Below are 121660 nucleotides of genomic sequence, written 5' to 3' on the forward strand. Positions count from 1 at the left end.
TGGGTGACACCTGCTTTTGTTATTACTCACAGCATCTCTATAAGCTAATGCTAATCATCTCTGTTTTACAAATGAGGAAACTGAGGCACAGAGTGGGAACATGACTTATCCACTGTCAGAGAGTTAGTAAGTGGAGGAGCTGAAATTTAAGCCAATTCAGTATACTAGTAATAGCAGTTAATACAGCTACCCTACTCCCAGGGAGCTTTGCGTGACCTCTGCACTGTGACCTTCCATTATTAACTCCAGTCCGTCTTTAGAGGGGTGTAGAGATTAAATAAGATGATGTGTGTAGGCATTCAACACGCTGACCTGCCCAAGAAATGTGATTAATAGTTGTTGGGGTGTCAGTTAAGCATCTGCCTTCAGCTAAGGTCATGATCCCGGGGTCTTGGGATCGAGCCCCGTATCGGGCTCCCTGGATCTCCCTCTTCCTCTCCCTCTGCTGCTCCCCCTGCTTGTGCGCGCGCGCTCTCTCTCTCTCTCTCTCTCTGTCAAACAAATAAATAAAATCTTAAAAAAAAAATAGTGGTTGTTGTTGTTAATAGAAGTAATTGGATCTGCATTCAGAGGGCTCTCGGTGACTATAAGGGGATAGACAGGAGGAAGGACAGGGAGAGACGGCAGCAGCCTGGGATATGACGCGGAGTGAGTGAGGGGAGGCAGTAGGTGTAGACCACTCTCTCGGAAAGTTTGATGTGTAAGTTTGTTTTTAAGATAGCTAATTAAGTGTGACTTCTATGGACTATATTGCATCCCCCCCAAATTCATATGCTGAAGCCCTAACCCCCAGGGTGATGGGATTTGGAGGCAGGGCCTTGGGAAGGGAATCATGTCATGGGGGTAGAGCCATCACGATGAACAGAGGAAAGCTTGGCAAGAGGGACACAGTGGAAAACCAAAGGGTTGTAGAATTCTGTGGCAAAATGGGAAGGCAGAGGTATGGCTCCTGTCCTGATCCAAAGCAAAGAAAGCTTGACTTATACCCCATATTTCCCAAAATGTATTTCCTATGGTCAAATAAACTAAGAAGCACTGCACATTATCTTCTCCACAGAGGATTTATATTACAAATCAGCATATTAAAGGCTCTGAGAAGTCCTGCAGTAAAGAAATAGCATCCAATAATTTCTTAAAATTCATTTTAATATAACTGCTCCCTGGCAAAACCCTACAGATGGTTGAAAGGAGTATTTTAATAATCTACTAAGGATCGAGGTGGCATTGAGTCTATAAGGGACTGCTTAAGAAACAACAGATGGTCTCTGAATGCCTTCTATAAAAAGGGGAGCCAATTAACTATAGGACTTTTGTTTTACTGAAGGCAATACGCAGGTTTGGGGCCAACATTTTCAGGACAATGAAGAAACTGGATGTGAGTGAAGGAAGGACAAAGAGGACTTCCATGTGTGCCAAGAAAAAGCGATCTTGGAAAAGAGGTATAGCTCATGAGCATATTCAAGATAGCTCGCTGTGGGTAGAAGGATAAACCTTCATTTTCCCAAAGAAAGCCTCAGCAAAGACTGAAAAGAATAAAATCACAGGTTGGCTGCCTGTCATTGAAATGTCTTGTGGAAAATGTGAAGGGGCTGAATGCCACTAGGAGCAGAGTTGACATGGTATCAGCTTATGAAGATTGGGGGGGGTACTATCTGTCCAGCTGGGTTATATCCGTTCAACCCAGTATTCGCAAATTTATTTATCCAAACCCTATTCTCTTTTCTTACTACACCTATTAACATCTCAGAACTAGTATTTCTCAGATCCAAATTTGGGAACCCCCTGGTCTTACTCATTCCCTTTCATATAATCTGACTAAAGCAGGGAGCTTGAGAAAGTTCTAAATTTGACTTCTGACAGAAAGAAGCAAGGATGATAATCAAAATACCTAAGAAGTCCGGCATGCTTTCCAGTAAATGAGAGTGGATAACTGTTAACCCAAAGCCTTCAAGCTGAATATCAGTCCTACAAAATCCGGCTTGCTTCTCAGACTACATTTAATTCTGGCATTGGAATTGAGACTCATCTCTTAACAAAACTAGGAAGGGCCTTTGATATCTTATTCTTCAATTCCTTCTTGCACAGAAGTAGAAATTAAGGGCTAGTTGGTGACACGGGGTGAAACCCCAACCCTCTAATGGTGGGGCACACCAGCAGTTGCTCTGTGAAACGCAGGGAATTAATCACTGCTAGATATCCAAGACCAAAGTCATCAAATACCACCCTCTTCCTTCTTGCCCCCCCTTCCCACCTACCATCTGTTTTTGGTGTACAGTTGTGCATAAATACTGCACTTAGGAATAAGACCATAGCACTTGGGCATTGCCTGAGTGTGGAAGAAGGAACTCTTTGGACTTATATTCGTTAGGATAGGCTGCTGTAATAAAAATACCCAAACAGTTTACAGGTCAACATAACAGAAGCTTGTTTCTTGCTCACATGACAGTGCAGAGTGGTCTAGTTCTGGGAAGTAGGGTGCGGTGCCAGGGTCTCTTCAATTATTCCAGAACCTAGACTGATGGCAGTTCTTCCACCTTTAGCATCTACCTTCTAAGGCTGCTCAGGGGATCTCCACCTCAGGAGGTTGGAGGAGAACACGCGGAAACTTATGAACTACAAAACTGGAAGGAGCACGAATCACTTCTGCTATGCTCCCATTGGCTAGAACTCAGTTACACGGTCACTGGACAGGATGGGAAAAGAAGTTCAGCTGTGAAATGAAAGAGAAGAAAGGCATTTTGGTGAGCAGAATCTCTGACCCTCATCTTCCCATGAACTTATGAAGCATGGGGATTTATGATATCAGCTTGCCCATCTATAAGTGTGTGAATAACAGGGAAGAAGACAACTGGTTTCATTGGTGTCTTTTTGTCTTGTTTTGTTTTTCACTTCCAAATGTTTCTGGTTGGCTGGTCTATATTTAGGATCAAAACTGGTAAAAGCTGATAGTAAATGTAGAGTTCTTTTTCAGATTCTTACACGTTTCAATAGCCCCTCTTCCTTTTCCTCCATTTTATGAATGAAAGTTAGCTGGACACTAGAAAGCCTACCGGTGTAACAGACAGGTTTGGATTCAAACTCTTTCACATACTAGCCATGTGACCTTGGGCAGGTTAGTTAACCTCCTGGACCCCCAGTGTCCCTTAATTGTAAATTAAAAATGCACACATGAGCTCTACCAAGACATCTGGTCCCAGAAAGTAGAAGTGTCTCCTCCATCATTTCCCATACACATTCATACTCAGATCCTTCTTGGAGGATTCGTTTCAGGGACCAACTGGCATTATTCACATAGATTGACCAACGCTCTGTTCCTAGACTGGTGTGGGGGTGGGGAAGGAGAGGAAGGTTAACTGAAACACACCATCGAAGTGTGACACTTGAATAAGGCCATTTCAGCAAGTCATCTGTCTGTCCTCGAAAGTTCACAGAAGGACCAATTTTTCTATAAATTTAATACATATATTTTTTGCCACTTCCAAGCCACTGGTAGTCTGTCTGACTTTATACTCCTTTTGTGTTTGAGGCAGTTCTTAAATTAAGGTACAGTGCAGGGCGTTGATTTGGGGAACAAGATTACGCACGGAAAAATTAGAGTAACTGGTGAAATGCCATGAACTAGAGCTATATTCATATTTCCCAAGATATATCAAAGTTCAGGATAATTGGGGTTTTTTTTTACACTTGTAGGATCAGTGATTATTTTTTTTGCACTAAGATAGAGCACTGATTTAATAGGAATACAAATAAATACTTTAAACATTATTTTCGGGGCGCCTGGGTGGCTCAGTTGGTTGAGCGACTGCCTTCGGCTCAGGTCATGATCCTGGAGTCTCGGGATCGAGTCCTGCATCGGGCTCCCTGCTGTCAGCGGGGAGTCTGCTTCTCCCTCTGACCCTCCCTCCTCTCATGCTCCCTCTCTCTATCTCATTCTCTCTCTCAAATAAATAAATAAAAATCTTTAAATAAATAAATAAATAAATAAATAAATAACTATTATTTTCACATCTTCAGACAACCCAGTGGGTATTGAGAGGAAAGGATATGGTAAGGTTGCTGTATGACTATAGTTCTTTCCTCCCAGCAGATTCTAAGAATTGTGCTAATAATGCAATTTGTCCTGGACAAAGTGAGCTGATCCCAAACTGTCTCAATTTAATAAACGAACAAACTGAAGCCAAAAGACGGATATTTGCAGCTTATCAAATATTATGCATAGGAAAGCCATCACGTAGACCTCAGATTTTCTGACTTTCATCCTGTAGTTTCTGGCTGTCGTTCACTCATTCATTCACTTACTTTTTCCTTCGTTCAGCACATACAATGGACACAGCAGTCCCAGGGGCTGTGAAGGACACCAGAGAAACACAACACCATGCTTGGAGTCAAAGAGTATTCTCTAGTTAAAGGGACAAAACCAACACCGCAAAAGCAAAAATCGACAAAACCAACCGCCCGAATGACTGGATCGCCGGTCCGAGGAATGCTCAAGGAGTTCAGAGAGTGTCCACTTTGTGTGTGAGCGGGCCTGTCGGAGGCGTTTTGCAAAGAAAGCAGAACGTTGTCCCGGAAATCAAGACAGGGTTTGTTATTGTTTGTAGTGGGAGCGGGAGGATGGCGGGGTTAGATGTGTCAAAGAGGAAAATTATGAGCACAAATCCTAGGAAGGCAGAAGTGAACATGCTTTCTTGAAACATAGTGGGAACTGGTTTGACTCATCAACATTTCTTTTATAAGAGAAGCAGCCAAGAGAAGGGAGAGAAGGTTAGGAGAGGGACAGAAAACCTAGGAGGCTCTGCTGCCTACACGCTTGACTGGCATTGCGAATTCATGTTCATTGCCTCCGACTAGACATGCGCAGTGAAGAAGCTGACAGCAAGACCAACAGTCCCGCACCTTTTCCATCATCGAGAAGGCGGGGGTGTGGTTCTACCAGCAGCGCCAGCTTCTGGGCCTGTCCTCTGTGCCCTCGCCTAGACCCCTCGCTCAGAAGGGCTCCAGGTTCGCTTTCATGCTCCTCTGTTCGCAGTCTTGAGACCCTGAATAATGTTAGCTTTGACTTCGTGTTTTGTAAGTGAAGTCCAGCAGGGCGATGGGGCAAGTGCATGAGCAGACGAGATACACACCATAGGAGTGTCTGTAGGTGTTCCTTGTCACCCCACTCTCACGTAGATTTAGGGGCACCCCACGAGCGCAGAATCTGGTAGGCCTCCAGTGTGTGGCAGCGCAACAAAACTCAAAACGAGTACACAGTGAGTGTATCACCCGTACAACTGAATACAGAGTATAGTCCTGAGAGGCCACACGTTCCGCTTGAGCCCGAACTTACTGAGAACACAGTAGGGACGTCAAGACATTTTAAAAAACATGAAACCCCAAGGTACCTTTATCACATCTTTTCTTATTTGCGTATTCTTTACGTCCCTGTAATTAGCCAGCCCCTGATGCTAAAAATGAAGATGTGGAAGGAAAGGGAAAGATAGGGCAGCCCGAAGTTCCTTTCCCTTTCTGTTCTTGTTCTTCCTTGCTCAGCAGCAAGCTGAAGGCACGACATCGTGGTGGGATATGTGCATACCAAAAAGTGAATTAAAACCAGTTGAGTTAGTTGTGTGCCGTGTTTCCGTTATTCTGATAAGAACAACATACATATGCATATACAAGCTACAAAATACAAATGGTAGGATTTCAGTGATTCCACATGCAAATTAAGTGCTGTTCTATTTGTATTTGAAGCTGGCATTGCACAATGTAAAGATAAATGGCAAAACTCATGCTAATAATTTACATTTTTAATTTTTCCTCTCTGAGGAAGGCATTAATAGCAAATAAAAAACACTGTAAGTTGAAAGAGACACCAGAAGAAAGGAAAAAGCTTTATATTTTAGTACCACCAACAGCACGCTTTTCTTTCTTTTTGAACAAAGGGCCTTGCATTTTCATTTTGCTCCAGGTCCCACGTAGTAGGTAGCAGGCCTTTTCCACCAGTTCGAATCCCTCGTGTGAAATCGGAAAGGGGACAGTGATGTGTACATCACCTTCCTTCATGGACTTCACTGCCACTGAGGCAGTCGTGGCTGCTGGTTTATGCTGCTTTCATCACAAGATGAAAATAATGCAAATCCTAAAGTTGAAATTAGGTGGGGCTCCCTACCTATTTCCAAGGCAACTCAAGGCTTGGGGTGTAGTAGTAATTTAAATGAGTTTTAATTCTTACTGAGGCAATATATTTGTATAATATAACATTTCAAATAGTATATGATTTTTAAAATTATATATATATAATTTGCATTCCATAACATTCACCTTTTCTTTTTTCATGAGGGAGGAGGGAGAGGGAGAGGCAGAGGGAAAGAGAGAGAGAGTCTTTTTGTTTTTTTTAAAGATTTTATTTATTTATTTATTTGACAGAGAGAGACACAGCGAGAGAGGGAACACAAGCAGGGGGAGTGGAGGAGGAAGAAGCAGGCCTCCTGCTGAGCGGGGAGCCTGATGTGGGGCTTGATCCTAGGACCCTGGGATCATGAACTGAGCCCAAGGCAGATGCTTAACAACTGAGGCACCCAGGTGCCCTGAGAGAGAGAGAGTCTTAAGCAAGCTCCACACCTGGTGCGGAGCCCACGCGGGGCTCAATCTCACAACCCTGAGATCAAGACCTGAGCCAAAATCAGGAGTCAGACACTTAACCGACTGAGCCTCCCAGGTGCCCCAATATTCACATTTTCACATTTTCAAAGCGTACAATTCAATAGTTTTTAGTTTCACAAGGTTGTACCATCTAACCATCTAATTCCAGAATATATTCATCACCCCCAAAGAGAAACCCGCCCCTATTGGCAGTCACTCCACATACCCCCCACCCCCCAAGTGCCTGGAAACAACTACTCTTTCTGTCTTTGTGGATTTGCCTATTCTGGATATTTCGTATAAATGGAATCATACAATATATGGATTTTTGTGTCTGGCTTCATTTCGCTTAGCATCATGTATCAAGGCATATATTTGATACAGCAGGATGCACTCTATTCCTTTTTATGGCTGAATAATATTTCATTATATGGGTATGCCACATTTTGTTTATCTATTCATCTTTTGAAGTACAGTTGACCCTTGAATGACATGGGTTTGAACTGCATTGGTCCACTTATGCACAGATTTATTTCAATAAATATGGTATAGTATTGTACATATGATTTTCTTGATAACTCCCTTCTCTAGCTTGCTTTATTGTACGAATAGAGTGTATAATACACATAATATACAAAGTTGTGTTCATCAACTGTTTATGTTATCAGTAAGGCTTCTGGTCAACAGCAGGTTCTAAGTAGTTAAGCTTTGGGAGAGTCAAAGTTGTATGCAGATTTTCCACCGTGTGGGGAGTTAGGTCCCCATGTTGTTCAAAGGTCAACTGTATAAAGTTTAAATGAAGAATAATCTTTTGCTCCATTCTTTCCTTCCCCACCCTCCTACCCAAAGAAGCCATTTTCTACTCTTCAGTTATTTCTCATGGTATGTTCCTTCCCGTTTTCATATGTCATCTTTATACAGCTATGTATTTATAATTTTGAGATATTTATTATATTCCTACTTTGGAAGATGATCATGTGCTACTTTGATAACTCCACACATACCTATTCTTCCTTCTTCCTTTGTCTTACAGCAATTACATGGACAATTTTTGGTGAAATCAATCACTGCTGAGTCAAGAATTATATCAGCATCACTTTCACTTTCCTGAACCAGGAGAATCAGCTCTCATCTTCCCATATGGGAGTGCCCTGGGGCCCAAGCTTTGGACCACTTCTTTTCTCTGTTTATACTCACTCCCTAGCCCATCCCTATGGCTTTAAAAATTATCCAAACGTTTATGACTCCCAAGCTTAGATTGTCAGCCTTGTCTTCACTTGAATTCCAGGCTCCTGTCTTCCACTGCTGACTTGACATTTCTATGTGGATGTCCAGCAGGAGCCATATACTTAACTTGTCCAAAACAGAACCGCCCCCCCCTTCCCCTCCTATGGAGCTACAACCTTCCCCATTTCAGAAAATGGTACTTCTGTCCTTCCAGTTGGTTAAGCCCCAAACCTTGGAATTATCCCTTGTCTCTCTCTTTTTTTTTTTGCCCTTTTATGCCCTATATCCAATTCACAGAAAATCTGGTTGACCCTACCATCACAATATATACCAAATCCAGCCACTTCTCCCCAGCTCTACTCCTACCAACCCAGGTGCAGGATGTCATCATGTCTCACCTACGCTATTACAGTAACCTCCCGGCGGGCCTTCTGGCGGCCATCCTTCCCCCACACAGCTCATTGTCCAAACAGCTGCTGAAATTGTTCTTTTGTCACATTATTTCTCTGCTCAAATCTTTCCTGTGGTTTCCCATCTCACTCAGATAATAGGTACTATAAGACCCGGCCCTGCTATGTCTTTAAACTCATCTTCTTTCAATCTTTCCCTAGTTACTCTGTTCCATCACCATTGGCTTTCTTGCCATACATGGAACTCTCTAAGTTCATTCTAACCTCAGGGCCTTTGCACTTATTCTAACCTCAGGGCCTTTGCACTTGCTGTTTCCTCACCTGGAATGCTTTGCTCTCATATAGCAGCATGGCTTACTCCTTTACTTCTCTAATGTCTTTCCTGCTCAAATGTCGCCTTATTGGGAGGGCTATTCCTGATTAGCCTGTATAAATTGACATCCTGCTATACTCTTTATCTCTCTATATCCTTTATCTTGCTATATTTTTTTTCTCACAGTATTATTGTCACGTGACACGTTATATATTTGTTTGTGTATCATCTGCTGTCTTCTCCCTGGAAGGCAAGGATTGTCTGTTATATGTACTACTATATCTCCATTGTGCAGAATGTGCCTGGAATATAGTCAGCACCTAATAAATATTTGATGGCTGAAAGAATTAATTTAAAATTGTCAGTAGATGCATGTATCCAATCTACAAGTTGAATCGGAAGCAGACTTTCATATTCTGAATTAAAAATCCTATGGAGTCTCCCCTCAGAACTGCCTCCTGGTTGGTATGACTCCGTTTAGGTCTTGTTCTCTTCCACTGGACCGAAGTTCCTCAGGGGAATTCTCAGTGCCTGGAGACCCTGAATAAAATGTCTGTGGGACTGTAACATCTTAGGGATTTAAAGAACTAATGGGGATAGCTGCTCACCAAGGTAACATGTTGTTCATGCCTCTAATATATTTAGGAGTGAACCCAATACATTTAAGACAGAGGATTCTACAACTTCATCCATCTGTTTATTCATCCAAGCATTTGAGCTCATAGGTATTGAGCACCTTCTCTGAGAAAGCTTCTAGTTCCTAAATACTTTCTATTCTTGTCTCTAAATTACCTGCCCTCCCCCAAACTAATCTAAAATGTTATTTTTTGTTCTGACCTCAGTGGAGCTGGGGAACAGCTGGGCACCAGCATCTGTCTAATCACCCTTCATCCCTTGGCAACTATTAAGACATGCAAGGATGCTCTTTGCTGATGCCTCTCAGATTTAAAATGGGGACACTGGGTATTCAAAATAGAGGGCTTTGACATTTAGAATACCTGCCCCTCCTTTCTTGGCCTGAAAGAAATGTCTGGTAGTTGACTTTCAGGGCCCGGCACAGGTCAGCCATCCTCTGGAGGGCCGGTGTTTTTGGTTTGGTGGATTGATTTCATGGACAATGGGCACATTTTCATAAGTCACCACACCCGGAGGACCCCACATTGTGTGGGCATGTGATGAAAGAGGGGTAGGTGATATTTTATGTATGGAACTTGAATTCTATTCAGCCAGTATGGAGCAATTTAAAACATGTGGGTAAAGAAATGAGGCCAAGTTGGAAACCAAGCCCCCACATCACACAGGAGAGTTGTTCTGGAGTGGGGTCTTTGGAATGTCTCTACGAAGTCACTGGGCTCAAAGTCATTGGGCTTGCTGTACATCCTTCCATACTCCTTACTTTAGCTGGAATGAAAAGGTGGCCTTGGAGCGTTTCGTGAAACTCTGTTGTGTTATGTAAATAAACCTGTTTTATAACAAAGTCTCCTGGGGGCCTTTTACTGAAAGGCCTTGTTTTTTAGGTCAGAGGTCAAGAAAGAAGGGCGATTACCCATCAATATTGTTTTGCAACAATTATTCATTGTCTTTTGTTAGCATCATTTTCATCTCCAAGAAGCAGAGCACTTTCAGCGGAAAGGTATGTTTTTCTTCAAGAAACAAGAGGCAAAATTCATTCTTTAAACAAACAAACAAAACACTAACCCTAATTCTTTCATCCCAAGGGAGGAGTCTTTGAAGCTGCAAGCTCTCCTATTGTATTTAAAATGATTCAGTTTGCACAAATGGGTATGCACACACATACACTCTCACATATGATTTGATTTACAACCAGGTTTTTGCTTTTATTTTTACTATATAATTATTTATTTATTTATTTATTTATTTATTTATTTATTTATTTATTTTTGCCACCTGGTTCCTTGCTATTGTGTAAAAGGAAGTTCTAGCCACCCATTTGCACATGGCACATTAGTAGGGGAAATGGGCTCATCTGTCCGGAATAGTGAACAGGGATTTCAGGATATAAAACTGATTTGACCTGATTCCTATCCGGTGCATTTACCTGTGAAGTGATCCATTCAGCTGTAATGAGGTGTGGCTACTGCCCCGGGGGGGGGAGGGGCAGGTTGTTGGGAGCCCGCCCCAGGAGTCCTCCGCACCCGCAGGTCAGGTCGGGGGGGCAGGGGCGGGGCGGGGCCGGTTTCTGGTCCAGCTCCTGGGTTAGACCCAGGCTTCTTTTGTTTTCCTCCGGGAGGGGGAAGTTGGCTCCAGCCTCCGGAAACTTGCTCCTGGCTGGTTCTCCTGCCAGGTGACTCTGTCCTTGGGAAGGTATGGGCTGTGAACACAGGAACAGCTCAGTTAGGACACACAGTTGGTAATATTTAATTGATACTGCATTTCTTCAGGTAGCACACAGGCTTTTGCCAAAATCATTCTTTCCCCTTGACCTCAGCCATAGAAGTCACTTTGCTCTCTTTGGCTCTCTTTCAGGTATTTTCAGAATCCTGAGTTCATTAGCCTCACTTCTCAGTTTTTACCCTGCTCCCCTTTTTACCCATCAGCTCCAGATCAGAGTGTTCCGCCCACCTGGTACCCTCAGTTTCCACGTGAGCTACACTTTCTCTTAGCCAGGGTGTGAGCAGGTTTGGGAATCTTGTGGAATTGAGTCCCTTAAAGCCCACGTGCGGTCAGGTCACCCATTGATGCCCCGCTAAACAAGCACTATGTTTGTTTTTGATGGGGATAACTTATCAAGGAGAGATAGAAAAGCACATTTCAGGGAGATGGCTGCAAATTCCTTTTGTAATTCTACCATCAACTCTTTCTGTGACCTTGAGTTTCTAAGACCTATCACAAATACAGAGAACCTCCGATAACTTCCCAGGGCTATTTTGATTAATACACATTAACTGGTTAAGTAAATAATGCAATGATTACAAATCATTTTGTAAATGCAAAGCTTTACATAAACTAAGTAATTCTTCTGCATGACTTACCAAATGACTGGACTAAAAACAATGGCGAAAAGTCCCTTTTGCTTAGTAATAATATATAAAATGTATAATATATATAATAAGATATATAATAAATACCTTATCATAGGATAACAGCCGACAAATATTAAGTCTTTGTGTACCGGGTGCTGAGCTTAGCTTGTCTCATTTAGTTTCCCTGACATCCCTTGCTGCTCAATACAAATACCCCGATTTTAGAGATGAGGACACTGAGGCACAAGGGAGTTAAATAATCTCCCAAGTCTTACAGGCAGAAAAAGCCAGAGCCAAGGTATGGACCCCGACAATTCATTTTCATGGTTCCTCTTGCTTACTCCACTGTGATGCCCACCTACATCTGGAAGTCTCTCCAACCACTGCAGGAAAGTTTGGTAATTCTGTTTCATTAAAATCTTCAGTGCATCGGAAGAAATAATAATGAATAATGAACACTTGTTGAACAATTACTTTGAACAATTACACATGCTTAACCATGTAATTCTCAACCAACGCTATGAAGCTGGTACTTATGTTATTCCCAGTTTCTGGAGGAAACACAGAGATGTCAAGAAGCTTGTCCATGGTCACGCAGTGAGCAAGTGGCAGAGGCCAGGTTTGGACCCTGGGCTGTCTGAATTCAGAGCTCGCGCTCTTTATCAGTGAGTAGCCCAGTCAGTGACTGAAAGTACAGAACAACTCGTAGATAGAGCACTGGGTGTTATATGCAAACAATGAATCATGGAACACTACATCAAAAACTAATGATGTGGGGGCCTGAGTGGCTCAGACGGTTAAGCGTCTGCCTTTTGGCTCAGGTCATGATCCCAGGGTCCTGGGATCGAGCCCCACATCGGGCTCCCTACTCCGCGGGGAGCCTGCTTCTCCCTCTCCCTCTGCCTGCTGCTTCCCACGCTTGTACACTCTCTCTCTCTCTGTCAAAAATAAATAAAATCTTAAAAAAAAAAAAAAACTAATGATGTAATGTATGGTGACTAACATAATAACATAATAAAATAAAATTAAAAAAAAAAAAGAATCCTGTTACTGACCCAAGGAGTAGACTTGAGCACTAAACTGTGTGATCTTGGGCCTCAGTTTCTTCATCTGTAAAATGGATGAAGACCCTGCCAACTCTGTAATTCTTTAAGTTCTTCAGAGTCTGTAAGACTTTAACAGGTCTGCACTTCCCGACAGGAGTCTGGAATACAATCATCGTGGCTTTAGGAACAAGTGGATCGTGGACATTAAGGTTTTAGGAATTAGAAAAGAGACCGGAAGTCTCCATACAAATTTGGGATTTACTCAGGAGCCCTGGGACACTTGAAGCCAGAGGTGCTGATGAGCCTCGCAGGAGACAAAAACACTTGGCAAGGGAGTGGTGTTGTGACTCCAGGGCAAGTGGCAGCTGGTGTAGGGTAGAGATGTGGTGTGGAGGGCCCCGGAGGAGTCATCTATAGAGGGAGGTGGGAATATGATTTTTAAAATAGTTAGAAATTGGCATTGTGTTTCGTGAATTTGGAGATGATATTGGAAAAGGAAGAGAGGTTACAATTTGATCATTTTTTAAATACGAGTTTGATAGTAAGGGCAGCGCATAAAGAGCCCCAGTGCCAGGGCTTGGAATTAAACAGATGTGGCTTTGCATCCAGCTCTGCCACTTTTGAGCAGATCCTGAGTAAGTGCCTTAATTTTCTCCTTGATAAAACAGGGAGCACACCACCCCTGAGCAGAGACTCGATAAATGCTCCTTTCCTTTCCAGCAGACCACGACTGCTTCTCTTCCCGGCTTCACCCCAAACCTCAGAAAGTCAATACTCAATTAACTCTTAGGCGTGATGAAAAGCTCTGATCTTAAAGAGGGATGAAGACGTCATATCTGCCCTGTTTCTCCTTTCAAGTTGCTTTAGGCTTCTCAAAGAGCTGGACTCTGATTGCGGATGAAGGGATGGGAACGCAGTGAAAAGCAGCAAACCAAGCACCCCCAGATCAAGAGCAGGGCTCCACTAGAAATGTCATGACTGGACACGTGACTGAGGAGGGGATATTCTTATCATGACATTTCTAGTGTCCTCCCCTCTACCCTGGGTAGGGCCTGGTGTCTGAACGCCTGACCCACCTCGCTGGAGAGAGGGCTAGACATATGATGTCCCATATTGTGCCCTGCACAGTGTGAGGGCAGGCGGATGCTCATTCCCTCCCCCTTCTCAGCACACAATGAGCAGGCATTCATGAGGTCCAGAGAAGGGGTTGGGAGCGGGCACTCAGACACTTGGCAGTCGTCATGGGTTGAATTCCCGGGAAAACAGACTTTGAGATTTGTGTGCTGGAAGTGCATTGGAAGTGGTTTTAGTATCAACACCTGTGGGGGTACGCTGTGTGGAGGGAGGGCAGCTGAATAGGGAGGAAGTAGACTGCAATTGAAGATGCAGCAAAGACCTCGACCTACCCGGTGGGGAACTCAGGGTTGACTCAAGGGTAGGATGAGGAGCTGAGCTTTCCTATCTCCACATCTAGTCATTGTATGTGGGTTGCCCGGGGAGGGGCACCACGTTGACCATGGTGACTCTCTCCCACCAAGGGCAACCCTGGAAGGTATCAGTAGCAGCCAACCCGCAGCTGGGAGGGTAGATCCCAGTCCTGCAGCGAGGCTCCGGGGAGTGCATTGGGCATCCAGCACAGCGACCAGCCCTCTTGTCTTACGAGTGAAGAAGACCAGAGAGAACAAAGATAATGAGTCCTCACAGGGTGTGCAGCTCACAGGCTAAGAGGCTGAGAGCTTGCGCTCCCAAGCAGGTCAGCCTGACTCCCCGCCTCGGCTCTGCTCCTTCCTGTGTGTGATTTGGACCTTTACTCAACCTTTCTGTGTTTCAGCTTCCTCATCTTTTCACTGGGGGTAATAGTATTGACCTCTGAGATTTGTTGCAAGGACGAGACAGACAGTCAATGTGGGATTCTTAGCACATCTGGTGGGTCCCCTAAATGTTAGATTTTGTGGTTAACACTATTCTCAGGCTCCCTTTCCTACTTTATCCCTTTGACTCAAACCCAAATGTGTAAGGTGTGAGCTGAAAAGGAGAAGGAAGAATCCTACAAGAACACCTATCATGACTTAATATACCTACCAGGAAAGCCAGCGGGGGGGGGGGGGCAGGGGGCAGGGACTGGGGGTTAGGGGGAGGAGGAGGGGCGTTAAGGGCAGACTCCTGCAGCCTTGCTGCTTAAGGGAAACTGCGTGCTGCTGACCAGCTGGTTGGCTCCACAGGGCCATTGTAAGAACTATAGGAGGTGGTTGGAGTAGAGCACTCAGGACGCTGCCCGACACCGTAGGGGCCATTGTGTTTGCTGTCCTCATTCTTAAACAATGGCCTGCCCACAGGGGCAGCACTGAGGGAAGAAGCCCTGGATTCAGACCTTGCAGGTTTCCCACAGTGCTTAAAACCCTAGGGAACAGACAGACTGAATTCCTGTCAAATTCTGTTTCCTCTCTTACTAGGTGAGCCCCAGTAACAGACCTGGATTCTCTGGATTATGTGCTGGATCATTTACAGTTGTAATGGGATGGTCTGAGAGGTTGGCCATGTTGTCTTTAGTCTGAGGTGGGACTGGCTGGAGAAGAGAGGTTTAGCACAAATGGCTCCAGAGATCAGCTAAAGGGATTGGTGTTCTTTGAGAATCACCCACCCCCCCCCCCGCCCCCACAAGGTAACAGAAGGTACGGTAAGGTAAGCTGCGCTCTTTATGCGTTTATAACCTTTTCTTAATTCTTGGTTAACCCTTGAGGAACTTCCAACACCCCAACCCTGATAAATCGGCCATGTTCTCTTGTATCAGGTATTCCCCAATTTTCTTTCTCCCCAGTTGAAACCCATGCTGGGAAGGGCTGCAGGAAATGAGAATGATCAGAATGAAGTTGGGCGGGGGGGGGGGGGGGGGGGGGGGGGGGGGGGGGGGGGGGGGGGGGGGGGGGGGGGGGGGGGGGGGTTGGAGGCAGAGAGAGGGGGTTTCAGAGAACATTCCCCTTGCAGAGGGCACAGGCTGCAGGCTGAGCGCTCCTGCATCCTCCCACCCCTCCCCCCGCCCCCCACCCACCCCGCGCTCCTCTCTTCGCCTTTTCCTTGCTTTGAGTTGAAAAAAACATCAGGTATTTACTTTGATTTACCTTTTCAAATGGGCTTGATCTCCAAGCCCACCTTGCTGGGAGCACTGCCCCCCCCACCCTTGGGCCCACGCTGGCTTCACTGAGTTCTTACCACATGGAGTAAAAAAGTAAGTCATGGGAATCCCAAGGCACAGCGCGAGTCAGTTTGATGGACTCGTTTAAACTTCTCCAAGACTAATTCCCCATTAGTTTTATTTGGTTAAGAGTCACAGTAAAGTTTTTTTCGGCAATTACGGTGTCAGATTTTTTTTTTTTAACAAGTAAGCAATAAAACAACACATAAAATATTTTGATAAGTGGGGCAGTCATGTTGTTCGTATCTTTCAGAATCCAAAGAACTCCTAATGACCCAAATTTTTGGCATTAAGGGAGATATTTAGACAGGCTCATGCCCTTGATTTTTATCTTTGTGGATTTAAAGTCCGTGAACGTCAGTTTACAGAAATGTCATTACGAGAGCAGAATGGACTGCCCGTTTCCTGCACTAACTTTTCATATCAGAAAGCATAGCTGACTTTCACCTTGTGTCTTTATTTCTCAGAAAAAAATATAATAGGCCAATAGAGTCATGGGACTTAAGGGGAAACCCCCAAAACAAAATGTATCTGAAATCTGTGTCCTTCTCTGTGTCTTCAAAGCCACTATCTTAGGGCACTCGGCCATTATCTCTAACTGAGACGACTACTTACAATGGCATTGATCTCCCTGTGTCAGTGCTTGCCTGACCGCTGTGTGGTTTTTGCACACACAATGGCCATGATGATTTTCAAAAAGTGTAAATCAGAGCATGTCCCTCCCTCGACTGAAACTATATAGTAATTTTCCTCCCACTTAGAGTAAACTCCAAGCTCTTACTGAGGATACATGGCTCTGCTTGTCCCTCCAGGCTCAACGCACTGTCCTCAAGCGTCACTAGACTTCAGCTTTAAGTGAGCTCTTTCAAGCCTCAGGACCTTTGCACATGCTCTTTCCTCTATTTAGACATGTTCCCCCAACTGCTTCTTTCAAATGACTTTCTCTTCTCATTCTTCGGATCTCACCATAAGCACCACTTCCTCAGGCAGAACTTCCCTGACTATCTTCTCTAACTAGACTTCTCATTCTGGCCATCGATCTCCCATTTTATCATAGCATTTATCATGATTTGTCACTGTCTTTACTTATTATTTATTATTATTTTTCTCTTTTCTGATTTATTTTCTGCTTCTGGCCCTTGAATGTAGATGGCTAAAGTCATGTTCTTCTTGTTCATCACTGCATACTTTCTGTCCAGCAAGGCACTTGGCACAAAGGTAGGGACCCCACAGATACCTGCTGAATGAAGAAACACTTTATTCTGATAGGGGGTTTTAAATATGGCTGCGTTTTCCATGAAGTAGTCTGCTTTTAGAGTTTTAATTTTATTAAACTCTAGGTGGCATACCAAAATGTCTGGTAAAATCACCTAGTTCTAATTTCGTTGAGACCGTCTCTGTCCTCCGATTTCTCACGTTTCATTGTCTCGTTCTTTATGAATTCCACGAAGATGAATGTATACTAGAATATAAACTTCATTTTGTCTGTTTTGTTCCTGCTGTATGTCTAACAGTGGTTGGCACATAGTAGGCATTATATACGCACTGCAGTTACACAAGAGCTACCCAGGGTGAGATTTCTAAACTGATTTAGCACTGAGACTATAAATCCACCGAGCAATGGTTCTTAGAATAGAGGATTTGCAAATCGGCTAGAGGTGTGTCACAGAAGTGTACTCTTGAACTTGGAGAGTGTTTTAAATTGTTTTAAATCAGTCACCTATACTTTAAAATTGGGATTTCATATAAATATCCTGACGTCAGCTTTTCTTTTTGAAGATTTTATTTATTTATTTGACAGAGACAGAGAGCTCAAGCAGGGGGAAGGGCAGGCAGAGGGAGAAGCAGGCTTCCCACTGAGCAGGGAGCCTGATGTGGGGCTCGATCCCAGGACCCTGGGCTCATGACCTGAGCCGAAGGCAGACCCCTCACTGCCTGAGCCACCCAGGTGCCCCCGGACGTCAACTTTTCTTGAAAAGCCAGAAGATCTAGCCACACAGCCTCCTCTTGGTCACATGGCACGACGGGTGAAGCTGGGCAGGAGCTGCCCCTTTTGGAGGCTCACGTCCTTTCCTTTTGCTTTTCCTAACAGTTTGTGTTGATGCAAGAATCCTGCCCCATTACAATTATCCTGAAAATAATAGTGGGGGATTTTTAAAGTAGGTAAATATAGAGTTTCAGCTGAAAACCCACCAGAAATGAAGAACCAACTTAGGGAATATTTGTGCAAGATTGAGATGGAGTTAGGCCTGATTAGTCCGTCAGAGATTTGTTCAAAGCTCTCTGCAAGTGGTGCAGTAGGTAGTGGCTGGAATAGAAATTATTTACCCTTGAGATCATCTATGTTGTTAAATTCTGGGCATGGAGTAAGAAGCTAAACTGATTTCTTTATCTTAGGACCAAGCTAACTCAGCTCATAAAAATTATTCAAGGACACCGTGCCCCCAACGTCCACAGAGAGGAGGAAACAAATAGAGGCATTATTTAAATCTGTTACTGGGCCACATGTATTGAAAATTGGCAAAAACCTAGTGGCTGGACAAGTCGAAGTGCGTATTTTATCAATTGATGATGCGTTAGCAGCAGCATCATATCCTCACTGATGAAATCTGAGCTTTCATCGGGGCATTTGAAAACGCGTTAAGCCCCCATACAATATAAGCAACTGTTTGAACTTGAAATAAAGAGATTCGAGTTACATTTCATCAGGAAACACTCTAGCCGTGTTGGCAATCAGGATCAAAACAACAGATGATTTATGAGACCTAGAAAGGAGTTATTGGCCTAAGTCAATCTGGGCTGATTTCAAAATGATAATTATGTTTATTACAAGCATTTTCCCTTGGATTTTATTTTTTGCCTCTATTCCCTTATTGCTTTGGTCACTATGGAAAAAAAAAAATAGGCCTGATGAGGGCAAAAACATCCAAGTACTGTGCAGTTTTATTTAGTCTAGCAATTAGATAGATTTTTTCCAAGTGCAACTAATTGTCCCTTAAAATAAACTGGAATGCTATGAAAATGGATGTTGCAGTCTAAAATTACTCATCCATTTTGAAATCTAATTCACAGCTTCCACTTACATGTTTACAGATTATAGTTTAAAAAAAAAGAGAACAATTAAAATTGTAAAATGTTTAAGCATAATTTATGAGGAATCTATCATTCATGATTTAATCTCGTAGTTCACCACAGCTGTTCAGGTTCACACTGGAAATAAAAATATCTTGCACCCAGCAGTACTATTGAAAACCAAAAGTTTTACCACAACAGGATTAGCTTTTCTTTTTTTTCCCCCCCCAAAAGTGTGAGACACAAGAATCTAGGAAATTGGAGAAAAGAATGCTAAAACATGGAAGAAATGAACGTGTAGTCACTTACTGGATGAGTCACACTGCTCCATGTTCAAGGACTACAGGCTTGGGTTGGGATTCATCTGGAATTCTGGGTCTGGTCCACATTGACTCCCCACCTAGAGCGACCAAGCTCTAGAGTCGCTGAGAATCACTGATGGAGCTTAGTAAAAATATACATGTCCCTAGAGCTTCAGACTGCTCTGTTCTAGGAACCGGGAAATCTATTCTGAAGATTCCTTAGGTCTATCTGACGGTCGCCCACCTTAGGGAAAGGGCTGGTCTAGTTCCAGAGGATTTGAGAGACAATAGAGGGACCGGACATGGGTTTGTCATTCTGTTGTCCTTCAAACTCAAGTGAAGTTCTGAACCACGTTTTGAACCAGGCAAGAATCCTCCAGGCTGATTTGATCCTTCCATCCCAATTGTCTCAGATTCAAATAACTGATCAGAGGTGAATGATTCTAAGGGGATTGGCAATCAGAGGACTGGGGCTCTAGTCATCTTTTTGCTCCCACCGGGTTGTGTGAAATTTCCCTCTCTCCTGTAGCACCACCGACTATCAGATGAAGGAGGTGGGCTATTAGTTCCCTAAAATGAGGACTGCAATCCGGGGTGTCTCAGGCCACATCCAGCCTGCAGATTGATTTTACTTGGACCTACATGATGTTTGAAAATAAATTTCAGTTAGTTTCCCAACAGGGAGACTCTTCCCTCCAAATTTAGATTTTCAGCTTCTCTTGGGAAATTGGAAATTCTGGGCGTTAATGGAACCCTCATTCTTACCTAGTGAATGTCACCTGGGAAAAGTAAGGTTTGTTCCTTTTAAAAGGGCCACAAGCTCTTATATTCCAATAGCAGCAGGCTTTCTACCCACCAGCCTACTCGTATGTGGATGTTTCTGCTTGGCGCCTGGAGATGGTCCAGCGGTTGGCTCTTGCTTACCCAGGGTCATTTTCAACACTAGCATCCTTTGATTCTCTAAATCACACTCAAGGGAGTAGATCCTTTAACCAGGCCTGTGCCTGCTCATTCCTCCTTAATTTTTGAGTCAGGAAAGCAATTTCTGCTAGTCCATTTTCAACGCATAGTCCATTTCAGGGAGTTTTTAAGAAAGAAGCAAGAGCATAGGACCCTGAAAGGATGTGGTGACTGTTTCTCCAGAAAGGGTCCAAAGAACTAAAATTTCTATGTTTACAAATTCCTAAGTACAATATACCCAAGTGGGCCTTAATTTAGGCCAAATGTTCCAGCAAGAGTAAAGACATGGCTAAATTGCCAGGTTTTTGCAAATTATAATGAAAATTGTATGGCACGGAGTCCAAAATCCTTGTATCAATATAATAATTACTGTATGACTGGAATTACTGAAAGGAAGTGGCTTTTCTGGGAAAACACAAGTGGGAAAAATTCTTCCAAGTTTCACAGAAGCATCTTCAGCCTCAAGGTGGGCAATTGGGGTTGGGAGGTCTCAGGAGAGGCCTGTGAACTTAAACCTGATTAGGAATTCCTCAGATCTCACGGTTATTGGAGGGATCGACCGATTCAGGGTATGGTTTTCCTACCACTTCCACCTAAATTCTCTCAAAATACACCAAATGTAAAGAATGGCCAGTGTAGATATTATTCTCAGCTTGCCAAGGTCAATTAGTGCTAAAAGCTCCCTATGGTCACTTAATTCAAATCAAACATTTCCTGCCCCCTAATTATGCGCATGATTCTAGATTACAGAAGATGAATCACATTTGACCCCAGAAGCCATTGTCTGTTACAGATATCTATGCAAGTGAGAAAAATACCTATTGACTGTTCTAAGGGATTCTATTGTTGAGAGATAAGCAACAAGCAATGGGAAAGGGAGGAGGGTATCATTTAGGTTGGGCTAGAAGGATGGGCTGAGGTGGGTGGTGAGATGACAAGGAGCATTTAGATACAAAGGGCCTGCCAATAGGAACCCATGTTTGAGGAACCCTGAGTGGTCTGCTTTGACTGGAGGGGAAGCATCTTGAGTGATGAGAAAAATTAAAGGAGTGAGAATTGGCCAGAAATAAGGCTGGAAAGCTACAGGATAGTCAAATCGAGAAGGCCATATGAAGGCCTTGGAACATTATTTTTGGGTAATGGTGAAAACCACTAAGCTTCCTGATGTAAAAAACAACTTTCTGTGCAGGGTGCCGTATGGGTTGCGGGGGGGCTGGGGGGCGGGGTGTGGGGCGGGAAGAGTCAAAGTTATTTTGAGGATTCTAAGTTTGGGTCGTCTCTGTCTTCTGCCTTAAATCTGAAAGATAAAATACCCATTAATTTATCCTTGGTTCTGTGGTGTGATTTAATGTTAACGTAACGTTATATTTGAAGAACAGCGCTCCTAGCAAATTGCATTATTTTGTTAAAGGATATGCATGTTATTTTGTTCTAATATGCTCTTTCATTAAAAAGTATTATAAGTGAGGGTCGCCTGGGTGGCTCAGTCGGTTACACGTCTGCCTACAGCTCCAGTCATGATCCTGGGGTCCTGGGATTGAGTCCTGGCATCCAGTCCTGCATCGGGTTTCTTGCTCAGCGGGGAGCCTTCTTGCTCAGCGGGGAGCCTGCTTCTTCCTCACCCTCTCCTCTCTCTGTCAAATAAATAAATAAAATATTTTCTAAAAAGTAGTACAAGTGAAAAAATAACTAGAGTTATTTAAAGATATCCCCCTCCTCTTCATGACTTTTCTAGGCTCTTTACCTCCTTCCCCCTCCTTTCCTCATCACCTTGTTCCAAGCAGTTACGTGGTGTCTCTGGGGCAGTAATGCCAAGTCTGGGCATTGAAGCAGGGTTGGTTAGGCATTGAAGCAAGGATGGCTTTGGATACAGTTTGGGGGTCTGAAGGACCTCAACATCCCGGTTCTCTTTTGCTACAGAGTGCTGAGAGCGTCGTAAGGTGTATGGGATGGAAACTATCAAATCAAATGTGGTAACGAGCCAATAAACAGGAAACCTGATTATGACCAGAAGTAGGAATGAAAAAGAAGCATAGCCCACTGAGAAGGGGAAAAACACAACACACATACTAATATTTCTAATGTCTTACATTGGTCCATTATATATGGAACTCGTTTCGGCCTCATGGAAAATGGATGATTTTCAGTGGCTCTACCAATGACAAGCCTTTGGCATTTTTGAAGAGAAAAGGGAGCCCTCGCATATAAAATACAATTACAACCATGTGAAATATCTTTTTGCTGGGTCGGGTAAATTGCTGTGCACTGATAGAGACGTACTTTAATGTTCAATTCTTATAAAACATGGAAAATGACAGCTGATAAGGAATACAAGGCTGTTTCATGAATGTCACATAACTTGGGACACATTGTGCCCTCTCGATATGTATGGCTCCCAAGAAATTCCATGGAATGAGGAAAAGCTGGATCTTCATGTTTCACTATTTTGCTAACACTTCTACTATTTCAGAGAAAGCAAAATACTTTCTCAATATTTTTATTAAATAGCATTGTTACTATTCATAACTCTTTATCTTAATAAAAATAATACAACCTCAGACCGTTTTAGCTGAAAGATAGCAAAGAGCAGTAAATACACTCACAGTGTTCACATTTTGGGCAAAGAGAAAAAGGTGGAGCCTCTAAGCTCCTAAAGAGTGTCAGTGATGGGGCACCTGGGTGGCTCAGTTGGTTAAGCGACTGCCTTGAGCTCAGGTCATGATCCTGGGGTCCCGGGATCGAGTCCCGCATCGGGCTCCCTGCTCAGCAGGGAGTCTGCTTCTCCCTCTGACCCTCTTCCCTCTTGTGCTCTCTATCTCTCATTCTCTCGCTCTCAAATAAATAAATAAAATCATTAAAAAATAAATAAATAAATAAATAAATAAATAAATAAAATCTTAAAAAAAAAAAAAAGAGTGTCAGTGATGGACCATGGGGCCCTATGGCAGCAGTTCTCCGTGGTGCAATCATAAAATCCACGGGGCGCCTGGGTGACTCAGATGGATGGGCGTCTGCCTTCGGCTTGGGTCATGATCCCAGGGTCCTGGGATCGAGCCCCACATTGGGCTTCCTGTTTGGCAGGAGGCCTGCTTCTTCCTCTCCCACTCCCCTTGCTTGTGTTCCCTCTCTCTCTGTCAAATAAATAAATAAAATCTTTAAAAAAAATAAATAAAATCCACAGCTAACCCAAGATCATCGCTTCTTTCCCACCAATACACAGTATCAAGGTGAAGACCCCCAGAGTCAGACAGGCTTGGGCTGAGCAGTTGCTCCGCGGCTTACAAGCTGTGTGGCTAGAAAGAGCCTACCTACCCTGCCCATGCCTCAGTTTCCTTATCTGTACCACGGAGACAAGACTCTCCTAGGGCTGTTTTGAGTGTTGAATGAGATAATCCATCTACAGCAGTCTATTAATGGTTTATTAACCTTGGACCTCTCGGTATTTTGAGCTGGATAATTTTTTGTCATGGGAGGGTAGGCCCGTGAAGTGTAAGAGGTTTTAGCAGCATCCCTGACCTCCATCTACCAAATGCCAGTATCACCTCTCTGAGCTCCTTGCTCCCTCAGTTGTGACAATTACTGTCTCCAGGCATTGCCAAATGTCCCCTGTTGGGCCAAACCACTCATCTCCCCTCAACCAATGATCTTGGTAAATTACTTGACACATAGCAAGTGATCAAAAGACATTCTCTATTATTATTATTATTATTATTATTATCATCATCATCATTTTGTATTGCTTTGAAGGAGCAGCCACTTCAGCTTACAGCATCTCTTTGTTTCTTTCCTTGGCCCCCATGAGAATGTGCAGAAAAAAATGGTCAAATGCAAGGAGTAGGAAAGGATGGGCCACAAACTATATAATCAGCTCCTGACAGTTTTGTTAAATGTAGTGATTTTCTTTTTTTTCTGCCACTAAGGAGAAGAAGGTGACCGAACCCTTGGATCCTCCCTGATATTTTCCGGATTTTACTGGATGCCTGAATAAAGAGAATGTTGTCACTTTCCCAAGGCCTGCTGTATGAGACGAGGGAAAAAGATAATCCGGGTAAGTCACTTGCATGCTATTACACGAGTTGGGCTCTGCTGTCCCCGAATGTAATTTCCATGTATTTCTTCACCTCTCGCCTTCCAGCGTCGCTATTACTTAACCCACTGACCCAGAGAGCTGCTTATTAACATTTAATACATGTTGAAGTGTTAGTGGGCTTCGAACAAAACATGAAGAAGTTTCTGACTTGCTTTTAGCTCTTTGCCCTTGCACCATTACATGAGTAATTCTTTACAGCTCTGCTCTGCCATTCTATAACTGTGGCATGTATTTTCTCGGAGATGAAAATGAACAATTTATGAAAAGAGTGTGTCCCCCTGATGCATGCAAGCTTTCATCCATTGAACAAATGTTTGTTTTTATTCTTAAGATTTTATTTATTTATTTGAGAGAGAGAGAGAGAGAAAGCACAAGCAGATGAGAGGGGCAGAGGGAGAGGGAGAAGCAGACTCTCTGCTGAGCAGACACAGGGGTTCGATCCCAGGACCCTGGGATCACGACCTGAGCTGAAAGCAGATGCTTAACCGACTGAGCCACCCAGGTGCCCCTCATTGAAGGAATATTTATGAGCCCCTGTTGTGTGGGACACTGTATGCTAGGGAGGCTCAGGAGCAGACGTGGTGTTTGGGTTCTAGTTGCTGGCAGGTGGGGAAGGGAGGGAGGGGCACAGAGGGAGACACAGGCAGGTAAAGGGGGGAACACAATGGAGAATGAACTAGAAATGCAGAGATGCAGATGTGCTACCAATTAAAGCACATGGTGGACTGACTCAGTCTTGGGGGGTTAGAAATGTTGCCTCCATTTCGAAACAAAAGAAAAGAAAACTATCCCTACTACCCTCTCCTCCTCACTGAAGTCACACCGATGAGAAAAATCCAAAACTCAGTCAAGGGGGGGGCACCGGAAGTTTGTGCCATTGGACGTGTGTGGCCCTGGTCTATGCAAAAGGCAAAAATATTTGAAAATAGGAATGTTTAATTTGACATAAATATTTATAATTCCTAAGTTCACTGCAGAAAATATTTGACATAGCTAAATTTGGCCAAAGAAAGCCCAACTTATTCTTTCATTTTTAAATTATAAAAGTTCATGAACATCCTTGAAGAAAATTTCGAACAGCACAGAAAGAAAAGGGGGAAGGAGCGAACTCCCCTACTTAACCCTCCCTCTTTCCCAAATCTGCCTTCTTTGCCAAAGACAGCCACTCGATGGTTTGGAGCACATCCTTGCAGAGATACGGTTAGATATTAGGTGGAACCATGGAAAATGGCTGGGTTTGTGTGTCAAAAATGGCCAAATCTCTTTCCACGCGCTTTGAGGCAAACTCCACATATTATTCTGCGACTTCCTCTTTTTCTCTAACAGTAAATCCTTAAACTCGATGTGAACAAATAGAAATCGCTTTTATTTTTTTGGCGCATAACATTTCTAAAAGGGCTATTAAGAAAATAATCTTGAGAACATAAATTAGGGCTACAGAGAGGCGGAGAGACTGATGAGGGCAGAACTGCTGGAAAAAGGACTCATAACATGCTACCATGTGGAAAATAAACTGGTCACCTCGGGTCAGCCTGCCCAGAAGGCCCAGTTCTTTCCAAGGGGTCCCTGGCCGATGGTGATGGTGAAGAGGCTTTTCAGGATGCAAACCAAAGCCCGCTCCCAGAGCCTTCACTGTGCACCCCTGCTGCTTCGAGTAATTTACCTCCCAGCCACCCAGCTTCCCCTGCTCTGGGCCGGGCTCCAGGCTGTCTGGGAGAGAGGCTGGCTGGCTCCAAGACACAGAGGCCGTAGTCTGCAACTCAGACGAAGTTTTTGTGTTAACGATAAATGTTAACTTAGTTTCTGATGACTGCCGGAGTCGGAGGATAGTACCTGATAGTATCCTCCCAGATTGTTGTTTAGTATAATTTTTCATAATTGCTATCTTTCATCATCATGCCCTTGGAGGGCAGTTTGAGGGGAAGCTGCATTGGATTTATAGTCAGAAAACTTGCCTTTAAATGTCTGCTCTATTATTTATTAAAACTGATAGACTTTGAATCATTTCTCCTCAGTGGACCACAATTCATTTTAATGGCTATACAATTAAAATAGTAAAAAAATATCTTGTCAGTTATTGGGTGGTTTCTCTATGCCGGGCACTGCTTTTTAGCACTTGACATATGTTAACTCATGTCATTGTCACGGCAGCCCTATGAGGTGACCCTCTTCTTACCCCATTTTACAGGTAAAGAAGCGGAGGTGCAGAGGGTAAATGACTTGCCCAAGGTCACACAGCTAGGGAGTAAGAGGAATGGAAGCAAGAGGTTCAATGTTCAAAGGTTAAAGAAGAATGAGTGCTTTGGGCATCTCTGCTTGGCACCAGGGCAAGGATTTGGTGATTTTTTTTCCCCCAAATCAGAAAATCATGAAGATTTTGGAGCTGGATAGGATCTCAGAAATTGTCAAGGGCACACCTTTCCTTTCAAAATAGGAAGACACAGGCCCAGAGCATTTAAGGGAGTTGGGCAAAGTTCGAGCTGATGAACGTGGGGGGCGGGCATAGATTTTGCCTACTGCCTTCAGTCATTCATGTGGTTTTCCGATTGGGTTAAATACTGCAGGCAATTTTTTTTAAAAAACTGTTCATTGTGGAGAAAGTTAAACTTCAACAATAGTATAGGGGAACCCCATGTCCCACCACCCAGCATCAACAGCCATCACCCACTCACTCGGCCAATCTAGCTTTATCTGTATTCGTGTCCAACCCCCACTGGAGAATTGTGAAGGGAATCTCAGGCATCACACATTTCAGTATAAATCTAAACAATAAGGACTCTCTTTTGTAATATCAGCATAATACTATTACCACACCTCAAAAATAACAATATTGCTTCGTATCATCAAATAGTTTGGTGGTGTTCAATTGCTCCCTTTACCACATGCCTTTTTTTTTTTTTTTAACCACATGCTTTTTTTAATAGTTGGTTTGCAGCAAGCAAGTTTCGAACTTTGAGCAAATGCAAGACACTGTGGAGGACACAGGGATGGTTAAAAAAATACCTACCCTTTTGTTCTGAATGGTCAAGAATGAATCTGAAACTCTACTATTAAAGTAGATCAAATGGGCACTGTGGTGCAGGGGGAAGCAGAACGGGGTGGAGACTTGCTCACCGGCTCCCTGGGCCTGAGCCAACCTCCACCACCAACTCCCCAGGTGACCTTAAGTAAGACACATGGCCTATCAGTGCCCTTCACTCCTTCCCGGTAGGATGGGGCTGATAATAGACCGACCTCAAAGCGTTGTAAATTCAGTAATGCAGGTAAACACTTACATCAGCACATGAAATATCATAATTATGCACTAAGGGCTAGATATTATTATAATATCCCTACATAGTTATGACCCATTAATAAGTCTTAAAGGCACTTTGTAGTGGATGGTGAAATGTGGATAGCTCTGGTTATTATGCCACAAATAATAATACATAATAATAATTATTGTGGATGATGATGATGATGATGATGATTTTGGCCAGGATTTATTTTTTTAATGTGCAAGTCAATTAAAATTAATTGACTTTAATTGTCAATTACAAGTAATGTAGGAGTGTTTTTGCACTCATACTCTGTCTCCTCTCTTTCTCTCTTTTTCTCTCTCTGCTCACACCCTCTCCAAGCTGAGGTCATAAGGACTTGATCCTTATGAAGCCACATCTCCAAGGCATTTCTTCCCTAAAGGGCCTAAGGGATACAAGAAATCTCATTCTTAACTGAAATGGGATAGCAGCATAATCCCTATGCTCAGGATAACCATCCATCCTGGATTGCTTGATCTGTGCCTGTTGTCGTGTTCATTCCCCAAACCGTACCATTTTGGACGATAAGTATATGGTCACCCTACCTATATACCTAAATCAGAACATCAGGCATGTTTTAAAAACCGTGTGGTTTGGAGTCAACCTTCCCCTATTTGCCTTGCTGCTTACCCCTCCCCGCAGTGCACCTGCCACTCCCACCCTGCCCTGTTTCCTCCCTCCCTTACCAATCAAGAGACCTGATTTATATGTACTGTGTGTCAAATACATTTCTTACTCCTTGTATGTACTAAACCATTTAATACTTTTCATCTTAAAGCAACTTTGTCTTACTCCTGCAACATGACTTCTGTATCAGATAATTAGGAAAATGTAAAAAGGTGAAAAGGTCATGGTGCTTAGTATGAGATTAAGACAGATTTGGATTATACAAATTTATGACAACAATAATAAGGTGTTTTTTTTTTAAGTTGGATTTCTTGGAGCCAAAACAAATTCTGATAAAATAAAAAATCATGGAAAAAGCACCCTGATGCATAATTTGTCAGTAATTCCATTTTGTAGACAGACAGTGCCTACTGTGTGCATCATGGCTTTGTACTGGACAAGCCCTTCAGTAAGATCCACCGTGGAATTATAGCACAGTTTCCTCAAAGAATGTATTATTTAGTGGAGAGGCCATGACAAGGTTACAAATAATCCTATTACAAGGCAATGAAAGATATATGACTTAAGGGCTGTCTGAACCATGTGCTATGGGGATTTATAGAACACAAGTGTGACTCTGAAGTTTAGAAACATTCCTAATTCTGGGAAGTAGCATGGATTTAGATAAGAAGCCCTATCATGTTGTTTTTTATTTATTTATGTCTGTATAGTGGCCCAGGCATATGAAGTTCTCAGCAATAGTTGTTGCTAATTACAATAAAGCAATCTTGTGGTGTCATATTTTAAGTACTATATATGTATATATATTCATGTGTATTATACACATACATGTAATACACATACATATATATTATACATTTATGCGTACATATACATATATACTTACACATATATAATATGTGTATTATACATATATAATAAATATATAGTACTTAATATCTTATAGAGTATATATACCTAATATCTTATATATATATTGAGAGAGAGAGAGAGAGAGAGAGAGAGAGTGTCATATATGACTCTAGGGTTTTCCAATCAACTCCCACATTTCTCCCATTTCTCACTGGGCTTGTCCCTTCTGTTTTCTCATGTTCATTCCTCTGTCTTGGCTTTATATTCTGTTTCCCCCTCCCTTTTCTGACCATTCTCCCCCAGCAACTGGATCTTCCAATTCTCTCCCTTCTGGTGCTTTCACCTCAGCCCACAAACTGTTCAAGGCCCTCCAGTCTCCCGTCAATCTCTCACCCCCCATCCCTTCCTTTCTTATACCATTACAATTCTTTCTTTCTTTCTTTCTTTCTTTGAGAGAGAGAGAGTGTGTGAGCGAGCAGGGGAAGGGGCAGAGGTAGAGAGAGGATCTCAAGCAGACACCCTGCTCTGTGCGGAGCTGGATGTGGGGCTCAATCCTAGGACCCTGAGATCATGACTTCAGCCAAAATCAAGAGTTGGCTGCTTAACTGACTGAGCCACCCAGGTGCCCCTATACCATTACATTTCTTGAAAACTTATCAAGCAATAATCCTTGGGTCTACCTCTTCACTTTAAATGCATTGCTCAATCCACTGCAGCCCGGATTCTGACCCCACAAACTCTAAGTGTGTGTGTGTGTGTGTGTGTGTGTGTGTGTGTGTGTGTGTCTGAGTGTGAGAGTACATGTTTAATCAACAAAGACCTCTAGGTTAACTAGGAAAGTGAGTTATCACGGTAATTAAACACAGGGACTATGGACTCAGCCTGCCACGGGTTCAAATCCTGATGCAAGTTATTTAACTTCCCTGTGCCTCAGTTTCCTGAACTGTAAAGTGCAAAGACAGAAAGAAATTATCTGGCAGAGTTACTGTGAACATTAAATGATTTAGCATGTATAAAGAATTTGGAACTGGCTAGGCGTTGTCAGTTCCTATTATGATTACAAACTGCACTGGAAGCTTTTCTGTCCTTATCTTATTTGACTTCCCTAAGAGATAGAATACAACTGAATGCTCCTAATTCCTTGAAAATCTCCTTTGCCACTGCCCTCTCTGTTTTTGCCTTTCTGGCCTTAGCTTCTCAGGTTCCTTTGTGGAATCCCCTTTTTCTACTTGTCCCTTCAATGTGGGTGGTTCCCTAGGTGCAGCCTCAGCCCTCTGCTTTCCAGCTGATGTGCGCTGTCTGGGGTGACCCCACCTAATCCTTGGTGGCCGCGGTGTCCTATGGACTGGCCCTATCTGAGCTCCAGGCCTGCATCTCGAGCTTTCGAGAAGTCCACGAGCACCTTGAACTCAACATGCTCACCTACAAGTCCTTTACCAGCTGCTTCAAACCCATTTCCACGGCTCACCCAAGGGAAGCGCGTTGTAGCTTACCCCTGAAGCCCTGCACATCCTAGAGCTCCTCCTTGCCCTCATTTTCCACAGTACTGTTGGTGATCAAGGCCTACTCGGAGTACTTAACCTTTTCTCTTCTTCGCCACCTGTCGCATTCTCACCTGCACAAAGTCGGTTCAGCGCACCATTTCTCCCAGGGATCACCGCGATCAGTCTCCCTGCCATTTTCCTCGGGCCTCAAGATTGGTCCCCTTTCAACTCATCCTCCACTGAGTGTCCCCACTAGCTTTCCAAAATGCAAATCTTATCACATCTGGCCCCAGCCTAAAGTCCTTTATTGACTCTTCATAGTTCAGAGGATGAAGTTCATGTTTCTTGGCACGTACGGGTCTTGTTTATCTCTGTGCTCTCAACTTCCCCTCCCTGAAGGCCCCATTTCCCTCTCTGTGCTGTGCTGCACGGACTTAGGGTTCTTGATCCACATCACACACACACACACACACACACACACACACACACACACACACACACACACACCCGTGCTGTTTCATGCCTCTGGCCCTTCACACCGGTGATGTCTACCACTAAACATCCTCTCCTCTCTGCTGTGTCTTCCCCTCATCCTGATCCCTCAGAATCTAGGCGCCACCTCTTTGGGAAAGCCTCACTATATAACATGATTTAAGTGCTCATCTGGGTTCAAACATCACTCTGTGCATACCTCCGTTAGAAGATATATAACAGCTCAGTCTTTGACCCCTTATATGTCCCTTCTTTCTCTCCAAGTCCCATGAGGGCAGCCCCTGTGTCTTACCTAAGTTTGCATTCCTACACCTAGCATAATACATCTGGCACGTGGAGGCTGTTCAATAAATACTGAATGAAAGCTTGAACCAAGAGCATTATTTTCTTTCAACTTCATAAACTATGAGGTGGTTATTATTAGAATAGAGTCTACCAATCAGGACCATACATTCATTCCTTCCACTTTATGGACAAAAGACTTTCAAAGAGTTACTGGGAAAGCAAGGACTATGCAGGAGCAACCTGGAAAAGGATTATTATACCCTTTGTGTAGTAATCCCACCTCTAGGAATGCCTCCTAAATAATCAGAGGCAGAAAAGCTTTATTCACCAAGATGCTCAACACCGAGTAATTTGTGATAGAAAAAAAAAAAAAAACAACTGGAAAAAATAGAGAAATAATTAAACACCCAGAATTATGGTACATAATACAACTAAACATTATACTGCCATTATATGCTGTTTCAAAAGAATTTTTAATCATCCGCGACAATGCTTATGTTATGCATAGTAAAAAAGACGGATAGAAAACTAACAAATATTATAAAATCTTAAATGACAGAAAGGAAAAAAACCGCTTTACAATAAGCAGAGATACAGGATTTAACAGAAACATACAAAAATAAACACTTTAGTAATTATATCTTAGGTGATTTTTGTTTTTCTATAATCTTTCGTATTTCCTAAATCTTCTACAATAGGCCCCTTGACTTTTACCATCAGAAACATGCAAATTTTCACGTTAGAGATTTTGACTGTGTGGCTATTATGAACATCTTCTGTTCTATTTGTGCAGCGTCCTTCCTCCTTCCTCCAGTAAGAGTGCCTCAGTTTTTCCTTGGGGATACATCGTCCCTCATTCTTAGACCTCACGGTGTGGATGAAATGGACCCTCAACCCCTAGCTCCCAGGGTGGCCGTGGGATCCAGACCCAGTCAGTCATCATATCCTCCCCATCTGGCTTCAGTGACTGGTCCCAGGTGGGCGTGTGACTTAAGCTGGGTCGGTATTTTTATAGGAGATGTTCACGGGGGCAGAAAAGCTCTGCTCACATTGGTACTAATAAGCTGTGAGCCTAGAGCTGCGTGAGTGCACATGAAGAAAGGGGAGTCATACAGGAGCGTGCTGCTGAAGGATGGACATGGAGAGAGATGCATGTGTACACACACACCACACCACATCACACCACACCACACACACCACCTTCAAGTCCTGATGACTTTGAATTCTTGAATCAAGGAAAGTGTCGAACGCTAGCCTCACTGGACTTTCCAATTCTAAGAACCATTACATTTTAGGTTTCTTTGTTTGTTTTTTGAGTCTGTTTGAGCTGGGTTTCTACAAGTTGCAATAATACAGTTATGAAAACAATAAACCATGTAAAGTATAATTTATAAAAGGCTCCAGGGCTGTCATCAAAAAGAGTACAGAATTGGCCCTGTACATCCTACCTGACAACGTAAAACATTTCCATCGTTGTAAGTGTTTCTATGGGACATGTCCTAAAATGTAGTTCACTCCCATAGCAGGTCACTTAGAGTACTTTCTTAAGCCTTCTTTTGCTGGCATGAGGTGTTATTAAAAATAGCTAGTAACCCTAAAGGCACAGGGGCTGGAGACTTCCTGCTATGCCTGGCATTAAACCTTTAATGGCTGGATCTGAGGAGATTTGGGGTATCTCAAGAAAGGGATTGGAGTGAAGGGGCACTTCAGTGTTTAGGGCAGTGACTTTTTTTCCCAGTCAATACAGAGGACTTCAATATTCTACCAACCTATGTGACCAACTTGGTGTGTATTGTCTGAACACAAACCCTGTTAGCCGATATTAGAGTTTCTTTTTGGGTATCTGCTTACCCTCCCAGACTGTGAATCCCACTAGGCAAGGACTTTGTCTTACTGATTTTTGGAGGTCTTGTGCCTACCAAGGTGCTCAGTAGATATTTGTTGGATGGTAAACATGACTGACAGTCCAGCATTGTATAATTCCCTATTCTGGTTTTTTTTTTTTTTTTCTGATAGAAGTTTCCTGCCTAGAATTAAATTGCAATATGGTCTCTTTTCACCCTCTCTTTTGAAGACTTGTTATCCTCTCCAATATCAGTTGATTGAAGAAGAAAATTGTAAATTTTCTCTTGCAGGCATAATGTTGATATTTTAACTCACAGTGATTTTTTTTCTTACTACAAAATGGATTTTAGAAATAAATCAAGATCCCAGAAACTTATGATTGCTTTGAGTGGTAGCTTTTATCTCTGTCATCCTAAGAAAAAGATGTGGTCTGATGGCCCAGAGCACAGAGAGACCTTTGAATTTCAGTTTTCCCACAGCTGTATGACTTGACACATTTGCTAAAACATTGGGGTGGGGGTTTCCCAGTCTTGACTATAAGGATTGTGGCAGGGCCCACCTCTATTAACAATGGTACTCCCAGTACCTAGCTCTTCCTTGGTCAGAGTAGACACTTACATGCTTGTTGAATGAATACATGAGTTTAGGGAGAGGCAATCATACATATTGATTGACCTAGAAATGATAATTTTTTAAAAAGATTTTTTATTTATTTACTTAAGAGAGGAGGAGGGGAGCATGAGTGCAGGGAGGGGCAGAGGGAGAGAGGACTGAGTGTGGAGCCCGGTGAGGAGGGGCTTGATCCCAGGACCCTGAGATCATGATCTGAGCCCAAGGCCGGCGCTTAACCGACTGAGCCACCCAGACGCCCCTAGAAGTGATAAATTTAAGTGAATAGCTTTAAAAATCCTCTTAAAAAAACTAACTTAGGTCCTATCAATATCAAACAGGAGAGCTTTCAATATTAAATAAAGTGGGGTAGGGGAGCTGGTTAACTATACCTTTTGGACGCTATTTTAGGGAAGAGTCTAGGTGTATCTGTATGATTCCCCCACTTTTTCTGGTGGGCACCTCCTATTTATTTTCCCCTCTGAAGCTCTCTGGTAAGGTGTTTTCCCGGTTTATTCGAACACAACGGTTAAGGTCATCATACCTGGAGTCAGTCTTAAAATGACTAGCTCTCCCCTCTATTTGCTGTGCGGTCGTGGGCCACTTTTTAAAACTCAAATAACAAACATTCTGCTCTACCTATCTCACAAAGCTGCTGTTGTGAGCGTGGAATATTAGAGTAAGGAGAAACTATAAAACCCTGTACAGATACTGTTGTTACCTTGGATAAAGCAATTCCCAGGCAGTGGAACCTGGTTTAAGAGAATTATTTTACTATTATTTTGCTCCTGGTACCGGCTAGGGCAGCTAAGAGGACGGTCAGGACCCCTGCCCCCAGTAACCGTCCTCTGGTACAGAAGCAGAGAAACCACGGGGTGGGGGGGGAGTTGGTGAAGGAGGAGGCTCCCAAAGAGCTTAGCACAGCGACTTCTGGCGCAAATGGATTTAAAAACTCGGGCTCGCAGAGCAAACTTCGCAAGGCCCTCTTCCCCACTCGGAAAGCCAAGCTGGGTTCTCCAGGAAAGTCTCGGCAGGGGCTTGTTGGGAGGAGGCCACGCCGACCAATAGAAACCAATTGTGTTCTTACGGTTAAGAGCAGGTGGAGAAACTGAGCATAATTACCTACGCCCTGGCTCAGCATTTTACCACGGTGTCAGGCGCCTCTCTTGGTCCCCCTCCATTAACCGACATGGAACAGAATGTGGGGGCCTAATTCCTAATCCCCTGCACCCCAATTCCCGTCGCTTCCCGCACCACCTCCGCCACCAGCGGCGTCTCTTCTCTTCCCATCGGAGCGTGCTCGAGGGCCGGGCGGCGGACCTTTATTGTCTGGGGAGCACCTGCCAGGTGGCGGGCCCGGGCCCTAATGTGCGCTGGGTGCCAGGCTTCACAAAGCGCGCGGGCAGCACCCCCCTCGTCTGGCAGCCGCCTCGGGCACCCGACCACATCACAGGGGAGGAGGAGAGGTAGAAAGATGAAGGGGCTCCGGGGTCAGGAGCGGGCGGCGAGGGCCAGCACGCCCTCCTCCTCCCCGCCGGCTCAGCCCCCGGGGATTAACACGTCGAATGAGCGGAGGCCAGACGCCGCCGGGAGGGAGCGAGACCCGGGAGCGAGGGAGGGAGGGGAGGCGAGGAGGGGTGCGGAGAAGGGGCGTGGCCGGCGCGCAGGGGGAGGGCGCTGGGAGGAGGGGCCGCTGCTCGGCGCTAGTGGCTCTGGGGGCTCGGCTTTGCCGCGCTCGGTGCACTTGGGCGAGAGCAGGAACGTGGAACGTAGCTCCGATCCCAGCGCAGCCACCGCGATGAGAGGCGCTCGCGGCGCCTGGGATTTTCTCAGCGTCCTGCTCCTCCTGTTCCGCGTCCAGACAGGTGGGAGAGCGCCGCGGGCCGCAGGGCCGCGCCCCGCCCCCGCCCCGGCGCAGCCTGTGTCTCCCGAGGGCTCGAACGCGCTCGGGGGATTCGTCGGCGGAGGTGGCTGACGGCCCTCCAGTGCCCGTGCTTTTCAGGCTCCGGGAAGGTTCGAGGCGTTCCCGGGACTCTCCTGCGCCCCGCCTCGCTCACCTGCGCGTGGAGCCCCTGCCGCTGGTGGCGAGGGCGCTGAGCTGGGGGTCTTGCGGGGAGGGCAGCGAGGGGGCTCAAGAGTGGGCGAGGTGCGGCTGCGGGCTGCGTGCGAGTTGGGGGTTGCTTTTGTGCGGAGGGTACGCGGGGGCCGAGGCGGGCGTGTCCGGGGTCCGCACCCAGCGCGTTATCTCCGCGGTGCGAGGCGCGGCCGCTGCTGCCTTTTGTTAAAAGTTGCGCGCGTGTGACCGGCGCTCTGGACGAGCAGCCCGCAGGTTCTTAGCGGCGCCGAGGGCAAAGTTGGAGAGCCTTTTCTTTGCTCTGCGGCTGCCGCTTTCCAAACCACGGGCGCTCTTTGTGGCCCAGAGCTGGGGACAGACCCGCTGCCGCCTCTCCTCGCGGCGTCCCCGCGGCCCCTGGTTAGGCATTTTGCCCGGGGAGCGCGCGGCGTGCGGCTCTGGGGCCGGATCCCGCGATCCTAGAGGTGGCGGCTACGGGGACAACTTGGGCAGGGCGTGTGGAAAGCAGCCGCTAGGTTGCAGACTTTTTGCTGTTGTAAATCCCATGCCGGAGGCTCGCCCCTTTCCGCCGCGGTGCCGTTTCTTTCCTGCCACGCGCCTCCGAGCGGCTGGTGGCTGCGTTAGCCGCCTGCTCCCGGAGGAGGCAGGGACGGGGCGCTGGGACGCTCAGGTCCTCCACCCGGCGGCCTCCCGGGCCCCGCTAGTATGCCCGGACAGGCTGGCCGGGCTCTGCAAGCCGCTCGAATCGGTATCTGCGACCTGTAATTTCGGGTTCCCGTTTTCTTTGGGAATTTTGAGATTTGCAACACCCTTTCGCACGTGATAGCCACACTACTTAAGGGCCGCCTGGGGCGGGGGTGGGAGATGGAGTGGAAGTTTCAGCAAATCTTTCTTGGATCTTAAAGCTGTAGTGAAAATCCGGTTCCGTCTGCGCGGGAACTTGGGTCTGAAGGTGGAGGAGGAGGATTCGCAGGCTCCTGGAAGCCCTAGGTCGGATTCCTGCCCCTTCTTCCCTTTTTTTCTGGGTGTCGCTGGTGCGCGAGCGAGTGCAGGTCGCCCGGCTAACCCTTGAAACCCTGCTCTCTCCCAGGTCATTTTTTACAAACCTTTAAGCCTACTCCAATGATGTAAGGAAAGAAAGTGAGGCTGAACTGGAATTTGAGGGCTAAAAAGAAGATCGCTATGAACTATCGTGGTGTACTCAGTTGACCACTGGTCCGTTTTCCATAAAGTCTCAAGGTGCAGCCTCCCCACTCCAAGGGCTTGAAAGGCATTGTTGTGAGGGCTTTCCTGTGGAGGCAGGGAGGCCTTGCATCTGGACCCTGTGAGGTGGTGGTGGGGGGGAGGGACCATGAGTGAGTGCCCGGATTCCGTGGCAGATTCGACCGGTTAAGCTTCAAATGACACGTTTGTTCCTTACGTTTTTGTGCCTTGCATTTTTAATTTCAGTTAAGGTATGTGTACGGACCCGAATAGGGCACTAGAAAGACAGACCACACGGAATAGCTGCCTTTTTAAAAATTAAATGAATCAGTTGCTTCCTTCTCCCTCATAATTATTCCTGCTCCATCCAATAGATTTTTGGCAGAGGGAATTTTAAGGTCTGGCTCCTGGGGGGCAGTATGGTATAGTGACAGAGCCTTGAGCTGCCCTTCTGGTTCTCCTTTCCCAGCATTTATTAGCCGTGTGCCCTTGGCAGGTCGTTTAAATTCTGGAGATACCGATTTCCTCAAGAGGGCAGTGAGGCATCTGCATCAGGAAGGATCCTTTGGGTCCCAGATTTCTCCTCTTCCAGTGTTCTGAGCGTAGACTACAATTTTTTGAATTCTTTTCCTGATTCCTTTCTGTCTCCCTGAAATTCCTCTGCCTCTCCCGGTCGCAGGGACCACTCGCTAAAGCCGGGAGGTGTGGTTTACCCTCTTCCCTCCTGGATCCACACACGTTTGCCTAGTTTCTCTTTGAATTCAATCAAGGAGGTGCCAACTCTGTAGGACCCTCCATCACCACTCCCCTCAGTATTTATGACTCCTGTGCCCAGCAAGATGAGCCTGCAGGGAATAGTGAATCATACTTTCCCCTTGTTCCTGCAGGTGTGAGGCCAGAGTCATACCCGGCAGCTGGCCCTGGGACATTTTGGATCTTCTCCTGTTGGGAATAATATGATGGTCTTGTAAAGCCCAGAAAAATCATTTATCCCCATTCTGGTCTTTCCCACTCATCCACAGATTTTTTTCTTATGACTTGATAAATTATGTATGCTGTGTTATTGCAACACATTTTCCGATATGCCTTACATTTCACTTCGTGTGTTGTACATAGCTGTTCTTTATTCAGAACTGGGCTTGGGGGGGGGGGCGGCTTTACATGGTATTTCTAGTCCTTCCAGCAAGCCCTGGAGGTATTAGTACTCTTGCCATCCCTATCATTTTATAGCAGGAGAAACTGGCTGAGAATAAGTCAGTTACCAAAATAATCAGTGGTGAAGCCTGACTACATATATGCCCAACTGTATATCCATTCACATGCCTTAACAGAATCAGTTGTGTGATTCATTGGAAACTATGCCATGAGCCCATATTATATGCCAGGATATTGTTGGAGGTTTTGGGAATACAGGATGGTCAAGGTCATTACCTTCCAAATTTTGGTAAAAAAGACCTAGAATTGCCTGTCTTGGGATGTCTCAGTTAGTGTTCTCAGTGTGAAGGGAAGTATTCCCTGGGGAGGGGAGTCATTAAATATCGCTTCCCTGGGGAGTGTGTAGGCAATTGATCCTGGGCAAGAGGGCTGTAGGTGTTAGCTGTCCCATTCCAAAAGCCCTCAGAAATGAAGATAAGCTGTCTCTAAAATGATGATGGAAGTCAGTTGAGTTTTTTTTCCATCCCCCTCTCCAGAAAATAAAAACGCTTTCGGCATTATTATATACTTGTGGCATACTTGTGAAAGAGCAGCCTCCCAGGAATGAGTTAATACCGCTGATCATTTACCCTGAATGGGCACAGTGAGATACAGAAGGGCAGTTTCCCACTCCTAGCCCAAGACAGATTCTCAGAAACGTGCCAGGTGCTTTGTGGGCTTCCCTGGTAGCGCTTTTAGGGACAGATGTGGTGATGGATTTTGCTGCTTTTGACGCTGCTGGAAGTTGCCCTTAGGATTTTGACTCATTTCCTCAAGTTTCCCCCCAGCTGATTAAAGAAGGACACCAGGAAATGAGCTGCAGTGTCCAAGGGGAATTCTTGAATCTGGCCTTACAGGACGGGAACCCCTGAAAGGCAGTGGTCAGGGCGGCAGCCGCCTTTGCTTCAGAGTGGATTTAGTCTGACGGTCAGTGGACAGGCTGGGACGGGGGGAAGTGCTTTATTTTGCTGCATTCATGTGTGGTTAACTTTGAAAATAAGGGATTGAAAGACATGGGAAGGGATCTTAAATATGCAACATTTCATGGGCGGTTTCTTTAACTTGAATGGGTAGCTGCATGACTGCAAAATCCAGATCGAGGAGTGCCTACCAGGGAGTAAGCAGAGGTACGAGTGTGAATTTAGGGTAAAGCCAGTGTGAATCTTTGTTGAAAGGGAGGGGACTTTGAGGAAGCCTGGCCTAGTACCTCTGATTTTGGACGTTTGGGACCCGAGACAACCCATCTTTTGACTTCAGACTCTAAATAGGTAGAGAGAGGTTACTGGCTGATAGCCCATCGACGTGTTTGTTGCGCCCCCCCCCCCCCATGCTTTTTAAGAAAACATCAAGGCAATACTTAAAAATCTGGAGAAGATCTTGATTTGTCTGTTCTTTTGAAGCACTGAAAACTCTACCCCTTTTGATGGGACCTGTGCTCTTTAGGAGGCTCTAGGAAATACCGCTGTCTACAGCCAGCCTTACACATGTAGGCATTTAGCCTTAGGGACCTGGTGAGCATAGATGGGACTACGCAGGTACCTGGTGGACAGGGCACAGGCCTATGGAGTGAAGCCAGCCTTGTATTGGCCTGCTGGTTTTATGGCTGACACCTGTGGGGCCTTGGAGCAAGTCATTTACCCTGCTGAATTGACTTTTTCTTCTTAGTTTTAGCTGTGTGACTTTGGCAAATTACTTGACCATTCTGTGCCAGTAAATGTGTTTCTCCATAGAGAGTTTTTAGAACGGTGCTGCCTGGCGTGCTTTCTAGTACAAGCTCCGTATATGTCAGTCATAATTATTATCTGTAAAATAGGAATTCTTGTTATTCCTAACATGGAAATCATGCCTACTCTAATATGGTTGTCCTAAAAATCAGGAAGCGATTCTGGTACAGATATCTGGCACAGAGTCTGGGATGGGACGGGCACCTAATCAGTGAGTGAGCTCTGTGAGTATGTAGAATTTGACTGTTTCTCTTTGTCATCTTTGCATGCAGGTATTAATAAGTACTCACATGATGGCTTTTAATGTGAAATAAACTTTAATTTTTGTTTTGCATTTTATAGAGCTTTTGACCTAACAGTTGGGAATCACTGCTCAAGAGACTGAACAGATCTTGGACTCCCCCCCCCCCCCCCAACAAAGACAAACAAGCCAGAAGATTTCTCCAGTGAAAACATTCACATCTGCTGATTTTTCCATTCAACTTATGCTTTAGCTTTCATGCTTACATTTTGGTTTTGACACACTTTGTTAGGTATCTTCCAGTGCATCCTTTTCTGACAGCTAGGTTTTCAACACTTGCAAACTTTAAGCTAAATTGTTATCCAGAGTTAAGACCTTGGGCTCTGAAACGGACAACCTGGGTTTTTATCCAGTTTGGCCCCTTGCTTGCTGTGTGCTCTGGGAAAAGACTCTTCCTCTCTGGAAGCTTCAGTTCTTCATGTGTGACCCAGGGATGGTGGCCTGGGCTCCCAAAAGGAGTTAGTGAGATCAATCACATAATGTGCCTAGCATGGTGTCCCTCATGGGGACAGCACGGGGACTCCATATCAGGCTGATTTTATGTTCCTCTTTCAGCTTTGTCTCTTAGAAAAAAAAAATTGGAAATGGAATAAAACCAGATTATATAGAATGTTTTTTTATTTTTGGTAGTAAGATGAAATGTACACATTTAATGTCTAGTTTTTTTGTTTTTTTTTGTTTTTTTTTTTTGTTTTTTTTTTAAATTCACCTGTTAGTGGCAATGCATAGTTCTCTCCCTGGTTCTTTGTTTCACCTTATTTTTAGCCCATTTTGGTGGATACAGATTTGTGGATGAAAGTTTAGGAGGGGAAAATGGCCATTTTCTCAAGGTGACTAAGTAAGGGTAGTTCACATAGGGTCCAGGAACCCTATTACCTTGTAAGGTGGCATTGAAAGCACCATAAGAATGAGGGACTTTTCTTATGAGTGACTGCCTTCCCTAGGAGTGAGGGACCAGGCTGAACTTAGTTAGCCATTGCCCCAGGCTAGACACACAGCGGGGCTCAGTAAATATGAGTTTAACATCTCCTGTTTTCTAGCACTTGTACAGCGCTTTGAACATAGTAAATGCTCAGTAAACATTTCAGAAAGAGTTTAAGGAAGATCTATCAATCCCTAGGCCTTGGTCCTTGGAGGTACTACAGGTGTGGGCTAGAGGTGGGGGAGGGATGGACTAAGAACACAGCCTCTGATTTAAACTGAATTTGGTGCCAAAAGGAGCGCAGAGTGCTCAGGCAGGATTTCAAAGGAGAGGAGTGTATGTCTTGGTGGGCAGATGAGAGAGATCAGAGATCAGTAGAAGTGTCCATGTGGGAGATAATATTTGGGATTAATTTCTGTGTGTTAGAGGTAGAGTGTCTGTAGTTGAGGCTTCAGTTGGAAGAAAGCTGTGGGAACCTGGGACAAGACTTAAGATCTTACTTGAGGATTGTCCAGTCTTTAAGGTGGTGTGGTAGTTGGGGTGGCTAGGGAATTGGAGGGGAAGAGGCTGGAAAGGTGGGCTCTTCGATTAACCTCAAGGAACATTGGAGGGAGGGCATATCTAGTGTTGAGTTTGGTCCGGATTCTGAAAAGAGCTTTGAGGTCAGGGCTAAGGTGGACCTGACCCAGGAGTGGCTCTCTGGGATTTGCTGACTAAGCCAAGGCTGCTTGCTGCACCATTCCATCCAGTCCCCAACCTGCTCCGAAAACTTATTAGACACCCCCTTGCTGTGAGTAACCAAGACTAAGGGAGGGGCGCATGCACACATGTGTATGTTTACATTTTTTTTTTTTTTAAAGATTTTATTTATTTATTTGAGAGAGAGAGAATGAGAGATAGAGAGCACGAGAGGGAAGAGGGTCAGAGGGAGAAGCAGACTCCCCGCTGAGCAGGGAGCCCGATGCGGGACTCGATCCAGGGACTCCAGGATCATGACCTGAGCCGAAGGCAGCCGCCTAACCGACTGAGCCACCCAGGCGCCCGTGTATGTTTACATTTTAGTAAAATATACATAACATTTACTATCTTAATCATTTTGAGGTGTACAGTTCAGTTAGTGTTAAGAACATTCACGTTGTTGTGCAACCCATCTCCAGAACATTTTCCATCTTGCAAAACAAGCTCTGCGCCCATTAAACACTCGCTCCCTTTACCCCCTCCCCCAGCCCCTGGCAACCATCATTCTGTTTTCTGTATTTATGAATTTGACTACTCTAGGGACCTCATATAAGTGGAATCATTCAGTATTTGCCTTTGCGACTGGCTCGTTTCACTTAGCATAATGTCTTCAGGGTGGTTCATCCATGTTGTAACATATGTTAGAATTTCCTTCCTTTTTAAGGAAAGAAATGTATGGATATATGTATGTGTGTATGCATATGCATATGCACATGTGTTAAGTTTATACCATATTTTGTTTATCTGTTCATCCGTCAGTGGACAATGACTGGGTTGCTTCCCCCTTTTGGCTGTTCTGAATAATGCTGCTGTGAACATTTGTACACCAATATCTAAGGGAGAGTTTCTCAGGGGCCTCGTTTAGGATGGTCAGTCTCATGGTTGAGCTTTGTGTTGATGGGGAGCTGGGTGTAGAGACAGTCAGACTCTTTAGATGGCCTCTGGGTGAAGGGTGAGGGCCTGGATGTGAAGGGTGTGTGCTCTGGAAAGAAGGGAAAACACTTAGGAGAGACGTGAGGAAGATACAGGTGGCCGACTTTAGTTCACTTGGCAAATTCACAGACATCTTGGATGTGTCAGGGTGGATGGCATTGAGGGGAAGGGTGGAGCAGGAGTTCCCGGAGGCATGGGTCCCTGGGAGGACTGATGATACTCTGGAATAAATGGAAAATAAAGCCAGAAGAGGAGCAGCCTGTTGGAGGGGAGGAAGATGATGTTGGTCTCTGTTGTGTTTGCTTATTGACTGTTTCCAGGCTGCGTGTATTTGAAACTCAATTTCACAGACACGATGGTAGATACAAATGAGATTCTTCCTAGGGTCATGTCCATGTAAGGGCAAAACTACACCCCAAAAGTCACCAGAACATGGCTATGTAATATTAATGGTAGGATTTGGGGATTTTAAAGAGTTGTGTGTTGTGTATCGGTCATAACAATGAAAAATACGTTTTCATGAACAGAAGTAAAGAGCAGGAAGATACTTCTGCATTTATTCTCCACATTAAGCCACTTATTTAAAGGGTGTTTTTTGGCTTCCTCAGAGAACAGAATGGACATTGTGGGTGTGAGGGAGGACAGAGTTGATTAAAGCTTTGGCAAAAGCTTTTTGGCAAAGCAATCAAAAGCTTTTGAAAGCAATTGGATTTATTAAGCTAGAGAAGATAAGGTGAGAAGTTTTAGGGAATGACAGTCTTCAAATATTTGTAATATGTGATTGAAGAATGGGGCAAAATGAGAATAGTTTAAATTGCCCCAGAAGGAAATTGAGATTTTTTTTTTTAAGGGAAAATTCTTACCAGAGCTAGTTATAGGGTCTTTGCTGCAAGTGTGAGGAAAGCACATAATTGTCATTTTGAAGTGGTTAAGGTCCTGCTTACCTCAGCTGGTCTGATGACCCTTTAAGGGCCTGTCTGAAACCTTGTCTAAATAAAATAACCAGCCGTTTTCCCTTTTTTCCCTCCCTGGGCTTTGGGCAGAGTGTTTCTCTAAATTCTGGTTCAACTCCAACACGATCCACCACTCTTCATGGTTTTTGGCTATGCTGAAAATAGCCAATAAAGAACCCACAGCTTAAACATGGGTTATTGATCTGTTGGGGCCTGTGGGTATCCAAGCTCAGAATGGATTGTGCAGTGGGATCACTTAAGCCTAGTGCCAAGGTAAGAGAAACAAAAGGAAGTCCGACGTCTAGAGACATCTGTTGTTGATCATAATTAACCCTAACCTAAGAACCATCGTGCTCTGTGATCCTCCAACTGATTGATAATTTTGAGAGAAAGCCAGCCGTGCTGCATGTGGGCCGAGGGATCTGTAAAGATGAAGGAAGTCCTTTTCCCTTGATTGCTCAGGGGTGGATTGTTCACTCTGCGGTTTACCCACCACCCTGACTTCCCTTCCTACCTGCCCTTTCCCTTTGGTCACTTCATGGTCATGGCTCAGTGGCACGTAACAGATCAGTCAGCCATCCAGTGGGGAAGGTGGTGGAAATGAAATTGCAGTTCAACAGCTTCTAGTTGATTACGCCACTTGACTTGTCATGTTGAAATGTGTGATGATGTGATCCCTGCCTTTAAGGAGGCTGGGAGCTACGGGGAGATAAGGGCTGGGGTCGGTGCTAACGTAATAGGATTTGTAATAAGATTTAAATAACAGTCCTGGTCCAGAAGCCAAGATGCATATTCATTACCATTGGATTAGAGGAATAGGCATCATTTCTGGAGGAGAGGGGCTGACTGAGAGGAAGATCTGGGGCCTGAGTTAAATCTCTGTTCAGGAATTGGGTAAGGTGTGAATCTGAAAGGAAAGGTTTTCAGTCAGCCAGAAGACTCCCATGGAAAGAATCTACTGGAAGATGAGATAGGGTAATTTCTTAGGATTTTTTTTTTTTTTTTAATTCGTCAGTAATTGCAGTATTTTCTGCGATGCCATATGTGAGGAGATTTTTGTTACGTGTAATCTGGTCAAGTAGTTACTTATTCAGAGAAATTAACTTTAAAAAATGGAAAAGTACAGATCTCACTTTTGCATGTATTACACATAATGTATGTACAATGCAAATTCAGAGTAGGTCCATGGATATGTACTTTCAGTTGCTTTTAAGTCCAGGGCTAATTACCCTCCCTCACCTTCCTACCTCCTCACCGTCAGCCAAGAGTACAGATTTCGTAGGCTCAACATCCGATAGTGGCAATAGGCAAATAGGTTTTTGGTTATTAGCAAATTTTAAATATTTAGTAAAATGATAATCCAGGCATGTAGCTGTCTGCATAAATCCATTCGTTAAAAAACAACAACCCGCCCCCCCCCCGCAAAAAAACCATACACATACTCTGAAAAAAACAGTAACAAGCCAAACCTCCCAACCTTGATAATAAGGGTCCTATGTATGGCTTAGGACATTTTGAGATTCTGCCCTGGGTTCTCCAGCCCTGTATTAGAGGGTAATTAGAAGGGAATTAGGGGCCCTGGTTATGGCCCTCCCCAAAGCTGTGAGCGTTGGGTGGGGAGGTGCCTGTTTGTGGGAGGAAAAGTCAGTGGCTCAAAGAAAAGGTGTGTGGTGGCACTCGCCAGGGGAGTCCCTTGTTCCTGACCAAGTGGAAAAAAATAATAGGGAAAATGAAAAGAGGAGAAACCCTTACTTACGTCTTTTAAGTTCCTGAGTGAGGCAAAATATCTAGCTTCCTTTGGATTTACGCCAGGTGACTCAGGTTATTTCGAAGGGTGTTTATAAAATTCTTCAAACAATCCAGTAATTTACATAGAATGACCTATATAGGCAGCGGGATTGCTTAGCAGAGTTAGAACAAAGAAGGTATTATCACAAAGAACTTTGGAAATTATTTGGTGTATCTTTTTACTGGAAGGAGGTATTTATAGACAGGAGTCTAATATAGATTTGGCTTCTGGGGAAAACACCGGCGATTTTAGAAGTGTGGTGTGGGGGGGGGGTGGGTACATTGGCTCTCTGTTACTCGGCCAGTGCATGTTTGAGAGAAAACAAGAGCGTGTTTAAAAAAAATGGAGAACTATTCTACTTGGAAAGATGATGGGTACTTTTAAAGTGACTCGGTTTTGGGGTTTGTAAGATGTCTTAAATGCATTTCTATTCTAATTTTCACAGATTTCTTTTTTAATGGGCGACTTTGAGCCCATGTACCTTGGGAAGATCTTCATTTTAAGAAATGGCCTGGTAAAACCACAGGGATGGGTCATTAGGCTTTTTGTCATTGTTAAATTAAACCCAGATCGTTCATTCAAAATACGTCATTCGAATAGCCACTTGAAAATGGTTAATTAGGATGTGGAAATGTTTTTTCCTACTTACCATAGGATCGTCGGGATATTTACTGCAGGCAAATAGTAGACGTGTTTCTAGCTGAACCAAAATGCAGCACTTTCGTAAAAAAAAGAACCCCCCCTTTTGCTTTTTAAAATAAACTAGCATATGTAGAAGGGTTTATGAATTTTTTAGTAGATCTGAATGTGTAGCCTAATTTACATTTCTGCATTTCCAAGGGATATTATTTAAAATGATCACCTTAGCTTCAGAATGACTGCCTTCTGAAGAGAGGCTGGCCAAGGGAGTGGATGCTGGCGGGCTCAGGGAGTGGCCAGCCGGCAGGTGAGGACCATCCATCACGGTGTAGCCAGCTTCTCCCTCCCTACTGGAAATCAGGCCATAAAACCCGAGTGTGTAAGCCTCATGGCTTCATTCTCTTGGTTCCTCCTGGTATCTTTTAAACTGACCTTACGTAGCAGGAATTCACAGATTTGCTCATAAATAATTATTAAATCATTGGGGGAGGGGCTATAGCAGTGAACACATCAAGCAAAAATCCTCGTCATCTTGGGGCTTCTGTTCCAGTGAATTCTTTTTTGTCTCATGACCCCAGGCCCACAAAGAGCCCAGAAAGAAAAAGAAGAAAGCCTAGGGTCTCTCAGAGAAAGCAGCTTAATTTAGATTTATTTCAGTTCTGCATTATGGTCAATTAAGGAAGGAAGCTGAGAAAGGTAAGGTTTCTCAGAGGGTCAGCGGGGACTGGGTTCACGGGGAAGGAGGGGCCGGAGAAGGCAAACCAGAACAGGACGAGAAGAGAAGCAGGGAAGGGGGAAGAGGGGCCAGGGACCAACTCAGTGGGAGCTTTTGAAGATGTTGGTCGCTTGAGTGCTGTCTGCCACAGGTCCTCACTGCTTTTCACCTTCCCAGTCTCTGTCACTCCAGAGTGGTGAGCCACTTGAGCAGGTGTTCCTGGAAGGATTCACCAAGGGGGTTGAGTTAAGTGTGTGTAACACGGGGGAGCACAGACAGGTGTCCTCGCTTTCTGGACTTCGTGGAGCCTTTCCTGTGCCACGGTGCGTTGTCAGTCTGGAGGCTTGGAATCCTTTTTCTCAAAACGTACCAGAATGCTTTTTCACAGCTGAGAGAGATGCTTCAGGGGTCCAGGCTGAGTGCTCTTCAGGATGTCTCCAAGGACTAGAGGCTCTTCACCTCCTTTTAAAATTCATCCTTGTTAAAATCAGACCATCTTTGGGCCTGATAATAACTACGTTCCACTGATGGCCCTTTGTGTCTGACTCTGGGCTGTTCAGCTGCTGACAGTTATTCTGAGCGTTCTGTTCCACTCTCCTGTTACTGTAGGTGGCCTGGGTGAGGGGACAGCAGCTTGGCTTCATCTGACTTGCTGCATTTTGGCCTGAGAGTGGCCCTTCAGAGGTCCATGAAAATGATAAGCTCTCTGGTTTCAAATCAAGGACACCCCCAAATGAGAATTGACCCTGTTGAACTCCTGAGGACTGGAAAGTTCCTTCTCTGTCAGTTCTTGGGCATCGAGTAGGACTGTTGTCCCTTTGGTATTGTTAGTGTTGATCCTCAGGAAGGAATCCAAGATACAGACTCTCTAGTGATGGAAAGTGGTACCTACCCTTTGAGTTGTGGGCAAGAAGGTATGGCCCCAGTGACTGCAGCTTTGGTGGAAGGCCTTAAAGTTTCTTCAGGTGCTTGGTAGGATGTCAGCTAACAATTTTGATGAAACGACCAGCGTTAGATATACAAGTGTGGGCACCGAAGTAATTATGGAATCAGTTACTGTAATATACTTGGTCAGGTTTGACAAAAGACTACTATTTATAAGTCAGAGAAGTCTTCTTGTCCATTGTGGTCATCATTGGTTAGTACTGACTGTTTTGGGTGGGAATTTCAGGGCCCAGTTTAAGTAGACCCTGTTTAAAACAGTTTGCTATCAGTTAACTAGAGAAGGGCTAAAAAAAAAAAGTAGGGGGCCTAGAACTTTTGGACTATTCCTTGGGTTGTTTGAAAACCTAGTTGTAGCCATTTTATTTTAAGATGGAGCAATTGAGGGGCGCCTGGGTGGCTCAGTCGGTTTAGCATCCAACTCTTGGTTTTGGCTCAGGTCACAATCTCAGAGCGCTGAGATCCCGCCCTGTGTGAGGCGCCATGCTCATCCGGTAATTGGGGAGTCTGCTTGAGATTCTCTCTCTCTGCACAACCCCCCCTCCTTGCCCCCTGCTTGCACATGCACGCTCTCTCCCTCTCTCTCCAAAATAAATCTTAAAAAAAAAAAAAATGGAGCGATTGTACCTCACATTAACTTTAAAATAAATAAATTATAGAGACGCCTGGGTGGCTCAGTTGGTTAAGTGCCCAACCCTTGATTTGGGCTCAGGTCGTGATCTCAGTCGTGAGATCAAGCCGCACTTTAGAGCCTGCTTAAGAGTCTCTCTCTCTCTCTCTCTCTCCCTCAAACCCCCTCCCATGCACTCGCTTGTTCTCTCTCTCTTAAAAAAAATTAACTATATACCTATCTATCTAAATATATAAATCATGGGGACATTTCAGACATAGGTAATAGTGTAATGAATCTTCCTATACCTATCATCCAGTTTCAACAGTTGGATCAACCACCAGCCTTTCTGCTTTATCTCTGTCCACCTCATCCTCCCATTATTTTGAAGCATATCTCATGCATCGTGGAATTTCATCTATGAATGTTTTCGGTATGTAGCTCAAAAATACAAAGATTCCTAAAAAAAAAAAAAATACAAAGATTCCTTTCCCCTAAACACAGTGATAATGCCAGTGTCACAGCCTTCCAAGTCAATATAATTCCACAATGTTGTTGATTTTCCAGTGTTGACATTTCCCCTACCGAAATATAAATTTAAATATATGTATACAAATATGTACACATTTGTTAGAATCCAAATGAGATTCCCATATTGCAGTTGGTTGATGTGGCCTTTAAGTCATTTCTTATTTATTATAGGTCCTATACCCCCATTTTTGTTAAAGAAACTGAGTACTTGTGCAGTTTTTCACAGCCTGGAGTCTGCTGATTGCATTCCTGTGGTGGTAGCTAACATGCTCTCTGGTCCCTGTATTTCCTGTAAAGTTGTGATTTAGAGGTTTGGTCATATTCAGGTTTTGTTCTTGTTTTTGTTTTTTTCCTAACAAGACTACTTAATAATTGGCATAGTCTTCTGTTATTGTACTTTTTTGGTGTACTTTTGGCTGCAAGGATTTATATTTTTTCACATTTTTGCTTTTATGCTGATACCTTTTTTTTTTTAAAGATTTTTATTTTTTTAAAGATTTTATTTATTTGAGAGAGAGAGAATGAGACATAGAGAGCACGAGAGGGAAGAGGGTCAGAGGGAGAAGCAGACTCCCCGCCAAGCAGGGAGCCCGATGCGGGACTCGATCCCGGGACTCCAGGATCATGACCTGAGCCGAAGGCAGTCGCCCAACCAACTGAGCCACCCAGGCGCCCCATATGCTGATACCTTTTTATAATACCCTTGCTTCGTTCTTTGTCGGGGCGGGGGGAGGAGGTGCTATTTTCTATTGGTTTCCTACTGTGAGTAACATTTAAATTAGCTAGGAGCCTTTTCTTCTCCCTTCCCCCCCCACCCCGTAGCTTGGCATTTGAAGCAATATCCTTTCACCCCAGTTACTGTATACAGTCAGTGAGCAAAAGCTCCTTTTCAGATACTCCTCCCTCCCCTAATTTTACTGATAGCTATACTAAAATTGCTTTATCAGAATATATCATCATTAGATATTTTGCCGTCTCCTTTGTTACCACTCTTTGTCCTACCAGTAAATTCGTATTTGATGCTGGCCACTGGTCCTTAGGTCCTGTCTTTCCTGGCAGGTTGGTTTTCTGAAGCTCATCCTCTGCTTGATGCCTCAGGAAGCACTCATGGGAAGTATTCCCTGAATTATTGTTCATAACAGCTCGTCTGTCGCCTTTATACTTCAAAGTCAGGTTGGCTGATAGAAAATCCTTGGTTTATCTTTTCTTTGCTCAAGTATCTAACATTTTACAGTACTGTCTTTTACCATAAAGTGTTGTCAACTGCTGACAATCTGATTTCCCTTTCCTCATGTTTAACTCTGTGTGTTTGCCTAGCTACCCAAAGGAATGTGTTTTACTTTTATCCTTTGAAGTCCGGGAGTATTTTACAGTGCTGGCTGCCCTGTGTTGATTTTTCTAGGGACATGATACACCACTTAAATATGTAATTACCCAGGAAAGTTTTCTTGTGGCATAGCTTTTGCTTTGTGTCCTATTCTATGTCTTCGGCTTCAGGAGCTCCCATTATGCATGTGTTAAATCTTCTTTGCCTGTTTTTGCCTGTCGTCTATGTTGGTCCCTTTCTCCCAAGTCCTTTTAGTATCTTCATAATTTATGTGAATAAAAAAATTTCGATCTTCTCCATCTTCCAGTTCTTTTAAGGCACTGTTCATTTTATTTGCTCTTTGTGTGTGTTTTTTAAGTTACCCTTCATTTCTGAAATGATTTTTTTCCTTTTATGTCTAATTCTTTTCTTAGTTCTTTGCCTCAAATCTTCCATTTTCTCCAATCAACTGATTTCTGGGTTTAAAAAACTCTGGTTTATGTGGTTCTTTATAGCTTCTTTGATTTAATTTCTTTTAGCTTGTTTTGGAATGCTGGGTTGTAGTTTACATCTGTTTTCTTTCTTTCTGGCATGATTTTATTGTCTATACCGGGGGTGTCGTTCTGCTCCTTGTTTTTTCTTTAAATAACTATTTGGAATTCAGCTGTGGTTCTTCTCTGTTGCTCACTATGAGTTTTCCTGTACTTTTTTGTAGGGTCAGTATAGCTTTTCTAGTTTCACAATTCTAGAGCACCACTTAGTTGTTTTCATGGAGTGGTGTGTGGACTCTACTTTTCGGCAGTCTAAGATCTTCCATTTTTGGTCCCCGTTCCCATCTGCCTACCCCAACCTTTGCCCCTGTTTTACTCATCTTAGATTCATCCTCAGCAGTTTCCCCTCCCTATGGGGCTTTCTCCTTTCTTGTTCGTTCATAAGAATCAGACCTCCCCCAACTCAGAACATTCCAGCACTTAGACAGACATGGGTCACAATTCCCTCTGCACTTACTAGTGAAATTGGAACCTGCAAAGCCATCTGCCAGTTTGCATGGGCGTTCTCAGAATGGCTCTCTGAACTTTCCAGTAAGTATCTAATGACAGTTCTTGAAGCTGTTGTTTGTTCTCATCTTCTCATATATAGGGTTCATGGGAATAGCTTATCACCTGGTTCTGTTGTAGGTATTGCTCCTGGGTTTTTGCTTCTGCTCTGTTTGTCTGTTTTTATGGTTGGGGTGGGTGCAGGTAGGGAAGATCCAATAATTAGGCTGCTACCACTGTCAGAATCTGCATAGACTTTTTTTTTTTTTTTAAGATTTTACTAATTTGAGAGAGAGCATGAGTGGGGGGTGGAGAGAGGAGCAGACTCCCTGCTGAGCAGGGAGCCTGATATGGGGCTGGATCCCAGAACCCCGGGTTCATGACCTGAGCTAGCTGAAGGCAGACACTTAACCAACTGAGCCACCTAGGCGCCCCTGCATAGACTTTTTAGCATAAGATTTGGTAACCTTTCCATCTACCAGATTGGGACCAAAGCAGCAGAGTCTTGAAACATCACTGGAAGCTGACTTAAAAAATAATTTTCTTCCAAGATAAGTTATTAAAAATGTGTTGTAGAGGGCGCCTGGGTGGCTCAGTTGGTTAAGCAACTGCCTTCGGCTCGGGTCATGATCCTGGAGTCCCGGGATCGAGTCCCACATCGGACTCCCTGCTCAGCGGGGAGTCTGCTTCTTCCTCTGACCCTCCCCCCTCTCATGTTCTCTCTCTCTCTCTCTCATTCTCTCTCTCAAATAAATAAATAAAATCTTTAAAAAAAAATGTGTTGTAGAGAAAAAAGTTAGTGGTTGTAACCATCTGAAAACTGGAATTGAACACTTTATGGTCTACCTCGCATTAACTTGCTAAGCTTATTTATGACAAAATGTAATGGTTGAAATCATCAGAGCACCAGGAAGCTCCTATCTGACCTGTTATTTCTGAGGAAAATGTATAAAAAGTGACACACTTTTGCCATTGTTTGGTGTAATATTCCTTGAGTTCTGAAGGACAGAGTGCTATTTTATGGTTTTAAAAGCATTAACCACATTAATACTTTTAATACCATCTAATAAAGATAAAATCATTACATGCATTTTTCACTTTCAGCTTTTTTTCTCCTATGAAAAATGTGCATATCTTTAATTATAGTCATTTAAAAAAATGCTGCCAGGGCTTGACATAATATTAATTTAGATTTCCAAAAATGCTAGATTTCTTTCCTCCAACTTGAGTTTCCTTCAGTTGGCCATTGATTTAAATTACCTACTAGAAGATTGCAATTTTAGAATTGGCCTCTTTATACCCCCTGCTTTTTAGGATAGCCATTATTGTGAAGTCATATAAGGAAGGAGTAAAACTTCCTCAATGGACGTATTGGAAACTTTAAAAAGAATTCTGGAAAACAGAGTAAGATCATTTCAGACATTTCCTCATATTTTCTATGAAGAGATGAGAAGAAATCATTTTGAAAACAGAGCTGGTCATTAAGAATTCTTTGCAAAAGGGTAGCAGGCTTAATGTGTTGCTCTAAGTGAATATCACCGAAGAAAAATTAAGGGAAAAGTGAGCACTCATTAAGCAAATTGACCAGCAAGTGTTCTGATGAATGTCGCAACAAATTTGAATAAACTAATTTTGTCCATTAGTGTGCTTTTAGACCAATGTGATTGTTTTGGTCTAATTATTTTTTATTTTGTTTATTCAAATGTAGAATAACTGTAGAATTAACTATTGCAGCAATTTTTTTTTTTTTAAAGATTTTATTTATTTATTTGAGAGAAAGAATGAGAGAGAGAGCTCATGAGAGGGGGTAGGGTCAGAGGGAGAAGCAGACTCCCTGCCGAGCAGGGAGCCTGATGCGGGACTCGATCCTGGGACTCCAGGATCATGACCTGAGCCGAAGGCAGTCGCTTAACCGACTGAGCCACCCAGGCGCCCTATTGCAGCAATTTTCTGATGAGTAATTTAGAAAATTGGTGGATGGTATCTGACTCCTCACCAAGATATGCCTGTTACTTGATTGGGCCGTGTGCAAGAACATGGACCAACCAGGAGAAGCCTGTGCTGTTTGCTCTGTTTCTGACCCACTGCAAATGGAAGCTCAGAGGCCCGCCCTGGATCAGCATGGGCTGTGGGCTTGGGCTCTGGGCCCTCAGACGGAGTACACCAGATTGAGGTCTGATGTGCTGCAGAAGTTGTATTTGCCACCCAGTGTCACTATTCTGGAGTCCTCTAGCTGTGACTGGTGAATTCTGCAACATTTCCCACTTCTAAAGCTTGGGGATTCGAGAAATCTGTGCCCGAGTGGCTGCCAAAGCTTGTCAGGGGGACCCAGTGCGAGGCCGATTTCTAGGTGTAAAAGCCAGGCAGATTTGCTCACTCAAGAAAATCTGTTTTTTGTAGGTTTGCTTTGACTTCCAAGATACAGATACTGATACAATTTCTCTTCTCTCTCTCTCTCTCTTTTTTTTTTTTTTTTGGTTTGTTTTTGCTGCACTAATGCTATGGTTTTCTTTTGGTAGCTGATGGTGTTGTGGGGTTGGGGAGTAACTGCTTTTCCATGTGTGGTCCTGGACTGCAGCAGAGGCATCACCTGGGACTTCTCAGAAATGCAGACTCTAAATGGGAAGCTCGGAGCAGGGCCCAGCGGTTCATTTTAACAGCTTTCCAGGTGAAGTTTGTGAACCAGTCGTCTGCAGTTACTGGGGCTTTGTCACAGCGACAGGGCAGTGGATCATTGAAAAGTCAAAGCTCATGTGGCCTCTTGACTGGCCGACCAGGGTGCAATTCTCAGTTCTCTTTCTGTTGCACTAAAAAGATAGATATGAATTTCGGTTAGTCCAGACAGGAAGACAGACAATCGCAGTGTGTGGGGACGGTGCCTCGGTAGGCTGCAAGGGGACTTTAGAACACGTGCCTGTGTGTAGGGGGGAGGATGGGAAGGCCCCTCTATAGAGGTGTATTGTATTGTATTTCTTTTCTTTTTTGAAGATTTTATTGTTTTTTTATTTTTTAAAGATTTTATTTATTTGACAGAGAGAGACACAGCGAGAGAGGGAACACAAGCAGGGGGAGGGGGAGAGGGGAAGCAGGCTTCCTGCTGAGCAGTGAGCCCAATGCAGGGCTTGATCCCAGGACCCCAGGATCATGCCCTGAGCCGAAGGCAGCTGCTTAAGGACTGAGCTACCCAGGCGCCCTTATTTATTTTAGAGAGAGGAAGAGAGAGTACAAGGAGGGGAGGGGCAAAGGGGGAGGGCTAGGGAGAGGGAGAAAGAATCTGAAGCAGACGCCCCACTGAGCAGGGAGCCCCCACGTGGGCTCGACCCCAGGACTCAGGTCATGACCTGAGCCGAAACCCAGAGTCGGACGCGTAACCCACTGAGCCACCCAGGCTCCCTGAGGTGGTATTTTGAAAGGATGGGTATGATCGTGTCTTTCTGTGATTCAGTCGAGGTGGATCCCACTCCAGGCATCCAGGGTCTCAGACCTTCGCATCTCTGTTTTGCATTCAGCACCTGCAGCTTCCTTGGCTGTCAGTGCTTTTGTCACCCCTTACAGGTGTCCTGCTCCTTCGCCCGGTGGCTTCTGCAGGAGCCACCCCTCTGCCCAAGTCCTGTCTCGGGGACCATGGTGCTCCCTGGTCTAGTGCACTTCAGACCCCAACTGGCATGTTGCATTTGTGATTCTTTTCAAACCCCCAGGGTGGGTCAGGTCAATTCTCACTGTACAGTGCACTTCATTGTCCTCATCACATTGTAATTATATAATTGTATCGTTACTGGTTTACTGCTCATCCTTGGAGCTAAACAGAAATTCCATGAGGGGGATAGACCATGCTTATTCCCTTGTTGCCCAAGGGCCCAGCAAGGAGCGAGCATTTAGTAAATATTTTTAGATGAATGAATGGATGGATGGGGGGACAGTCCCCTTTATATCCCTGGGTCATAGGGCTGCTTAATGTATGCAGTTGGAGAAGGGTGTCACCTAGTTAATTATTTATAGGATCAGTTGCCACCACCATTGAGTACTACCACTGGAAGGGCCAGCCCCTTGCCCAGTGGCAGCGGAGTGAATAACCTGATTCTAATTTGGGGTCTGGTTTTTGGGACACCCAAGAGAAGAAGTTCTTGAGTGTTACTACCCCAGGATATGGAAAAGGAGAGAAATCCTCTGATCCTGGAGAAGTTCATAATACCTGTGCCAGAAGCTGGAGCTGGAGTGGTAAAGGTGGCACCTGAGAAATTTTCAGGGAAATGACCCTTGTCCCTCCCCTCTGCCCTCAGAGCTTCTAAGAAGGGCTGCCTCCTTTGCTCACAGAGTTTGATGCTGGGGCACTGTATGTCTCCCCACCCACTTCCAAGTCCATTTACTAGAAGATCAGAGATGGCCTCCTTTGCCTTATTTTAGTCGGTTTGTCTTGACCTGGATAGAGTCGGGTTTTTCATTTCTGTTCCAGAAGGAGAAAGCATGGCGTTTGCTTCCCCAAGGCAACAGCTTCAAGGTGGGGGCATTTGTCTCAGATAAGACACTAAATAGGCGGTACTGATATTTAATAGGATTGCCAATAGCCTGCATGTGTGTAATGTATAAAAATACATATATTGAGAACAAGGGCTCAATTTTTTTTTTCTTTTAAAGATAGGGTTTTCAACCAGTCAGAATGGCTAAAATTAACAAGTCAGGAAACGACAGATGTTGGCGGGGATGTCGAGAAAGGAGAACCCTCCTACACCGTTGGTGGAAATGCAAGCTGGTGCAGCCACTCTGGAAAACAGTGTGGAGTTTCCTCAAAAAGTTGAAAATAGAGCTACCATACGATCCAGCAATTGCACTACTGGGTATTTACCCCAAAGATACAAATGTAGGGATCCAAAGGGGTACTAGCACCCTGATGTTTATAGCAGCAATGTCCACAATAGCCAAACTGTGGAAAGAGCCAAGATGTCCCATGGACAGATGAATGGATAAAGAAGATGTGGTATATATACACAATGGAATATTATGCAACCATCAAAAGGAATGAAATCTTGCCATTTGCAACGACGTGGATGGAACTGGAGGGTGTTATGCTGAGTGAAATAAGTCAATCAGAGAAAGACATGTATCATATGACCTCACTGATATGAGGAATTTTTAATCTCAGGAAACAAACTGAGGGTTGCTGGAGTGGTGGGGGTTTGGGAGGGATGGGGTGGCTGAGTGATAGACGTTGGGGAGGGTATGTGCTATGGTGAGCGCTGTGAATTGTGCAAGACTGTTGAATCACAGACCTGTACCTCTGAAACAAATAATGTAATATATGTTAAGGAAAAAAAAAAGATAGCAGGAGGGGAAGAATGAAGGGGGGGAAATCGGAGGGGGAGATGAACCATGAGAGACTATGGACTCTGAAAAACAAACTGAGGGTTCTAGAGGGGAGGAGGTGGGGGGATGGGTTAGCCTGGTGATGGGTATTAAAGAGGGCACGTTCTGCGTGGAGCACTGGGTGTTATACACAAACAATGAATCGTGGAACACTACATCAAAAACTAATGATGTAATGTATGGTGATTAACATAATAAAAAATTTAAAGGAAAGAAAAGGGTTTTCAAGGGCACCTGGGTGGCTCAGTCGTTAAGCATCTGCCTTCGGCTCAGGTCATGATCACAGGGTTCTGGGATCGAGCCCCGCATCGGGCTCCCTGCTCAGCGGGAAGCCTGCTTCTCCCTCTCCCACTCCCCCTGCTGTGTTCCTGCTCTCGCTATCTCTCTCTCTCTCTGTCAAATAAATAAATAAAAAATCTTAAAAAAAAAAAAAGATAGGGTTTTCAAGACCCAGCAGGTAAAGATGCTGACATGCTTATGGGAATCTTTTCATAGAACTGATCTGTTGCCTCTTTGTAAGGTTGTTGATTGTTGTGTTTAGTTTTTTTTTTTTTACATTCAAGGCACAACATACTCTCATACTTATTGTAAACTCCTTTTAGATTAAATGATTGTAATAAATGCAGGAGGTTTTGGAACAAAAGTCATAAACACAATTTCTCACTCCCCATAGCTGTGATCAGAACAGCTATCGTTTGCTGAGCTGGCCAGGAGTGTGGAGAGCGCATGTGGCTATAATTCTGTGTTTTGGTGCATGTGTCCTTTGTCTAGCAGATGCCATTTCCCTTCCTAAGGGCAGTCATTTCACATCCCCCCTGCCTTCTGCTATCCTGCCCATTCCGGATTCCAGATCCTGGTGTGGCTCTAATGTTTTCCCTGCTACTCCCTTGTCCTCCTCTGTTGCTGTCCAGTCATCATAGCAAATAGTAACAGGACCGTTTACTGCTGCAAGGTACATGTCGGATTTGGAGAGGAAGTAGGAATCTTGGAATATTTGACCTCCAGTTAGAGAGGTGGAAACTGAGGCTTGGAAAGGTCAAGGAATTTGCTCCAAAGTCTCACGTAGCTTGGGCTGGAATCCATGCTTGTCTGGCTCCAAAGCCAACACCTTCTTTACATTCCATTCCTGTTTCTTCCCTTGCCCCCAGAAGGTCAGAGAAGCACCATGATCTCGAGGCTCTGAGCTGGCTTCTGGACTTTAAAATATTGCTGAATAAAGTTCTAGAAGTTGCAAGTTAGTACAGAGAACTCCAGGATACCCTTCACCTACACTCTCTGTTAACATTTTGACACATTTCCTTTGTGTATGTACATACTATTATTTTCTGAACTATCTGAGAGTAAGTTGCTAATAGGCCTCCCCAAAGAGCCATCCGAAGGAGACTCTGCCTTGTAATTTATGAGAGCATCGAGGCCACCCAGAAGGAACGCCGCCTTCTGCCCCCTCTTTCCTCTAGCGTGGGACCTCCCTCCAAGGAGGGACACCTCTTGAGCTTCTTGCTTTTGCCCTCAACCTTAATCTGAGTTTTTCAAATTCAACGCAGACCCTAAAACTCAACTGCCTTCTTGGAAATTGGCTCTCTCTAGCACCTAAAAAAACCGGAACCTCTTCTTGGCCAGGTAACACAAAGGCAAATCAAAAGGGGCTTTCTGTAGGTTTCTACCTGTTCTGTGAAGAGGGGGACAGAGGGAATTCCCCCCCCACCCCCGTTACCCAGAGCTGCAGCTAAACTGTAGTCCCTGCGAAGTCCAGTATGTTTGCAAGACAGTTACCAATGCTGGTAACCTTTTCTCTGGCCACTGCCTCAGATAAAAATTCCCTTTTTAAACAATTAACACTTTTGCTCTTACTTCCTTTGGTATGAACCAGCTCTGTGGCTATAAAACGGCATTTTGAAAGTGGAAACCAGAAGGAAAAAATGTACTGTCTGGTCTGTGTGTGGGATGAAGGGGAAGGTGCAATTTTCCTTATCTGACAGGTCCATTAAAAGCAGGATTTAGAATTTGTTCACCAGTAAAATTTGTTGATTTACCCATTATGGTGAAAATGAGCTTAAATATCTATTTGAGCCATGCATAATTCCTAGTGTTTTTTTTTTGTTGTTGTTGTTTCTTTTTTTAGAACTAGAAAATCAGGGAGGCCTTTCAAAAATGTAGATCACATTTGAAGACAAGATGCCTTAGGAAAACAACCCAAATGTCAGGATGAACGGATAAAGATGAATGTGGGATATACATACAGTGGAATATTACTCAGCTTTAAAAAGGAGATTTTGACACCTGCTACGACACGGAAGAACCTTGGAGACCTTATGCTGATTTAAATAAGCAGGACACTAAAGGACAAATATTTTATGGGTCCACTTATATGAGGTTTCTAGACCAGTAAATTCATAGAGACAGAAAGTATAACGGTGGTTGCCAGGGGCAAGTGGTGGTGAATTGGGGAATTTCTGTTTCGTGGGTACAAAGTTTCAATGATAAAAATGTTCTGGATGTGGATAGCCGCTGGCTGTTAGTTGTACAACATTTTAAATGTATTTAATGCTACTCAACTGCATAATTAAAAATGGTTAAAATGGTAGATTTTGTGTTCTGTTTTGCCACAACAAAAAATTTAAATGCCCCATTGGCATATATTTGTGTTTGTGTGTGTAAATATGGACACGTTGGCCCCTTACTTAGTATTGGCATTTTTTTTTTTTGACATCATTAGGATTAGATGCTATGGAATTAGAACTAGAGCTTCTGTTTGGCATGTATTATTATTTCTTCAAGTTTTCATTTGCTGCAAGCACAACCTCATTTCCCCTCCTGAACCGGGGAGCTGAGCATTTTGAGGAATTGTTAGTTCCCGGTGGGAGGAAATGGTACGGCGGTGAGTTAGTGTTGGGGTACTCTGTGCCCATACGCTGGCCCACACTGGCCCAAGTGCCCAGGACAATGCTAATGTGAAGGCAGTTTACACCCAGTAGGTCCTTCCGCGAAATCTTGCAAGGATCAGCTGCAGCCTCCGTCTCTGAAGCATGCAGCCTTGAAGGGTCGGCTTCAGATGAGACACACACCGGGGCTGGCTCTTCCTTGGTGCTTGGTAGGTCTTGGGTTTGTAAAGCTGACCTCTGACTAGTATGGTCGACCCTCTCCGTGCTCTTTTTGCCCTGTTCCTTTTCACTTTGTTCCCCCGGTCCTTTTAAGTTAAGGAAGTTAAAGTGGAAAGAAGTCAAGAGCTTCCCCCCACCCCCACCCCAAACTTCACAGGTGGTGAGGGTCTTGTGTTTATTGTATTCAAATCCCTAATGCTTCTTATCTGGTTCTGATTTCAGTAAGTGCTTTCCAGAACTCAGAAACACGGAAATCTGCCTATTTACAATAGGAGCTGTGCTGGGCTATTGGGAAAAAACCCCTGGAAATGAGAAAGTTCCTCTTTTCTGTTGCAGGGATGGATCCTAATACATTGTGCTTGCCAAATCCAGACCTTATCCGATTCCCCAAAGACCGACTTCATAATGGCGGAGAAGGGTTTCCTCCCCCTGTGTGTCTTTGAGATCAAAAGAGGAAGTCCTGCTTCCTCCAGTATTGGCTTGTATTTTTCTTAGGATGAGTGAGTAGGAAGTATATTAAGTAGTCCTCTGAAAGCCTCCACTGCCGGCGCGCTACGCATAGCTAGCAGAACCATGCAAAATAATCAGCTGAGAAGGGCCCTTCTCTCAGTGTTGAATGATACCTACGTCTCCACACTTCCTGTTCACTTTATAAGATGGAAGAGCCAGGGATCAGAGTCCACGTATAGGCCGGTATTCTAATTCTGTGTTCACCGAGTAGTTTTACAACAAAGTACGTGATTTGTTATGTTCAGAAGAGAATCACTGTTCCTCATTCTTGGCACAGTTAGCTGATTCCAGCCACCAGATCTTGACCCTCATGTGGCCTGGGTATTTGATTACAGATCCTAGAGTCCTGGAGATTTTGATGGTCCCTTCATAATTTTTCAGAAGAGGAGACAGAGTCCTAGAGAACCTCGGCGACTTGCCCACAACTTGTGTATTTCCCCACCATTACATTTTCCCCCCCTTCACACCCTTCACTAACTGCTGAAGAGCAAAAGTAGGCTGTTACACATTTTATCTAAAGCATACAGATATTGCATATCTTAGCAGAAACCAAACAATTAATAATTTTGCTAGCCTCCTCCAACCTGAGAGCTTTGACAGGTGTCGTATCTTTAAAAGGCATTTACTGGAAGTTTGAATCTTGGCTGCCAGGTCCTCTTAGTAAGTTTCCTTAGAAGCAAGCAGAATATTTAACGTCTCCTTGATCTTGGAGTGTGCTTCTCAAACAGCAAAAACGGGTGTGGGGGTGGGGGTGGGGGGGTCTTATCTTGCCACCAGATGGCATCCTTGTGAATCAGGAACCGGTAGAAGGAAGGCATGGAGGGAAGCTCCCGGTGGTCCAGTGCTGAGGGACCTGAGTAGGGAAGTGCTTTACAGCAGAGGACCAGGTGTGCATGCTTTAACCAGGGATCCCAATAACAGCCGGAAAAGCAGGAAACGCCAGTACTCCAGGAAAGGGTGAGCAACACAGGTGACTTAGCAGTTCTGGGTTTCTCCAAGCACGCACCTTACTGATTCTGTGGTTAAGGCAGAAAATAGAGGAGCTGACTCGGCCCCCAGGAGGAAACCGCTCTCAGTAGCAGAGGCAGGAAGGGCCCAAACCACAGGTGAATCCACCCAGGCTGCAGACCCCACAGAAAGGTGAGTGGGTGAGAAGGTAGGATGGGGGTGATGCAGCCTGACTCTGCCTGCCCAGAGCAGAGCACCCCTATTTATGCCGGGCCATCACTTTCCAGCGCTGGGGAGCCTGGTAAAGCACTCTTCCTTGGCCATCCATGAGGATGCAGGACCCACAGGTTATACCAGTGGCCCCTTTGTGCCACAGATATTTTTCTGAAAAGAGGACCCTGGAACAGTGTTTTCACTTTGGCTTTGGTGCCTTTAAACCCCAATTGGGCTCATGCACCTTATGGCCGCCTACCTCAGCTCCCAAAGTCAAGTGTCAGCTGCGCAGGATCCTGCAGCAGGTTCTGCTTTCCGGCCTTCCCTGCTCATCACTCCTCTCTCTGTCCCTGCCTCCCATTCTTCTTTGTTGTTCTGCCTCTGTGGCTACTGATGCCCCCATTCTAACTCGGAGCCCTCTGGGAGCCATGGCTGCCCATGCTCTCCAGCTCTGAGAATCTTGCCCTCGCCCTCCTCCCCCTGCCCCCGGCTGGCCCCGAGGTTGCTCTTCCCCAACAGCCTGTGCAGTCAAAGCTCCTGTTCTCCCACTTCCCGGGACTGCAGGACCACTGGGAGATCCTGGTGCCGTGGGCATGGGGGGGGGGGGGCCTGGGATGTTGGTGATTCCCACGTAAGGCCAGGATTATAATGAGTGATGCAGGGTATGGCCGTGCTCTCTATCCCCCTTCATGTCTGTCAGTGACCAGTCCTGTGTCCTGAGGGTTGTGGGGCTGGTTCTCTGTGCACTTCTGCTCCCCTCCCTGCTGCCATGTCCTCGGAGATTCTGGCGTTCATCTCGAAGGCCCTCTGTACCACCTTGTCTGGAATTCCTGGTTCTCCTTTACCAGAGGCATTGCCACCTCTGCCCTCCTCCAGCCACCTTGCACCTGTCATTTCTGGGCTCTCTGTCCTCCCCACTCCCTCCCCGGATGATTTTATGAACACCACTGGTTACCCCCTCCCCCATATCACCTGCTGTGTGCTGGTGAGTATGTTTGTGGCCCTAACACAGCCCCCCACTCCAGCCCAGTTTCCAGGATGTCCCAGTGCCACCAGCTCGTCCAAATATGCTTCTAAATCTGTTCTTCCTCCTCCATTCTGTTGGCACCCCAAGTTCCCATCACCTAAGTCAAAATCAGGTGTCCTTTCTTCCCCTCGCTTCTTCTGCGATCTGGGCTGCCCACATCCAGCCCACCCCAGGACCCTTACCTATCAGTACTATCTTTCACTGCTCCCTGAGGGGTCCCCCCAAGCACACATCAGTAGCTCCCCAGCCAGGTGGGCTCACCCCCTTACTATGACAAAGGGGACCCTCCAGCGATCCTGCCCCCCAGGACCTCTGGCCTCACACCTTGATGCTGTAACGATTCTGAATGATACTGTGATACTAAGCACACACCTTAACTAGGTCTGTGATATTTGCTCTTGTGGTTCCCCTCACCTAATAGACCTTTCTCCTCCTCTCCCCTTAGGCTTGAACAGGTCACACATACTCTCTGAGCTTTGAGAATCTGTTCCTGACCCTCTTCCCCCCTCTCCCAATTCCCCATTTGCTGTGCTGGCTTCATTCTACGGCAGTTCTCTGTGTGAGTCCATCATCCCCCATGCTCTGTATTCCTGGTCCCCAGCCCCACCCAGGACAAATAGTAGGAGCTCAGTTACCATTTCATCAATGAAGACAGTTTCAGAAATGCTTGCTTTGTTACTGATCCGTCTCTGCCAGTAATGACTAATGCTCCAGCATTTACTTCCCTGTCTTTTGGTTCCCTTCTGTCAATTAGTTCAGAATCATTAGACCGGCATTGAAATATACTTAAGGAGCTGCTTTTCTTAAAAACTGCTTCAGTGAGGTCTTCGCTGTTTTGTGATTTTAAACTGACTTTCAAATGCTGCTCATTTTACAATGGTACGTTGCTACAGCTTAAGACCGTCCACTGTCTCATACTGTAATTTTGTATAATTACTACAAATCCTATACCTAACACGATACCAAGCCCTGGCATGCAAAAAGAAAGTTTCTTTAGAACTAGGTACAAATTTGCACTGTGCCAAGGAAGTGGTTTCTGAGTCTGCAGACAAAGGAATATTGCAGGGAAAGACTTAAGACAGTGAGGACATCATGTCAATTACTTACTATTTACCTCGTGTCAAACCTGAGTAGATTTTAACAATGAGCTCTTTCCAGGTACATGCTTTAATCTCTGTATTACAAGGTTAAAGATCCATCTGAACTCTCTCTTACCCAGAAAATCCTTCGGAAATAGCAGAGTTGTGAATCGGGAATGACGTGATGCAGTAGGACTGTTCTCGAACTTGTCCATGGAGGTTCTCTTAAAGGTTGGGGGGGGGTGGTAGGGATTTGGGTGGTATGTTTGGGAGTATATAGCTGTAAGGTAGATTAGTTTCTTTGAAAGCTCATGTTTTTCCACCTGAATTTATTTTACTTTCTATTTGATGATATGTAATAAAAGAGTGTTTAAAATTAGTCACTGACAGAAATCGGCCTTCAAGAAGACTGGTTAAAAAGCATCCGAGATCGGAGAAATACTGCTCTGTAGGATGATAATCCCAAATTACCTTCCCCTGTCCTGTACCTGTACCGCTAATAGATGTAGTAATTCCTTCATGTATTTATTGTCATCTTCTGTATTCCTGGCACTCTGTGAGGCTTGGAGGATGGAGATAGAAACAGACTTTGCTTTGGATTCTGAGAGCTTACCATTTTGGGGGTGAGGTAGGAGTGGGGGGGCTCCTCATCAGACGAGCTTTTCCTGACCACCACACACCTTCATACTCAAAACTTTGCCTTTCCCCTCCTTGAATACACATCTGAATGTGGACGCATGCAAATGCACAAAGTCTTGCTGGCTCAGCTTGCATGGCCCTTCCCTCTGGACCTTCTCACGGTGCTTCTGGGCAGAATAGTAGCTGCTCCCTTTGAGACCTGGGGCGTGTTTATCAACTTTCAGTATTTTTATTTCATTTGTATTGGCTTTGTCTTTGAGGCTTCAGTGGTTATGGTAGCATGAACTCAGTGCAGTAGAATGGGCGCCATTCTGGGATCCTCTATCCCATGGTTTCCTTCACTCTGTGTGGGTGATCCAGAGTGGATTTACAGGCTCCCCCGCCCCCCTCCCTGCACCAAGAGCATTTCTTCAGATCTGTTTGGTTTTCACTGAGCTCTTACTCCCGCCACCCCCACCCTAGCTTTATTCTATTTCCAGTATCATCTACTTGTTTTTAAGGCCTCATGGGTGTTGTGGGCAATTACTAGGATCCTTCCATCTTGGTTTTTATCCAGTTTTTTCCTGTGGGGATATAAAAGTATGTCAGAAACAGTAGGATATACAAATCATTAGCTTTTTTTTAAAATCACGAATTGTGGTTAAATGGTACGCGAACTAAAGAGTCGCCCCACTACGATGGAGCTTTGACCTTTGTCTTACTTGCCACTCCTGCGCTACTTCCTCAAAACCAGAACAGGCCTCTCGGCGTGGGTTTGCCTCCCCGCCGTTATTTTACATGGTTCCTTATATTCATGTCCAAAGGAGAAAAGGTTTTGAAATGACTTCCTTACTTTTAACCCCAGCTATAAATCCAGTCTTGGCAGCTTAGACGTTTGTGAAGTGAACAAAGCCCTTAGGAGGATCTTTGAGAAAAGATTTGCAATAACGGTTGACGTGGTGCAGTCACTGCTGAGGGGACTGGGGAGCACCTCCAAGCAGGTGGCTCTCATTTGTACTGGTCGTTGAGAACGACCTTCTACAGGGTAAGCCTAGCCTGGACTGTGCAATGAGTCTCTTGATCGACAGAGCACAGAGACTACAGGTGTATCTTAAATAGTTTATTCTCACTTAAGAAAGATGGACAGCTGCTTTCCTTCTGATGGAGAAACAGAACCTTGTCTTTGAGCTTTGGTTGACCTTGGGTTTGGGATGACTGGCGGGCGTTCTCAGCCTACACCACACTCAGAATGCAGGCAAGGTCTGCAGTTTCTAACTGCAGTTTCCCTTCGGTGTTGTGCTTGTGAAACAGCACTGGGGATGCAGAGCTCCCCTCCCCTGGTGCGTGAGCCTCCCTCCCCCAATCTTCTCATGTTTCACCCGCATTTAATTGGACACTCGGTTTAGTTGAGCCACGATTAGAGTGTTTCTTTGTTATCGGAGAGTCAGCAGCTCTTTCTCAACACACACACACACACACTCCTGTTTCATCAATTTTCATAACATGCACTTAATTTGTATATAAAATAGGCCACAAGTCTAACTTTGAGAAACAGGTTTGAGAATAAGACCACGTGACTCTGATGGTGCGAGCAGGAGAGCAGAGGTGCCGGAGAGAAGAACCTAACAGTTGTGAGCACCCAGAGTCCCTTGGGCAGGAGTCCGTGTGGCTTGAAACTGAGGGCTTATTTAGCCCAGGAAGTTAAAAGTGCTTTTATGAATGCCTGCTCTGTGTACAGGAGCCGAGGGATGGGAACCAAGATGCCATTCGTGCCCTCAAGCACAACGGTGTGGAACAAATAAAAATAATGACAATTTTTTAAAAAAATGATGTGATTTAAAACAAAGTTATGGGGCTCACAAAGGCTAATACCAGGGGTCAGAGTGGTCAGCTAAGAAAGAGCCAAGGCTGAGAAGGGTTGAGGCTTCACTGGCCAGGGCCTTGAAGAATTGTTGTTTTGTTTAGTATTAGGGTTTTTTTTTTTTTTTTTATTGTGGTAGAATACACAGGATGAAAAATGTACCATTTCTCCGTGTCCAATTCAATGCCATTAGGTACACTCACAGTGTTGTGCAACCATCACCACTGTCCATTTTCAGAACTTTTTATTTTTTTATCATCCCACATGGAAATTCTGTACCCATTAACCTCATTAACTCCCCATTCCTCCCTCCCCCTAGCTCTTGGTAATATTATTCTACTTTCTGTCTCTATGGATTGGCCTACTCTAGGTGCCTCATTGTAAGTGGAACCAGACCACATTTGTCCTTCTTATTTCATGTAGTATCATGTTTTTGAAGTTCAGGGATGTGGTAGCCTAGGTCAGAATTTCCTTCCTTTTCATTGCTCAGTAATACTCCACTGCATGCACCTGCCCCATTTGGTCTTATCTGTTGATCTGTCGACGGGCACTTGGGTTGTTTCCACCTTTGGCTATTGTAGACAGAGCTGCTGTGAACATGGGTGTGCAAATATCTGCTTTTAGTTCTTTTGGGTATGGTTGAATTTGACACGAGTGAAAGAGGTTATAGAGGGTATGTTGGCTTTTACCTTGATATTGTTAAAATCTTGAAACATTATCGACTGTTCATAAGTGCTCCTTTTCTCCATTATTTATGTTCTTTGAGAGCAAGGACTGCCTTCTAGGTTTGGCACTTAGTTGCCTGGGATAAACATATAAAATATTTCTTTTGTTTCTGGAGTTCCTAGTCCAGAGCCATCATACACTATGGTAGTTGGTCCCCAGAATGGTAGGTTTTGCCATCTTTTTTTTCTGGCTCATTAATTGACATGTGTTCAGAGAATAGAAAACAACTCTTAAATTAGCCTTAGCCAAACATAATTAGGGAAGTACATTTTCTAATGCAGAGTCCCGATGTAGATAAAACCCAATTCAGCAAACATTTGTTGAGAATTTGCTGTGTACCAGATGCATTTTAAAATGGTAATTTAGAAAAAATAATAAAATGTGTAATTTCAGAGCAATGTCAAAGCTCAGTTGGAATACCTTATTGGTATTGAATTTTAAATATAATAAAGGTAGGTACGTACCTTTTAATATGAATCTCTAGTCTTTTTTATTGTGAGAGCGTCGTAACAACATTCAAGATAGTTTAGAAAAAAGAATAAATAATATCCAGAGTCCCGCTCTAATATAAGCTCTATTTTCATTTTATAGGGTGAGTTTGAGGGTTGAACTTACACATAATTTATTTTGAAAATAAAACCCTTAATGTTTCTGGTGGCAATTATTCTAAAATTTATTTTTTAAAACCCTAGAAGTAAAGCGGAAACCAGTGATCTCAAATTTGGAGGCTGCTTTTTGGGAGGTTTCCGTAGCAGTTTAATGGATGAATGGAACCACTCCCTTAGTGGAGCAGCAGAAATGACATCTGTCCTCTTTTGGGGGTAGCCCAGTGGACTGTTGAGACCTGTTACAGGGGCTGGGTGTTGAGGAACCTAACCTGTTCCTCCTCCGATCTTCTCTGTGTTCAGGGATCGAAGGGAATGTTTTTATGACTTTGCCAGGGGAAAATTACAATTTAAGATCCTTGGAGTAGGTGGAGGAGGTCAACCCTAGATTTAGACCACACATATCAGTACAGACGGATGGGTGATGGGGCTGGACGTGTTGGACGGAGTTAGTGAGGACAGGTGATCGTGGTTAGGGACCAACACCCATGAAAAGCAGGGCTTTCCACGTGGCAAGAACGTGAATTGGTGGGGTAGGTGTGTTCTGGGGACATGGGCAGAACGATGGGCCTAGGAAGGAATGGAGCTGCTTACAGGCTTCTTAGCCAGCCAGCCTAAGAATCTTACTGGCGAGGTAGGTGAGGGTCCAGAGGAAGCCGTTGGAAATTAGTCCCGTGGCAGTGCTTTGTAAGCTGTACATGATGTCACTGTTAGCTGCCGCCACCTCTGGTCGGGTTTTTGAGGCTATGAGTGGGGTTGTTGAAAGATGGTTGTTTCTTAGGCTGGTGGGTCTCAGGGCTGTGAGGTCTGATGAGTTGGGAGTGGGGTGGCCGGAGGCACAGAGATCTTTTAGGAGAGGATGTTAATCTGTAAGTGGCTAGTCTGGGGTGGGGCGGCAGGAGTGGAAAGGCAGACAACGATGAAGAGGCAGAGGCTCCAAAGGAAAGACTGCTAGGATTTGCTGCCAAGGAGGCAGAAGTCAGGTGGGAACCCGTTTGGGAAATGAGGGAACCAAAAAACCGTGTATATTCATAGGAAGTGAGTAAGTCAGGACTGACTGGAGGGGTGATAAGAGGTTCTGTTTTTAGAATAATTGTGTCTTAACATTTATTATGTATTTTCTATGTGCCCCCAGACAGTTCTGAGTGCTTTGTATAGTAGCCTTATGAAATAGGTTCTGCTACTGGCCCTACTTTTGCAAATGAGGGGACCAAGGCACAGTTGATTGGTAACTTGCCTGAGGATCACACACTTCTTGGCAGAGCCAGGATGCAAATCTAGAGTCTTAACTCAAGAGCCAAGCTCTTCCCGAGTATGCTTTACTGCCTCATTGTAATAGCCAACGTGTATTCAGAGTGCCCTGTCGTGTGTTAAGCTCCTTGTGTGTATTTGTCACATCTGATTCCCATAAGAACTCAGGAGATGAGGGTATTTTTATCATTTTCTGGATCTGGAAACTTGGGCACAGAGAAGTTGAGTGGCCTGCCTTGGTCTCACTTCCATTGGCATGGTAGGTCTCTGGAAGTCAGCAATATTTATTCAACTGGATTGTCCTATCTACATATGCACTCCTGAGAAAGCTGAATTAATTGAAGTATATTGCGATATAAATTCTTGAAGAGTTTTTGGATTAAATTTTCTGTCAATGTCACTGTTTGCTATTCGCTTGGAACTACTCCCTTTTTAAAAGGGGATTAATAATTGAAATAATAGTGTCTCCCTTTATTGCTGTGCCCGTTTCCATTATTTAACATGCTGTAAGACTTTAAAAACAATCCCAGGCACGTTGTTTCCATATTCTGGCCCCGCCATTTAGATGCTGAGCCTCAGTGGGGACGGATGGTCTTGTCTATAGCACTTCTTATGTTGTTGGTGCTTCATAACATTTGATGATTGTCATCGACCTTGTTACCTCCTGCGACTCGAGGTTTGCTGAGGGTCTTCAGTCTGGGTTGGACTTGGCATGACCTCGTGGAGCTGCGATTGAAGCCATGGTCAGAAGGTGCCCAGATGCAGTATCTGTCTGGGTAACAAATTGGTATTGAGACCAGTCATCTCTGCACCTGCAGGGGAGAGTTTCCGTGCCTCTTTAGAGCATCTTTGGTCTGTCCCTCTCCACAGATTCTCCTCCTTTCTTCACATGTCAACAGGTCTCTCTGTAACTTTTAACCTCGTTTGACTGCAGGTGTTTTTCTCTGCCCTTTTGTGCCATTGCTCCTCCGAGGGAGGTCTCCACGTAGAACCTTTAACCTCGGAGCATACAGAAATTCCCACTCACCTGAAATCGTACTCTTGGGTTTCCTGCCGTCTCTTTCTCACCAAATGTAGTTGGTTCATTCCCTTCGCTTTTGTTCATTCCCTTGATCTTGCTCAGCATCTGCCCTCGGACCCACCACCTTTTCTTTGAAACCTTCTTCCCTCTTGCGCTCCCCCCTCCCTCCCTCCCTTCCTTCCTGGTGGTGGTTTTTTGTTGCTGTTGGTGCCTATTCATTTTTGTTTGATTTTTAACTCTCAAATCTATACCGTCTGAGCTGGAAGAGCTCTCCAAGATTGGTACTCTCTGCATTCCTCTTTTTTCCACAAGCCCTCACCCTTGACTGTCTGATCCTTTCTTTTCACTTCATACATTTTTGCTCTTCCTCCACCATCTGCAATGCAGGCCATGAGGTGAGAAGTGCGTCCACTGGCCAGGTATGCCCTGGGAGCAGGGCACTTACTTGCCCCTCCTGTCCCCATCTGTTTCTGCTCATGTCTCCGCATCCCCAGTCCTGCCAGACTTGTGAAGAGCTTCCTGGCCTGGCTCACTTGCTGCTTTTGCCTTTTACGCCTCCTCCAGAACTCAGGTCACTTATTGTCTCTGACCTTGTATGTGTGTGGAGGGGATAGATACCCATCTCGCCTGTGACCCTGCGGGAGTGATAGAAAGCTACCCCCACCCCCAGAGGGGGAGTTCTGTGACCCTGTTGCTCTAGCCCACCTTACCCAGGGACCCTTTCTTCCCACCCAGGTCATATGTGAGTCAGACTTTGTAGTTTTAATTACACTATAACCTTTAATGTGTTTTTCCTCTGGTAGTTATGATGCATCTTTCGTCTCAGATCCTTTACTGTAGATCTCATTGCTTCTGCCTACCTGAGGACCAGACCTCTTCACAGATTTCCTCAAATCTAGAAGATCTGTGGTATCTTACTGCACACGTCACTTTTTTACCGGAAAACATATAGTGTCTCTGCATGGTCCTCTGTGTTCCCTATGGTGTATATATGTCCATGGCACGTGTCTGTCTTCTCTTTCACCTTTTCTGATATGGTCAAGGTCCAGCCCACTTCTTCTTCATCTTCTTCTTCAGCTTAAAACTAAAACTTGTAGCTATATTTCACTTAATTCTGACACACGAGCAGTGTGTTCTTTTAAACTCTGGAGTGTGTGTAACAACCCTGGTGTTGCACTTACATGCACTCACAAAAGCTCGAAGCTTTTGCAGATCCTAATTAATGAACAGATATTTACGTTCATGCAACAGATGGATGAAGGAATGAATGAATTGGCTGCCGTGAATTTTCTAAGGTTCAAGTTTCATGTTCAGAGTCTTTAAGTTTGCATCTTTAAACTAGGAAACCTGTCTAGGCATTAGTTTGATCAGGCAGCAACCCCACCTATGTCATGAAATATCTCAGGGTCTGATCTTTAAAATGGGATTTTTGTGTTCTGCCTTATTGTTTGAAACTCTTAAATAGTTCTCCTTTTGATGAACATCACCATAGAAGGAGAATTGCATACATATAACTGAATTCACAGCCAAGCTATGTCATGGTCATGTAGATTTTGCCAGAAGAGTAACTGGCCATTGTGTGGTTTTTTTGTTGTTGTTGTTGTTGCGTTTTTTTGTTTTTTGTTTTTTATAGCATGGGGTTTTGTTTTTGTTGTTTTAAGCTGGGTGTCAGCATGTCACGACCATTGCAATGGCCCATAGTCAGAGTGGAAACTTGACCCAGCTGTGTGTTTAATCCAGAGAAGGCCATGGCATCCCACAAGTATGGCTCGCATACCAAGTCTGACCCTCAGGATTAATTGAGAGTTGCAGAAGATGATTTTCTAGATGAACTTAAGAAACTTTATTTAATTTTTTTTTTTTTGGGTGCAAAATGGTGGTTTTATTAAAGCACGGACAGGACCCGTGGGCAGGAAGAGCTGCTGCCGAACTTAAGAAACTTTAAACAGAACTCTTTCTAACTATAAATAGCAGGGCAGCTTTGTCCTATTTTTATTGTAGAGCACACAGAAGATGGAAATCAATATTGGAAGAAATGCTTTATTTCGCCAAGGAAAAAGATCATACTCAACACGATTCTTATTTTTCTTGGCAGGCTCTTCTCAACCATCTGTGAGTCCAGGGGAACTGTCTCTACCATCCATCCACCCAGCAAAATCAGAGTTAATAGTCAGCGTTGGCGACGAGATTAGGCTGTTATGCACCGATCCAGGATTTGTCAAATGGACTTTTGAGACCCCGGGTCAATTGAGTGAGAACACACGCAATGAATGGATCACAGAGAAAGCCGAGGCCGCCAACACAGGCAATTACACGTGCACCAACAGAGATGGTTTAAGCAGGTCCATTTATGTGTTTGTTAGAGGTAAATGTGTAGCTTTCTTTCATGCTATGCTTTAGAGAACTTAATGTCCTGTTCTTAATTATGGATGACATGTAGATGGCTGAGCCAGAGAGAAAATATTACTGGCTGGGTCTCCGATGCCTAAAACAAATTTTTCTTTGTTAGTTTCCCCCCATCTTTTGATACATCGTGGCCATAGGTATGACTCCAGCTGGAGGTCTGCAAGGCTGAGATACTCTTCCTAATGAGGTTACAATATGGTTAGCCCATTTGTCCTGGCACTGTGAGTAAACCCTGAGAATAAATTAGGCCCTTTGGGAAAGCTGCATTTTAATGCCTTGAGATCCTAGATACTCCCACTTAGTAAAAACACTTCAGGGAACTAAAGGCCTCTGAAGGCCTAAACAGACCAACACTTCAAAAGAACTGACCCACTTTTAGGGAGCAAATTCCAGAAAAATAACGCAGTCAGCTAATCACCCCATGTCCCCTCTTAGGTTCTTAATAGTTGTCAGTTGATTCATTTAAAAAAAAAAAAAAAAAAACAACTGTGACCTCTTAGAAACAGAAGAAAAATATGATCGTTGGATTTCCGTACCCCATTTCCTATGATAAACTCAGTGATTCATCTGTGTTTGTGCTTTTAACATCCTTGTCAAGAGGAGGTTTGCTGACAGTGGGAGGCAGGAAGAATCTTTCTGTTGATGTAAAAACAAGTACTTAAAGCTTTAAGAGACATACCCAGGTTATAGGAGGAGAAATAGGATCCAGGTTCTGGTCCTGAGTTTGTGCCTGGACTGGGGCTACCATTGAAAGAGGCCAGCATAGGAGTCCTCACCCACAATACTGTGGAAGAATAGTGAATAAATTTGTCCTAGATGGCAGATCTGAGCAAGCTCTAGAGTTTCAGTTTCTCACTGAAACATTTGGATAAGATCATTGGCTCTGTCGTCCTCATGTAATTGTTGTTCAGGAGACAGAATTGTGCAAATTTGAGTTCTATCAAGGGTTAATAAAGTTGACTCCCATAGTGTTCACTATAAAGAAGGTTGCTGGGTAATTGACTCCGCCTCCCCTTAGTTTATGTTATTCTTTCCTAGGTGGGTAGCTGAAAAATACACATGGATAAGGCACAGCTTAGTCTCGGGGTATGGTTCCATGACGGTTGGGCTAACCTGGGTGCTGTTCTTTGACATTCAAGAAGGTACTCTGGAGTTTCCAGGTGGTCATGAAGTATCATTCTGCATATTAACACAGTGGGTAGACAACTGAATAAATGGGGAAAACAGCTAAATTAGCCAAGTCAGTCTCTCAGAGTTCATGGATTTTCTTTAGAAGGGAAGTCTTGCTCAGTAACTTAGCACTCCACTGAATTATTACTGATTTAAGATGTTTGGATACTTAAGTAAGTTATGTTACAGCTATGAAGGAGATCGGGGCATTGTAGGAGCTAGCCTTAAGCAACTGAAAGAGTAGATGGGAAAATAACCAGCGATGGCCTTGGACCTTAGTTCCGCCATCATGAGGGACTTTACTCATACAACAAATGAAGCTGGGAGGTGCATAATTTACTCTGGAAATTTTTTTTTTCCAAAATTAAATGGTAAGTATATTTCAATGAGGCCAAATTGATTTTTTGTGGGACACCTGAATTTCAGGTGGAAAGGACAATTAAAAAACATTTTAAACATGATCTGTTGGCCCAGCCATCTATCTGTATTATCTTTACACAGCAGAGGTGGCTGTATATTGTGTATATAGAATGAGGTTTGTCTTTGCTTATAGGAGGTCCCGGTCTGCCTGAGGCCCTTCCAGTCCACACCTGGTGTCCTGGCATAATTCTTAATAGCACTCCCTTTCATTCACAAGTGTCCTGGTTTGGATGATGTTTACTACAGTATTCCTGAAACTCATAAGCTCCCCTTGGGAATATGGCTTCATTTGATGTCCAGAAGTTTATATTTATACATATCTTTAAAGGAATATGAAGGGTGAGGCCCACATGACGTTTGTACAGCATGGCCTGTTAACAGTTTTGCAGATTTTATGCAGAAGCTGAAAGATCCTGGAGACTGGGGACTCCGGAGAGGGGCCCCCACAGAGAGGGGTAGAGGAAGAACCCTAATAGGTATCATCACACTGGCTTAGTCTTGGCCCATCCTCCTGAGAGTATTCCCTGTTGTAGAAGAAGAGTAACTGTTGTAATAAAATATCCTCAGAGTTTTAAGAGCTCAAGTTGCAGTATCCGTTGGACTGTGGTATGCTAAGCCTTTTCTGGGCCGTGTCACTTTTTAGGAGAGTCACTTTTTTGAGACTTCGGTTTCTTCATCTCTGAAATGGTAACGATAGTGCCCATCGCATGGGAGTGTTTTGAGGATTAAATGAGATAAAGCATAATGGTCCGAGCTTAGTGTCTGACATGTGAAAGGGGTTAACAAATGTTCACTGTTGCTTAATTAGTACTACTTGGATGAATTCAACTTTAGCTTGCAAAGAAAAAAAGATCAGAGTCCTCTGAGATCTTTTAAAAATGTTTTCAGTGCCTGTGACCAGCCATTCGAACTACTGATTTTTTAATGTGCTTTAGATCCTGCACAGCTTTTCCTCGTTGACCTTCGCTTGTATGGGAAAGAAGACAATGATACGCTGGTCCGCTGTCCTCTGACAGACCCAGAGGTGACCAATTACTCCCTCAAGGGGTGTGAGGGGAAGCCTCTTCCCAAGGACTTGACGTTTGTCGCTGATCCCAAGGCTGGCATCACGATCAGACATGTGAAGCGCGAGTATCACCGGCTCTGCTTGCACTGCTCTGCAGACCAGAAGGGCAAGTCCGTGCTGTCGATGAAATTCACCCTGAAAGTGAGGGCAGGTAGGGTCCTTTTCTTTCTTTCCGCTGGGAGGCGGCGCCTCCGTTGAGGGAGAGGCGCCTTCTCTCTTCTCCCTGGTGCATTTTAGTATCGGCAGTCAGGCAGCTGGCCCTTCATCACTTCCCCCAGCTCCCAGCTCCCGTCAGTTGCTTGTGAATTCTTCGTTTCATAGCCCTCAGCCCCCACCACCAGTCCACGGCCACGTCTAGTGGAGACTGGCTTTCAGACCACAACGGGGACAGCTGTGAAAACCGACCTCAGGACACACAGAGTCTCATAACTGCATGAGGTGTTCCTTCCAAGAGAACCTCACTGGGAGGCTTCCCTTTGGCTGTTTGAAAAGATTAGCATAGCGGCGCCTGGGTGGCTCAGTCATTAAGCGTCTGCCTTCAGCTCAGGTCATGATCCCAGGGTCCTGGGATGGAGCCCCACATCAGGCTCCCTGCTCAGTGGGAAGCCTGCTTCTCCCTCTCCCACTCCCCCTGCTTGTGTTCCCTCTCTCACTGTGTCTCTGTCAAATAAATAAATACAATCTTAAAAAAAAAAAAAAGATTAGCGTATACATGGTTCACTCCTTGATTGACTATTGATAGAGGGATTGACTTTCTCCTCGGTGATTTGATTTTACTGTATTCCCAAACTATTCCCAATCTGAAGAGGAAAGTACCAGCTGAATATGGACCTTGGTATTATGGGGGCATTATGTAGATTATTTCTGTAGCTGGAAGATGTCTAGATTTTGTATCTCCGAGATCATCAGATTCAACACTAGTTGGCATACAGCTACCGAGTAGTTTTTTATGAAGGCTTTTGAAAAAGTATGCTCATTGGAATTAAGGAAAGTTTGATTATTTAAAAAATGGAGATTTTCAGGGGCGCCTGGGTGGCTCAGTTGGTTAAGCAACTGCCTTTGGCTCAGGTCATGATCCTGGAGTCCCAGGATCGAGTCCTGCATCGGGCTCCCTGCTCGGCGGGGAGTCTGCTTCTCCCTCTGGCCCTCCCGCCTCTCATGCTCTCTCTCTCAAATAAATAAATAAATAAATCTTTTAAAATAAAATAAAACAAAATGGAGATTTTCAGAAATGAGCAAGAGGTTATTATTATGGCACATGGGAAAGATGCCTGTTTGGTGAAAAGAATACGATTAGTCGTAGGTCACGTCCGCGCAAGACCGTCAAGGTTGTGTGAGGTAAAGATTAAAGCCGCTTCCCTATACCAGGGTTTCTCCCTGTTTCAAAATAGCATTGTCCAGCAGCATTATCGTCTAATGCACACATTGCTGTCGTTTTCACTCGATGCTGACGAATTTGTTTGAAGGATGCCAGATTTAATTGCTGACGTCTTCAGATCTGCAAGTAATGCAGACCAGTTAGTGCCACACTGGATACCTTATTTAAAAGACCACCCAGTAAGGTGTATGCATTTGCGGAAATGTGGTAAGTGAAAATGGCCCAGGATCGTGGAGCACGTGATTTGAGGGCCCCATTTCTGTTTCTTCCAGCCATCAGAGCTGTCCCGGTGGTGTCGGTGTCCAAAGCAAGCTCTCTTCTTAGGGAAGGGGAGGAATTCTCTGTGATGTGCTCGGTAAAGGATGTGTCTAGTTCTGTGGACTCCATGTGGATCAAGGAAAATAGTCAGGTGAGTTGAGTGGCTTGTTGCCTTTGTTTTTCTCAATATATTGTTCTCGCCACGTGGGAGATTGGAAGGTTTTCCCTTAAACCAGTCTATTCATTGTCCTGGGGAGGCTCAGCTGGACCGTCTGTGTGAGGTGGGGATGTGTCTGGGCGTGTGTCGAGATGCACCCTTTCGTAACACCATATGTGGATGTGTACATTCATTATTCGTGACAAACGCGTGTCATTTTGTCAGTTTATTTTGAGAAAATCGAAGAGGGAACTCCAGACTCCTGTTATTACCGCGTGCTGTTTCTTTGGCTTTCATAGGGAAATTTTTAAGAAAACTTCTGATTAACCGCACAAGTCCTTTGACTTTTAAGACTATTAAAACTATCCAGGCCAGATTATTTAAAATAGTGGGAAAAGTTGTCGATTTTTTTTTTCCCTTCCTTATATAAAAGAGTAAACGGTCTCAGATAACCAACCAGGGAGCTCTTTCCTTTCCCACAAAGTGGCCTATCCATTTGAGAGATGGGTTTCTTTTTCTATTGATCTGACTTCCCCCCTCTGAGGCTGGTTACCTGAGATCAAGTTGCTAATGGTTTTCTATTTGTTTTAGTCACTATTAATAAAATGGTTATCTTTAATCTGAAACATTTGGACATGTTTAAGTTCTCATTCATTTAACAAATGCATATTGAATGTGTACTATATGTTAAATGCTGTGTTAGGCATATCTTAAGTAAATTTTAGCCGGTTATACAAAGTTTCTTTTTTTTTCTTTCTCTAAATACTCATTAGTAGCAAGGTCTTTCAAATGTCTAATTTCCCAAATATTTCACTTTAAAATTTCCATCAACTGAATATTCAATAATCTTTATTTGCATAATCTTGGCCATCTAGTTAATTAGCTGTCATGGTGGTTTTTCTTCAGTACACATATATTCATTACATTGGAGAAAAGAAATAATATATTTTCCTCCTCCATCTCTTCCTCCTCGTGCTCTGTATTTAACATTGGCAATTTCATGCCTGTTTAAAGAATTCTTTGCTAGATAAGTAACCATGGTGATTAGCGTAATGCAAAGTACTATGACAGTATTCACGTGGACTTGTGATAGATGATACCTTGCTAATGAAACCTGCCATTGACGAGGAGAATGGATTGTACTAGAGACTTGTTCTTTCAAACCAATGGCTCAGAGAAACAAGTTTTAGTTTCTGTATCATATAATTTAATAAAAACGGTAGCTTATGTATGAATTTTTGACTAACCTTATAGAACACAATCCTGTATTAATTGGCTTTCTGTAATCCTTGATTTCAGATGAGAGAACAGTTTAGACCATGTGCGTATTTGAGCTTCCGCATAACTTGAAAATTAGCCTTTTTTCGATGAGAAATTAAATTGCCCCAGGCAGTTTTGTTCTGAACCATTTTTCCCAGGAGTCCCGCATGCCATTCCCAATTAATCCACTGGCGCTGGATGATAAGCCTTCAGTGTTGGGAGCTCTTTGGGGAAATCCCAGTGTGCACCTCAAGGGTTAAGGAAAACCAAATCACATGCAAACAATATGTAATGTGTGACTTGCAGATGGGGCTCATGGCTCTATGCCAAGGTTCATCCATAAATCTTTTGTTGATATCCTTTGGCTTTATTTGGAATATTTAGCACTGTTAGCACTATCAGAATTATCTTAAAAATCCATGGTATTTTATACTGACCATTTAGAAGAAGTTTAACTCACAGTGAAATTTAGGATAAGATAACTGTTCTAGAGTTTTTGCAGTCATTTGTTTTAAAATGTTAAGAGAGTCTTAGAGTTGATTCAACACTTGGGAATCTTGGTTAACTTCTCTAATGCCTCTACACCCTCGTATTTTTACTTTTTATTATGATATTTGACAGTATCCTGAATTATGGTCTTAAGGGTTCGGTGTTGGTATTGAATCACTTAGGACCAAGCTAATCCTTTCCTCACTGATGTGTTCATTGTTCCTATTTAGCTCCCTGTTGTAGACCCTTGGGCTCTTGCAAGAACTAGAAGGAAGACATACCAAAAATCTAGAATGTGTTTATGTTACCTGTCCATTGTCACTCTGCCTTTGCAGAGACGTCTGTGACCTGATGGACTAGGAGAGGACAAAACAGTGTCACCTCACCTTGCTATTGCATCTTCCTCATTGCCCTTCTGCAACAAAATGGCAGATTTCTGCCAATTATTAGAAGAATCTCTTGGAAGAGAGTATCTTCATCTCCGCATTGTGCTTCAAACTGGAAAGGCCTTTAATGACCTTTGCTTTCTCATTCCCTTTTATTTATTTATGTAAAGATTTTATTTATTTATTTGAGAGAGAGCAAGGGGGAAAGGCAGAGGGAGAAACAGACTCCCCGCTGAGCAGGGAGCCTGACGTAGGGGTTCGATCCTAAGACCCCCAGTTCATGACCTGAGCCAAAGGCAAACTCTTAACCAACTGAGCCACCCAGGCGCCCCTCTCATTCCCTTTTAGAAAAAAAAAGCTGAGACTAGTGGTGTCCTTGACTTGCTCAAGATCTCAGTTACTTAACAAAGCAGGTTTCTCTTCTTTTTATTTCAAAACATTCAGTTTTGGCAGTCTGCTCTTATGTATGCTCATTTTAATGTAAAAAAATTTTTTCCAAAAATATAATAGCATGAGAAAAAAAAAGAGAAACAGATATAATTCCACCATTGCATGTAGCAGTGCTATGCAGTGGAAATAAAATGTGAGCCTCCTATGTAATTTAACATTTTCTAGTAGGCACATGACAGAGTAAAAGTAAAATTGATTGCAATACATTTTATTTAACCTAATATAGCTAAAATATTATCATGTAATAATATAAAAATATCAATGGGTTATTTTACATTACTTTTTTCATATTAAGTTTTCAAAATCTGGGACATATTTTATATTTACAACACAGTTTGGACCTCAAGCATTCCAGGAGCTCAGTAGCCTTCATGTGGCTGGTCTTTATAAATGCTATATTGCCCACTTTTTTTTTTTTCATATTTCTTTTCTCTCTGCCCCCATGCATATGTATTATCACATGTTTGCAATTTTAAGGTACATTCAATTTATACCTTTTAAGTAATATAAACATTTTTCTTATTTTCACATTTATAATTTTGATACTTGGTATACCTTTAGGTCATCCCCGAGATTTCTCTGCAATAAATATTTTGGAGTTTTTTTTTTAAAAAGAGTTATTTCCTTGAGATAAATTTGCTGGACTTGATCAGGGGTATGAACAAACTGCCAAGCTGCTTTCCGTAAGGATTGTTCTGATTTACAATAATGTCAGAGTGGTCTAGGGCTGGTAGTTCATTATAGCCTGGCCAGCGAATTACCCCTGATCTCATTCCATGTCAATATCAGGTCCGTTTACTTTTTTTAAGTTGTTATTTTTTTCAATAGGAATGTGTTCATATTACAGAAAATTTGGAAGATGCAGAAAGCTTTGTGGTACTCCCTTTAATTTTCAGAGTGGCTATAGTTTATGTTTTATCCCCATGATGTTTTCCATACAAAAAAATCTCTCCATGTTTTGTCTGCAGACAAATCATACGAGTAGAATGGTGATATCACAAGAGCAAATTTGCAACTTTTTCTCTTCTACTCATGCTTAAATAATTTGGGGCTTGATCTTACATGGCTCACATACTTTGGAACCCCTCTTAATAGTTGCCAAAATTCCGCTGGGTAAGAGCTGTAAGATGAATTTCCAAGTGAGTTTTAGACATTGTGACTCAAGTTTTTCTTCATGAAAATAATATGTTAATAAAATAGAATATTATTATTAGTGAGGTGTTTTCTTTTGATCCCGGGATATAGAATAAAAAAAAAAAAGTGTAACAGGAGATACTGACATGACCTCACTATGCTGACTCAATGTAAAATATCAGTATTCTGTAATATTTCTTATATAGTAACTTCTAAAAATTTGTCACTGCTAAAAAAAAAAATACTTAGTGCCGCAGAGATTTTGGAATTATGCATGCTGTGGTTGTTATGAAATGAATTTTCATGTTTTTTCCAATCGTTAATAATGACTATCTTTCAATATAATCCTGTACTATGAAGTGTTCCAATGACAGACTTGTCATGATGCTTTATTATTCTTACTTAAGGAGCGTATAATGAATGTTAATATGGAGAAGTTAATTGCTGCTATTTTTAATTTATCTAGGAAAGATCCTGAATCTAAATTTTATGGTAATCTTTGATTTTTTTTTTTTCTCTCTCCTTCTGAAACCAGCAGACTAATGCACAGACTCAGAGTAATAGTTGGCATCAGGGTGACTTCAATTTCGTACGTCAGGAAAGATTGACTATCAGCTCAGCAAGAGTTAATGATTCTGGAGTATTCATGTGTTACGCCAATAATACTTTCGGATCAGCGAATGTCACAACCACCTTGGAAGTTGTCGGTAAATCTCTCTATGGGAATGTATAAATTACTGGCAGTAGTGAAAGAAGAAATTACTAGATAGTTGCCTTTTTATGTGAATAGAATGTTGAAGCGATGACTAGAAATTTAATTGTCACCACATGAATGAATGAATGAAAATGATCATTGTCACCTTTTACAACTAGAGCCCAACAGCAAATTCTACCAGTTTTAATAAAGGGGAAGTGGTAGGCTGTAACCGAAGTTGTTTAAATGGGTCATTTTCTGCTGTCCACCCCGCCCTCCCTACAAATGAAATGTTAAGTGGAACTTCTTCAAAAATTCTAGGCCTTGCTGAATGACTTGAGCTTGGAAATGGATTGTAGACTTGCTGTATGGAGGAGTGCAGATGCTGAGAGCCTAAAGTATTTCTCTGAATCTTTTAGGGAGGCCCCTGAGCCTTTGGTTTATCTTTTTACCATTCATGGGACTAGTTCATTTGTTGCAGGAAGGGCTGAAGTGGGCTGCTTCTTCCTAGTACAGCCCCTCACTTTACCCCGTCCTCCAACCTTACAGGCCGTAGCATAAACCATCAGGAAGGAGAGCCACTGGGACCTGACTCATTGGTTCTACACAGCATAAACTGGATCATGGTTCCCTAGAATCCTAAGCCCATCCTACCTGATATGTACGATCCATTTAGCCTTTTCTTCCCTACTCTGGAAATCTCACTAAATACTTGCTTTCCAAGGTGTACTTAACGAGAGCAGAACCTAGTGAATGTACTGGATGTTTTTGATTTACTGGAAATAATAATAATTTTTAAATTACACATTTTTTGTCTTTTGAGTATTGTTTGAATTTCATCTATTTTCTTGCCTTTTAAATGCAATTACAGTCTTAGTGCTTGACTTGGATTAAATACTTGTAGGGTGGCACATTTCTTCATCATGAGCAATAATAAAATGATGTGTGATATTTGTTTTCATTTCTCCTCTTTCCCCCATGTTTCTTCAATAATTTATGAAGCAGTGTTAGAGGTCTGTGATTTATCCCACAATAATCTCATAGAATTTTGGCATTTCTGCCCATGTCATAATGGAAAGCATCTCACCAGGCTAAACGTGGAAAACACCCTTTCCTTGCAATTATAGAGTCAGCATGCAGAAAGAGTCTTACTTTTTCCCTAAACGTGATTGTGAACCATTTATTAATTTGAATAGAAAGCTATGCTTTTTAAAATATTAAACTCCATAAGTGCTAATTTGCTAAGTTGATTAGGGAGCATGTTGATATATCAGCTTCAGCTCCAGAAAGCAATTAGTAAGGATGTTTTGAGCATATTATTGTATGTAATCAGATTTTTAAAACCCATTCATCAATTTCCAAGAATATAACTGTGTAACTGGAAGGACTCGTGGCTGGGAAACCTGAATCTGGTTTTGCATTGTTTCGGGATGGGCTGGGACGGGACGAGAATAGGAGGAGACAAAGAGAAAAGTAATTTCTTTGGGGGCTGGGGGTGGGGGGCTTGGGGATGGTCCCCACCTGGTTTTCAGTCAGAGTTGTGCCACCTAACTTTCGAAGGCACTCTCCTTTACCTCTGCCTGCATTTCCTCTTCTGAGAAACACAGCCTCTTAACTCCAGAGGCTGCGGAGAGGAGAAAAGGCAATAGATTTTCTAGAAGTGCCTGGCACAGTGTTTGTACTTGATTAAATGTTAATGCATCACCAGTTTCTTAATGCAGAAGCACCTGGAAAAGATCATACCTTATGTTAAAACAACTCTGATGGGGTTCTTTGAGCCTCATAATTCTTACACTTCATGAATTTGAAGCTCTATTCCACTCTAGGACATAAAAGTATATTGAGCCAAAGGACTCTAGAAAACTCAGGAGGAACCTAAGTATTTTATATATGGTGATGATGAGAGAACTCATTTCAATGCAAATATTGTTGTCTGTAATATTGGAGTATTTTGCATTGTGTGGTATCTTGGAATTTAGGACCTTAAGAACCTGAAAATGTAACGTAGCGTTCAGATGAAACATTTATTCCCTCAAAATTAACCCAAATTTGCTTAAAAATGGCAGGGGGAGTTTCATTTATGATGCAGGTGTTAGAACAGGGTGGTGGTTTCCATCTCCACCTTTCATCTGGATGATTTTTTATTCCCACCTGTCTCAGATCCTTTTCCATTGGTGTAGTTGAACTCCTTTTATTCTGAATCTATAGGAAATTAAAGGGCATTAAATACTAGAATGACAACTCATGTGGGACCTTAATATATTCAACCAAATGGTGCCAAAAATAATGAATAACATTATTGAATGAATAATGAATAATTTTAAATTTTACAATTCTTTAATTTTGAAAAAGAAATGGAAGAAAAAAATGAAAACTCTTCCATAATCTCACTAATGTGATATAACTGTTTTAAGATTTGGTGTATTGCTTATATTTTTGTACGCAGCAGGGTTTCAGTTATCCTTTTTTTTTTTTTTTTAAGATTTTACTTATTTGAGAGAGAGAGCGTGAGCAGAGGCGAGGGGCAGAAGCAGGAGCAAGGATCCCGATGCGGGACTCGATCCCAGGACCCTGGGATCATGACCTGAGCTGAAGACAGATGCTTAACCCACTGAGCCACCCAGGCGCCCCTATGCAGATGATTTTATTCTTTCTCTCTAACTGAAAGTATATAGAGAATCCAGGGCATATGAAGAGGCCAGCCTTGCTTCTCACAAACCTGTGTTCAGATCTGGGCTCTGCCTTTGGGTAGCCAGCTATTTAGCTTTTCAGGACTGGAAATTTTTCATCTATAAATTAGTTATAAGCTTTCTCTTTCAGTATTGTTATAAAATTAAATATCTGTCATTATTACTAATTTAAATGTATGCTGAAGTACTTAGGGCAGTTCTTGGCCCCTAGTAAACATTCCATAAATGGTGGCTATAAAAATTATGTTGGCAGTTATTTTATTACATTTTTTTTCAGACTCTTTCTTATATTATTATTATATAACCATTTCTGAGGGCTGCTTTATTAACCAGTTTTCTGATTTACAAAATTAGTATGTCCAGGGTAGATAGCCATTCTTTTTGTATGTAGCTATCCACTGAGAAGAGTTCTCAAATGGGAATTACAGGGTTAAATGGGAGAATAGATAATTATAGAAAATCTATATTGCTAAATGCTTTCTGAAAGAGTTGTGCCAATTTACAGTGTGTAATTCATCATGCCACTGTTACCACACTTGCAGAATTATTGAGTTTCTTTCAAATTAGTTTTGCTGTTTTTCCATGGGATGGATATACTTTATTTTTTAGCAGCTTTATTGAAGTTTTGCTATTTTTAATAAGTGAAAAGTGGAGTCTTATTTTAATTACTAGTTTAAATATTTTCCATCTATATTTTCATGTTCTTTTTCCTACTACCTTAATTTTACTGTATAGACATTTAAAAATGCTTATGTATTCAGATTCTTAGGATTTTTATGATTTTATGATCTTTTTTTTTTTTTTCTCTTCTGTCGTTCCTAAAAAGCCTAGAAAACTGCTCCCCCCTCTATAGAAGTTTGCTAGGAGTTAATTCTGTTGTTTAGTTAAAAATACGGTGTGGTTATTAAAGTGCTGTCCTTGATTTCATCTGTGATATGTGATGAGAAGATGTAAGTTTATTTTTCTTTAAATATTAAAGGGTGTTCTTTCAGCATCTTTATTGACCATTAGGGCTCTCTCCCGTTCTTGATTTATGACACCTTCCTATCACATATACATTTATATTGGGTCTGAGTAGGGGCTATTTAGTCCAAATGCTTTTTAACCTAGGAAACATCAGGACTAATCATTCTAGAAGATTTAGGACATGGTGCTAGACCTTTAAGGGAGTTGCTTGACAGACAGAGATGGGAGAATAAACATTTCAAGTGTGCCCTTTCTCACTTCATGACCATGATTCTGCAAGAGCAGAAAGAAAAAAATAGGTACAGTGGCAACTGAAAATATTCTTACTTGTTATTGCCAGTTAATACCTGAAACCAGTAATCTTTGTAATCCAAAGGTGCAGTTGTGTTTTCTGTTGCGTAGTTGTAGGTAATAGTTTCTTCCTGTTTTGTCCTGTTATAATTAGATAGAGGATTCATTAATATCTTCCCCATGATGAATACTACAATATTTGTAAATGATGGAGAGAATGTGGATTTGATTGTTGAATATGAGGCATATCCCAAACCTGAGCACCAGCAGTGGATCTATATGAACAGAACCTTCACTGATAAATGGGAAGATTATCCCAAGTCTGACAATGAAAGTAATATCAGGTAAGAAAAGAAAGAGCCTTGACCTGGGGATTAGACATCTTCTGCCTCTTCCCTGGGCTTACCAGATCCTGTTTCTGGGACCCATAAATGTGGGAGAGGATACCCAATAGAAGGAAGTTTGGGGCTCCTTCTTGAGTCTTCAGACCAGTATTTCCTTTTGCTTTGTGTTTAAAGCACACACAGGAGTCTGTGCATCAGTTTTCGAATTTCTGACATGGGGGATAGTTCAAAGCAGGGACTGGTATATACTAGGGACACATTAAATAATTTTTCAGAGAAAGAGGAAAGTTAGTGCTTTGAATCCTTTTTAAAAACTAAGAAAAATAGGGGCACCTGGGTGGCTCAGTGAGTTAAGCGTCTGACTCTTGATTTCAGTTCAGGTCATGATCTCAGGGTCCTGGGATCGAGCTCCGTGTTGGGCTCCCCACTCAGCAGGGGGTCTGCTTCTCTCCTTCTGTCTCTGCCTCTGCCCATCCTTCCCTCCCCCAAATTTCACATGTTCTCGCTCTCAAATAAATAAATAAATCTTAAATTAAAAAAAAAAAACCTAAAAGAAAACTAAGCCTTATTCAGTAGCTTTGGGCCAGGCAGTGAACCCAAGTTCTGTCACATCACACCTGTCATTTTTTTTTTTTTAGATTTATTTATTTATTTTTGAGAGAGCGTGCGTGCGCACGCAGGGAGGGGCAGAGAGAACCTTTAGCAGACTCCCCACTGAGCTCAGAGCCTATGCAGGGCTGGATCTCAAGACCCCGAGATCATGACCTGAGCGGAAATCAAGAGTCGGAAGCCTAACTGACTGTGCCTCCCAGGGGCCCCCACACCTCTCATTTGATCCTCAAGACATTTATAATGAAAATAGTAGTAATCTTAAAATAGTAAATAAAAATAATAAAAAAATAGAAAAAATCGTAAAAGTAGCTTACTCTATGTGGGCTACAGGTGCTGTAGTCTGTGCGGCACTGTTCTAAGTACCTTCCGTATATTAAGTCAATGATTTTAGTCCTCACAAACTCCATGGACAGGCACTCTTTCTGTTATTTCTATAGAAGAGGAAACAGAGACACAAATGAGTTAGGTAACTTGACCCAGATCAAATGGCTAACAGAGGTAGATGCCTAGATAGACTTCGTATTTTTTTCCATTCAGGAGCTATGGGCTGTTGTAGGGATGTGGGTGAGAGAAGACACTGTCCTGGGCCAAGGTGCAAGGGCTGGAGCAGGGAGGATGGATTTGGGAGGTGTCCAGGCTACCTCTTGAGTAAGACTCAGTGATTGGGGGGGGTGGGAGAAAGAGGTAGGAGCTGCAGATGCCCCTACGGATTCTGTGTCTGTCAGCCACGTTGGATGGTGAGCAGTGAGGCCATTCAAGGAGGAGGGAAGGTCGTTGAGGGCAAAGACAGTGAGTTCGGCTTGGGGTTTGTTAAATTGGAGGTTGACCATGGGCTCTCAAGTGGAGACGTTCAGGTAAGAAGTATCCTAGGTCAGGTTCCCTAGAAGCAGAGCAGAGGAATTCTGGCTCAAGGGCTTCATTAAGGGAGAGAGAGACCTGCCAGGGAGTAGGAGAGCAGGGCAGGGAGGGTAAAGGGGAAAAGAAAGGATGGGTGGGTGAGCAGCAGGCTGATCGCAGGGGCCTTCTGGAGCTGGGCTTTTGTCCCTCCCCATGGGCAGTCACCCTTTGGCTGTAGACCTGGATAGGCAGTCAACTTCCAAATGGGGTCACGTGTCCCAGGGCAAGACTTGGGAGGAGGACATTGCAGGTGTGAGTCATTATTAGCTGTACCCACAAGGCAGGGGGATGGGGCATGAAAATAGCTCTGTAGATGAGGTGTAGGACCGAGAAGTCTGAACGAGAGGTAAAGATTTGACAGTTGTGAGCAAACAGCAAGTAGTTAAGTGGGAGAGAGAGTAGATTGCTCAGGGGGTGGGTGCAGTGTGAGAGCAGAGGCTGAATAGGCCGCTGTGTATGTCAAGACGGTTGTACAGCTCAGGTGGGTCAAGGGCTGCCCAGGGCGCTCCATCCCCGCCAGCGCCCATGTCCGAACTCCCCTGGCAGGCCTGCGTGCTTGGTCTACACGGCCATGCTATCCCTGCAGTAAAAAAGAAGCCCGAAGAGCAAATACTGCAAAGGACACTAGGAAGAAGTAGTGGGGGGTGAAGGGAGGACCAGGAGACTGTGGTCCTTGCAAGAAGGAAGCTGAGGGCCACAGTGTTGGCCTGGCCACGAGGGTCCTACACCTCCATGTGGACACCTGCCAGTGTGGCTAGGTGCTTGGTGTTAAAGCGCAGCAGGGTACGTGAGTTCAGGACCCTGGTGAAGGACCTTGGGCAGAAAGAGACATGGGCATGAGGACACCTGGGGAGGGGGAAGAGGCCCAAGTCTCCACGCGGTTGCCTTTGTGCTGAGAGAGCCTCTCCCCACTCAGCTATTTGTCCCAAATTAAATACATGTGTGTACGTTTGGATTTGTTAACGTGGATCTTGTTACTAATACTGAGTAAAGTGAGTCTTGTTCCTCCCCGAACAGGCATGTATTTCCAGAGAGAAACTGTGGAAAAGACTCTCACTCGAGGCACACCGTTCCTGGGTGATTGATTCGTCTCTTTTTTTTCTTTCTCTTTTTGTAGATATGTGAGTGAGCTTCATCTAACCAGATTAAAAGGGAACGAAGGAGGCACTTACACATTTCAAGTGTCCAATTCCGATGTCAATTCTTCTGTGACATTTAATGTTTATGTGAACAGTGAGTAAAGCGAATGGTTCCTTATCTTTCTAGTTTTAATTATTTTAAGTTGTGGCTCGTGTTTGTAACAGCTGCAGAACTGAGCTCATTGTGTACTATGTAAATAATGTCTCGGGATAATTTTGACCTTAACAAAGACCCCGCGGTTTGGTGGTTGGAAGAGTGTGTACAAAAACCAATTCCTTGGCCTACATTTCACTGACCACACGACCTTGTAGGGGTCACTCAGATTCTGGGTGCTGCCTTTGAAGTAAACAGAGGAGCCATAGAAGTGAAAAATAACAGTCGTTTGAGGGAAAATGTATTATTATTGATTGTTGAAATGGGGAGCCAGAGGTTGACTAGAACCTGGAGTGTGGTGTTAGTTGGGAAAGAGATGCTATCAAGCTCTGACATGATTTCTTTGTCACAGTGCTTTCTCTTTCGGGGTTGTGATATTATTTGTGTTTAGATTGTTCTCCCACTAAGACGAATGCAATATCGGTCCAGCTCGACGGGACCCTCCTGCATGGCATGTGGTTACTGTGGGAGAGGGAGCAGGTGCTTTAGGTGGGAGGAGAGCTTGGGGCATGGGAACTTGAACACCTGAGTCCTGCCCTGCGGTGACCCCCACAACATCTTAGAGAAATGTTTTTGCACAGAGGTTGAGGCCAAGGGAGCATCCTCACCAGCTGGGGCTTCTGCCCTGCGCAAAGCTCCTTCCTGGCTCTACTCTAGGGCCTATCTGCATGTCCAGGAAAGGACAGCAGGTGTCTGCCACACCGCACCAGTTGGGCCCAGGGCACAGGAGGCCTCCAAGGACACAGAATTCCAGGGGAGTGGTCGACAAGATGACCATTGGAATTAGCTATCCTGGGTGTGTGTTGGGGGGTGGGAGATGAGGAGACAGCCTTGCTGAGTGCTTTGTGTGTGTTGGGCTGCAGGAGGGCTGTGGGAACAAAGGATGGTGCCAATTTCTTGTCCTCAAGGAGCTTATTTGCTGTGAAGTTGTTGTACAAGTTACTTGATGCTGCAGCTCGGTGGTGTGGGGTGGGGGAGTGTGATCCAACTAAAATGAAGACAGGAAAGTGATACTCAAGGCAGGTTTTTGATTGCTAATCTGGAGTCTTTTAACTACACCTCATTTCCAAGAATAGGGTGTTCTTAGGGGTTGAGATAAAGAGGGTCACATCTGTGGGGCTAAACAAGTTTCTTCACTCCAGATCCTTAATGTGCTGGTGTGTATTCCTCCCCAGGAAGAGGGTGTGGGATGAGGTATAGAGCTCAAACTGCTTTGACCACAGAACTTACCTTTTTTGAGGAAATTATGTTAATTAACATCTCAGTTCCTCAGAGCAGTGTTGATTATATGGTATCTCATTGGCCTGCATTTCAAATATCTCTAGATTAATTCAGATGTTAATCAGAGATGCTTAGCATATTTTACATGGGCAAAATTATCTGCTTCTGAAAAATCTCTATATTCAAGTAACTTAAGAGACAATTACAGGTAAATCAATATCCTGACAAGCATCATATGCATACTTGCCACACAAAACTGGATTTTTGGGTGCTCTAGTGCAGTGCTTCTCAAACTATCTATGGTAAAGGACCTTTTTTTTCTTTTAATTTCCAATTTATTCTGGATCAATACTTGCTACAAAATATAGTAAGAACCAGTCCCTAGGAGGGTGAAATGAGTAAAACCAGACATATGCAAAAATCTTAAGTTTAAATTTTTTTCATTATGAAATTCAATAGCTAGAAAAATTACTCTGTCAAATTGCTCCTTGTAAATGCTTATTGTCAGTTGGTCGCACTTATCTCTTGCGGACCAGTAACAGCAGATCATGGCCCTGGCCTACTCCACAGACCTCACTTCGAGAAGCTCAGTTAGTTGGGAATTTTATAAAATTCAGTGCCATTTGCTTCTCTCTTTCCCTGGCTTCAAGGTCAAGGAGGCATGAAGATCTGTCTCTTTTCCCCCTTCTCCTGCTTCATTTGCTAGTGTGGTCTGCCAGTTGGCTGTGAGTCACTGACCTTAGGAAGATGTCTCTAAAGTCACCGTTCCTTTTCTCTGGTGACAGAATTTGCTGCCATTTTCCTTAGCAGGCCAATTTGCCATCCAGCAGGATCAGCATTAGTCACCTGCTGGTGAACTCATGCCTGTTTGAAACTAGATAGGAAACAGCATTGAGCTTCCCAAATGATGTTTGTTTGTTTGTTTGTTTGTTTCCTTCGGATTCCCTGTTGGGGTAGGGCAGAAGGCCTTTTATTTATTCTGGGGCTTGGGTCTCAGACACCCACCCAGCATTTACTGAGATCCTGCTTCATGGCACCGGGCACACAGATAAGGGTGGTCTAGTGTCTCCCCACTTAGGGTTTTTTTTTTTTTTAAGATTTTATTTATTTGCTTGAGAGAGAGCACGAGCGAGAGAGGGAACACAAGCAGGGGGAGCAGCAGAGGGTGAAGGAGAAGCAGGTTCCGCACTGAACAGGGAGCCCGATGTGGGGCTCCATCTCATGACCCTTAGATCATGACCTGAGCCCAAGGCAGAAGCTTAACCGAGCTACCCAGGCTCCCCTTTCCCCACTTAGGTTTTAAGTCTTTCAGGAAGTCTTTCGTTGATGTCAGTTTGTTACAAACACTTAGCTGACAAAAAGGCATTTCTTTCACTTAACACGTTGGATTTCTGGAGCTCCAAATGCTTTGACAGAGGTGATATTTTTGTGTAAAACTTAAAAACATCTACCTCTTGTGAAGTGTGTCCAGTCACTCTTTACAGATAAAGGTAGCTAATTACTTTGTTGATTTTTTTTAATTGAAGATTTTATAATGTAAAATTTTAAAATCAAAAGCTGAAAATAGTCTTGAAATTTAAAATTGGAGCAGTTGTGTCTGTCCATTTTGACATAAGTTTTAGCTGAGCCAAATAGGTATGTAGATCTACTGTGTGATTTATTCTGTAAATAAGCTTAGCCCCAAGGATGAAAGGAATTTGGCTGTGCAAAAATTAGAATTGAAAAAAATCAGAATAATAAATGCATAATATTACTGCAGAAATTCAGTGACTTACACTCAGTGACATTGATGCATAATTGCTTAATAGATTCAGTGCTGAGAAATGCTTAATGAAAATCCACAATTTTGAATGGTTAAATGTTTGATGGCTGAAAAATTCATTTGTTTAAAAAACTCCACATGTAGATTTGAGTACATTGGGTGTGTGCGTTTTAATTGCTTATGTGGGAGGTTTTAAAACATACCATAGTCTGTCAGTTTGTGTTAGTGAAAAATATGTAGCATATTAAACTTGAAAATGTTTTAAGTCTGTTTTTAACTTCTCTAACCAAGCCATGATTTCCATGGGTCTGTTCAGTTGGCTCCGTGGCATTAAAGGTGATTTATAAAGGCCAAGGCCAACAGCTATATAACATGTTTGCTGTTTTTGAGCAGAACTTCCAGTGGAAGTTTTTTGGGGTTTTTTGGTTTTGTTTAGAGAGAATGAGAGAGAGAGTAGGGTGGGAGTGGGGAGGGACAGAGTGAGAGGGAGATGAAGAGAATCTAAAGCAGACTCCACATCCAGCATGGGGCCCGATGCAGGGCTCGATCTCACGACCCTAAGATCATGACCCCGAGCTGAGATCGAGAGTCGGACGCTTAACCCACTGAGCCACCCAGGTGCCCCCTTTTTTTTTTTTTTGGAAGGGGACATCCTGGGGAGAGTTTTCATTAAAAAACAAACAACAAAGCCAGTGATTTTTTTGCACTGAACTTGCATTACTATAATCACCCTTGCCAGGCTTATTGAAGGTGTATACAGAAATCAGATTGTTAGTTATAAAAAGAAGTTTGAGATCTTTGGTGAAAATGTCCAGTTGTTTCCTTTGCAGATCAAAATTTGGAGGAAAGTAGAGTTCTAAAAGCTACACAGCCACCCAGAAGTGCTTTCTTTTTTCTTTTTCTTAAATGTATTTAGCTACAATGACATAATACAATAAAAGTGCTTTCCTGATAGGACCTACTCTTTCTAAGATTCTTGGAGGTATTAGAAAAAGCGACACCACCAAGATTCTGTAGGTAGCCTGTGATACTCAGTTAGAAATCTATGGACTCCTTGCTTAAAATAACTATCATACAATAAAGGTGTTTTTTTTTTTTTTTTTTTTTTTAACCAGATCCAGGACAAATAAAAGGCCAAATGTACGTTTAACTCCAAATGATAGATTTGCTCTTTTCCCTGTCCACCCAATATTTCTTGAATACATTTTAAACGTTAGAGCGGATTTAATCGTTAATCAGTAATGTACATATTTTATAAGTTTATTTTGGCATATAATTTCAAATAATCCCATGTGAATCCTGAAGTAATATACATAATTGTGGAAAGAAAGTATGATTAATAGGATAAAGCAGTTGTTTTTCAAATATGGGGAATGATTTTAAGAAGATCCAATAAACTTTTTTTTTCAGCTTTATTGGGGTACACTTGACAAAATTGTAAGATATTTGAAGTGTATACATGATGACTTTGATATAGGTAAACATTTTGAAAGGACTCCTCTGCCCCCCCCATTGTAATTCATTAGATCCTCAGACCTTACCCATCTTAGACCTGTTTGTATTCCTTTAATGCCTCTGCCTATTTTCCCCATCCCTTAGGCCCTGAAAACCACTTTTCTGCTCTTTTTTGATGAACTTGATTTTTTTTTTTCCCCCCAATACTCCATTTAGTGATACCATGCAGTATTTGTCTTTCTGCCTGGCTTATTTCATGTCACATAATGCCTTCGAGATTTATCCATGTTGTCACAAATGGCAGGATTTCCTTCTTTTTAAGGCTGAATAATATTCCAGTGTGTGTCTGTGTGTGTGTGTGTGTGTGTGTGTGTGTGTGTGTGTGTGTGTGTGTGTGTGTGTGTGTGTGTGACATTTTCTTTCTCTATTCATCCATCGAAGGAAATTTAGGTTGTTTCCATACCTTGGCTATTGTAAATAATACCGCAGTGAACATAGGAGTGCAGACCTCTCTTCAAAGTAATAGTTATGTTTCCTTAGGATATATGTCAAGAAGTGGGACTGCTGGATCATACGGTAGTTCTATTTTTAATTTCTTGGGGAACCACCATGCTCTTTTCCACAGCGGCTGTACCAGTTTGCATTCCCACCAACAGTGCAGGGAGGGTTCCTCCTTCTCCATACCCTTGTCAATATATGTTCTTTCTTTATCTTTTTGGTAATAGACACACTAACAGTGTGGGTGATACCTCATTTTGGTTTTGATTTGCCATGAACCTTAAAATGCCTCTTTAAAACGTTATCCGATAACATTTTCTGATCAGCATTATGAATCTAAAATTTGTGATAAATGGTCTCTAAGGGGCTAGAAATAGGCCTCTCTCCAGTCTTAAAGGTCTACCCTTTAATGGCAAACCTAGCCAGTTGAGTCAGAGGACTCTGGTAATCAGGTGGTGGTAACAGGAAGGCAGGAAGCCCAAGCTAGATTGGCTATCCAAAATGACCGCTGAACTGCACCAAATTAACTCTCAAAGTCACTGACTCTACTTCGTCTACAGCAGAGTGTTAAAAGGGGGTTGAAACAATTTGAGGAAATGCTAAATAATGCATTATTTCTAAATCACCATATCATGTAATTAACATCCTGTCTGGTATGAGCAATTATTTATAGATCATACAGTGTACCCTTATCAGTCAAAGTAATAAATCATCCAGAATGAGGTCTCCTGATGAGAAAGTTTCTCTTTGACCACATTTGCAAGATCTGGGCTGCCTTTTATGCATTTTTGGTCATAGTTAAATCTAGTTATGGGTGGCTAAACTCTCCTTCTAGGGCGAAGCCACTCTGAAGGGTAACATCCTGCAAACAAAGCAGCACATTTGCCGAAGGTGAGGGCAGGCCTCAAGTTGGCCACGTCTATAAATAGCTTAGACTGCCTATTAGCCAGCCCTGTAGGTCACCCACCTGGCTGGAGTTCTCAGGGACCTTTACCCAGGTTTAAATGGTAATGTGGGGTGGTCATCAAGGATTGCTTAGTTTGGGGGCTTTAGGTCTGTCCCTTTCATGATCCCTATTACGTGAGAGCAGAGTTACTAGAACTTTGCCTCTTTGGAAGGTAGAAATGTTTTCTACCTTCTGTCTCCCTTTTTTCAGGACTGATATGACCTTCCAAATATTTGGGTGTCCAAGCCATACTTGCATTAGAGGCTAAACATTTTAAGGCTTATGACTAACACACTTGACTATTGAGTTTTGCTTGAGAGGCTTTGCTTTTCAGTGGGGTTTTTTTCCCTACTAGATGGATTCTATTAAATCTACTCTAAAATTATTGGAATTTTGTTTTGTTTTGTTTTTAGAGAGAGAGAGAGAGAGCGCGCGCGCGAGCAGTGGGGACCGCAAGCAGTGAGCAGAGGAAGAGAGAGAGCCCCAAACAGGCTCCGTGCTCGATCCCTCGATCCCAAGATCATGACCAGAGCTGAAATCAAGAGTCGGATGCTCAACTGACTGAGCCACCCAGGCACCCCCAAATTATCGGAATTCTTAAACATTAAATAAAATCAGTGCTGAATAGAACTCCTTTCTGATTTATTTACTTGCTTTTGAGAATTTGCTGTAAGGCTATCAGAGAAACCAGAAGTGTAGCTTGGGGGGGCGCCTGGGTGGCTCAGTCGTTAAGCATCTGCCTTGGGCTCAGGTCATGATCCCAGGGTCCTGGTATCGAGTCCCACATTGGGCTCCCTGCTGAGCAGGGAGCCTGCTTCTCCCTCTCCCACTCCCCCCTGCTTGTGTTCCTTCTCTCACTGTGTCTCTCTCTGTCAAATAAATAAATACAACTTAAAAAAAAAAGAAAAATGTAGCTTGGTTTGTGCAAACATTTGTATACATGTGTTTTTAAATTAAAACAATGAAAATGTTACGTGAAGGGTAGAAAACTTAGAAAATGTAAATAAGCAAAAATAAGCAAGTTTTAATTTTACCTTTTTAAAGTTTATTTACATTTTATACATTACCATTGCTGATATACCCCTTATTGTATATGTTCTTCCTGAGCCTTAAACTTTTTTTTTTTACAAAAATGAGGTCCTATCACTTCATAAGCATGTGTTTTGATGCCGAACAATGAATGCATTGTGCACACCTTTCTGTGACTCTTCTGCAACCTCATTTTGGTATCTCATTGCATGAATAGTGCATAATTTTTTTAACCCATGTCTGGTGCAGTTTTGAAACACTGTGGAGTACGGATTGGGTCGCAAATGATGTGACTGGGGTTTTAAAGAAACCCATCAGATGCTTATTTAAGGTTTATAATTATCTTGTTTAATCTCAACTGAGCGACCTTGCCTAAGTGCCTGGCAGTAAATAAGGTTATCATCTGTCATTATCTTCCATGCTCCTGTGTCTTAAACATATGTCACAGAAGATACACTGTGCTGGCTTTGGGGACAGTTCTAAATTAAGGAATAATTTTCAGATCTTCTTACTGGGGTTGCTAATCTATGTAAAAATAGGCACTTGTCTTTTTACATTAATCTTTTTATAGGTAGTGTGTGTTCATTTGTGATACCTGACAGTGTCTGAGCTCTGTTTTTATTGTCTGTTACTGAATTTGAAATGAGTTTTTGTTTTTCAGTTGCTTGGGAGTTATGAGTGTTGTTTTGATGTGACACTTTAATATCTCCTTCTCCTAATAAAGATCTCTGTGGCTGCAAGAATTGCCGGAGACATGTGACTTGAAAGAAAAAAGGGATATCATGACAACCTACTTTTAAAGTAGAATTGGATTCTCTTAATTCTGAAAAACATTTAGGAAATGTGTCAGTATTCTTTTCCCTGCACGTCTCATGAGAAAAGTTGGTCTGGTGTTGCTAATTTGGGGGATCTAGTAAAATGCTGAACCTTTTTGAGAACCAGTAGCCTGTCTAGATCGTGAGCCCTTTGTTGATGTGGTCTGGCCAACGTTTCATGTTTATGGTAGCGAAGCAGGAGAAATAGGTTTAAGTTCTATAACCATGTCAGCTTCTGCTAGAAATTGACCCTGAACTGGGGGCATCATTTTCTAAAAACAGTATGAGTACTCTCCTTTCTATTAGTGGAATTTGGACTCTATGGAAATTTCCTTTCCAGTGGAGCCAGATCTGTTTTTACACCAAATTAGCCCCCTTCATGAATACATGAACACAAGTTCGCCTATAATTTAGTGTAAATTTAAATTAACCCAAGAATAGATGCATAATTTTTCCATGGGTATTGTGTCAATAACTCTTATCCTCCACTTTTGAATTATGTAACAAAATGAATTCACTGCTTCTTCTGAGTAGAAAACTAGCATTTAACCCATGGCTGCACTCCACTTGTGTGTCCATACCTGCCCTCTGTGCGTCTGGGTCACATGCATGCATTCCGTGGTGCCCCTAGAAATCGAGCATGGTGATTCTGGCCGAAGAAGGCTTTCTGCAGGTAGTTTGTATCCCTTTATTTTTTAAGGTAATCTCAGGACTGGGAGATCTTTAATGGCTCTATAGACAGAGGAGCCCTAGGGCCAGATTCTGTCTGCAGGCGATTTTTGAAGGGTGCATAAACAAAGACCTTTTTTTGAATGGTTGAAAAAAAAAATCAGAAGATTTCTGTGAAACATGAAAATAAAATTCAAATCTCAGTGTCCATAAGTAAAGTTTATTGGAACACAGCTGTGCACATTGGTTTGCATGTCTGGCTACATTTGTGGTTCACAGTGGCACAATCAAGTATCTGCAAGACATACCCTAAAGCCCACAAAGCCTAAATTATTTACTGCCTCACCCTTTATAATAAAAGTTAGCTTACCCCTAGTTTAGAATATCATTTCACTAGGAGGGTGTTTTGTTTTTTTTTTTTAAATGGTAAACACTCCTGTTAAAGACACCTGGATACAGGCGACTATAGTTGAAGTTTTGTTTGTTAAACAAACTTCTATCAAAGTGCCCATATGCCAAATTCTGGCGATCTTTTTTTTTTTTTTTTTTTTTTTTTTTTAGGGAGGGAGAGAGGGGGGTCGGGGAGAGGGAGAAGGAGAGAATCTTAGGTAGGCTCCACGCCCAGCATGGAGCCTTACGTGGGGCTGAATTTTACGACCCTGAGATCATGACCTGCGCCGGAACCAAGAGTCGGATGCTTAACCGACTGAGCCACCCAGGCGCCCCTCTGGCAATCTTTAAGAATGTGTAAAAACAAAAATATCTATTCCGGGGACTTTTTTTTAAAGTATACTTTTATATAAGTAAAAGTTAACCTGAACAATGAATCATGGAACACTACATCAAAAACTAATGATGTACTGTATGGTGATTAACATAACATAATTAAAAATAAAGAAAGAAACAAAATAAAATAAATAAAATAAATTGTTAAAAAATGAAAAAAAAAACAGAATTAATGTTGAACTCTGCATCATTATGGTAATAAGTGATTTCCTCCTTTTGAACAGCCTTTTTAAAAAGCCCTATTCATCTTATTAAGAGATGCAGTCCGATAAAATGTTACTTTTTATGCTCAATAATAAAACGTTAACCTGAATATTTTTATACTCCTGTTTTGGCTGATTTAAGTTCCTTTATCACAGCAGTGTTGTGGCAGGAATGTAGATTTGATCCAGGCCCAAATAGTGCCAAATTGCTACAAAGCATTGCTGGGTGGCCATTAAATACCAGCCGACCCACAATCATAAAAACAAAATGTATCCTTATGATCCCTCTTCATTTAGCCTTTTGTTGTTTGGAGACTTCAGTCTGTGTTCTTTGCTGATTATAGCTGTGGGAAAATGTGCATTTATAGCAGGAGCTGGTCGAGGTGGTCAGGGACGAGAGGAGCTCCACTCAAAAATGCTTCCCCATCCATTACTTGTGCATCTCCTCCCACCCCCACACCAGCTCTTATTGTCTGTGCTGTGTTCTTAAAAATTTGTTTTGTTCTTGCCTTCCGTATGGACCTGATGGTGGCGAAAGGAATATTTTTTAAGATCACATATCTTTGGGGTAAATCTGCAAATGGTTAGGATTTTTAATTGCATGAGCCATAAATTCTCAGTAGAGTCATAAGCACTCTGAAATCAGCCTACAAGTTGATCATTGTTGTTGGAGACACTGGAATGACTCAGGTCCACAGCGCTTTGAAAGGAGAAAAGGCTATTTTCTTAATCTCCGCAGGAAATACGTAACTCGTGCACCTCTTAGGCTTATCTAAACCTCCAACTTGGGAGGAATTAGGGAATGTGTCATTTGGTATAGTGCTGATTGCAGAATATCTCCGAAACCACAGCTCAGATTTAACCTGGAGAATTGCAGAGTTATGTATCTTTAAAAGCAAAATGCATATTTAATGCCTTACACAGTGCATTGAGGCACTTACAAAATGCAGATGAGCCCAGATTTTCATTTTTAGGAATCAGATTTATACCTAGCTCATTCTTTATGCATTAAACATTTTCATAGTGCAACTTGCCATGTAGAGCTGAAACTGTACTCATGTAATTTAGTCTTTTCAAAATGAGGTCTGTCATCACCAATGTTAGGGACACGGCTGGGATTAGGGTGAGGCGCCTGGGGTGTAGAATTTAAGGAGGTGCTCACTCACGGTGCCAGCCCTGTATTTGCGAGACCCTGAGGAAGGTGGGTGCCTTCTTAAAATCCACACCCTACGTGCTTCTCTTGCCTCAACCTTGTCCCGGCCCTGATCAGGGTCATTTGTAGGTACGTTAAAAAGGCACATTGCTGGGGCAGATCCTCAGCATACGGGGGGCAGGAATGTCCGTTCTCATTTGTTTTTCTTAGTGCTTTGAATGCACATTAAAGTTTAGAGACCTTCTGAGCTTGGTTGGCCACGCTAAGGACCGACAGGACAAAAGCTGCTCTGCTAGCCTCGGGTTACAACCGGCCTGAGACGGTAGCTTAAAAATCTGCCCAATTACCCAGCACAGAGGAACAAGTAGGCCAGCCGGACTGCGCCGCTTGCCAGCCCTGGCCGTTGTGTAACTGCCACCAGGTGTCAGGCTGGAAGGCTTGGATCTTGAGAACTTGTATAGCCAGGGCGACATGTAACTGATTATGTAATTTTGAGCTGTTCCGATTTTTTTAGTTAAGAAATGTTTTATTGGTTCATTATTAGTTAGCTACATGTTCATTGTAAAAAAATTAGAAAATAAGTCAAAAGAATAAAATAGAAACTATCCATAACCCGACTACCCGGAGATAACCATTGTTAACATCTTAAGGTACCCTTTCAGCTTTTGGTTTTTTTTCTATTAAGTTAAGTGTTTAATTCCACTCCGAAAAATCTGTCCTGTGGCATTAGGAGGGAATGTCGATGTGAGGGAATCTTTCTTAGGACCTTGATTCCCGTCCAAGTCCTGTCCAATTATCTTTGCCATCTCTATGTGGACCCTCTCCCCTTTAATCTCGGTGTTAAAGCAAAAGTCATAAGACCAGGTAAACATGTGGCTATCTGATTGGCTCACTGTTAGAAAAGAGTGAATATCGTGTTCCTACCCAGCAAAGTCACCATCGGGTCCCTTGTGATTCTGATCAAACTCCTTTGACTCGGAGGAACTGGGTTCTTTGGAGGGGACTTAACCGTTCAGACAGCTCTTACCGTGTGTCCGCCACAGGTCAGACTCTGCTCCGAGTCAGAGGTACCACTGGTAAGATGTGATTCTGCCCTTGAGAGCGTGGAGTCTGATGGAGGAGGCCGACCCAGGGTGTTGTATAAGAGGGTCAGGTGCTCTAACATGTTGCGGGAATAGGGAGGAGAGACCGACCAACTTGGCTTTGGAGAGTTGAGGATGGCTTGGAAAAGGAGATGACACTTGAAAAGAGTCCAGAGAGACCTGCCTTATGGCGCCTGCCGTCTTCAGCAAGTGGCGTTCTCCTCAAGTTCCGCTGTTTTTTTGTGTTCTGCCCTACTTTCCCTCCCGATCACACAGTTGCCCATGATAATTAAATGAGACTCGCCAGATGGATGCTTTCACAAGACGATGGCTCGTCTTCTTGCTCTATTTGTGAAAGCTGGCATTGGACCCAAACTCTCAAGGATGCTCCTACCTTGAGATCACTTTGGAGTGCCGCTCTCTTGTGTGTATGAGCCAAATGGCCTGCCCGGCCGCGGGACCAGGCTGAGTGACAGGTGGGTGTGCCACGCGTGTGGGCTCTGCTCCCCGCCAAGCCGTTTTGCCTGCAAGGAGGTGAGGTGCTGAGAAGTTGTTCTACAGTGTTCCTCGCCTTGAAGAAATAAGCTCCTAAGCTTCTGATCTGTTGGTCCTGCCTTTTTCTCACCATGTATGTTTTTCCTATCAGTTGCAACATAATCGAGGTCGGATTCCCAATGCATCGGGTTAAAACACAACCACATTAGTTATCACACTATCTTAAGCAATTTCTAGATCACTGAAGAGCCTGTTCAGAGTGGCAAATACAGTTAATTTAATTGGTAGCAGACTTGATTAACCAAGGGTAGGTACTCTGAATTGAAAATAATAGCTGAATCATTAATAAACTAATAATTAATAAATCTGTTTCCTATCTGTGAATCCTTTTTCCTTCTTTGTGTACTTGGGTACTGTTGTTATTCCCATGTGACACATGAGGACACTTGATGGAGGGCAGAGGATTGATGAGCGTGGGAGCCGGGGTGCAGGTCCGCCGCCCCCTGCATGTGGCTCCCAGAGTTCTGCCCTGAAGCCATACTGAGGTTTCGGGGTGAGCGCATCCCCCACCGCTGCCATCAGATCCTTACGGCTTAGCTTACTCATTCTCAGAGGGTTAGAATCCTTCAAATATATTTCCAGTAGAACAACAGAATGTAATAGGGACACCTGGGTGGCTCAGTCGGTTAAGCATCTGCCTTCGGCTCAGGTCATGATCCCAGGGTCCTGGGATCAAGCCCCCTCATCGGGCTCCTTGCTCAGTGAGGAGTCTACTTCTCCCTCTGCCTCTGCCCCTCCCCCTACTCATGCTCTATCAAATAAATAAATAAAATCTTAAAAAAAAGAACAACTGAACATATTAAATTCATTTTCCTTTCACTTTAGAAAATAATCTCAAGAATTTGCAGTGCTTTAGGGCACTCTTGATTGAATACCAGTTGATTATTGTCGTTACCCAGAAATGTCAAATTAGAGCATTCCTGCTGATACAACTTAACTTTTTCAGTTGATTGTACACAGGTTTAGACATACGTATGAATAAAACTCTTGGGCTGGTTTCCTGTTACAATTTTTCTGTCCATATTTTGCATTTGAAATACAAATTTGGAGTTAAAAGCCCATATTGTATTTTACTCTTATGTTTTGGCTTCTCTGTAAATAGGGTGATTCACTTCTTTTATTTCCACCCACTCCCTTCTGCCCCCCCCCCCCCCAAAAGACATTCCTGTGTGTGGCGGGGGGCAGGGAGAGCTTCTCTTTTCCTGTAAGTCCTCTTAATTTTATCCACTCAAGTCTGCACCATAACTTGAAATTCCTATGGCAGATTCAGTAATTTGAAATTCTGATGGCAGGAATCTTAAACAGGATTTCCATCTTCACAACAGTTTGGAATCCTAAAGTTTGGATTAGAAGCAGTCTTTCACATTCCCGCTCACTGGAAACAGAAACCTGGCCAGTGGTCCTGTGAACCCTGCTTCAGTCGTCCCTGAACAGGAAGTTCTCAAGGACCCCCCCACATCTGCAATGTGGACAGTCTACACTGGAGTCACGCAGCTCTGTGAAAGCCTTTCCTGGTCTGACCCTCACCTCTGTCTCCCTGTGCCTGCCACTCACTGTGTCCAGTTCTCCCCTTTGAACGTGTTCCCTCAGGGTCCTCTTCAACCTCAAGGAAAATTCTAAGGATTTGAAAACAGTGGAGGCGGGGAGTCTTGAGGTTTCCCAGCAGTCTGACGTATGGCCGTTTCTCTTTTCCTGCAGCAAAACCAGAAATCCTGACTCATGAAAGTCTCGTGAATGGCATGCTCCAGTGTGTGGTAGCAGGATTCCCAGAGCCCACAGTAGATTGGTATTTTTGTCCAGGAACTGAGCAGAGGTGAGAGGATTATTTGGGGTACTACCTGACACGAATGAGGAAAGGACTGCAATGTAGTTACATGTCAGATAGGTTGTCAGATTTTTTTTTAAAGCTTTGTTTGATTATATATTTTTTTCTATCTGTGTAGCTTTTTATGGGAGCATAATTGCTGTATTTTTCGTGGTAGACATTAATTTTGTTTGCTGAAAAATGATTACTGAGTGACTTCTCTATTTTGGTGGTTATCTTTTGGATTTATCATGCAATTTCTAGCCTGCAGGTAGATCAAGCAATTTTCCAGGACAGGGTAATTAGATTTCCATCCTATACACAGGAGGCAATGTGTGTGGGAAATGTGGCTGTAGTTATCATGAAAAAAAAAATTACCTCAGAAGTTAATTGCCAAGTTACCAAAAAGTAATGATCGTGCAGTTACAACATACATACGGCATTTGTAAGCTCCATGTTTTTAAGAGGTTTTCTCCTTGATTAGGCGCCTGGCCCCTGAGCAGAACACATCTGGCTTTGTGCTTCTTCTCCTTCCCAATCTGCACTTAAGCCTTAAATTGTCCTTTCACATTACCTGAAGATGAAAGTGGGGTCACCATGGCTGTTTTTATCCATCAAATGCTGTTTTGTGCTCAGGCTTTAAAAGCCCAGTGTAACATCACAATTGAATAGTCAGGATAATAATAGAAATCTTATTTTTCACAGAATAGTCCTTTTTATCACAAGTTGGAAGAGGTTACGTAGGATTGTTGTTTTCAGTGGGGTTTTATTGGAATGTTTTCTTTGGGGAACGGTAAGAAGGACTCGAGACCCCTGGAAAAGCCCCTGCCGTGGAAGCAGCCCTAGCAGTTACTGTTGTTCATACTTAACGGAGCACCAGCTGTACACCAGATGCTGGTCTAGTGAGCAAAATGCACCTGAGTCCCTGCTTTGTGAGTTTATATCTCATGGGTAGAGGTGAACTAAAGATGAAATTTTAACAGTTAAGTGCTAATGAGGAAAATAAAGCGAGGTAAGTGAATAGGAAAGTATTAGGTATATGGGGGACGTAATTTGAAATGGGATCCTCTGTGGCCAGCCTGTGATGGGCTCTGCCATCAGGAGTACAAGTCAGTGGTCCAGCCTGTCTCCCTTGGTAAAACCTGGAGCTGCTGGGGTGTTGGGGGCCGCCCTGTGTTCATCCATGTAGACTTGATCTCTTTCCTCCTCTAGGCTCTTTTCTTCAGCCCTCATGTACCCTTTCACAGTTACTTTATCAAGGGCTACTGTGTGCCAGCCATCCTTTCTTTCATTCATTTCCAGCCCTTTCAGTTACCCTCTAACGTGGGTCTTACCCATCTTGTAGCTACAGGAACTGAGTCCTGGAGAGTTTTAAGTATCTGGTCCACAGAAAAGGTGTTTGAATCAGGAGTCAAACTCCTATCTCACTCCCTATTTCTTCTTTGCCGCCATGCCCTTGTTGCTCGCGGCACCAGGGAGGTGCCCATCCGTCCTCATGCTCTTGGTTGTAAAAGGAAATTTCTGATGATGACCCACTAGCTTTGTTGTAAAAGTATGCCAAATCCAGTGTGTTTGATTGAGTGATTGGTTTTCTTAGAGTAAATCCGGGTTGTTCTTTTCTTCCCTCTAGGTGTTCCGTTCCTATCGGGCCAATGGATGTGCAGATGCAAAACTCATCTGTCTCACCGTCTGGAAAACTCGTGGTTCAGAGCTCCATTGATTACAGCACATTCAAGCACAACGGCACGGTCGAGTGTAGGGCTTACAACAATGTGGGCAGGAGTTCTGCCTTTTTTAACTTTGCATTTAAAGGTAACAGCAAAGGTATATTTCTTTTTAATCCAATTTTAAGGGGATGTTTAGGCTCTGCCTGCCATATCAGTCATGATTTTAAGTCCATTCCATCAATGGCCATGTCATTTCTGGTAATTTCTTCATTGTCCCATGCTGTCATCGAACTCACTAAGTTTCATTCTGTACTAGTTTGTTAATGACATGTATGCAGTGATTTTAACCACATACATATGTATTTACGTGTGTGTGCACATATGTATGTATGCGTGCACGTGTGTGCGTATGTGTATATAGTGAACTGCATATTTGTAGTTGTTCTCATTAAAAAGGGGGTGGAAAGAGAAAATAGGGAAGTGTATTTGCCTTATAGCCAAATACAACCAGAATTAGGGCAATTTAAAAAGTTAAATTCAATTTAAAAGTTTAGTTATTGAAAATCTTGTATTTTAACACATTGCCAGACACTGTATCAGAAGGTTAGCGCTGCTTTTTATGAAGTTATGTCAGTGAGCCATTTCTTTAATGTCTGTAAAATTCGATTCATGAGGGACTACCTCTCCTAACATAAGTTAAATGATCCTTGTGGATAAATTAATGAATTGGTATGAAGTTAGACGACAAAGAAACTGGGCACCTACCTGCGTAGGGCTTAGTTTTTGTTTTCTCGAGTTGGCAAAGACGTGTGCCAGTAAGCGGTATACTTTCAGTTTTTGAGTAATGAGGGGAAGAATCCTACATTGTTCTTCATCACAGATTTTTTTTTTCTCAGACAGGCAATGAAAAGAACTCTTTAAAAATGTTTTCTTGGTTATAGAAGAAATTCTTGCTCAGTGTAGAAAATTTGGAAAATACAGGAAAGCATAAAGAAGAAAACATAAACCATCCATAAATTTAGGAAACTTCTTAAAGTTGTCCAAGGCAGGAATTTGGTTGAAGTAGGAAGTTCATTCATATGTTGCTTTTTATGGGCAAAACAGCATAAAATTATTCTTGTGCTACAGAAATCTCTGCTTCCTCAGTAGTCTAGTTTAAAGTTGTTAATTCATTGAATAACCAGAGTAAGGTAATAGTAGCAAGGCAAGGAGCTGATGAGATGCCCTTGGCTTTGAATCCTGCTTGGGCTGTAAGATGGGGGATGGGTGAGTTTGGGGTTAGGTGGTTGTGGTGAAGATCCATCCCTGCTAATAGCTTATGATTCCACATTCCCCTTTCATTTTAGAACAAATCCATCCCCACACCCTGTTCACACCTTTGCTGATTGGTTTTGTGATCGCGGCTGGTATGATGTGCATTATCGTGATGATTCTTACCTACAAATATTTACAGGTAATCATTCGTTCATTCTCTACCCTAAGGACTGTAATGATTGAAACATTAATCATTGAAAGATGACGTATATCTCTCCCTCTCTCCCTGACCAGAAACCCATGTATGAAGTACAGTGGAAGGTTGTTGAGGAGATAAATGGAAACAATTACGTTTACATAGACCCAACACAACTTCCTTATGATCATAAATGGGAGTTTCCCAGAAACAGGCTGAGTTTTGGTCAGTATGAAAACGGGCTTTCCGTGTAACCTTTTTGTGTACACATACAGCAGTGATTTTAGGGAACCCCATTAGCTTCCTTTGTTCTGTTCCACCTGAGACAATAAGTATTTTCTGTGACAGTTGACCACCTTTGATAGATTTCGCATAAAGCACATTATAGAGAAACGTCTCTAGACGGCCTTGGCCTTAATTCCTTAACAATTCCTTAATTGTTGACTTTGAAATTACCCGGGTGGTTCGTCGGTCCCACCGCCATCACTTGCTGTCTTCTCTTCCTTTCTGCAGGGAAAACTCTGGGCGCCGGTGCCTTCGGGAAAGTGGTTGAGGCTACTGCATACGGCCTCATTAAGTCAGATGCGGCCATGACTGTGGCCGTTAAGATGCTCAAACGTAAGTTTCTGCAGGCTCCTGCATGCCCTCAACATTGACTTGCCAAATCTGCTCTTTGCTAAGATGAAACATTTTTCTAATTTTAGCAAGTGCCCATTTAACCGAACGAGAGGCCCTGATGTCTGAGCTCAAAGTCTTGAGTTACCTTGGTAATCACATGAATATTGTGAATCTTCTTGGAGCATGCACCATTGGAGGTAAAGCCATGACCAAATTAACTTTTATTATCTTTCAAATTTATCAGAAGAGGGGAGATTTTAATATATTTTCGACAATGCTTGATTATATCCTCTTGCCAGATTTTTACGGGTTGTTACCTCTTGCTAGATTTCACACCCCTGCCCTGAAAAGCTGTTGTTCTTAAGAATGTATATTTTAGTTTTATCATCATGGGGTGGGACAGCCCAGGACATACCCTAGTTACTGTCACGGACGTTGAATTGACGCTGACCTCTTAAGTATCTTGAGAACGTCCCCTCTCATCCAGAAAGCTTTTGTTTTATCTTGCAAGCTTGATATTTTGCCGGATTATAGTCAGTCACAAAGGGTTACTATTCATTTGCATCCCGTAATTAAAGATAGACTTTGAAGCCTACCAGTTCTCAAATACACACCAAATGAGGCAAACACTTCACTTCTGTGAAAAAACTAAATACCCAGTTTAAAGCAGTTCTGAAGTAGAGCCTTCCATCAAGGATGTCTGGATGTTTCCAGAAAGCATTTTGGTCTAAAGGAACAAAGATGTGTAACACGAGCTCTTCCTCAAGATGTACAGGGATTCACGGTCAAGTTGACAGCTTAGAGAATTTCTTAAAACAGCCCCCATACACGTGGCTTCCATATCATGACTTGTTCATGAAAGTTTCTGCCCAAGTCAGTTCGTTGCCTGTGAACTTCACAGCGGTAGCGTGAGGCGTATTCACCACATGGAGAAACCCTGGTGCCCGCTTGCACTCAGGAGGCAGGTGATGCCCTGCCGCTCAGGTGCTCACCTGCTCTCCGGGCTCGTCTCAGCTGGCCGTTCCGTGCCATTGGTTTTCCTATTATGCCGCACTCTGTGCCCTTCGTCATTTCCATAATAACACTGAGAGGGCGTGAAGCCCCGCTACAAACAGAAGTGACTCAGAGGATTCATGCAGGAAATTTGATGAGAGTATAACGTCGAAAGCAGTAACTCTTGTGTGTGAGACCGGCAGTCGTGCCGGGCCCCGGGCACGGACGTCACTTAGAACGAACGTCAGGTGCATGGGGGCTTACTGGGGGACTTGTACTCTACAAAATGCTGGCTTTTAGTTGGCTTGGCAATGAACCAGAATGAAAATGGTCATGATCACCCCTGAGTGTATATATGGCAAGATTGTTTATATAGCTCACCTCTTTTTAACCTTCTCTTACATGCCTGTAGGGCCCACCCTGGTCATCACTGAATACTGCTGCTATGGTGATCTTTTGAATTTTTTGCGAAGAAAACGTGATTCATTTATTTGCTCAAAGCAGGAAGATCACGCTGAAGTGGCACTTTATAAGAACCTTCTGCATTCAAAGGAGTCTTCCTGGTAAGACTGATTTACATAAATAGCTGTTGACAGGCAGTTTGTGGGGTCATAAGGGTTTGCAATCAAGGCTGATTCTTTAAACAAATGAACAGAGGTACTTTGAGGCGCCAAATCAGAATTATTAAATCATTTAGATGTCATCAACAATTTAGAAAGTTTGAATAGTGTTTGTAAAGATTTAAGTAGTGTTAAACTTAGATTTTTATTGATTTTTTTTTTTTAATGCATCTTTAGTTTTTTTCAGAGCATTAGTTCTGTTCAGTGGAGTGAATTCTGTACCTGTTTCTCTTATCATGGCTCTGTTCTTGTGTGTCATTTCATTTATTCTGTTGGGCTTGGTGCTATATGCATCTCTACAAGCAAGACGCTGCTTATAGAGAAAATGCTAAAGCCTGTCAAGTTGTAAATTTCTTGAAAACCTTTAACAGAATGACAAAAGAGCTCTGAACTTTATCTCTGCACGTAGGTTTCTCACCATCTACCTCTGAATTATTCCTGTATACCTTGCCCTTTTTTTTTTTGAACTCATCATGCTATTAAAAGGCACAACGACTCTAGCACATTATTTAAAATTCTGAACCTTATTTTCATCGCTTTCATCTTTAATATCATTCTGAATTTGAATGGTGTATAAAGAGCTTCAGATTCCTTTAAGAACAGTTAGTGTGGCTTACAGCCAGAATGGCATTCTTCTCTCCCATGCCTGGCCTGTTCTTTCCAAAGGTTGAGATCTACCACTGATGAAGATTTCCTGGATTCACCCAGCCCAACAGAAATCATATTCATCATGCCCAGTCCCTTATCCTTTATATTTCTGAAGTTGTGTGGTGGATTTCTCTCCTTCTTATTCATTCTGCCCCCTACGTTTCGAGATGGCAGGACTTTGTTTCTTAAACTTAGCTCCAGGCCCTCAAGAAGACCTCGGCGACTATTACTGATGGGCAGTTACCTCTTAAAGCCCTTTTTTGTACCCCTGGCTAAAGTTCTAAAGCCCAGGTGAAGCCTTTTTATTTTACTTTTTTCTAGTCCTGTAGACTGGGGTGGTGTCAAGTGGTAGTAAAATACAGAACAAACCACCTTTTGTTAAGTTTCTCCAGAGCATATGCTCTTTGTATGAGTAAATGAGCCACTTTGCCTTATTTCTAAAACCTTGGCCCCATATCTCTTTCTCAACTTTCTTGAAATAATGTCCCAAATTGTTCAATCCGATGTGGTGTTCTTTGTGCTTTGGGATCCCATATGGGACTAGAACCACCAGCATACTCCGAAGGAGATTGTTGTCATAGTGTTTCTATGCTAATCAGAAGCAGGAAGTACTAGAAATCTTGAAGACTTTCCAGCCAAATGTTGCAGATTCAAGAGGTCCAGATGGTTCAGAAAATCATCCAAATTATTGGTGTTTATCTGAACTAAACTTGGTTTTTTCAAACCTTCCTCCATCAGTCGCTATATGTTAACGATCCCTGCCTTCCCCCATCACACATCTCAGAAGCTCTTGTTCTTTGTGTCTTTCTTGTCTCTTTCATCTTCTCTCTTGGGGCTAATTTAGAGAGTTTGAGGGAATGGGGGCTAATGTTTTTGGCTCTCTGTTTCCCATTAAATCCCTGGTGTCAAGAAATGGGAAATTTCTAACCTGAGTCCCATCTATGATTGAACACAAAAAAAGACGGTCTCATTCCTGGGCATTGGACCCTAATGTTGAATATTAAAAACGCCTATCTTATGAACAAGATTTTCTTCATTCAAACTTGGTAATACTTTCTTTGAACAAAATCAGCCTCTTGTGTAAAAAAGGCAGTGGGGAGATAGAGCCTGCCCCATGGGTACCCCCCTGTTTCCCATTTTATTCAGTCCTGATTTGATGGATGGATATTTCATCTCTCACAGCAATGATAGTACTAATGAATACATGGACATGAAACCCGGAGTTTCTTATGTGGTGCCAACCAAGGCAGACAAAAGGAGATCTGCGAGAATAGGTGGGTACCTATGAAACAATAAAAACAACTTCATTTACAGAGGATTTCTCATACCGCTGTGAAATATACTAGCATTCCCCAGAGTGACTGTTTCTTCTTTCCAATAGGGACCAGTGGCAATGCCACTGGTCAGTGGCAGTTAAGGGTTCCAAGTGGGTATCAGAGCATTTGCTTATTGTATAGGGGCATCTCACTGCATAGATGAAAAATATATGTGTTATCAGATGTGTATTTTGCATATTAAAAAATAGGCGATTTTTTTATTGATCCACCATCCTCCCTGGAAGCCCCAGATCGTGAATATTAGCTTTGTGCTTGGGCACTTACCTTTCCTCAACGCTGGGCAGGTGACTTGCCTGCATATTCACATCAGTTCCTTCCTTACCAGCCTTTGGTATCCTTGTCACTGTCTTCTGTTTTCCGCGCTTTGAGGTTTCATTGCTAAGAAAGTCCTTCTCCTAACAGGCTCATACATAGAAAGAGATGTGACTCCCGCCATCATGGAAGATGACGAGTTGGCCCTGGACCTGGAGGACTTGCTGAGTTTTTCTTACCAGGTGGCCAAGGGCATGGCATTCCTCGCCTCAAAGAATGTGAGTGGGTGTGGTTCTCGGAGCAGAATGCCCTACCCCCCAACCCCAACCCCAGTGGAGCATTTTAGAGCCCTAGTTAGAATACACAGTCTCATTTGGAAGTGTGGTAACCCAAAACAGAGGAAATTGAGTTTCTTCATGTTCCAACTGCTGTCTCTTTGGAATTCCTATTCTCATTTATAAGCTTTAAAGTGCAAGCCTGTCTAAATGAGCTTTCTATGAATATTTTTTTTTTTATGCAGTGAATTCATTTAAAAATTTTGGCTTTCAGGATACAGGAGCTGCTCTTAGAAAATAGAGAGAGAATGATTTCATCAGCAAAAGGAGGGGTTGCCTCACGCACTTGCAGTGCTTGGTGAAGCACGTATTTGGGTTTTATTGGAAGTTAGACCTCAGTTATTGTATGGGTTCATGAAGTATGGAGGAATAAGGAATCAGAGAGAATAATAAGCATTTGGGAAAAAAGATAGGGATGGGAAGAGAATGATGGAACCAAAGCAAGGAACATAGTCTCTGGAAGAGTGAGAGGAATTCCCTAGCATACGGGACGAGCAGACTAGCAGGAGGTAACAGATCCTACCCTTAAGTGTCATTGGTGACATTTCCAAACAATTACCAAACCGAGAGAGTATGATATAAGATGGCTGAAATAAAGAGCCTTTTCCCTGTGTCCTTGGGAGACATCAAATTGGAGTTGCAAAGACATTTTAAAAAAACTCTATAAAAGGACATTCAAAGAGAAGCATGCAAAATGAGTGTTCGGTTTAAAAGATACGATATGACTATTTATAATGTATTTTCCTATGAATGAAAGCAGTCCTAAGGAGGGAAAAAGAATTTATTCGAGTTGGTTTGGAAAATGATTATCGTAATTAAGGTCCTAACGATGTGAAACACAAATTTTGAACATCATTCAAAGCATGATTTAGATCTTTATTTTTGGTGCACCGAATAGTTTCAAAGCAAAGCCAAGGTACTGGATTTGTGTGACAGAGCGGCATTCTAGTGTTGAACGTAGTTTTCATTCTTGAGTTTAAAATAAATGTAAATGGTTTTCTTTTCTCTCCCACTCTCCTAATAGTGTATTCACAGAGACTTGGCTGCTAGAAATATCCTCCTTACTCATGGTCGAATCACAAAGATTTGTGATTTTGGTCTAGCCAGAGACATCAAGAATGATTCTAATTATGTGGTCAAAGGAAACGTGAGTACCCACTCTCTGCTTGACAGTCCAGTGAAGGATTTTAGTTTCAAGTTTTCCTAAGAATTGCTTCTTACGAGTTTCCTAATGCAAATCCTACCTTTGAGATAGCATGCATTTTAGCAGTCAAATTAAGGGTACTTCAGCAAAATTTGCATGGTATACTGAACATTACTACAACTAACATTCCGATAATAGAATTCCTAATTCTAATTGTGTAATTATGGGGCATGTGAAAGAAACAGAAATAGCCTTAATTTTCATTATAGCCTGAGAATAGCAATGAACTCTATTTTGTTCAAGTGAAACAAATGTGGGCCTGAAGGTCACAGCAGGGGAATTTTATTTGGAGATTGACATGCTATGTGAAAAAGATTAAAATCTAAGATAGTGTTCAGAATTAGGTATGTAGAATGTTGGCTCTTATAATCAATAGACAGCATATTAAATAGGTTCATAAGTAATAATTGGGTTAGAGAACATACTGATTTTATTTCAGAGTGCTTTATTTCCTTGCCAGTTCTCACTGTATCATCAGAACAACCCCCTGCCATGTCTTCACATTTTCAGAGTTGGAGAAACTAAAGCTCAGTATATTTTACATATTTTAGTAATAAACATCACTCATTCAGAGATGACACAGGTCAGGTAAGGCTGAAACCAGAGCCCATGATCTCCAAAGCAGCATCCTATTACTGTGGGAAGCCATATAGTCCTGTGTATATCTTCTTCTACGTCTATTTGCCCAGGCCCATTTCCCCAGTCTGGATTTATTCCTGGAGGTAGCTATTTATGTGCCTTAGGATAATGTAATATTTTCTCCTCTGTCACCATGGCATCTCTATGGGAAGGCTGTACTTGACTTGGTTTTGTAGAAATGTTGCTGGCTTTCCTTCCTGATCAAACCATATATTTCTTTTTTTTTTTTTTTTTAAGATTATTTATTTATTTATTTATTTGAGAGAGAGAGCAGGAGCAGTGGGGAGGGGCAGAGGGAGAGGGAGAAGCAGACTCCCCGCTGAGCAGGGAGCCTGATACAGGACTCAGTCCCAGGACCCTGAGATCATGGCCTGAGCCGAAGGCAGCTGCTTAACAGACTGAGCCACCCAGGCGTCCCCTCAAAGCATGTATTTCTCATAAATCTCAGATTCTAAGACTAGATTTCATCATTATGAGGGTTAATAGAACCAAGTTCTCTCCATCCTGGTGCATGCACTATTGGAAGAAAGAACGAGGGGTGATTCCTTATCCAGGCCTTTGAATATTGACAGAAGGGCATGAGGAGGAAGGCAGCAGGTTCTGGACCCAGTCTTGCCGAGTTCAAATCTGGTCCCATCATTTGGTGGAGGTATGATATTTGGCAAGAATTACCCAATGCCTGTCAGCCTTGCTTTCTTTCCTCCTCTTGGGAATGGTCCTGTCACCTGCCTCATAAAGTTGTGTGGATTAAATGAGTTGACCTATGTGACGTGCTTAGGACAGTGCCAGCCACATTGCAGCTAGTACAGCACTTGTTCTTACTGTTACAGATGTCTTGATTTGGAATATAAATAATCATGACAGTGGTTACGCTGCAGCTTCTTAATAGCTTGTTACTGGTTAGGGACCTTAGTTGGAATGAACAATTTAGGTCCCACCAGGCTTCTAGATTGGGGGCTCCAGCCCAGGTCCATTGAGCTAACCAATGAAGATCCCTCTTCACCAGGCTCACACAACATGTTACCGCCCCAAATTTACTCGTCATGTGACATCTCCCTGTGTCAGCTTCTCAGAAAGTTCTTCCACTCCACATGGCTTCTTAGTCATTTTTCTGCCGTGGCCCCTTCCACAGTCTGGTGAGGCCAGTTGGAGCCCTTGTCAGAATGTTGTCTTAAATGCATAAAATCTATAGGATTACCAAGAAATGCAGTTCAACTGGAATATAGTTCTCACATTATTGAAAAGTCAGTATTTGACGTCAATCCCTGTGCTTTTTTGTTACACAGAGTAACCTATTCTAGCTGTGGGTCTAAAAACTGCTGTAATTTCGAAGTGATGGTGATATAAACACTAATAATGATGAAGGTGTATGTGGTTACAAAGTCACAGGAACTGCTAAGATTGCTGGGCTTTATTGCCTTTATTCACAACTTAAGAACATGCTAAACTTTACTTAGAAGTTGGTGAAAACAAGAATGTCATGTTTTTACCATCCAAGTTCACAGGCCCCTGAATCCAGGACACATGTAGTAGAGCTCAGGTTAAGAGCCCCCCTGTAGGAGCTTTAGCATAAATTCTGGGAGGAGATACTAGAAGCCTGGCTTGCTTGCTTGCTTTTTTTCTGCTGGCTAAAGTAACTTTTAACACTAGAAAAAAAATTGTCTTCCCAGTTTTCAATCCTAAAGGGATTAAGAGAAGGATTGATCTAGTTTTTTATGGTAGACTAAGATCCAGGAATCCAGAATGTCTGTAAAAGGAATAGTCACAGCAATTTTAGCTTGATTTTAGCAGAAAGGGTTCAGGATGTGAAGTTCAGCTGTTGAATTTAAAGCCTGATCTGCTGCTTGCCACCTTGGAATCATCATGGTCACCATAAGCCACTACCGTTCATTGTGTGCTTGCTTAGGCAGGGCAACTGTTCAGAGGTCAGTGAGTCAGCAGTACTGTGCTGAGCACTTCTGCCCACATGATCTCATTTAACCCGCAAAACAGCTCATGAAATTTGAAACATTATTTTTGCTTTATGGAAGAACATATTGAGGCTTAATTACAGGTACTTAAGTGACATTTCCAGTGTATTTGTAAAGGATAGTTTGTGTGTGATTATGACAGAAGACCCCAAAGAAAAGTAAAGGAAGTATAGTAACAGTAGGCCAGGGCTGGTGTAGAGCACCAGGATCAGATCGTTCTACTCTTCCATTTTCTCACCATTGCTGGCGTAGCCCTCGTTCTTGGCTCAAGATGGCCTCTAGGTAGCCAGGCACCACAGCCAGAAGGCAGGATGGAGGAGGGACGAGAAGGAAAAGATCAAGGGGCAACTGCCAGCCATGTTTTTAAGAAGGCTTTCCTACAGCTACCATATTATACTTCTCACTTAGTGGCCAAACCTGAGTCACATGGCGACGCTAAGCTGCAAAGGAGCTGGGAAATGTAGTTTTTATTGTGGGAGGCCATGTTTCTCTTGTTGGGGAAAACGTATTCTGTGGTAACTAACAAATCTCTGTGTTACTCAAGGCCAGTGATGGAGCCAGATTAGACCCCATGTGTCTGTCCCTGACATCTGTGCTCTTAACCACCACGCTGTATTGACTCAATGTCGCCATCTTTTTTTTTTTTTTTTAAGATTTTATTTATGTGAGAGAGAAATAGAGAGCATGGGGCGGGGGGCAGAGGGAGAGGCAGACTCCCCACCGAACAGGGAGCCCCATGCGGGGCTTGATCCCAGGACCCAGAGGTCATGACCTGAGCCAAAGGCAGACGCTTAACCGCCTGAGCCACCCAGTTGCCCCTCAATGTCCCCATCTTGAAAATGGGGATAGTACTGTTTGAACCACCTGTTTCAGAGGTAGGAAGAGTCATCTGAGTCATAGGGTAAAAGGCCTTTGTGAGATGGCAGTCACCTTCTCACCCTCACCCCCTCAGCACGAGCGATGGCTGTAGGAATATTTTCTATTCAGCTTTTTTTTTGAGCTTCTTAATTAACATTGCCAAATGTGTTGTGCTTGTGTTACAGGCTCGGCTGCCTGTGAAGTGGATGGCACCTGAAAGCATTTTCAACTGTGTGTACACATTTGAAAGTGATGTCTGGTCCTATGGGATTTTTCTGTGGGAGCTGTTCTCTTTAGGTAAAACGCCTTGCAAAGGCACCTTGGTTAGACTCTGAGCATCTTCTTTAAGGTTTTATCAATGTCCTGCTTATTAACACTGATTTGCGAACCGTTTGTGCCTCAGGAAGCAGCCCCTACCCCGGGATGCCAGTTGATTCTAAGTTCTACAAGATGATCAAGGAAGGGTTCCGAATGCTCAGCCCTGAGCATGCACCTGCCGAAATGTAAGGGCCGAGATGTTTTCCTTCAGATCATGCTTCCCCTTTTATTTTCCTTTTCGAAGACAGAAACCCGGGTGTGGGGGGTTTTCACTAGTACAGTCTGAAATATCAACATCTCCTGGTTCCTTTTTATGACATCCTGATCAGATGCCATTTTTGTAGCTTATTTTCATAATCTTTTGTCAGCAAATATGCAGAAAGTTTCAGCAGCCTTTCATAGGTACAGTGTTTTATTTCATGCCCGTGCCATTCATTCCGTATGCCCAGTTGCACGGCCCTGGAATGATATTTGAGATGGTCGCATGAAGTACACTCTGAGAAGCCAGGACAGGGGCGTTGAGGGGTGATTGGAAATGGCCCTTGCTTTGCAGGTATGACATCATGAAGACTTGCTGGGATGCTGATCCCCTAAAAAGGCCAACGTTCAAGCAGATCGTGCAGCTCATTGAGAAGCAGATTTCAGATAGCACCAATCATGTGAGTACACTCCGGCCCCCTCTCTCAGACCCAGTGCTTCCTTATCAGGCTCTGGGGGCTCTGGGACCCTCCCTTCTCTCCTTGGCTTAGGTGGCTTGGGCTTCGGGTAGGCAGGAAAAGCAATGGAAACAGGTTCTTTCTGCCCGACCCCCATTCTGCCATAAAGATGTCAGATGAGGAGGAAAAAGAGTGAAGGGCTTTGCACACAAAGTGTGGAGGCAGAAGCTTCCAAACGGATTTGCTGTGTTTCCTCCCCCACCTCAGATGCTGGTCATGGGGTCGGCATGTTCTCTGTCTCACGTGTCCGGCCCATTCAGCCTCTCAATGGCTGGGGTAATGTGAACTAGAATAAAAGCATAGAAGAGACAGCTTGTTACGGCAGGGAAATAAGCCTTCTGCTCAAACAGGCATAGCCAGAAAATGGCATCTAGCTGTCATGCCCACAAGCCATATAGAATGAAGAGCTTTTTGAGGTTGGGAGATCCCTGCCAGTGATTCGAGGAGGTGTGGAGGTGCTGGGGATTCAAAACTCAAATCCATTATTTCTTTTTCTGCTCTTAAGGAAGAATTGGTGATCCTTTAACTCAGATTTTTTTTTTTTTAAGCTGCTTTTTTGATGGATCGTATGCTTGGAACTATCCTTTCTAAGAGTGTATCACTGATATTTTTGGGTTAAAGCTTGCTCTTCTGGGTGTCAGACCATGTTTCAAATTAAACAGCATTTCCCACCCATGTGTTTAATTCTCAATGGAAGACCCCTGGAAGGGCCACCGATTTCCCAGCAAATGACATCAGCCATTGGGTTATAGTTGGCCATAGCAGTTTATAAACCCTTTTCAATAGTTTATTTAGATAGTACTTGATCCCAGATATATCTCAGCAGAAAAGCACTTTTTTTTTTTTTGCCATCACTTCTTATGTATCAGAGTTTGGGGGAAATGAGGGATAAAACAAAGCTTATGTTTTCTTTTGTCCATATGATTGGGGTTTTGGCCATGAAAATCTTGTCAATCTCCTCTCTTTCAAAGAGGCTTTGTAAGTGACTTGTGATCCCAAAGCTGCAAACACGCCCGCGCACTCTGTCGCTGTGTTCGTTGCAGGGACCAGCGTATTAACCGTGGACTTGTTTTCCTCAGATTTATTCCAACCTAGCAAACTGCAGCCCCCACCAGGAGCGTCCTGTGGTGGACCATTCTGTGCGGATCAACTCTGTGGGCAGCAGCGCATCTTCTACCCAGCCTCTGCTGGTTCACGAAGATGTCTGAAGCAGGAGGCGTGCCGGGGGAGGGGGGGGTCCTCCCCCAACAGGAACGATCCCTGTTCTTTTGGTTTCTATACTGGTTGTTTTGTTCTCCTTCAGCTTGCATCCTATTCCAGAGTAGTCGACACGCCGCTGTAATCCTGTCTTGACGCACACACTTTAGTGGCCAGTGATTTTTGTTACCAGCCACCATCCCTTTTAAGAGTTCAGACTGCATCTTCTACTCCCCAGAGCCAGGCAGCCCCCATTAATGAAAACAAAATAATAATACAGACTTGGGAGCAAGGGAGGGTGGGATGGGCTGGACACCTTGAGTCCTTACCAAGACTTCTCCGATTTGTTTGAAAAGCATCGCTGATAGTTCATTTGAATAAATGGCAGTAGTCACCTTCGGGCCTCCTAACCATCCATAATGATACGATGATGCCGCAAGATTAGAAGCTGAAACCTGATCTCTCGATGTGGAACATGGAATGTTATTAGAACAAAGGGCAGAAGTCTATGAATATCTGGGCTTAAGAAATCTACTATTTCATGCTGGGAATGAGACATAGGCCATGGAAAAATGCTCCCCGAGCATGAATAAAGACACGCTGCTGGGCATGAGCCTTTGTGCTACTGACCGGGTTTGTAAATAGCGTTTGCTGTTAGGACGCTGAATTGGAGAGAAGGCCTCCCCAGCCAGCATTTGTATATACTCATCTATACATCGTACATGTTCGTATATTTGAGGGGGGAAAACCCACACGGTGTCGTTTCTGGATACGACCCTGGCTCAAGTCTGCTGTGTGTAGAAATAGATGAAGAGCCAGACAAGTTTGAAGGAAACAGTGTTTTCTGTTTTGTTTTTAAAGAAAAAAACCATAATTGCCAAGCACAATCTTAACAAAAATCTTTTGTAGCCTATGAACTTGCTCCCCAGATTCTCCAGAACAAGCCTACCAGCTTCAGAATGGCATTGTGCTCAATGGATTCAATGCCATTGGAAAAAGTGACTGATTCACTGCATGACTTCCGCGGGAGGGACAAAACAATGCTGTTTTAGTTTGGATTCTTCGGTAGCCAGAAATTAAATTTAGATTCAGCCTCCTCTGCAGGCATGTCCTGGATGCCGGGCCAGTACCTATATGAGAGAGAGAGAGAGAGAGAGAGAGAGAGAGAGAGAGAGAGAGTGTGTGTGTGTGTGTGTGTGTGTGTGTGTGTGTGTGTGTGTGCGCGCGCTTATAGACAAATATTTGGGGGGCGGTGTTCTTGCCTTGCCGGGCCAGTACCTATATAAGAGAGTGTGTGTGTGTGTGCGTGTGTGCGTGTGTGCGTGTGTGCGTGTGTGTGTGCTTATAGACAAATATTTGGGGGGCGGTGTTCTTGCCTTGATCCCAAGAGGGCCCTTCAGTACTCAAGAAGTAGCTTGGCCTTCATCATCAGTACTGCTTTTGTTTCTCTTCACCTAGCTGTCTGGAGGAACTTCCCAGAAGCTTACATAGCATCCCCATAGGAAGCAGAGTGCTTAAATACTTATTTATTTGCAATCCACCTACACCTCAAGCACCCCGTTGTTTATACTGAACATACTACACCCACTCCTTAGACCTAAGGCTACTCTCCTGCTAAAGCATATTTAAATTTTACCCTTTAGGCTGTAGCCTGGATATTATTCTTAAGAGTTCACTTTTTTTTTTTCCCCAACTCACTGCCCAACTGTCAAGAGGTCCATGTGTGTGCCACAAGGTTTGTGTGTTGTCTCGCGAGATTCAGGTATGCTGCCTTCACGGTTCCCCCTCCTGGGTCCCTTAGACTACGTTTAGAGAACTGTGGTCATTTATCTGGAAGTAACCATTTGCACTGGAGTTCTATACTCTCGCACCTTTCCAAAGGTAACAGGTTTTGGGGTTTTGTCGTCACATGAGAGATCATCACTGTTTGCCATCCTTTGTCGGAACATTTCCTTTGTGTTTCTATTGCCTTTGATTATAGTCAGAAAAGTGGTTGTTAATTATAGATGTCTAGGTACTTCAGGGGCACTTCACTGAGAGTTTTGTCTTGGATATTCTTGAAAGTTTATATTTTTATAATTTTTTTTTTACATCGGATGTTTCTTTTCAGTGGCTTAATGTTTGAAATTATTTTATGGCTTTTTTTGTAAATATTGAAATGTAGCAATAATGTCTTTTGAATATTCCCAGGCCCGTGAGTCCTTGAAAATATTTTTTATATATACAGTAACTTTATGTGTAAATATGTAAGCGGTGCAAGTTTAAAGGATGTTGGTGTTCCATGTGTTTTTTCCTGTTATGTTATCCAATTGTTGACAGTTCTGAAGAATTCTAATAAAAATGTACATATATAAATCAAGTAGAATTTTTTGATTATTTCTTCAAGCTTTAGTGAAACTCAACTTTGAAGTGTTAAAGTGCATTCAATCTGACATTAGAAAGTTTGCTCCTGGTATGCCTAAGATAGAAGCAAGACCATCAGATCGCAAGGATTTATATACTTGAAGATTCAACAGATATTAAGAATTTAGTGTGTGCTGTATTTCCTCATTTTATTTTTACAACCCAAGGTCTCCATTTAAACTGAAAAAGAAATATAGGAAACATTTTGAGAAGACTACACATTGCTATCATTATTATTAGGTTGATTTGTGTGAAATGACCGTTTTTGTGGGCAAAATGATAGCTAAATAGCCATTTCATGTGGTTTAGTCTAATATAACTGGCATGTTTCCTCCTAAAAGAGATTGTCTAAAAATGAACATGAACTGTAAAGTAATCCACAGGGTTGACATGAGGACTCCCAGGAAAATGGTTTGTGTTCCTGTTGGCTTGGATTTCAGAGATAAAGATTAGTCCATCGTGAGATGTTCATGCTCTACCCTTCAACCATTATTCTCACTTGCTTCCGGAACAGTTGAGCTCTATCACTTGCTTGGAGGAAGGTGATTTGTGCCCATTAGTTGGGTCCTTTCTTGTGGCTGGAGCATCCTTCATGATTCTGAAGTGCTGTCCAGACCAGCGGAACCTGCCCAGGGCCTGAGAGACCTCCCAGCCTGAAACAGCAACCCTGAACCACGGAATCCTATTACAAATGAGTTAGGTGCATAAAACACCATCAGCTTTGATTGTCTTTATTGATGTGGCATCCACACCTGCCAAAATAGTATCTCCATAAAGGAAAGGGGAAGGAGGGGTGAAAGGTGTGACCTACAAGGAAGAGGAATCCCTTTGCAATCAGGAGGGAATCTTGTGGCCCGGAACACTTCAAGAGTCAGTGAAAAACAGCCACATTTCGGCCAAGCATTTTCCATTATTATATTACAGACAGGAATGAATGTCAATTGACCACAAAACAAAGAAGTCCTTTCTTGCTGAAGGTTTTCAATGTCATTGAGACTTTTTCATGTGGTAAAATCTTGAGTTAAAAGCAGTCAACGGCCCCTGTATTATTAGCCTGTAGTTAGTTCCCTTGCGGGTCCAGCTTTTAATCACAAAGTAGCATCAGGTGCTTGGTGTCCTGGCTCAAACGGGATTCAAATCCTAGTTGCAGCGTTGTCTCATGACCACTTACTGCTGTGTGATACTGGGCAGTTGGCTCTTGAAATCTTAGTTTCCAGTTTCCATAATAGCATAATCTGCCTAGACCACATTCTTAGGCCTGATACATAAATAGTGCTCACAAACAGTAACTTTTACATGGGCTATTAGGCTTACTAGGAGCAGAGAAGATGCTCCCATACTAGCATAACCCAGTTGGCATCCCATGTGGAACTGTACGGTCAAAATTTGCTTCTAGTTGCTTCTCTCCTGAATGCAAATAATATCGCACTAGTTTGCTGTGAAACTTGACTTTGCTATGGAGATTTCTGTCGTTCTATTAAAATCCCAACTTTGTACCCAGGAATTCAGGGCTCCCTATTGACCAAGCCCTCCTTCCTGGCTTCTCTTACATTACCATAGACCCATGAATATGCCCCACTCTTTCTGCTCCCACCTTTCAAGACCAGGGAAATGATCTCAATTGGAAGTTGCCTTTCAATTCCCATGGCATTCTGTACCCGTATTTCTTACTGCTCTTAAAACCTCTTCGGCCTTGTACTGTAATAATTTTGGTTCTTGTATCTCCTCCCCACCCCCACTCTGTCCTATCTTAAAATCAGGTAACCTAAAATACCTATATGTGCTAGGATTGCTAGTTTTATTGGTTATCCTTTACTTGTTAAAATATTTATCCAAACATTTCAGAGGTTAAATTGCTCAAGAGGCTGTGAGAGGTTAAGACTTGCCTAAGTTCACTTAGTAGACATGGAGCCAGAATTTGGATCCAGATCAGAGTCTGTACTTTGGTGGTGGCAAATATGGGTCTTCCCATGCTGGCATCCCCCACTGCATGTCCGTGCGGACATCATTCATCTATCACTCTTTCTCATGGAGCCAAGATGATGCCTTAGAAATCCCAGTTTTCTCCAGGAAGCCCCTACAAATCTACTGGACTTAGCCTAAGGAAAGACTTAGCTGTCCCCCTTAGATGATTACCACATTCTGGCTTTCTTGAGACACAGGTGGTCTCTGTCTCAGACACTCCTGAAGCTTCTAGCACAGTGCTTCATGAGTGATTAGTTAATACTTTTGAATGAATAATTAAACATCCCATCAGCATGGAGTAAGGGAGAGCCATCTGGGAAGACATGGGCCCGGGAAAGACAGGAAATCGCAGAAAACACAACTTTTACCCAGAGTGGGACCTGGGAGGGCGGCTTCATTTTACGCGCACTAGAGGTGCGGCTTTGGGGAGAAGGGGAAAGGGGAACTAGGAAAGTTCTTTTGTGCAGGCTTGTCGAGGCGTGCAC

General features: G+C 43.2%; 1 protein-coding gene across 5 annotated transcripts; it reads left to right on the plus strand.

Moving 5' to 3' along the window:
- The first annotated feature begins 35365 nt into the window (after positions 1 to 35365).
- On the plus strand, positions 35366 to 119166 carry KIT (KIT proto-oncogene, receptor tyrosine kinase). Of its 5 annotated transcripts, none has more exons than XM_027597968.2 (21): positions 35366 to 35579; positions 71742 to 72011; positions 74578 to 74859; positions 76359 to 76495; positions 80756 to 80927; positions 85016 to 85205; positions 87832 to 87947; positions 101880 to 101994; positions 103616 to 103809; positions 104999 to 105105; positions 105201 to 105327; positions 105616 to 105720; positions 105807 to 105917; positions 107126 to 107276; positions 109164 to 109255; positions 109721 to 109848; positions 110930 to 111052; positions 114762 to 114873; positions 114980 to 115079; positions 115448 to 115553; positions 116690 to 119166. In XM_027597968.2, exons 1-21 carry the CDS (start codon positions 35513 to 35515, stop codon positions 116816 to 116818), a joined length of 2934 nt encoding a protein of 977 aa, XP_027453769.1. In that variant the 5' UTR covers positions 35366 to 35512; the 3' UTR covers positions 116819 to 119166. The 5 variants fall into 5 exon arrangements, with proteins under 5 accessions (XP_027453769.1, XP_027453771.1, XP_027453770.1 ...); XM_027597970.2 differs by having other exon boundaries at positions 35367 to 35579; positions 103616 to 103797; positions 116690 to 117009; XM_027597969.2 differs by having other exon boundaries at positions 35374 to 35579; positions 80759 to 80927.
- The last annotated feature ends 2494 nt before the right edge of the window (positions 119167 to 121660 follow it).

This window comes from Zalophus californianus, chromosome 2 (assembly GCF_009762305.2).
Source record: "Zalophus californianus isolate mZalCal1 chromosome 2, mZalCal1.pri.v2, whole genome shotgun sequence".
NCBI lineage: Eukaryota > Metazoa > Chordata > Mammalia > Carnivora > Otariidae > Zalophus > Zalophus californianus.

Bases quoted from the DNA above. Each gene is read 5' to 3' on its own strand.
- KIT (XM_027597972.1), top strand. From the start codon at position 71,660: ATGGAAATCAATATTGGAAGAAATGCTTTATTTCGCCAAGGAAAAAGA. The intron at 85,206-87,831 runs GTAAGAAAAGAA...CTCTTTTTGTAG, and splicing joins GACAATGAAAGTAATATCAG to ATATGTGAGTGAGCTTCATC. The intron at 109,849-110,929 runs GTGAGTGGGTGT...CTCTCCTAATAG, and splicing joins CATTCCTCGCCTCAAAGAAT to TGTATTCACAGAGACTTGGC.